At 38.2% G+C, this 122,056-nt stretch overlaps 18 protein-coding genes, 2 long non-coding RNA genes and 1 pseudogene across 25 annotated transcripts in view; 11 read left to right on the top strand and 10 right to left on the bottom strand.

The window, feature by feature from the left end:
* Positions 1-13,267: 13,267 nt before the first annotated feature.
* On the bottom strand, positions 13,268-15,516 carry LOC114524079 (mitochondrial import inner membrane translocase subunit Tim22-like). The gene is made up of 4 exons (XM_028545195.1): positions 15,294-15,516; positions 14,461-14,654; positions 13,842-13,914; positions 13,268-13,515 (listed from the first exon to the last, which is right to left on the bottom strand). The coding sequence occupies exons 1-4, from the start codon at positions 15,514-15,516 to the stop codon at positions 13,439-13,441; spliced, it is 567 nt and encodes a 188-aa protein (XP_028400996.1). The 3' UTR covers positions 13,268-13,438.
* Positions 15,517-15,845: 329 nt separating this feature from the next.
* On the top strand, positions 15,846-16,556 carry LOC114523917 (demethylmenaquinone methyltransferase-like). Its single transcript, XM_028544979.1, has one exon. It carries the CDS (start codon positions 15,846-15,848, stop codon positions 16,554-16,556), a length of 711 nt encoding a protein of 236 aa, XP_028400780.1.
* Positions 16,557-16,565: 9 nt separating this feature from the next.
* LOC114524037 (phosphorylase b kinase gamma catalytic chain, skeletal muscle/heart isoform-like) lies at positions 16,566-21,762 on the bottom strand. Its single transcript, XM_028545148.1, has 12 exons — positions 21,451-21,762; positions 20,795-20,958; positions 20,207-20,261; positions 20,053-20,118; positions 19,548-19,620; positions 19,375-19,465; positions 19,177-19,267; positions 18,956-18,985; positions 18,279-18,402; positions 18,084-18,167; positions 17,901-17,942; positions 16,566-17,632 (listed from the first exon to the last, which is right to left on the bottom strand). The coding sequence occupies exons 1-12, from the start codon at positions 21,537-21,539 to the stop codon at positions 17,333-17,335; spliced, it is 1,209 nt and encodes a 402-aa protein (XP_028400949.1). The 5' UTR covers positions 21,540-21,762; the 3' UTR covers positions 16,566-17,332.
* Positions 21,763-22,347: 585 nt separating this feature from the next.
* Positions 22,348-24,105, bottom strand: LOC114524038. Its single transcript, XR_003687066.1, has 3 exons — positions 24,028-24,105; positions 23,343-23,470; positions 22,348-22,390 (listed from the first exon to the last, which is right to left on the bottom strand). It is a non-coding gene; the product is annotated as an uncharacterized LOC114524038 (long non-coding RNA).
* On the top strand, positions 23,003-28,838 carry LOC114524036 (annotated as a pseudogene).
* Positions 28,839-31,033: 2,195 nt separating this feature from the next.
* Positions 31,034-34,279, top strand: LOC114524044 (carbohydrate sulfotransferase 14-like). Its single transcript, XM_028545155.1, has 3 exons — positions 31,034-31,868; positions 32,649-32,851; positions 33,232-34,279. Exons 1-3 carry the CDS (start codon positions 31,706-31,708, stop codon positions 34,102-34,104), a joined length of 1,239 nt encoding a protein of 412 aa, XP_028400956.1. The 5' UTR covers positions 31,034-31,705; the 3' UTR covers positions 34,105-34,279.
* A 2,177-nt stretch (positions 34,280-36,456) lies between these two features.
* LOC114524062 lies at positions 36,457-39,602 on the top strand. Its single transcript, XM_028545176.1, has 5 exons — positions 36,457-36,670; positions 37,479-37,653; positions 37,834-38,278; positions 38,398-39,364; positions 39,511-39,602. The coding sequence occupies exons 1-4, from the start codon at positions 36,467-36,469 to the stop codon at positions 39,359-39,361; spliced, it is 1,788 nt and encodes a 595-aa protein (XP_028400977.1). The 5' UTR covers positions 36,457-36,466; the 3' UTR covers positions 39,362-39,364; positions 39,511-39,602.
* Positions 39,603-40,182: 580 nt separating this feature from the next.
* Positions 40,183-41,418, bottom strand: LOC114524058 (alpha-(1,3)-fucosyltransferase 11-like). Its single transcript, XM_028545172.1, has one exon. It carries the CDS (start codon positions 41,355-41,357, stop codon positions 40,194-40,196), a length of 1,164 nt encoding a protein of 387 aa, XP_028400973.1. The 5' UTR covers positions 41,358-41,418; the 3' UTR covers positions 40,183-40,193.
* On the top strand, positions 41,298-70,097 carry LOC114524056 (solute carrier family 43 member 3-like). Of its 3 annotated transcripts, XM_028545168.1 has the most exons (13): positions 41,298-41,653; positions 57,613-57,752; positions 61,612-62,068; positions 64,986-65,032; positions 65,106-65,182; positions 65,378-65,470; positions 65,818-66,003; positions 66,255-66,465; positions 66,637-66,786; positions 67,368-67,570; positions 67,664-67,737; positions 67,993-68,116; positions 68,496-70,097. In XM_028545168.1, the coding sequence occupies exons 3-13, from the start codon at positions 61,752-61,754 to the stop codon at positions 68,619-68,621; spliced, it is 1,608 nt and encodes a 535-aa protein (XP_028400969.1). In that variant the 5' UTR covers positions 41,298-41,653; positions 57,613-57,752; positions 61,612-61,751; the 3' UTR covers positions 68,622-70,097. The 3 variants fall into 3 exon arrangements, with proteins under 3 accessions (XP_028400969.1, XP_028400968.1, XP_028400967.1); XM_028545167.1 differs by lacking the exons at positions 41,298-41,653; positions 57,613-57,752 and adding an exon at positions 61,403-61,471; XM_028545166.1 differs by lacking the exons at positions 41,298-41,653; positions 57,613-57,752; positions 61,612-62,068 and adding an exon at positions 63,477-63,931.
* Positions 42,271-44,563, bottom strand: LOC114524059. Its single transcript, XM_028545173.1, has 2 exons — positions 44,050-44,563; positions 42,271-43,215 (listed from the first exon to the last, which is right to left on the bottom strand). The coding sequence occupies exons 1-2, from the start codon at positions 44,320-44,322 to the stop codon at positions 42,427-42,429; spliced, it is 1,062 nt and encodes a 353-aa protein (XP_028400974.1). The 5' UTR covers positions 44,323-44,563; the 3' UTR covers positions 42,271-42,426.
* LOC114523916 lies at positions 46,915-48,604 on the bottom strand. The gene is made up of 3 exons (XM_028544978.1): positions 48,190-48,604; positions 47,921-48,111; positions 46,915-47,641 (listed from the first exon to the last, which is right to left on the bottom strand). Exons 1-3 carry the CDS (start codon positions 48,602-48,604, stop codon positions 46,916-46,918), a joined length of 1,332 nt encoding a protein of 443 aa, XP_028400779.1. The 3' UTR covers position 46,915.
* Positions 49,017-50,115, bottom strand: LOC114523915 (the record flags this gene model as incomplete). Its single annotated transcript, XM_028544976.1, has 2 exons — positions 49,017-49,743; positions 50,023-50,115. Coding segments are annotated over 2 exons (819 nt in total), but the record flags the coding sequence as incomplete, so codon positions are not given.
* Positions 51,831-60,710, bottom strand: LOC114524057. Of its 2 annotated transcripts, XM_028545171.1 has the most exons (5): positions 60,177-60,710; positions 58,510-59,002; positions 58,003-58,196; positions 52,442-52,828; positions 51,831-52,307 (listed from the first exon to the last, which is right to left on the bottom strand). In XM_028545171.1, exons 1-5 carry the CDS (start codon positions 60,267-60,269, stop codon positions 52,302-52,304), a joined length of 1,173 nt encoding a protein of 390 aa, XP_028400972.1. In that variant the 5' UTR covers positions 60,270-60,710; the 3' UTR covers positions 51,831-52,301. The 2 variants fall into 2 exon arrangements, with proteins under 2 accessions (XP_028400972.1, XP_028400971.1); XM_028545170.1 differs by having other exon boundaries at positions 51,831-52,828.
* Positions 69,215-72,224, bottom strand: LOC114524061 (E3 ubiquitin-protein ligase RNF185-like). Its single transcript, XM_028545175.1, has 6 exons — positions 71,951-72,224; positions 71,454-71,472; positions 71,179-71,346; positions 70,202-70,291; positions 70,035-70,056; positions 69,215-69,588 (listed from the first exon to the last, which is right to left on the bottom strand). The coding sequence occupies exons 1-6, from the start codon at positions 72,121-72,123 to the stop codon at positions 69,488-69,490; spliced, it is 573 nt and encodes a 190-aa protein (XP_028400976.1). The 5' UTR covers positions 72,124-72,224; the 3' UTR covers positions 69,215-69,487.
* On the top strand, positions 72,181-76,844 carry LOC114524054 (leucine-rich repeat-containing protein 43-like). The gene is made up of 12 exons (XM_028545165.1): positions 72,181-72,757; positions 72,986-73,019; positions 73,099-73,292; positions 73,726-73,836; positions 73,971-74,107; positions 74,287-74,407; positions 74,503-74,620; positions 74,726-74,802; positions 74,979-75,126; positions 75,242-75,540; positions 75,733-75,997; positions 76,186-76,844. Exons 1-12 carry the CDS (start codon positions 72,671-72,673, stop codon positions 76,422-76,424), a joined length of 1,830 nt encoding a protein of 609 aa, XP_028400966.1. The 5' UTR covers positions 72,181-72,670; the 3' UTR covers positions 76,425-76,844.
* On the top strand, positions 76,611-80,741 carry LOC114524060 (spindle and kinetochore-associated protein 2-like). Its single transcript, XM_028545174.1, has 8 exons — positions 76,611-76,690; positions 76,886-76,975; positions 77,495-77,590; positions 77,678-77,819; positions 77,910-78,031; positions 78,299-78,345; positions 78,477-78,549; positions 79,442-80,741. Exons 1-8 carry the CDS (start codon positions 76,652-76,654, stop codon positions 79,499-79,501), a joined length of 669 nt encoding a protein of 222 aa, XP_028400975.1. The 5' UTR covers positions 76,611-76,651; the 3' UTR covers positions 79,502-80,741.
* A 9,138-nt stretch (positions 80,742-89,879) lies between these two features.
* On the bottom strand, positions 89,880-100,734 carry LOC114524017 (sacsin-like). Its single transcript, XM_028545119.1, has 4 exons — positions 100,600-100,734; positions 99,183-99,262; positions 90,633-98,697; positions 89,880-90,394 (listed from the first exon to the last, which is right to left on the bottom strand). The coding sequence occupies exons 2-4, from the start codon at positions 99,202-99,204 to the stop codon at positions 89,905-89,907; spliced, it is 8,577 nt and encodes a 2,858-aa protein (XP_028400920.1). The 5' UTR covers positions 99,205-99,262; positions 100,600-100,734; the 3' UTR covers positions 89,880-89,904.
* Positions 100,260-105,395, top strand: LOC114524018 (kelch-like protein diablo). Of its 3 annotated transcripts, XM_028545121.1 has the most exons (3): positions 100,260-100,336; positions 100,950-101,046; positions 103,416-105,395. In XM_028545121.1, the coding sequence occupies exon 3, from the start codon at positions 103,507-103,509 to the stop codon at positions 105,175-105,177; it is 1,671 nt and encodes a 556-aa protein (XP_028400922.1). In that variant the 5' UTR covers positions 100,260-100,336; positions 100,950-101,046; positions 103,416-103,506; the 3' UTR covers positions 105,178-105,395. The 3 variants fall into 3 exon arrangements, with proteins under 3 accessions (XP_028400922.1, XP_028400921.1, XP_028400923.1); XM_028545120.1 differs by lacking the exon at positions 100,260-100,336 and having other exon boundaries at positions 100,842-101,046; XM_028545122.1 differs by lacking the exons at positions 100,260-100,336; positions 100,950-101,046 and adding an exon at positions 102,116-102,182.
* A 403-nt stretch (positions 105,396-105,798) lies between these two features.
* Positions 105,799-108,232, top strand: LOC114523892. The gene is made up of 3 exons (XR_003687064.1): positions 105,799-105,897; positions 107,405-107,474; positions 108,168-108,232. It is a non-coding gene; the product is annotated as an uncharacterized LOC114523892 (long non-coding RNA).
* A 4,425-nt stretch (positions 108,233-112,657) lies between these two features.
* Positions 112,658-115,534, top strand: LOC114523914. Its single transcript, XM_028544975.1, has one exon. It carries the CDS (start codon positions 113,459-113,461, stop codon positions 115,532-115,534), a length of 2,076 nt encoding a protein of 691 aa, XP_028400776.1. The 5' UTR covers positions 112,658-113,458.
* A 2,893-nt stretch (positions 115,535-118,427) lies between these two features.
* The window catches only part of LOC114523913 (sacsin-like), a 5,761-nt gene continuing 2,132 nt past the window's right edge, over positions 118,428-122,056 (top strand). The window contains exons 1-3 of the mRNA XM_028544974.1: positions 118,428-118,532; positions 119,616-119,745; positions 120,539-122,056. The exon at positions 120,539-122,056 is cut by the window's right edge and continues 2,132 nt beyond it. Coding sequence (XP_028400775.1) covers positions 119,724-119,745; positions 120,539-122,056 — 1,540 coding nt within the window. The 5' untranslated portion in view covers positions 118,428-118,532; positions 119,616-119,723. The remainder of the gene's footprint in view (positions 118,533-119,615; positions 119,746-120,538) is intronic.

The following is a 122,056-nucleotide window of genomic DNA, read 5'->3' as shown; positions in this document are numbered from 1 at the left end:
GTGCACCAAAAAGAGAAGCGAGAAGAAGGACCTAAGTATCAAAAAGTCGAAATCATGTGGCCGCATCAATTACTTGAGGCGAGTTTAAATTACCGTAACTATTACTGAATATTACGGATAAAGTCTATATAGTGGTTACTAATGTCAATTGTACAATCTAGCTGTGGTACAATTTTATATCACCCTCTTAATGGTCGAACCGGTCATATTTTGAAATTGAAACCGTGTTAAGAATATTTCCGTGAAACTGCATTTTCCGTTCTTCACAGATGAAAATAATGAAATACATGAATATAGAGTTGAAACACTGTGAAATACCAGTAATATTGTTCTGTAGTGACCAGTACAACAGGAATACAACAGGACCGGTCTGGTCGTTTTTACCGTACGAAGGAAAGCGCCCTAAGAAAACTGCACAGCAACGCTGTAATGAAAACAAAGTTGGTGTTCCCACAAATTGATTACTCTAACCTGTTATTTTGCCATGCAAAATTTCAAAAATGTTAAAAAAATTAGCTGATATGCAGTGTAAACAATTTAAGTGTTAGCTGTGCCGAAGAGTATATTTTATTTTTTAAACACTCTATAAATGTATATCAAATAACTTGTGGAAATTAACTAAGAATTATATCGCTCATATTTTAGCGGGGATCTATGTTCCGTTGAATGAGTGCGCTAAATTATAGAAATTTATTGAACTCATCATTCTATAGGTAGGCATTGTTCTCATTGATACTCCTGGGCTTGGTGAATGCGAGAATATGGATAAAGTGTTAATGCAATATCTCCCAAATGCTTTTGCATTCATATATGTCATTGACGTATTACGCGCTGGTGGGATACAAGATATTATGAAACAAAAGGTAAAGATTAAATTGGATATAATTGAAATCTGAGCTCCATACAAATATCTAAATTATATAATTATGATGATTGAAAAAGGCAATTAGAATCCTCGCCCTATCTGCTTACATCATGCAACTTTGCAAAACTAATGAGAGCGCTTCTTAAGTCAGTCATCTATCTCCCACTTTAAGAGAGTGTAATTAGATTAACTTGTGCAATTATTCTCTATGGTCTATAGCTTATGGAGATCTTGGACAGGATTCAAACATCTAAAGGTGGTGCTGAAATGTTCAACTACATAACTGAATGTTCACTTTTTGTTTGCAATAAATGGGATCAAGTACAAAAAGAAAACGAAAGAGAGGACGTGAAAAAATATCTGCCCGTGAGGCTGAGCAACTGCTGGCAAAATGCAAACTTGCATAATCAAATTGTGTATTTTTCCGCAACTCAATCCATTAAAGTACAACAATATGGTGGAGTCACAAAAGAGTTTACTGGTTTGCTGGAAAGCATTAGAAGGATGGTCTTGAAGACAATAAATAGCCGATTGTACAACTACTGGAAGTACACAGCAAAAAATCATTTTCTTATTTCAAGAAAAAAAAAACTCATTTTAAGAAAATTTTCTTAAAATGAGTTCAAATTTTCTTGGGAGAATAATAAGAAAATTTTCTTACTTTTTTTCTTAAGAAATTTTTTCTTAAGAAAATTTTCTTAGAATAAGAAAAGTTGCACACAAATAATTTCTCAGTTTAAGAAAATTTTCTTGAAATTAGTCCAAAATTTCTTATAGAATGTTCATAATGAGAAAAATTTTCTTAAGAAATTTGTCTTAATATAAGAAATATTTCCAAGAAAATATTTTCTTATAATAAGAAAAGTTAATTCTCAAGAAACCCTAGAAACTCTGACATGATATTTTGTTATAAGTAAATAAGTAAGAATGTAATGTAAATTTACTAAAATATTCATGAGTCATAATATAGAATACACAGCAGACATTAATACATGAGAATTATAGGCCCTACATGATTATATAGAAATACAGAGAAATGCATGATTATATATAATATTGCACCCCGGCTTTGAAGGTTTTGTATTTGTCCAGTGTTTATTTGACATGTTTTAAATATCAATTATTGCAGTACAGATCAATTATTGCAAAAGGATTTTTGTGGTTTTTAAATCAGACGAGACATCATCAGATAAATTTGAGAGTAAATAATTTAAAAATTGGTGTGAAGTAAATCCTAAGTTCACATTTAACTTAAAATAAAACTTTGCAATCATGTTAGGAATGAAGTACATCAAACAAAAAATACTGGTAAATAATAATTTAGCTACTCTGGGGAATTTTAAGCTTTTCTTTAGCTATTCCCTGCTATACCGGCATCTTTAAGAAAACTACTTTAAGACCTTTATCAAATACACCCATCCTTCAACCCATTCTACACTGCTTTTCTACTCCCTATGATAGTTTAAATTCCAATCAATTCACCATGAAAATACATGTAATTAATTAAAACAATATATAGATAGAGCCCTTATCCAATGAAATCAAATGGTGTTAAATCCAAAAATTGTCCCTAACAAAATATGGATGAATAAATGTATCTGAAGGCAAAATAGAGAGCTTTGTGATCATTTTAATGATATAGGCAGACTCTGATGCACAATTTATACCCTTTGGAACAGTCTCAACCCTACTGTGGAGAAGCACTGTTACATTAACCCCTCTGGATTTAGTAATTAGTATCAATCTGAAAATAGAACTCAACTCCTATCCTTCATTTCAAACAAAGACATTAGAAACACTGCGATATGCTGCTCCTTAAATATATATATCACAACATTGGACTATTCTGTTTTGCTCCTCTTAGGTATTCTAGGCCATAATTGCTGAGAAATTCTAAGATATTGTTTAGCTATCCCTGCTATTAGTGCTATAGCCAATTATTTAACTATATAAACAGATAATAACATGGAAAATCATAGCGCAAATCATTGAACGATGAAAATACAAATCCTGATCTATAATAGGGTGGAATAAAGGCTAACGAAGGCTAACAAATAAAGGCTTATACGTTGTATATAATAACACACTCGATCAGCATGTTGGCATATGACATCATGAAACATCAACTCACCTTATGAAATACCACAAATTTGCGCCGATATAGAGTATATTTTCTCACATCCTAAACGTCCATATCTTTATCAGTAATATATAAAGTTAATAACAAGATACAAATGCAATATTCGCCGTAAAAAAACAATATTTCTTTACTATCCGTTAATAGCGTTATAGGTTGTTTCGCTAAGTATTCAAATTTCCCTCGTGGTCTACGCTCGAAAGGCATAATGGGATAAATGGAATAATCAGGCTCTGCGTCAGGCTGGACCATATAATTATAAGTATTAACTTGGAATGCTTTGGAATACATATATAACTTTTTGAAATCAACAAACTTCAACAATAAGGAACATTTGAAACACAAGTAATTTTGAAGTTTACTCTTAGCTGAAATTCTTCACATTTAATACGAAGAGCATTTTCTTAGTTTAAGAATATATATTTCTTATAACAAGAAATTGATATCTCAATATTTTCTTAAGAAAACAATTTGTCATTTTAAGAAAAGCATTTTCTTATGATAAGAAAGTGATATCTCTGATATTTTCTCGAGAAATAATTTTCTTATTTCAAGAAAATGTTTTCTCAAATTAAGAAGAAAAAAATCTTAAGAAAATATTTTCTCAAAATAAGAAAATTGTTTCTTGAAACAAGTAAATGTTTTCTTAAATTAAGAAAATTCAATTTCTTAAGAAATTCATTTTTTGCTGTGTAAGATATATTATAATTTATCATTATCGTTTATATTTATCCCTTCGATATATTGCCACATATAGATTGAGCATTCATTGTAAGTCTATAACACTTACTTAAAAACTAAGACTACAGTGGATAATTAGAATCGATAATTTAGACATTTACATTTCGAACTGCTTTTTAATCTATTCACTTATTCATTCAATTATCTGCATATCTAACACGATATTGGTCTCACTGTTCTGCTTTGAAACTATGACATCTTGAAAAGTAATTAGACTAAACCATGACTTCAGTTTTTTTGGTAATATATATTACAAAGTGGCACCCATTTCACTTGTTACCAAGCAAAAATAAAACCATATATTTTCTGTGTTCTTACTCTCGCTTTCAATAATACCAGGTTTCTGGATATGGTACTTCGTCATATCAACAGAGTAGCCAGTACTTTAAACCAAAATGTTACGTCAAGTAAAAAGTTCAATTGGCAAAGAATGGATTCAATCGAAAAACGTATAGAAAATATTGAAGTTAGGGGGCAAAGTATCAGTTCAGAAACAGATAAGGAGTGGATTCGTCAAACTGAAATCCTTGCCTCAAGAATGATTGAATTCGTCTGGTCTCAAGAGTTCAGGGAGACATTCTGTAATTGGAATTGGACAGTCCCCCCAACTGGAGATACATGGGAGGCAACGAAAACTAACATCAGCAAAGCAGTTGAATACAGATTTGCGTTGCTACTATCTGACTGGGAAAGTAAAAACCAAGTCTATTCAGCAATTCATAGAAAACTCGTGGACGATTTACTCGCAAGGTTAGCAGACTTAATTTTTCGAAATATATATACTATAAGACTGCTTTGCGTGTATCATTTATGGTTTAGGAAATATATATGTGGATTTGAAGTTCTCTATATCATTCATGTTAATGTAGGCTAAATATTATTACCGAGCAGCTCGAAATGGTCGAGAAAGCGTTGTATCCTAAGGCAAAACCTGATCATGACATTCATGACAGTAAATTGTCAACAGCAACCAAAGTTCTCCTTGGAGCGACAAGACCTCTTTGGGTTCCAGTAGGTGTAACGGGCTTCATCCTTGGCCTAGCTGTTTGGGCAAACATCAGTTTAAAGAACAACGTTCATCAAAAACAGACGCGCGCCGAATATCGAAATAACCCACGCAATTATTTGGAAAAGAGATGCAAAATATTCCTCAGCAACTTAACAGAAGATGATGTGATGAAATATGCAGAATGGCAGATGGAAAACACAGGAAAGTTATTGTCACAATTTGTAGACGCAATTCCGATTCTAATTGAGGCAGAAAAAAAAATGGTTTTGCATTTACGAAACGAAACTCGGAGCAAGGATGACCTTTCAAGAATGTATGCTCAAATTATTCAGGAGAGTGCCCACTTAAGAGCGGACATCATTCCAACTTTAGGCATCGAACTTTGTTCCCCAACAATAGATGAATGTGATCTTGAATGGAAGGACAGGAACATCTGTCTTGGAGAAGGAGAATTTTCTTTGGTATACCGTGGCGAGCTAAAGAAGTACAAGAAAGGTGAAATAGATGTTGGTCCTGTGGCAGTGAAAGAGTTCAAGCGGCCATTTGATGATCTAAATACAAGATTTTATCTTTATGATGAAAAAACAATAAGGTATGTTTTTGGCGACTTACTCACAAACAAATATTTGTGCTTTTTGCCAAACCATAAAACGTTTTGACTATTCTGAAGTGCTTATATGGTTCAGAGGTGGTCATTGGTAAGTAAAAAAATGCCAGGCACAATAACAAGGAAATGGCTATGCAATAGTCATTTCCTTTACATGACTGTGACTTGTTACAGGGACATAATCTGTACTTTTTTAAGTATACTGGTTTGGCGTAAAATAATTTGTCCCCCTCCTCCTTGTCAGCAAAAATCGTTAAATCCTTCTAAATTTGTACGTCAGTCGAGACATAATAATATCAATATCAACTTCAAAAAGTTTCAAGAAATTTTCAAGTAGATTTTAACTGTTTAGCCATCGACAACGTAAAACCCCAACTTTGTCCAAATACAACGCCATTGTTTTAACAATTCCGCATTGTTATTCTCAAATTTAAGGCCTTCAAAGGACTTGAAATTAAAAATATGAATAAAATATGAGAAATACAGCGTTTTATCTCTTTAAAAATTTGCACAGGACTGCATTATGTACCGGGGGTGAAAAAGGGTAAGTATCTTCGCCAATGTTCAAAACCGCATTTGAATGACACAAGATGTGAATCTATTAATTGAGTGAATACAGTACCCTTTTTCACGTATTTAAAAAAATAAATTCAATGATAGTTTTTTTCAATCTTCAACTGTTTTATTCATTATGTAACTCATAATAAAGGTCATATTACGACAAAAGATGAATTAATCGCGCTGTATTTTGACAGTCGGGATTATATTTCAACTAATTGCGGAAAATGGAAGTGCTGCCCCACTTATGCTTGTTTGAAGTAGTATCTCACCAGACCAACGTTATATCTATTACGTACCCCATTAGGCATTACGAGTTACCCCTGAAGAAGGTGATATCGTGTTGCATTACGAACTGAACTCAGGAACGTCAGGAATTTAATTGTTCCTGCAACTTCTTGAAACATAAAATTTTAATTAAATTACAAAATAATTTTAAATTCTGCAAAGAAATTTTTCGTTGTCTAAAAATGGTGGAAAATCCAGGTTTTTAAGATCTCGCGTTGGCCAATGCGTACAACAAACCGCTTCACACTTGATAGCAATATCCAAATCTGCCTGGTTAAGCGTATATAAAATAGACCAGAGATTAAAATAGAAAACATGCAATTATATTGTTTTTTTGGTAAATTTTATTGTTACGTCAACGTTTCACACTTTCACTCGTCGATAGATAAGAACACATTTTGCATAAATCCGTGAATGGAGTTTATTATATGTGTATAGAGATTTATGCACAGCAGAATGATGAAATAAAAATCGTATTTCACTGTGTAAATTAATTTCATGCAATTTGATTGGACGTACGATGTGTTTCACGTGTGAAAAAATGCCATACACGGCTTTTGATTGGACGTACGATATTCTTCACACGTGAAAAATTGTCGTATGTCATTTTGGCGGCAATTTGTTTACATTTTCTTTCAAGATGGCGTCGAAATATAGGAGTGAGATTCAAAACATAATTCTCATATTCAAGATATTTTTACATTCAGCACATCTCAAATCTTTCGGAAAGAATGTCTAACTTCTATTAAACAAAATTACAAAGAAACTGAACGGTAATAAATATGTTTTCATGCATAAAGTTTCGATTTTGTTGCTCGCTGTGTTTTTGTATATTGAAAGCGTGCCGTTGTCAAATTGATCTCTAGTATACACATTTAATAAACAAATTACTTCATAGTTGGCTCGTTTGTACGATTTTTATTATGCACTCGTTGCGAAGGATCGCAAACTCACTCGTTCGCTGCGCTCACTCGTTCGTATTGCGATCCGTCACAACTCGTACATAAAAATCGTACGCACTCGCCAACCATGAAGTAATCTCTATATACCGTAAACCTCCGACTATAAGCCCTGGGCTTATATAAGTTCGTAAGCGTTTTTTGATGGGCTTATACACGGGAGGGCTTATATACGGGGGAGCTTATACATGAACAACATTTCGGGTTTATATAAACCAAGTGCCGTATTTATTGTTAAGGTATAAACACGAAAATAAACAAGAATTACAGATAAACAAATATTAACATGTTAAGCTGCACAAAAGATTCGTCGGTGCCGCTTTGAAACATCACCAGGACGAACATGTTTTGTAAAATTAAAACATTAAAACACACACTGCTTGAATGTTTTTGCTTAGTTACTGCTATAGAGAATTGTTTTAGTGCAAGAGTATCTCGACCTGTATAATGGGCTTATACTCGGGGGGGCTTATATTTGGAATGACGTGATTGTTAATAATGTGATGGGCTTATAGATGGGAGGGCTTATATTTGGGGGGGCTTATAGTCGGAGGTTTACGGTATTTGGCATATAAAGATTATTGAAGATTTTTTCAGGTATTTAAATCACGAAAACGTTGTGACCTTTTTTGGAGCAGCGAGAGTGAACGACAAATTTATATTTGCGATGGAATTATGCCAAGAAAACTTGAGAAGTTATATGGCTAAAGATGTCAATAAGACGCCTGCAAAATCCTCGAATACCACTCAAGCAATTGACAAGTTTAATAATTGGGCACAGCAGATTGCACACGGATTAAATTACATCCACGAGAAGAGCCTCGTTCATAGACATCTTAAACTGGAAAATATTTTGGTCAGTATAATATTAAATTATTCGCCGAAAGTGCGGTGAAAACACTAAATAAACACAAAGTCGAGATTTTTATCCATGCAGTAGACTGGAAATACCGCCATGGAAACGTTGTGAAAAGATTAAGATCTCACACTCAATCAGTTTGAGTGTATAAGAGAGCTTTTAGAATACAGGCGTTTCAGCGCTAAAATAATTGCATACGCATGAACAGAAGTCGCACTAATTTCGCTACTGCCTTGTTCAAAAAGTTGCTGACTGTTTGGCGAACAGTTCTATAAGGCTTAGAAGAAAATTTAATGCTAATTTTGAAATCTTTTTCCTATAGTAAATCGCCGCGTAATAGGCCTACACTACATCTAATACTTTCTAGTATAAGGGTATTGGCAAGCTTCAAGGTCGCGCAAAAAAACAAGCAAAAGTTCACGGTGGTATAAAATCAGGCGATCAGTATTTTATTATATATTGACCTGACAACTACGAAACTACGTACTAATATATATATGTATATATATTGGCCGATAGGTCGATGAAAAAGGGACTGCAAAGATATCAGATATCGGGATTCTGGGTCTAATAGCAGAAACAGAAAAGAGCGTAATTTATCTTGCACCAGAAGTACTGGCGAACCTGAGGAATCGCACAAAAGCAGCAGATGTTTACAGTTATGGTATTGTGTTGTGGGAGATGTGGAATGGCACTCAGGCGTTCACAGAACTCATGCCAATCAGGAAAGTGCAATTTCAAGAGAAAATAACTAGAGGGTATCGTCCAAAGATAGATAAGAAGAAGATCAACATTCCTCAAGTGCTTGATATCATGGAGAACTGCTGGGCGACGGAGGCAGAGGAAAGGTGTTCCATGAAAAGGTGCTACGAGGTATTTTCGGAACTGATAGAGGGAGAAGTATAGTTGTACCTACCTAAACAAGCTGGGAAAACTTTAAGAGCACATGCACTTAGGAACAAGACATACTAAATATATATATATATATACATACTACATAGACATATACTACCACTTAGGAACAAGACATACCAAATATATATATACATACTATATAGGTTAATAATATAGCTATCAACATAGTCACGTCAGTAGACAGTAAGGACAACATTTTGATGTTTGATTAATAAAAATTACACGTTCGATTTAAAGTATGCATGATTGTTTGAAATATTAACTTTCAAAACTTTCAATAAGTATAACTATAGTTATTAATTGATGTAGTTATGAATGCCTTTGTAGTTATTTGCGCACTGTACTACAATTGATCTAGAATACTGATTTGCTTTCTTTATAATAATAATACATGTTCCTTTATTATAATAGCACAAGAGTTTAAGAATATTCTTTGACTTAAATAGTGTTTATCCGGTGTTTCCATACTGCTATGTCGTATGAAGAGGTTTTGTAAATTTTTATTAAATAATCGCTATGAAACACCAATGTACATCATCGCTAATAGAACCCGACCCTTCTTTACTAAGTTCCTAAGTAACTACTTGCCTTTTCTAAGTTACCATACCTTTATTTCAAACTGCTTTATTGAGCTAAACGCCTTCGTCAATATTGCTAAGGCTCCATCTACCATATAACGTTATTCAGCTTTAAATATGCACGCTGAAAGGGTTGTCCGTTGTCGTGAAAAAGAAAATGTCTTACTATTTCTACTCTATACAAAAGTCATCATCGGAAAAATTGTCGACAAATTTCAAATTGGACGACGAAACTATGTGAGATATCACTTATCCCGTGTAAACAGGCCATAAACTTCGTCTTTATAACTCTTGTGGGTTTTCGACAAAATTTTCATGCAAATTTTCAATATTTTATGGCATATTTAGGGTCTACCAATATTTAGTTGAGACCATAGGTGGCGGTTCAAATGTGCGTGATAATTTGAACGCGAGAAATTTTTCGGCAATTTGTCAATATGGTGTAATAGTGTATAATTACATAATGGAGAGCTCTTTTTTTACGTTGCCAACTTTACCACTTAGTCTATGACAAAATACCTCAATTATATTGACTAAAACCAATAAAAAAGTATTGTAAACTAAGCTCCGATAATTTTCCTAACTTTTTACAAACGAATCACGATTTAAAACTGCTTTTAACATGACAAAATACAGCGATATTTTTATGGATTTGATCAAAAAAATTTTCGCCTCACCACAATTGTTTCGTGCCTCATCAAAATTTCGTCTCACCACACATTCCACAATGGAAGAGAATGCTTGGTTTAATGCATGGAATTTTCAAAGCGGTGTCCAGCCAGCCGGGCAAATTAATATAGCTACAATCGTAAACTGTTGTTCGAAATCTTATTTCAATTTATAAAGTATCCATGCAGTTGCACTATCTAATCTGTATGCAATCGAATCTGTATATTCGCTGCTCCAATAGTAATGGAAATGAACTAGCAGCTAGAGGATATCCTTAAACGTGCTCAAGTTCTAGTTTGTAAGTACATCTACAAATTATTTTTTTATATAAACTGAATTCAGCATCATGCAAAATGTTTTATTAATTAATGTGAGTGTTTGCATCATTTATACAAGGAAACGATCATCCCTCTATCTGGACGAACTTGAGATTTTGTTTGCCTAATTAGACTGGATGGTTGGACCTTATCGTCATAAATCGAGGTAACAACTGCATAAAAAAGTATCTGTATTGACAATGATGAATGTACATTCCGACTTGACTGATCTAAATGTAGATTTTGCAAATGGTGTTCAGTTTTATAAGTTAGAGGTCAGTCTTATAGTCTTCATGCCAGTGAATACGGTTATTCAAGACCGGTAAATCGGTACAAATCTCCTACATTAGTTTTAGACTGGAAAGGTCTATTGACATGCTTCACTGTAGCCGTATACGTAAAAAGACATACATACAAACATACAAGAGGTTCATAGAGATTAAGATTTCAAATATTAAGCGTTTCGTGGATTTGTAGACGTGTTTTCATTATTAATGGGGTGTGGGGGGGAGGGAGAGTTCAATATTAGGCACGTGCAATGGACTTTAATGGCTTCGTTACCCCAAGTTTCTCTTAAACTTAAAGCATTTGTTTCCGCAACCGACCGTTAGCTGTAGTATTTATTTAATCTGCACATGATCAACAGAAAAAATTGCTGATACAACTCAATTTTGGCACGGTGCCCAAGCGTTAAGGGGCAGAGACCATCTTCTAAAGCGGTCTCGGCACAGATAAAATCACAGGTCTGCGGATACTATGCCTGTTCACACGACAAAATTAAAAAGTGCAATTTTTTCGGCCGGTGTACTAAAAATCTAACGTGCCGTGTCGAAAATCTTCCTCATGCAGACGGAGCTATTTACTAGTTCGAATAAATGGCTTAAAATGCCTTGCCTAAAATCCCTGTAAATTTAGTTTCAAGCAGGATTTGCAAAGAGACTTTTACTTTTCTCACATTTTATTTTATTTTTATTTTTTATTTACTTTTTTCACAGTTTAACTCCAAAAAACATCCTAATTCATAAAATAACTATTTAGCGGGATGACATTTTTAATGCTTACATTTACAGATCTTTTGTCTGGTTACATTACAGGGTTTTTTTGCATATGCCTATCTGTGACCTAAATATTGCTGTAACTTACATTATTGTCATATTACATTTAGGACACAAATCAAGACATACTCTAAAACATCTATCTTCAGACATTTTAAAACACTAATATTTTGCCCAACAGGAAGACGAGGATGGGACCGCGTTGATATCTGACGTTGGGATTATGGGACGATTTCTGGTAAGACCGAAAGGCATGACCCATCTTGCACCTGAAATACTGGATAACCTAACAAGTCGATATCTTTAGTTATGGTATTGTGCTGTGGCAGATGTGGTATGCCACCCAGGCGTTCAGAGAAATTATGCCTTTCGAAAACGTCACACATTTCCGAGAAATGCTGGCTGAAGGGTATCGTCCAGAAATAGACAAGAACAAAATCCACATACCAAAAATACATGATGCCATAGCGGCAAGCTGGGCTACTGAGGTTGAAAAAAGATGGTCCATGAAAAGGTGCTACGATGCATTTTCGGAAATGACAGAATGGAGAATGGAATGTCCAAACGAACAAGACGCATTAGTTTAGCCGAACAGAAGGCCGATATATAATAAGAACATATAGCCTGGTATCAACATAGATACACGTAGATAAGCATAGACGACATGTACACAGTTTAGGTATTTTTATTGATATAAATTGCACCTTTTAATTGAAATATAAAATGCAAACTTCATAAGGCATGAATTTATAGCATTCATAAGGCATGAATTTATAGCAATGGAATTAATAGTAGATATTCAGAAGATACTCATGATACAGCAAATAAGTATCGATTACAGTGCAGTAGTGTGTGCATTTTTAAATATTTATTAAATTTTTGATATGTTATCTCTTCAGCAAACTGCCTTTTTCTCTTATAATCTCCCTTTAATAAGCTAGAAATTTAACTTCTTACCTTCATCTCACTGTGATATTGAGCTGTTCTCCTTCATGGTATCTAGGCTCCAACTGCAAAGCTCCTCATATGATACTATTCAACTCTGAATAGTATGCATACTCAAAATAAACTGCCCTACTATAGCTTAACTCCTTTTTGCAGTATGTTTATTCTACTCCTGCAAAAATGCTTTTTAAGCTATTTGTTTAACGACAAGGCAGGTATCAAAAAGAAGTTATTTTTTAACAAAATAAATAGTAAAAGTTTAACGAAACTTTTAGAAATTTTTCGACCTGTTTAATATGTCTCAACAAGTGTTTGAAGAACAATTGATTGCTTGGCATATGTGATATGCAGCAAGAAAAATATTCTGAATAACTACCGGGTGTCCCAGAAAAAAGTACTCCGGTTTGATTATTAATAGCTTCTAAACTAGCTAAGCTATTAAACTGACATAACTTTCACTAGATAGATGGAAGACTAACTTAGATTTTGATATATTACAGTTGTATTTTACTTTAAAATTTACGGAGATATCAATGTTCAAAATTGGTAGCATATTTCTGGATGTGTCTAAATTATATTGATTAACATTTGATACGGCGTTTTTTGCATAATTTAGACACCTCCAGAAATATGCTACCAATTTTGAACATTGATATCTCCGTAAATTTTAAAGTAAAATACAACTGTAATGTATCAAAATCTAAGTTGGTCTTTCCTCTATCTAGTGAAAGTTATTTCAGTTTAATAGCTTAGCTAGTTTAGAAGCTATTATGAATCAAACCGGAGTACTTTTTTCTGGGACACCCAGTAGTATTAGTTTAATATCTGGTATAGCTTTATTCAGTACTGATCTTCAACATCGACCAGGCGCAGCCATTTTCATGTGATGCGTACCTGAATTGACCACAACTCTTCGAGACGTTTTGGAAACATATGTCACCTGAGATAATAATCAATAGCAGTCGAGAATGCTGCAAATCCAGCACAACCAAACAATGCAGCCTTTCCACCAGCTGCAAGAAAATAAGTAGTCTTGTATGTTTTCCCTCATACTCTACAAGCTATATTGAGGTAATATAGGGATATATAGGGATACAGGGAGGTAAACCGGAAAAATCAAGCAGGTGGTAACACTTAAGCATGACTATTTAACGTATCGCAGGTCAAACACATCTGAACTCAAAAGCAGTTTGGAAACATGGACCTAGTAAAAATTCGTATTGCTTTTTGTTGTAGAAATTTGTATTTGTTTAAGGCAGCAAATAACCATATTCGGTATGGGCGGTGTGAGTTGTGTTTAGCTTTTTGATCCGTTAATGATATCGGTTTAGATACGAACCTCTGAGACCTATAGCTCCACCTGTTATACACCCTGATAATGTTCCATTTTTCCAATCACTCTTACCACGATACTAAATCAGAACAAAATCCACCTGTTAGAAAAATATATATCCTCATATTTTTCATATAACACGTCTATCTTCCCGCTTTTTCATTAAATTTTGAACAATGATATTATGATTTTGAGTTGAAGTATTGTTTTATAGAGATGAGCAGCTGAAAACAACAAATTATCTCGAAAATTATAGACCATCTTGACCTCACTGCCATTTGTAGCATTTATTTCATTTTTATCATTCTTACAATTCCACTATATCACATCCCCTTCCCTTTCTTATTACAAATCCAAATGTTTCTGCCTTTACCACCCACCACTGTTGTCAGAATTAGCCTTCAGGATGCATTAGATTCTTTCAAAATGAAGTACTTCAAAAGTACATTTTATCTCAGACATGTACTTCATGTATGGACAATTTAATCCTACAGGTATAAAAAGTTACCAAGTACATTTTTCATATTAACTACAAGTGTTTGATTAAATGAATGTATTTTGTAAGACAGCCTTATTACATTATTAATTGAGTAATTAAATCCTTTAATGTCACCATCCATCTTACCGATTCAACCACACATTCTGTTCCAGAAAACATTGCACCCACAACACCAAAATTCTTGCCATAAGATGAGGCCCTTTGCCCCATTTCACGTAAGGTTGCTCTGGCAGAAGTATCGACTTGTCCTGAAATACTAGTGGGCATTGATGTGTCCAAACCAGCTGTGAATATACCAAAACCTCCCCCGAGCAAATAACCTGAAATAGTACATAATGTACCTACAGCAAACTATTCTGTGTGAATATAGGTTTCTAATTACTCAATCAATGGCATTTTTTTAAATGATCACATTACTGAAGTTTAATGTTTGTTGCACCAGAATTTTGCATCACTTCAATCTTAATTATTCTCAATGACAACCCCCCCCCAAAAAAAAATGGGATGCTGCTACCCCCCCTCCTTAAAAACCTCACTGGATTATGTTGTCTAGATATTATGGTAATGTTGCGTATTTTTCAACTCAGCAGTCAGCAGTTGGAAATGTCCAAGAATATATTTGTAAATCACTAAAGATGGTCACTTCCTTATTAAAATATGGTGATTTTTTAATTAAAATATTATTTTTGCAAACCTAAAGATGAGAGGAGCCTGGACAGGCATGCCCCCCCCCCCGTAAAATGTTAAAAAATATGTCCCCCTCAAACACATTATCTTCCTCTTCAAATTTTCATCTTTCAATAATCCTATTTTATATTCTTAAAACATTGCTCCCCCGCCGGCAGAAATATTTATTAGTATTTTATAAACAATATTATAATATGAATATCCACATTGCATTACATGTCTCACTACAGTATCAGAAAACAAATAAGTGAACTAAATATGCATGCACGTACCCAGGACACCGGCCAAAGTAGATTTAAAAACACAACTTTCCATAATACGTTCAATTTTTATTTGCTGTGGAGGTCTTGGAGACTGAGGAAGCCCTGGGAAAATATCTACCGGGCCTTTCTGTCGCCTCAGTTGCTCCATCATTGGAATAACCGATGCAAACGATGTGCTTTGAGGGAGTATGTTTTCTTGAGCTATATTTTCTTGCTCCCTCACGTCCGCCATCTTGAAAAATTATCGAGTGGAGACTGGTTTTGAGGTTTTGAAACTTTCAGGAAATCTGAGGAATGTAAGGGCAACGGTAGGGAATATCAAAACTTGATTCGGTTGACACTGACTGGGCAAACCAACCCATGGGCATGGGTGTCATGTTCTCTGCTCGTTTTACGTTAGCAAATACACACTCCGGTAAAAGCGGCAAGTCTAGCTACGGTTAAAAAATAGCAAATACGAAACCTGATACCTTATATCAGACACACAAGCACAGTTCATCGACTCAAGGATTATTGCTATATAAAAGAGGATTCAGTGTTTTGCAACGCTATCAATACAAGATGGACTTCAATGCTCAAGCGTATGATGAATTGAGTAAAATGCAATTTAATGCCGGATGTCAATTTGTCAACAGAATAGGCATATCCCTAGGAGACAAAGTGCTCGACATTGGTTGTGGTACTGGGAAAGTCACAAAATATATCGCTGATATTGTGGGCCCCGACGGTTCAGTTACAGGCATCGATCCGGATGCCTCGAGAATCCAAATCGCTGCAGAAAACTTCAAAGACGTCCGTAATCTTCAGTTCCATGTTGGGAGCGCAGCCACAGGATTTCCGCACGAAAGTGAAGCGTTTTACGATGTTCATATGGGCACGAATTCATTTCACTGGGTTTCCGATGACGAGAAGAAAGTTTACTTAGAAAAAGCACATCGCTCTCTAAAACCGGGGCGAAAGCTTGCCATATTGTGTGGAGAGAAACCTGTGGGTGTTGAAAAGAGTATTTTCGGGCCTCATATGTTAACGTATGACGGATATCTGAAGTTATTTCAAGATAGTGGGCTCTTCACCGATGTCGTGATCAAGAAGGATTTGCACGTAAAACGGTTTGAAACGTTAGAAGAATTTAAACCCTGGTACGAAGCTTCAAGAGGTCATAGTTTTGAAATCTTGAATAAAAAAGAGGTGCAAGATTATGTTATCACAGAAGATGATGGCAGTGTCACTTGTAAAGTACCGAGTCTTTACATCACAGCCAGTAAAAAATGAGGGCAAGTCTGGGCGACGAAAATACTTCAATATAAATATATCCTTGCAATCGTAGCAAATATTAACATATGGAAAGGCACTACATGACAAAGCCTGATTTATAATTTAGTACTCAAGGGACCTTGATCAGTTGTCATTTGCGCATGCACATCTATCTTATTTTTGCCTACTAGGATCGAACAGGCGGTTGACCAAGAAATTTACGTATAAGTTGAATTACCACAGATTTTGTATCTCGTTCACTATATATAAACCCTGCAGAAATGAAGTATTGCATTCAGAACATACCACTGGTCATATATTTCACAGGCTCTCAGTGTTCTTAAATTAGTTTTATGGCGGTAATAATAAAGAATACGTACAATAAGGCTGCGTTCAGGCTGAGTGCCCGGCAACGGTGCCCAAAGTCAAACTGGTTCAAAACATGTTAAGCACAGTGCCTTTGAAATAGTGCCCGTTCTTGGGTACCATGCCCAATTTTATTTGGAAGCGTCGCGTAAATACATAATGTACCTACAGCGTCATGTTCAACAAAGCGATGGGCACCAGTGCCGGGTCTGAGCGCAGCCTATATAAGTGTGACTGGAATGAAATTTCCTGCAAACTCTTATAGTGCATGTCACGGTTGGGTAACAGGTTACTGTGAGACTGATACCAGATTTAAGAAAGGCAGTTGACGCCACTGGAAATGGCAAATTTGTAGTACCGAGATGATTTGCAGTAAAAAAAACTATTCCGTGCAGGACTTGTCTTCAATATATACACCACAACATTGGTCACCTGTGAGTAAAGCTGTAAACAAAATTGCTATCTACTCGGCTACTAGTCCTGGTAATATTAGCGCCATTGCGAACTTGCATTTTAGGATGGTTCTCAAACAACGCGCCTCTGTTTTGAATATCGTCACGTTTCCGCTGAACCCAATGACCGTATATTCTGAAAGCGCATCCATCAATGAGCTTTCTGAAAGTTTTCACTTTGTACGGAGCAGTCTTTGCCATTTCGACCGTGATTAGTTGTTTGTCAAGGACCATTTGACGCAAGGCAAGGCACGTCCGAACGGCGATCAAAACTCCCTGAAATGACAATCGCATCATATTTGATTGTATCGTTTTGGGCGAATAGGTGGTTTCACTATGCATAATAGCCCTAGTCATAGAAAGAGTATAACCCTTGGGGCCTGTTCCGAGTTGCACGAGGATATAAAAACTAGTTATTTTTCCCGCGAAAATTTCAAAATCACGTGTTTACTTCAAATTGCAGTTGTAAGCTAATTAAAGTGAGACATAATGAAAAATATTTATATAAGGTTTTTACTCATAATTTGCACATAATTTTACATACCCGAAGTTTAGTTCTCCCGACAAAAGCCACAGGTCTTGAAATCTATACAAAAACAAGTAATGCTCAGGAGTACACGAATATTTTGGCGGGAAAATGCTGAAAATTTCACCCCGCTCTGAAAAGGAGTAATGCTTATAGCAAAAACGTAATGATTATAATAATTTAAAAAAAATATAGTTTTACTTGAACACCCTCCAGCCAAGGATGTTTAAGACAGTCGTCAGCGGAATATCTTTCTTCTGGTTCAGAAACAAGAAGTTTTGAAATCTGCCGAAAACAACAGACATATTACAAACATGTCCAACCTTCCGAGAAACATCCACAGCCTGCGGATGTTTCATGAGGATAAAATAAATAAGGAATATCTTAGTTATTTACCAAGTCTTTTGCAGAATCGGAAATGTCGGCCCATTCTGCACCGCTGAACTGATAGCGACATTCTATTATCGAACGAATCAACACGGCTTGCCTTCGATGCCAAAATGGCGGACATCCAGACAATCTGAAATATTATGCAGCGACAAAAACAATCAACCTGACTGGCAAGCAACAACTCTAGCCTAATATAAAATCATAGAAGCATGAACATTTCATTGACATGCTAAATAGACGCTTTAAACCAAATAGCTCATAGAAATACATGAATTTAAGTAAACTTGCATATAATTTCCGACTTTCGACAAAATACGGACATTTTGCAAATAAAAAGGTTTTGAAAACATTTTGTCTGGGTTCAATTGTATAAGTAGTTGTTTTTCGTTTTCCTGTGCAGTATTTTTACTTTTAAGGGATCGATTCGGATCAAACTTATTATTATTGACTATATTGTATATTAACGAAAACTATAAATAATTATTATTAATAATTATATATTTTATGCTAATGAGTATCATTTATAAATTATGACTTGGTTACGTAAACAAAAGACTAAAAGCTATGGTGAAGAATTTATCAGCTGAAACAGTGGAACAGAAACACAAAAAAAAAGGTGAGAAATAATGTAAACAGAGAATAACATCCCTTTGAAAAATGCATATTATTTGCTTAATACTCACAAAGTATACAAAATAACACCACATGCCCAACTAAAAATGTAGTGAAAAAAGTGTAATAAGTTTATAATGCATGAAAATGTATGTATAAAGTGAAATTATTAAAACAAGACAAATGAATTTTTGAAATATTACAAATACCTATACAGCAAAGAGATTGCATAAAAACACATATTTGTTTGCAATGCATCCGGTTTGTGCAAGGAGAGGGAGTTTTTACTTACAGATCAACTTTAAACCCATATCCAGGATGATCATCATATAAATTAGTGCGAAGCACTTCAGGAGAGAGGTAACCCAGAGTACCACATAGATCTGGATGTAATGTAAAAGGAAAATCCTTTTCATCCTAATTCATATAATTTTTCAACCAAATATTTCTTGATGTAAAAATTGGAAAGTGCAATATTGGCAGAACAAACCTGTGAGTGTTTCACCAGCTTCCAACTTTTTAGCAAACCCAAAGTCTGATAATTTTATCATCATTTTGTCATTGAGAAGAATATTTTCAGGCTATTAAAAATAGGTTTGAAATTATGACTATTTTTCTGATAATATATACATTTCTGCAAAATTGTACTGGCTAAATATATACCTTTAAATCTCTATGAACAATGCTTTTTGAATGCATGTACTGGACAGCAGTTAAAATTTCATACATAACTTTCCTATAAATAACCAAATAAACATGAATGGAATATAAAGCCAAATAGATTATTTAGCTGAAATGTATATATGTGTTAGTTGATTATATGCTGGAGATTATTGTGCTATAATTTAACCGTCCATAACACAAATGCAAGGTGTTATGGCTTGCCTGTCAAAATATGTATATAGACATGACTATGTACTACAATTTTGCACTGATGAAGGCCCAGTTTAACAGAACACAATTTAAAGCTCTGCATGTAACAAATAGATGTGGTGTTTCTACAAATTGATGTTTTAAGTTATTAGTTCACCATGCAAAAGTACACAAATGTTACTGCTAGAATATGCTGTTTAATATGACAAGGTGACAGGCATGGTCTACTACATCTGCGCCTATATGAAGTACCAGCTAGTATTAATTTTCCTTGAAATAAAGGGGGGAAAATAACCTTGCTCTTTTCTCCGAGAATGTTACATCCTTGGTCAGTTGATCAAAGAGTTCTCCTCCAACAGCACTTCATAAAATTGGTGATAAAAATTAGTTTGCATCTCTATATTCAAAATTAACATTTGACTCTACTACAAGTATGCACTAATACTTACAGCTCAAAAATAAGGAAAAAGTATGTCGGCGACTCAAAAAAATCAACAAGCGATACTGCAAAAAATATTGGAAAATGGGGTCAATCCATGAAGTTGTGTACATTTTTGAACTCATTTGGTCCTGCTCAATTCAGGGCATTTTCTAATTATTATAACTACTGGGTATTTACCCCCAGTAGAGTAGGTCCTCCTCTACTGCCCCAGTACCCTGCACGTGCTTGCCCCAGTAGTCAACCTAGTTTTCTTATAAAATGGGCCCTTCTGTCACAGTGAAAGGCTTAAAAAATCCTTTTCATTAAAAGTGTAACTGCATTTGCTGTCATATAACAATCTTGTTTCTCGCAATATAGCCCTGTTATATATATGTTATGCAGGCTAATTTGTATGCCATAGTCATAGTTATTACATTCAAACCTTCTTTATACACTGTGAGTGTGGTAATAGGTTATGTTTCTGTTGTGTTGTGTCAGTAGTGCCTTGCATGCACAAGAGCCTGATCAATATTGACACTTTACTCTAGTTGATAAGCTTCCTGTAAAATGCCCTGACTGCTCATTGGAAGCATGCAGTATTTCAACTTCAGCTTACTAATATTTTTATGTCCAGAAAGTGCTGCCAAAATATCCGCCTCATTTTTGGTTACTTTTCCAATATCTGCATCACCATGATCACCCAACTTATCGACAATTTTCACAGCATACTCCTGACCAGTCGCTTTGTCTACACATTTCCTCACAACACTCGACAGGCCGCTATCAATGAATGAATCAACACATCACACACCTGCTGATAGCTATTGTGACAACATAATACCTCAAAATTATGAGAATGTGGGACATTCTAAATAACATATATATGACAACATAAGAATTGCAAACTTAGTCTTCTAAAAACTTTAGATGTAGTAACATAAGTTAAATAGATTAGATTTGAAGTCAAAGTGACAATCAGTTATGTGGTATTTATGTAAATATGTAGTAGACTGATCTGTATCTTCAAGTAGCACATTTGTGCTTTTATTATTACTGTTTTTATTGACCAATATTTGAAAAGACTACAAGTTTGAAACTTTATGTTTGCTATAGATGCAAAACACAGAATAAAACACGGCAATAATATAATAATCAAGTGATCTTCAGCAATTATAAATTTTTGTTTTTTTTTGCCACGATTAAATATTCAAGACCTGCAACAAATCTATCTCAGCTTAAGACAAACACAAGGACATTTTGAACAATACTCACGCTCCAAGTTTTTCCTTAAGCTTATATTTAGCGTAAAAGATCTGGGTTGCTTCATTCTCCTCCAAAACAGGCCCATCTAAATCATCCATGTATGATGTATCCGGCCTTTTGTGCAAAGATAATTTCACGACATATTAAAAACCATTGAAATCGACTTTCTAATTGAGATCTAACCACCCCAACACTTCCTTATTCTCAATATTTATTTCATATGAAAATGAAACGGTTTGTTCAGCTTCTTTCCGTGTATTTTTGCCGGCCTTGTTGATATTTGACTGTCTCTTGTTTACATTTGGCTAATCATTAACGACTATCCCCCCCTGTAGATGCATATTGGAATTCTTCCCCCCTGAACATATTCCTGTGTGTTTTTTTTCCACTTGATAAAAGAAAAATTCCCTCACAAAATAAGGCCGTGTTTGTTTCAGAGTGTTTGTGATCTTGTGTAGTATGACTGTATGATGAACACCTAAATATTCGTCGTAAATCTAGACATTTAAGTTATTCTCAAATAGAATGTTTTGTCAACAATGTAATGTTTTGTCAACAATGTCCCCAAGTTGTTTTAGGTGATCTAATGATAATACCTGATGATTCATTTAGTTAGGAATAGGACTGGAGTTGAACTAATTACCAACAACAAGTGTCAACAACCGACGACAACCGTAAACAAACGACAATTACCGACAATAAACAGATAAATGCCGACAAAAATTTGTCGAAATAAAAACCATTTTGCAGTATTTAATCGATTATATCTTCTTTTTTCTTTTATGAGACTAAATTTTGTGATTATGTTTAGATGTAAAGCTCTGACATAAATTTGAAACTAAAATATATTTCAAGAGATATGAAGTTTTTACAACCGACTGAAATGGAACTTTTTTTCATATCTAGTTCCAGTCCTTTCCCGCGATTTCATAGCACCTGGAATCACTGTCTGAAAAACGAGATTGCTGAATGTAGATAAATACAGACAACAGTTTAAAAAATAAAAAACAAGCTAAAAATGCTAACAACAACCCAATAGATGGCACTGAAATTTTTCCAGCATTAGTATAGCGTAACTCGTCAGAAAACGCGTACTCAAGACCTTCATGTATACATAACAGGCGGCCATATTGAATCACCTTTCCAAACTACAATAGAGTTCACTGAAATTACCGAACGACAACGAATGAACAAAAATAGATTTTTTTGAAAAGTCGACCGTGCCAAAGTTTGTTTATTTTCACTTTTTTGCTGTACCTGTTACAAGCGCCTAAACTCAGATTTAAATAAACAATGAAATAAACAAATGATTTTGAAATTTTGGCAGTGGCAAACCTGACTGGCCTCGTTCTCGCGTAAGTCGCAACTCGTAACAGGCACCTTTACCTTTTTGAGAAGGTCTTTGGCGTTAGATATTAGGCCAAATATATATCGTAGTAAAAGTAAATAAAGTGGAAGTAAAGTTCAATATGACCTAATCACGGCTTAACTCAATCCTAATCCTAACCTAACCTCAAGGGTTAAATTCATGAGTCTATATAGGATTTACTGAACATTGCATGACAGGAATTCCGGTCTGGTTGTTCACCAATACACTTAACCTTGCCATATGGGATTATATGCTCGTGGACAAATTTATAAATTTATAATTTGAGTTCGGTGCTCAGTATTATGGAATGTAAACAGAATTCCGCCCCACTAAACATGGAAATAATTTCCAAAGCCGTAAGAATATTTTCATTCATGAACGAACTTTGAAACGCTTAGAGATTCTTAACAAACGGCGCTTAATCGCTTTATATATCATATATACGCGGTCGTCTCGTCCATTTTTTACTGTCAGGGATTACTTATATTCCAGGTACTATATTATTTCAGCTTCAGTTAAAGTAAATGCATACCTGCTAACTTCTGTAGTATTAAAATCAAGTGCATGTTTGAATTATTGATGTTTTCAGACGTGGCCTTGTCATATCGTATCAGCGTTTAATTCACGATACGATGTCCTGCGATGGCTTGTTTCAATGACCTAAGGTAAGTTGGACACTCTCTTTAATACTTTAATAGACTTTATCGTTGTAATGTTAAGGAGAAGCATTGTATATATTTCGTCAAACTTTACTAGCACAAACAATAATACAATATTGTCTAACACGCCATTGCTGTGTTTAAATTACATACTTGACTTGGCTCTCTGGCTAAATTGTTGCATTTAATTTTGCTTAAGACTGTACTCGTTCCGAATTTTAAGTACGTTGTTTTGCATTGCACAAGTAAACGTAATTTGTTATTGTTTTTAAAGTACAAATGACAGCAAGTATCTGATGTGATTTTTTATAGACTGTTATCATTGTTTACCGCCTGAAGTTATCAATAATGTTACTTTGCCAATTCGCAGGGTCGGGGTATTTTACGGGTTAGGCTGGATTATCAAACCGAAACTGGCTTGTTCGAAAGCCCTTTAAAATTGTGGGCATATAAAGATAAAATTCTAAAACGAAACGGCTAAACATACACTATGTAGTTGGCTGGTTGAGGATTTTATTACGTAAATAATATATGCATCGTAAGTGGCGGCATACTCACACTCACGAGTCCGACTAAAACGATCAGGAGCCGGTTGTATAAAACTCCTTAACTACATTTTGCGTAGTTAAATCCCAGTTAACTCAGAAATACACGACTTTGATTGGCCAATTCTGTCCTTAAATACAGTTACAAGTTACAATACAAGTTCCTATAGCCTTTTATACAACTGGCCCCAGCCCAGGTTGATGCAACATTGATATGGACAGGATGGAATAACGTTGTGCTGCCCACATATATTGTTCAAATTTGTTATAAACATTGATCAATATTGTCGGATCTGAGTTATTTTCAACAATATTGTTCAATGTTGTTGACAAATTTGAAAAATATGGGCCGTACTACATTGCTCAGTGCTTTTGAACCGTGTTCTAAGAGTTTTTAGCCGTGTCCATTAGGCATTAGGGGGATTGAATATTCTTTCTGTAGTTCGGAATTCTTCGTTATTATTTCTATAAATAATGCCTAAATGTCTAGTGTTATGTTTACAGGACACTCTTTGTGAAGCAGAAAGGCTTTTTTCTTATCCTGACACTCATCGGAGCATTAACTACTGCGATTTTGTGGCAAACACGAGCTTTCTTTGAAGAACAGGTTCGAAAATAGATACACGATGGCCGTTTACGGTCATATTAGATGGCTTCCACTCGCATGTTGAGCCTTAAGCCGATTTCAAACGTCGAATTTGTCTTATACCAAAGCTAATGTTATATTGAGAAAAACTGAAAAGTCATTGTATCAGCTCATTTGCACTTGATACGGCACTTGAAAAGTTTGACGTCTGAAACGGTTCTTACGCCTGTATTTATAGAAATTTTGTTATAACTTATCAGCTAAGAAAGTTATTTCTTACTCAATGCCGGGAATGATCTAAGATGAGACACTGGAAAATATAGCTCTTATTCGACTGAAATCACCATCATGGAATGTTATGAGAAGATTGGAACTCATTAAAATGAGTTTCCGTATAATTACGCCAAGGTCAAACATCGTTCTTTTCATACACCGAACCTAATAAATTAAAGTCTTTGTTTGAGCTCATTTGTATTAGAAGTGCGATGTTTGACCTAGACCTAAGTGAGCTTTTAGAATACAGTCGCAATACCTCAAAGAAATTTCGCTTTCGCATTTCGCTTGATCTCAGCTAAACGGAATCATGTTAACCGAGCCCCTTCAGACTACTCGAAGCCACTTAACACTTCGCTTAATATTGGCTAAGCGAGGTTAGATAAAAACTCCAAGGCAGGAACATGGGTTGGTGGGAACAACTCGGGGTATGAATGCGCCCGTAAGTGCAAGAAGTGGGGAGGGGGACTGCTGATTAGGAAGAATTTGTGTCCGGGAATTTTTACTCGGCAAGTGGGTATATGTGTGCAGGCGCGTAATTATATGTTACAAATGAAATGTGTGTAAATTTGCGTTTTATGAACTTTCAGCTTCCCATATCGTCGCAACAGATTCATGAAGAATCCAACGAATGGATAAGCAAGAATATTTCTGATTCTGAGGTATTTTTATTTTATGTGATCGTGTCAAGAACTTACATCTAACATCTAATCCTGAACGACGAGCTGTGTATTGAAAGTTCTGCTTCAGAGTAGGAATAAAAAAGCTTTACATCTAAGTTTACAAAGTCGCCTACATCATACGTCATCACAATACAAAACATTTCGTCAACACAATACAAAACAACAAAAAATAAACATCGGCTTGCTAAACTGAATGTAAAAATTACCTCATTTCATAGATGAAATGTGCGCCCAAAATCGAAAATTCATTTTCCAAGATATCACAATCAAATATGAGCTGTCGATTACCAGTTCTCGATCCATTTGATCCATCTATGATGAAGTATATCTCGAAAACGACTTACCCAGAATGCCCCGGAAAAGAACATGGACAGTTGGTCAATGGGATATTTAAATTTACAGGTGATTTACATCATCATTTTAATTCCTTCCAAATGTACAATGATAAGAAAGACACGGCATAGAGATATCGCTACATATGATAATCTTTTATAGATGACGTTTTAAATGCAACGTATCGCTCAATCACGAGAAACGGTGATTTTGCGGTAAAGTTGAGTAAAGTCAAACCGCTACGCCACGACCAACCAATCACAGACGAATTCCTGGAGGTCGATTTCAAACTGAAAGATGGCACCACGTCCAAAGAATTTTTTCCCCAAGTTGTTCCGCGCGAAAGTTTGCTGAACCGACGCCCGCAAAAACCGCCCGGGATTCCGTCGAACATTCTCATAATCGGCGTCGATTCTCTTTCTCACGCGGGAGCGAAACGCAAGCTGCCGAAAATTTACGAGTTTTTGCAGAAAGAGCTCGACGCGGATATTTTCCAGGGTCACACGGTGACGGGTGATGGAACGACACGACAATTAACTCCCATGTTGACTGGAAAGAAGTTTACAGAGCAGTACGAGGGAAGAGCGGGTTTTAAAGGGGCTCGCACTCTTGATGACTGGACCTGGATTTATAGACAGTTGACAGGTGAAGGATGTGAATTTTCTTGTGAATTTTCTTCTGAATTCATTAATTCTATAATATTTTAAAGGCCCTGTTACACGGTGCAGTTTTTCTTGCAACTTGCAATGCAATTGTACTGCTAAGAGATGTAAATTAGTGAAGAGTCTTGCAGAAGAAAAGTGCATGAAGTGTAATAAACACAAAAGTTTCGTTATTCCCAAATATTGATCTCTCAAAAGTAGAATTGCACTGCAAGTTGCAAGAAAAATTGCACAGTGTAACAGGGCCTTAATGATGTTACGCAACCGTTATGCCCAAACACTGGTCCCAACTTACCAGTTCTACTGGATAACTCTACGGCCGCCATTGTCTTCAGTATACTCAGTGGCGTAGCCAGCTTGGCGATTTTGTCCCGCTATGTAAATTTCGAGTTACTATAATTATTCATTTCTTTAGAAATTTTATTGTTTTCACAGTCAATCAACACTAAATATTAGCATAGCGTCAGGCTGGCTGCAACATATCGTCAGGCTGGCTGCGCTACTGAGCATATATAAGAGTTGCAGTAACCTTGATTCTTAGAATCAGTGTTATAATCGAATTATCTAACAATTTCAGAGCATGGCTACATAACAGGCCACTCTGAGGACAGTATCGAGTCCGGACCATTCCACTATCGTCTCAAGGGATACACAAATCAACCGACTGATTTATACTCAAGACCTTTCTTTGAACGGGCGAAGAGATTCAACAAAGGACGGCCAAACTTATGTCTTAACAGCAAAAATATTGCGCGGTACCAATTTGATTATATCAAAAGTGTGTTCGAAAGACTGCCGGACCAACTGAAATTCTTTTTTTCCTTTAATGGTGAGTGATTACGATCAGATTAAGTCTTGAGTGGAATACATAATTGATCAGTGAAAAACGGTTTACAAGTATACAAATATATTTCACAACATAGAACCTAGAGCGCTGCGAGTTTGCAGATGAAGTATGTTTCCGATTAGACAACTGAGCGCATTGATCAATCGGAAGCATGCTTTCTTCGCAAACTACGTCATGACGTCGACTAAAAGTCCAATATATTTTTTGTATCAAATATTTCATATCTAGCTTTGCTGTATTTTCAGCCGGTCACGGACATCACGGAGTGAACCTAGTCCAAAAAATCGAGCGAGATTTTCTCAACCTGTTGCGAGAAGTAAAGTCTAAAGGCTACCTTAACAATACTTTACTGATTGTGATGGGCGATCATGGATTACGCTATGGGCAGTTGAGACAAACGGTTCAAGGAAAGCTAGAGGAACGCCTCCCTCTGTTCTCGATGACCTTCCCCCCTGGTTCAAGTCTCGCTACCCAAAACTTGCCGCAACTTTAAAGACGAATACGAAACGTTTGACATCATGGTTTGATGTGTACGCGACGTTTCGTCACATGTTGTCGTACCCAGACCTCCCATCGGATTTGAAGCACGGTCAAAGTCTTTTCACCGAAGTGCCGAAATCTCGCACATGCGCAGAGGCAAGCATCCCCGAACACTGGTGTCCGTGTTTGGAGTGGTCAGGGGTAAACGCGCAGCACAGCCACATCAAGAACTCGGCGTTAGCTACTCTAGAATTTATTAATAGTCTCAACGAGGAGAAAAATAAGAGCAGAACGTTGTGCGAAAAATTGAGATTGAAAAAAGTCAGCTATGCAATGCTTGAGATGCCCAACAATCGTGTTCTACGATTTCGTGAAGTGGGCATGGATTGGAAGACCAGGTTCAATGATGACTACGGTGGTCCACTTGCGTACACCTGTAATTATCAAGTGCAATTCGTAGCAGCGCCTAGCAACGGTATTTACGAGGCGACGGTTAGATTTGTACGAGGCAAATTTATAGTAAACGTCGGAATTAGTCGTATTAATGTCTACGGCAGCCAACCGAACTGCATAGCAGACGAGTTTCCGCATCTTAGGAAGTTTTGCTTTTGTGCGAATGGTACAAAAAGCTGACACAGGGCGTATTGATGAACGTTCGACGAAGACAAACCATGTCCGTTTGCCAGAACTTCTACGATCATTCAAAAATCGACGACAGTTGGGAGTAGCCTTGCATTGATGCTACAGGAAGGTTCAACAATAAGAATCAAGAACGGTTGACCCTGCTGTGAAAACGAGGGCATTTTCATTTTATTCAGTAGCATTAACCTTTCTTGAAGTTGAGTTAGTAAGTTAATAAAGAAGTGTGTAGCGTGTTTTGTACGTCGAATCTGAGTCGTCCCAAACGCATTTGACTCGAAAAAACTCGAGGTTATTGACCGCATTAAATCTCACTGTTTACCGTTTGAATTGCGTTCGTATCAAACACACGTATACTTAAATAACACAGACCATGTTTTGTAGAAAAAGAAAGGGTTGGTTGTACGAAGCCCGAATAGCGCCACCTACCACCATATAGTGTGTTTTCAATCTTTCTAGAATTGCCCGTTTTTTGGTACAATACGAATTGAACCTTCATACACTTGAAGTAATTTCTCTGATTCATTTTTGGCTCAATATCGAAAAAGCATTTTTGCACTGCTTGAAAAATTCACGGACCGGTGGAGAGCGCTATCCAGCCTTCGTTCACCCCCCCCTTGACATGGATGCATACAAATGACACAAATCTATTCCTATAAACAAGCAAAGACAGAGTTCACATCAGATGTGATACCTTGGCGAACATTGATGATACGCCAACGACAAACAACAACAACAAATCGCACACAGTTCATCATATTTTCGCGTGACTAGCTTCGGTTTCGGTCGTGCACGTAAAGTCCCGTGTACGGACCCGAGGCGTATCCTCCCTTGTTATCCATTCTACCTCTACCGCAGGTACAGGGATCTCTTACCTCCAAGATGCCCCACTTTTTCGAAAGCAAAGAGTGAACAGTTTGATCGTGTCTGTTGCCAACGAAATCTTTAAAATTTGGCTTCCCAAGAACGTTCTTTCGGTCGCTGAAAATCCGAAAGTCCATTGTGTATGCCAGGTACTCCATGAAATATTGGATCGTCTCGCAATTCTTCATCGCTACAATGAGATTAGCCAAGCGTTGTGTCTGACCTTTGGCGGAAACGATCGGGTGGTCCATGTCCATTAGTATGAAGGCGTCTCTCTTGGAGTACAAACGCTCGTCGTATGGCATAGCAAACGTCAAAATGCTCGGCTTAATCTCTTGGCAAACCTTAAGCAGGGGTCCGATGTCGTTAACGAAATACATGCCGGAGTCGTGATACACCAACATATCTCCGTCGTTCAACTTATAAAGTAAAGCTTGAAGTATGATGTACGCTTTCCACAGCCAGTACCCGGCCCCTTTGCGCAGGCGCAACTGCTCGCTGTGTGATATCTGGAATGACACTGACAAGGCGGAAAGGTCTAATGACTCCGCATAGTCCATCTTCGCGTGTCTGATTGCAGCATTGACCGCCTCACTTTGGAACCATTGCAGCAATTATGGCCGTAACTTAGCAAGATCTTTCGCCGTTTTATCGTTCTCGCGGAGACGTTGTACCGTCGTAAGAGATTCTCTGTTTTCTTCGGGTTAGTTTGCTTCCAAGGATAATTCCATCGCAAATGCGTTTGCTTCAGCTTGTTCAAATCGACCCGGGCACGAAATTTCCATCGCGTCCGGTTTGTCTCGTGCGGAAGTTTGATCTTGAGACCGTTAAGTATCTCTCGTGCAACGCCGTATAAATGCGGACATTTCTTCTCGTCTGCTGACGTATCGACCTCAATAGGGCTATCAAAACCGGCCGCTCGCTTGCTGTAATATCGTTTCTTCCAAGCGATTTCCTCGCGTTGTTCTCGAATGATTTTACATTTCAACTTGTCGGGATCAAGGCAAGCATCTTTTCTGAGATTTTCGACCGTTCTTAGCGTCCAACGAGTGTTGGTAAACATATCCAACTTTCCTGGTCGTTTCGACTTTCGAAATGTCAAAAATATCACGAATCCTGTGAGCACTAACCATAGTAAGAAGCATGTTGAAATAAAGCGTCTAAACTCCCTGTTTGACCTACGCAGAAACATCAATAAGTTTCTTAAACCCGGCATCGAGAGCGACGAAACCTAACTTTAAGTAGTTTTATCAAAGGGACATCTTTGTTTTCAAACCGACCTTTCACTTGTAAAGGAATTTCGGCCTGAGTATTTGCATAAAAATTTTTGTTGGGGTAATTATACAGATAAAAGAAAACAAATAAAACGCAGGTATATTCATTCTTCAGAATCACACGTTGCAGCATCATGCTGTGTTAATATATAATGATGTCGCGGCAAGTCTTACTTCAGCGTGTATACAGAAAAAAACACGTAAACAAACTTCGGTGTAGGCCCTTGAACCAAATATGAAATACTTTATGAATGTCATAATATAGAAATTCAATATTTTGAGAGTTTAGGAGCTGTTTTTCAAAGCGAAAGAATCGTCTATTACCGTCATAATGGTCATATTGTGATCGTTGGTGTATAAAGAATCCGTCAGCTAGTCAGAAGAAGTCTATACAAAGGACCTCGAATAAATTAAAGAACTGTAAGAACATATTCACACGCACATATTTGAGTTTCGATCTGTCGATATTCTTGGCCATTCCAGAACAACTGAGATTTAGAACAAAGGAAATATGGGTTTAGAATGTATATTTTCTTCTATGATAGTTTGGGTTCCCTGACTGAAACTATAAGATAGTTTCTTCTTTGAAGTTTTGAAAGAAGTCCTTATATAAGACAAAACTAGATGACAAGGATCGTGTCATTTATTCATTTCAATACCTCAACAAGGAAAAGTTGTGAATTTTTTTGCGTACACACGAGCAAATAAAACTTGTCAAGGAAAACGTGCCCGTCTGTACAGGGCTTTCTTTGAGCTGCAGAGGAGAAGATATTTGGTAATAAACATATGCCTAAACGTTGCAGTTGGCAACAATACGTTTAAACTGTCCAGTCACTGAAACATTGTACCTCCTACCGGGTATACTTTGGTCTGTGTAGTTATATTCAGACTTCATTAGTGCACGAAAATTCGACACGCTTCGTAGGTTCTGTCGCTAGACACATTTGGATTGCCGGCGACTAAGTTTCATGAGTAAATTTTCGATAGCGTGCGAAATACGCTCGTGACCAACACGTTAATTTTTGTCGATGCAGTTTGCATCATTCTGTCATGTTTCTACATTGGTTTTCATTTGGGCACGTGAGAATGCGAATGTACAGACGAATACTGTTTGCAGTTTTCTGGGTGATGTTGGCCATTGTCGCTTTTGAGTTTTATTATTATAACTCGTTTCATCTTGCTCGGCATGGGAACAGTCGTGTGGTGGTTGTTGGTAAGTGAACTCACGAGGTTAATTATTAACCTTGGAAACTTATACTTGTAGTGCTAGTAATATTCTGTCAAACATGATGGCTTTTGATCTGTGATATAGCGTGTCATGTTAAGTGATTTCAACCTTGAAAACAATTCAGTAGCGTTTATCGTATATTGAATTATCTATATCGTATATTATCGTATATTAGTTTTCGGTATAGTGAAGCGGCCTTGCCTTGTCCAATTTCTTTCGATTACTTTGATTATTTATGTTCTAATGGGTTTCACAGACGAAAGAATGTGAGACAAGTGAATATATGTGGGCGATATTCCATCCCAGCTAATGTCCCAGCTAATTTTAAAACTTCAATATAAAAGGTGATTTCTAAATCTGTATATATAGCTACTTTGGGTTTGTTATAATGAAGTGTGAAACGGACCTAATAAGAATTGATACGTTCCTTATCACTACCAGGTTATAAAAAGTTACACTGTTATCTTTCCTTCAGTATTAACTTATTTTGGTCTGCTTCACCAATAAAAAGCTTTAGCACAGAAATAGAATTAATGAGCACTTTAGAATAAATTTATATATTAATAACGACCTCGCGAGGAAGTTAGCTCAGCGCCTCAGCCCGAAAATCATCCGCACACGTGAGAAACTTGCCTTTCGAATTCCTCACGAAAACTAACCCCACACGAGATAAACCTGCTGAGCTAACAGCCTCGCGAGGTCAGACTCTAGCCCAGCTAATATAGCTCTCGTGTGCGGCGTGCTTAATATTTCCTTTTTGTGTAGTGGAAACAGTGAGAGGGGATGACCACGTATATAAGATCCAGGAGAAGTCAAAAGCAATCAATTCACAGATAGGAAAAACATCTAGTGAGCTTGGATTTCATATTACTGGTCCAGCTGTTACCAAGAGTGTTGAAAGGCCGAAACCAGAGGTTTTAAAAGAAGCAATGCCTCGTACAACGATAAAAAGCTCCGAGGACGAACAGGTATGAATCTCGCGACGTGCACTAAAAAAATTACGCCACGTAGTTATGCGCCATCCAGTTCTAGGCTTGTATCTATTATAGAGAGCTTTAGAATTGACTACGGTTCCCGTGTGGTGTAACTGGTGTTTGCTTACGCCATCAGCAAAACTCGTAGTCGTCGAGCTTTTAAGCAGGAGTTTGTTGATAAATTTCGTATTCAAAAGATCGACGACCACGAGTTTCGTCAGATGGCGTAGGCAAAAGCACCGAGTTAGGCCCGAAGATGACGAATCTTGTACTCGTAGACAGTAGTCGTACTCGTAGTGACTCCGGTACTAAATCTCCCTTCCCGATGCAAATCTTCAACATTTCGCCATGCCCACCATGGTCATTTTTTTAAGGCGGAGATCGACAGCAGAAAACGAAAAAAAACGGTGGAAAAGGTCTGTCGAAACCTGAACGTCACGAACGTTTTGAAAGCGCCAGCAAACCGCAGGGATAGAAAGAAGCTTCTTCAGAGATTCAACGTCCTGCATCATATTATTGTAAACGAAAAACACAAGGTCCTGTATTGTTTTATACCAAAGGTTGGATGCTCAAATATGAAGAGGATATTTTTGGTTATGCAAGGCTTATACCCAAGTGTTGAAAAAGTGAAAATCGCCGAAATGAATGTGGAGATCGTGCGTCTTGATAACAAGAAATTTACGGAGGAACAGAGGGAGCACATGTTAAAAAACTTTTACAAATTTCTGCTCGTACGCGATCCCATGGAAAGGCTTGCTTCGGCGTACAGAAATAAATGGCAAAACGACCGTAACGTCGAACTTCACGCGAATCTGGGAAAACGGATTATAGAGAAGTATCGCTATAATAACACTAGGAAGGCAGAACATGGCCATGATGTTAGTTTTACGGAGTTTTCGCGGTATTTATTTGACACCCCACCTTGGGAACTAAACGAACATTGGATAACCTACGAGGATATCTGCCGTCCGTGCAACGTGAAGTACGATTTCATTGGTTCTATGGACACGATCGCACGCGATGTGCCACATCTGATGAGGAAAATACATGCGGACGAGACGAAGTATCATCTCATAAACATGCGAGGCGGTGCGCCGCCGCTGACCAAAACCAAAGCGGCGGTACAAAATTTACTACGCGAACTTCCGAAGAAGTATTTTGATCAACTAATTTCCCGGTATAGAATAGATCACGAGTTATTCGGTTATCCTATTCCTAATTTTGAGAGTTTGCATAAGAAGCTATGATCTTCATTTAGCCCGTGACGTTCGGTCTTAATGCATTACTAATTTTGGTTAAACCACAATTTCAAGGCATTCTTTTTTAAATTATGAATGAATATGTGTGTAATTCGATATAATTATTTCTGTGTTCCAGTTGCTGTTTTTAGAGATATGGGCGTTTAATATCAGATAATATTGATTGGGTAGGCACAGCAAATGAAAACAGGGGCGTCGTATACAAATGTGCATGTAATTTAAACTCTGGTGATAATTTCATGTTAATTCTTACCCCATTACTTATACTAAAGGCCCTCCGGTCACCACGCCCCTGGATGGGATGCATTAATAGTATATTTGCATAAAAATACAAGTTCTTTGTTCTTCTCTGCTCGGCAGAGAATTCCCTTGACGTGACCACCTCGAGCTAATATCAAGTTGCTTACCATAAAGTCTCTTATTTTGAAGCCCAATAAAGATTTATAAAGTTTGACAAGATTTGCGATGTGTAGATTGGGAAAGTTATGGAGTTGTATAGCTATATTTTACATTCGACCGAGAAGGTCAACGTGGGAACTTTCGCTGTCCTAGTTCTTCTGTTGTTACTCAGTTCTGGAGTTTATTACTACAATTATCTGGGCAGATATTTCGTCAAGGTAAGATAAACGTTCTTTCCGAATTAAAATAGTTGTTTTACAACTGCAGCCGATGTGTAACTACGGCGTATTTCATAATGAACACATATCTGAATTCGTATTGCACTCAAGTTATTATTCATATATGCCATAATGAGAGAAATGAACTATGAACTACGTAAGAAAACAAACAGGTAATCGATGATTAGCACACGGCTTGGACGAGTCATCAGTTTCACCGTGGCTCATTCAAACAAAGCCTATATATGACCCCCCCTTCCAAAAATTTGCTTCAAACTGCACGTGTTTCAGAAACTCCATGTGAATGAAGCACAGTAAACGCTAAACATAAGATCGATTAAAATGTTTCTGTTAGTGCCTAACAGGATTGTTGAAACTGGAAAGAACAATATATTTAATACCGGCCTCTTGATTTCGACGCTGCATGTTTGTGAAGGGAGGTGTGAGGAAACTCCACAGTACATGCTAAACATACGATCAATTAAAACTGATGTTTCTGTTTGTGCCTAACAGAATTGTTGAAACTGAAAGAACAATATATTTAATGCCGGCGTCTTGATTTCGACGCTGGTTGTGAAGGGACGTCTCTTATATTATTACTAAAACATACTAAAACGTTAAAACTTAATTGGCTTTAATGTTTGGCCTTAAATGAACATAAAATATCGATTAGTTTTGCGAATGCTATGCGAATATTATACTTATGGCGAATTTGGGCATGACTAAAGCAAATTAATTGTTTGATGGTCCAGTGCTCTCTAAACAGAAACGTTATGCTAGCAAATCAAAGGTCGGTTGTTTGAGTTTATATTAGAGACGGATTTGGCCTGGTTTATACTAGAGGCGGATCATCCGTCTAGACGAACTTGGGCAAGCGAAAGATAGTTCGTCTTCTAGTCCGTCTGTGTGTAAACACGACCAAGCAGACGGTTCATTAGTCAACACAAATTATCTGCATACTCCCTCGATTTAGACAAATTTGAATGGTAGTTCGTCTTGACGTATCATTCGTCTGCTAGTATAAATACGAGATGGGGACGAAGCACGAAAAATCCATCATAAAACGGCTCTTGTATATGCACCCTTTTTACCACATAAATAATTTCACAATTCCCATGCACTTTAAAAACGCGCGATTCTGTTTCGTTTGACATATTCGTCTACACAGTTCGTCTGGATAGTGTGTCGTTTGTCACCATAGATGTCAGTCACGAAACAACTCATTGTCTTGTTCTCCTCAGACACATTACAGGATATTCTCTACGGAATGATAATTGTCTTTCAATTCCAAAACACAGGGTGTCCCAAAAAAACCCAAAACCATTAAAATCACCCATAACAAAGTAATAGCTGGAGTTTTAATGCCAAAGCACCCCTGTTGGGACCCACATGTGGATAAATAAATGTTTGACATTCTTCGGCATGATGCCTGGTTTTCATTTGGTCGTGCATGAGGATTGAGGAGTGTTGTGAACATGTCAAGGTGGCTGATGTGATTGAATATATTTCTAAGTGTGTACAGTCAACAATGACCGATGTGAATACAGAAATAAAGACAAATCTACGTCAGGACTATTTCTCATCTGTTGAAATGACTTGCTCACGACAATTACGACTCGAAGGAAACCTAGATTAATCATTAATCCATCCTTTTGCAGGTTGCTATGGTGTCGGGGGGTCGGGGGGATTTCAATTGTAAAAGTTCCATCTCAAACGCGACGTGTACGTTCTCGATGAGCGAAAACAATGGGATGAAAATTTGTCTTCATCTCGGTGAAAGGTGCAAAGGGTTCACGTACAATCTTGGCCCAAATACCGTCACTTTGAAGACAGGGGTGTTGAGTAAACCGAAATTTTCCCTCGGTGTTATCACTGTACTGAAGAGTGAGCATCGAGATATCCTGGAATTTGAGGAAGAAAGCTGTGCTCCTAGTTTGGTGAGTACTTCTTTTTTATTGAATGGCAAATAAGAAAAAATTATAAGAAACTTTAGGTAGGATAGACTAAAGGGTAATTGGTCTCAGATTTAATATGATATAACACTATGTCAATACGTTATTGCAAAGATTTCTGTCTGTAGCCAAGATCAGATCTTCAGTTCTTTGACAAACCAAAGGAGTTACAGTTTGATGCGTTTACAGGTTATCAAATTTTGGGATTTGGGGGTTTGAGTGGGGTTTTGGGGTTTGGAAGAAAAACCTGACTTCTTATCAAAATGGGATTTTGAGGATAACTCCCGGTATGCAAGGAACTTAAACAAGAATGACGGATAAGTCGTACAGTAAAAAAACAAACGAAGTGTTTAGTGTTGCTCAAAAGACGGTTGTTGGCAAACATACTTTGAAATTAAGAATACACTATGTATAATAGCTCAACATTTACATAGCGGGAAAAAATCGTCGGGCTGCCTATGCCACTGTTTTGGGTACCATCATAACAAAAATTGGATATCACTATAACAACAACAGTCTTATCAATTCTAAGACCGTTTCAGACGTCGAATGTTTCATGTGCCGATCCTATTGTGTCAATGAACTGAAGTCTTTGTTTAAGTTCATTCGATTCGGCGCATAAAATGTTCGACGTCTGAAACAGGCCTAAGTCTGTAACTTTTGATAACCCAATGCTTTTGTAAATAAGAACAATAGTACGTGGTGAAGACAAGAACTGTGTAGTTTTGCATTGATTTTACTCGGTATATGAACATGTGTAGATTCATTTAACCCCATGTGTGAAACTTTTTAGAAAAGCCAAACAAAGTCTGGCAAAATTAATAAAAAGAACGAAATATGTAATCTTCCCAACATTGACCCATTTGATCCAACTGTGATGAAAATGATTGAAAATGTTCCACCTTTGGTTTGTAAAGGAAAGAAAAACCTAACTTCTTATCAAAATGGCATTTTGAGGATAACTCCCGGTATGTAAGGAACTTAAAAAAAACGGATAAGTCGTACAGTAAAAAAACACATGAATTGTTTAGTGTTGCTCAAAAGACGGTTGTTGGTAAACATACTTTGAAATTAGGAATACACTAACTATAGCTTGTAAAGATGTATGTTTGTAATGGTTTGTAATGCAATTCTTCTTTCATACACAGGTAAGAATGTGAAGAAAGTTAACTATCAAATTCTGAAAAGAAAAAGCAATACAGGGCAAGGTTACGACGTTTCCCGAACGGGCACGTTGACGCCGTCGGATCCCGAAGCCCAGCTGAACGAAGACATGGTGTACCTTGAGGTACAAACCGTCGATGGTGATGAGCAAAGAGAGTTTCACCTTGATGTGCAATCACGTAAGGAGTACGTAGAGCGTGTTGCAAAAACTAAACCAGGAATACCGCTGAACGTAATGATGGTAGGCCTAGATTCCACGTCCCACGCGCATTTTCAAAGGAAACTGGGACCAGTGTACAAGTATTTAAAGGATGACCTAAAATCCGTTGTATTCAACGGACATTCAATTGTTGGTGATGGTACAACTGAGAATGTTGTAGGAATGATCACTGGTCGCCTGCTAGATGAACTACAAGAAGCTAGGGTCGGGTAAGACAGTCTAGTTTGTCATTTGTCCACAATCCTAGCTCACTGGGGTTGAGAATACCCATTTATGGAATTTGTATATATACACAATTCATTACAACGTTTTCACGCCTCCCCTTTAGGAGGCTAGATGGGTCATGTATTGACAGCTGGCCATTGATTTTCAAAGACATGCGGGCTCATGGTTACGTCACATATTACAGCGAGGACGAAGTTTACAATGGCGCAATCACACATCGCCTACAAGGCTTCTGTAAACCACCAATTGACCATTATCTGCTTCCATTGTGGTATGCTGCTCTTAACAAAATGACAACATTATACAGGAAGGTTGCTGAATTAGGCACGTACATTAAGGGTCACTGCCTGGGCTCTCAAGCGATATACAACGTTAGCTTCAACGCTGTTCAAAGCTTTTTTGACGCATACCCCAACACGCCGAAGTTCGGGTTTCAATTCAATGCCGATTTTTGCCATCATGAATCGTTCAATTTTATTTCGCTGGTCGAAGATAAGCTCTTAAATTTTCTAAAAGTCATGAAAGATAAGAATTATCTTAATAATACTCTTTTAATATTATTTGGAGATCACGGACTTCGGTACGGTTTTGTTCGTTCCAGTATTCTTGGTCGGATGGAAGAGAGATTACCTTTTCTGTCTATGACTTTCCCGCCTTGGTTCCAGGCCTCTTATCCAGAACTCTATGCGAACTTACGAAGAAACGCTGAAGTGCTTACGTCACATTTTGACCTTCATGCGACCCTAATGCATTTTTTGACGTATCCGAACGAGCCACAAGGTTTACCTCACGGAAGGAGTCTTCTGACAAACATCGGGTGGAGAACCTGCGAAAAGGCTGGGATACCTTTTCATTATTGCCCGTGTCTGGACTGGGACCCGGTTAGCACAGACCACAAACATGTTGTAAAAAGCGGGCTCGCTGTCGTCGCCGCAATAAATGATATGCTGAGGCAGAATGGACTCGCAGAGAAATGTGCAAAGTTGAAATTGCAGAGGATCAAATCTTCTATAATTGTGACTTCGACAAGGGGGGATACGAGGAAAAAGTCAATTTCAGGGTTCTAAAAGGTGTGTGGCATTTTTTCTGTGTATAGAGTTAAGTAATTTCAGGATAATATATTCGAATAAAGCTTTTTTATCCCCTAATTATGGTAGGTTTTATCTTTTGTCCACCAGAGAGCCTGTATTCCGAAGTTAATTTTCACAATTTTTAGGTGGGTGTATGTACCAACTTCAGATTGAGACTTCGCCAAACGATGGCATATACGAAGCAACAGTACAAATGATCAGCGGTGAGCCTCGTGTGAATCCTGAAATAAGCCGAATAAACGAGTACGGAAATGCAGCTCGCTGTATAAGAACTACACAGCCAATGCTTAGGAGATTTTGCTATTGTTTATGATGATTTATTAAAGGTTGTAAGGCAGCTCGTTCTCATATGCTACCGACGGTCGGCAATGGCTATTGTCGGAGATCATTCGTGAATAAAGTGTTTTGTTATTTTGAAAAAATGTTCTTCGTGACCGGCCACAAACAATACATCGCCGACTGTCGGTGACTCGGTTACATAATTATGACATATTGCTTTAGCAATACAGTTGTACATTTCAAATGTTCTACTCATATTAATGACGACGTTCTTTCGTTTGCAAAAACATAAAATATTTTATACGTTCTATCAGAAAGATTTTGTCATGAAAATAAAAAAAATTTGAGTATCGCATTGCCATCTTTGACTTTCAATTCCTGTAGGCTCGTTTCAGTTCCTGTAGGTTCGCTCCTGAACGGGACGAAATCACAAGTCAAATTGACCTTTGAAATCAACGACCGTCACGCATTGCGCGCTTGAAAGATAAAAGGGGAATGGTCTATATATGGCTTTGAAGATGGTGCTGTACTATTCTCGTATCCACTTCTCCAGAGTCCGCCTTTGCCTCCCGTCGCAGTTGTCAACATCTAACCTTCTCCAAACCGAACGATTGGTCTGCGCTAGTCTCATGCACACTTGACAAAACAGCGGGCTACCTTCCCACCACTCCGCGATCCGCGACTCGTAATACTCCCTCGGGAAATTGAAGCCTTCGTACTTCCATTTCAGGAATTTGTTGTACTCGGCTTCGTTCCGCGAAAGCCACAAAAGGTGTTTCGCCAGTTGTCGAGGCGACTTGAAGTCCCTAACCTTGATCACAGATGTTTTCAGGTTCCCCCATTTCAAGACCTCGTCGATTGTATCCGTTCCCATCCAGACGGGAACGGCACCTGAGGACAAGGCGATGTATATTTTCTCGGTCATGTAATAGTCGCAATCGGCGTTTGGAAAAACGAAGGCAAACTTATATTTGGACATGATTCCTACTAGAAAACCGTGATTATCTTTGGTTCTAGGAAGCACGGGCATCGTTCGCATACATTTTCCGTAGAAGTCAATTGGCATGTGCTTCATCAAACGGTGTAGATACAAAGTTCTGGTTTTCTCACAATGACTGTAAACGGCGACACTCAAGCCAGTTTTCTTTGCAAATGCAACGGGTCTGGTCAATTTCGGTTTATAGAATTGCGGGCAAGGGAAATCGGAATCCAGCCGATACGAGGCAGAGTACGAGAACTTCTGCATAATGTCGCCATTGCGAAGTGCTTTCGTAAAAACGGGGTTCTCGTTCGCGTGAAATATCCAAGGAACAGTGTTGTGTCTGCTTGACGCAGGAGGCATTTCTTCCGCGTCACGTCCGTGTATCACAATAGCCGAAGCCTCTGCTATACGACTTTTGTTGCTAGTTAGCTCGCATTTAACCGGGCATTTGTCGCTCACGGCGAAAAAAGGGAATTTGTATTTCCCATCGATGCCGGTTACATTCACCTTACGTCCGAAAACCGAACTCCAATATAATATTAAAATCGTAGAGTTTTCCGTGTGATATGAAGTACCCGCAATAGTGTCATTGAGGATGCTTTCCGTTGGCAAAAAACCTGACCAATAACTCTTTAAGTTGCTGATTTGAAAAATGATAAAAAGAATGCCAACCACAGATAACGACACTATTATTGAGTATCGCTTGTTCATGTTAGAAGAAGAAGTACAAGCTCTATGCCAAAGGCTATATGAAATTCTAATGTTTGCGCTTTTGAAGTGTTGTGCATGTATTAAGCATGCAAGCTTGTATTACGGAAGTAAATATGCGGAAGTTATTAAACCAAACTATTTTTAGTTCAATTTATAATGACGCAGTAGAGTATCAATTTCAAATCGAAAATGACAATTATCACGCACGATATTGAACGAAGAGTATTAAAGAGAGGTCAAGGGCATTTGACAATTCAAATTGAAAAGGACACAGAAAATCAAATGAAACCTAGCAGGTATTGCAACCATTCGTTGATTTGTTTTGGCGTTTATTTGTTTACACCATCCGAATGTTTTCAAAACAATTTAATGAATTATAAATAAGCATTTTGCCCTTTGTATACATTAAAAATGTAAACAATCAATTTGAGTGTTTATTGTAGTGTTAAGGGGCCGGTATGGTTGTGTAAACCTCTGAACTACATTTTGCGTAGTTAAACCGTAGTTTACTCAGAAATAAATGACTCTGATTGGTCATTTCTGTCGTTCTAAAGCTCAATTCTATGGTCGAAAGTTAACTACGTTTTTATACAACCGACCCTAGTTATGTTTGATTATATCGGCTATGTTGATTTTTGTGTAACGATAGCGGTATATATTTTAGTAGCATATTTTGTTAAACAAGGCATGTTATTGAAACAGCAATTAACTCATGTTTTATGCATGAATTTAATTAAATATAAGGAAAGGAACACATACAGTCAGGGACAAGGGGCAGGGAGAAACAGTTTTGTGTCACTTTTCTCTATGTGAAACAGAACAATATTATTATAGAAATTCAAGCAATCTTTTATGATTATGACTATACTTTTGTATAAAATATGCAAACAAAAAAAAAGGTGATTCTAATTTTATTTGTGTTTTGAACAAAGCAAGCATTTTCTACATTTAGTTATCACTACTCTAGTGTTATCTATTGCCTGAGTACTTTTTCAGCATAAGTATAAATTTCAATTTGATTCATTTAATCTCAGACATTTTGCCCTGCAGCCTTGGCAAATTCTGAAGACTAGGGCACAACCTTTTCTCTGTATGCAAGAAACAATGATAGCATTGCTCCTGGCGAGATAATAAATGTTAAAATTAAAATAACTGGACATGTGAAAAATAATAGCAAAAGCTTGAAGACATATCGGCCTGAATTCTTAAATTTCAACTGCAGAGTTTTCAATGCAAAGAGCTCTAGTATTACAAATGTTGATACAATTATTGTGCAACAGATAAGATCAACAGAAATGGCCAACTGATATGGGGCACCAAATGCTACCAGGCTGAACATCTTGAAGTTTAACCATTCATGTGCCACCATAAATGTTGCAATGATATGATGGAGGGTGATGAAAGCACCAAGAAAAATAAGGAAGAAAAAAATTGAAGTACTTGTAGTGTAAATGGGTTTGATCCCTTGAATTGAAAAGTTTGCAAAAGGTAGAAGAAATGTTGTAGCCAAAAATAGCACCATGATTGTGTTCACTTGAACTAATGATGCATTGTAAAGGTATACAACAATGGCACAACCAAGAACGGTTGAAAGTACTTGTAAATAAAATCGACCCGTAGTAACTTTAGCTACAAATGGGGTCGCTGAAGTTGCCTGGCAGAAATGTACTAGGACCAATGCCAAAACACCACCAAAAGAACTGGTAAGTCCAAGCGCTATGTAACCAAAGATGTGGTGTAATTTCAGATCCATATCTTTGCTGTACATGTTGATAAACACGACGAACGAGAGGGTAAACAGCAGCAATTGTGAAGTTATCCAATAATTTTCAGTCGTATCGAGTGTCAGCTTGTGTGCCTATAAAGAAACGGAATATTTCAATCTTCAAAGTGGAAGACTTAAGCAAATTTTAACTAAAGGATTTGCATCAGTAAAAAGAGGCTAAGGAGGCTAAATATATTCCAGTGGCGTAGCCAGCCTGACGATTTATTAAGGCTATGCAAATTTTATGTTATTATCATTATTCATTTCTTTAGAAATTCATTGTTTTCACAGTCGATGAACGCCAAAATATTAGCATAGCATGACTAAGTTGTCGGGCTGGCTACGCCACTGATATTTTCGCCCGTGCACGTCAATAAATGGTCAGCTAGCCAGTAGGTTTGTGAAAAGGCTTTCTTATCCGGCATCAATTGGTAAACTGAATAACTGCTGCAAAAGCTCGGTATATACACTTAGTACTCAACGCTCAACCCTCACACTTGAACAGCTGAAAAATACTTTTATCAACTCAAAACTCGGTGTGCGAAAGATTCATGCTATAGCACGAACTCTTATAGCAAGATGGAAAAAAACACAACACAAAAAACGCATAATTGCAAAGTATAATAATATACTGCATATATAGATTAGCTGCGACATTTATTCTAAGCTGTCAAGGCTCAAGGTATTCCTCCGCCTATTTTATATTTCCATGTGAAACAATGATATTATAATCTAAACTAACAGTTCGTTTACTGATAGCCGACCAAATGCAATTTGCAGTTCGGTAAAAAAACAACAACATAATAATGGCTGGCGCCAACTTGGCTACACTTTTTATAATATGGCGTTTTGATGTAGTTAGCGTTCCAATGTTTATTGAGTTTTATGGACTATGGGTTTAGTTATAATGTGTAAGCTACTTCTTACTAATATAAAGTCGGCCAACCGTCTTTGCCAAAGCACAGGTTCTGTCACCAATTCAAACTGATGTAGGAAATCCCTCATCCAAGTTTTTCTTAACTGTCCAAGAAAGGACACTGACGATAGAAGATATAAACACCATATACTCCATTTTGCGGCGGTAGTTTTCGATGGTTTTAAGTAGTAATTCGCCGCAAACACGCTGGTCAGACCCGAGATAAACACAAGAAATAAAACAGGCAAGAAAAGGTCATCGATTGTGACATAGTGTTCTGCCATTAGTACTACTAAATTCGACTCGACTCACGTGATATTTCGCTTTTTATCCTCGTTATTTTCTGACTCGTACAACGTCAAAAAACATCGGAAAGTCGAGGAAATAAATACTAAAGGATCTGTGGCACCCGCACAGCAGTGAGATTTAAAAAACAACGTCTGTTTAGCCTCAAAACCAGTGAAGCGAATCTGTTTACATTGTTGGTCTGGGCCGAAATTTGATACGTTCAATTAGCCTTTCTGCGCAGTGCGACCAAGCCTTCTGTGCGATTTTTGAGTCCGCGCGGGGCCAAAGGACGACAACAAACAAAATTGATATTTCGCAACCTCGAAGCCAGCGTATTTCTCTGAAAACTTTGCTGGGTTTTTTCCTGTGTAAATTTCCTATATTTTTTTATTTGTATGGCAGGTGTAAGGCAGACATTAACGTTCGAATTTTCAAGATATAATATTATAGGTAGAATTCCTCTAAATTACTTATATCTTTGTTATATCTATGCTAAGCTTACGGGAGCATTGTGTCACGTTTGAGCGTCTGTTTCAAAGGCATACAATCGACATAATCGTCTTCTCAATGCTGCTACAATCTTGTCTTTAAAAACTAACGCGCGCTCATCTTGGACACGCTGATGTCGTTTCACATCTTGGATGACGGATTTCGAGACCGGATGAAGCCCCCCTCGAAACTTGCGGTAATGGTGAAGCAAAGCACAATCTGTTGGCACAACATGGCTCGTTATATGTTCTTCAACATGCTTGAACATCTCGTGAACGCCGATGACAGACGAATATAGAGGTTTGGTAATAAACTTAGACTTTTGCTTAGAAGGATAGACCTTTTGTGAACGTACAACGTGCGTCAGGAATTGTGGTAATTCCGCGAACCGCGATCCATCGCAAAGGACGTGAGCATCAATGGCGTTTGCGTCGAATGCTGTTTCATTATAGTTCGCGAAGAAGAAGGCATGCCTAAAGACGAAAGTGCCAAATTGCGGATTCTCCAAATCTTTCATCAAAGTACCCCATCCTAGCGATTTCCTTGGGACAATGAATTCGTCTAAATCTGCATACACCAAGTACTTCACCCTGTACAGATTTCGATACGCGCATTCGTTAATGCTCAATGTCTGGCCGAAGTAATGAGTGGAAGCTCCGGGCAAACCTTTCCCCCAGTTCAACACGACCTCGACAGTTCCCTCTCTGACGTATTCGTGGAGCATCTACAGTAAAGTGGAAGCACGGAATTAGAGTGCACGCAAGTCGCAGGGATGTTAGGCACTTTGGAAAGGGGGGAGAGAGGAAGCGGGGGCCGGGTGGAGGGTAAACGGAGGGACACCTTGATCTGATACGTCTTTAGCTGTCATGAATCACCATGCATCATGAATGTGCGTTAACCTTATACAGGATGCAGCTAAAGCAAGCCACGGGCGACTTAAAAGCATTGGGTACCTTAGAATCTCTTCGGGTTTAGAGAATACGCAAAGTTCAGATGGAAATACCTGTAGCACGTTTTTGTCAGCGGAGTAGATGTAAAAGGTAAACCATTCTGCGCCAAAAACTTTGTTGATTTCAATGTTTTCAATGATGGTCCGTGGCTCTATCTGTCCAAATAAGGGCGAGTTGATGCAAACCCCAAAGGTTTTCGTCGAGTAGACTGGCTTTGTTATGGAAACCGCAGCTTTTGTTTTTCCTATTGCAAGACATTAGAAAAAACGGCGTCATCTTCGCGTTTGTTTGTCCATAATTTCACAATCAAGAACTCAATTACCTGTGATAAGATGAGTTTGCTCAACCGTGATGGCACTCACGTGATTTGCAGTAGTAACGTGGTCTGGTAACGGCCACAAATAGGCGTAGGGTCCAAGTTTCCCTATGGTATAATCCCCGGTGGGGTTCAACTTCCTTTTCTCCTTACACTCCCCGAGTTCTACCCTTGCGCCGCTGTGAAGCAGTAATGTTCCATGGAGTGCTGGCTCGGACTTCTCACCAAAGCCAATAACCGTAATTACTGGCGCGCACGGCTCGCGATCGTCCAGATAGGCCGTGAAGACGTGTGTAGCCAAACCAAGTTGTCTCCATCGACTGCTTGTGTCTATTAAACCAGACTCGTTGAACCTTGTATACTGGAAGCTATCAAAACACGAGTCGACCGTACCAATAGTCTTGTGTAAGAAAGCACCCATTAAGTTTGAAATAGCGAAACTACCGAGGATAACAGCCAAGAGTACTAAAAAAGCTTTACAGCGATGCCCGGCAATCATGTTTGGCCTCAAAACATGTGAAGCGCACCTGTTTACATTGTTTGTCTGGGAAGAAATTTGATGCGTCTAATTAACCTTTCTCGCGCAATGCGACCAAGCCTTCTATGCGATTTTTGAGTCCGCGCGGGGCCAAAGGACGACAACAAACAAAATTGATATTTCGCAACCTCGAAGCCAGCGTATTTCTCTGAAAACTTTGCTGGGTTTTTTCCTCTGTAAAATTTGCTATATTTTTTTATTTGTATGGCAGGTGTAAGGCAGACATTAACGTTCGAATTTTCAAGATATAATATTATAGGTAAAATTCATTTTAATTATTTATATCTTTGTTATATCTATGTTAAGCTTACGGGAGCGTTGTGCCACGTTTGAGCGTCTGTTTCAAAGGCATACAATCGACATAATCGTCTTCTCAATGCTGCTACAATCTTGTCTTTGTAAACTAACGCGCGCTCATCTTGGACACGCTGATGTCGTTTCACATCTTGGATGACGGATTTCGAGACCGGATGAAGTCCCCCTCGAAACTTGCGGTAATGGTGAAGCAAAGCACAATCTGTTGGCACTACATGGCTCGTTATATGTTCTTCGACATGCTTGAAAATCTCGTGAACGCCGACGACAGACGAATATAGAGGCTTGGTAATGAACTTAGACTTTTGCCTAGAAGGATAGACCTTTTGTGAACGTACAACGTGCGTCAGGAATTGCGGTAATTCGACGAACCGCGATCCATCGCAAAGGACGTGAACATCAATGGCGTTTGCGTCGAATGCTGTTTCATTATAGCTCGCGAAGAAGAAGGCATGTCTAAAGACGAAAGTGCCAAATTGCGGATTCTCCAACTCCTTCATCAAAGTTCCCCATCCTAGCGATTTCCTTGGGACAATGAATTCGTCTAAATCTGCGTACACCAAGTACTTCACCCTGTACAGATTTCGATACATGCATTCGTTAATGCTCAATGTCTGGCCGAAGTAATGAGTGGAAGCTCCGGGCAAACCTTTCCCCCAGTTCAACACGACCTCGACAGTTCCCTCTCTGACATATTCGTGGAGCGTCTACAGTAAAGTGGAAGCACGGAATTAAAGTGCACGCAAGTCGCAGGGATGTTAGGCACTTTGGAAAGGGGGGAGAGAGGAAGCGGGGGCCGGGTGGAGGGTAAACGGAGGGACACCTTGATCTGATACGTCTTTAGCTGTCATGAATCACCATGCATCATGAATGTGCGTTAACCTTATACAGGATGCAGCTAAAGCAAGCCACGGGCGACTTAAAAGCATTGGGTACCTTAGAATCTCTTCGGGTTTAGAGAATACGCAAAGTTCAGATGGAAATACCTGTAGCACGTTTTTGTCAGCGGAGTAGATGTAAAAGGTAAACCATTCTGCGCCAAGAACTTTGTTGATTTCAATGTTTTCAATGATGGTCCGTGGCTCTATCTGTCCAAATAAGGGCGAGTTGATGCAAACCCCAAAGGTTTTCGTTGAGTAGACTGGCTTTGTTATGGAAACCGCAGCTTTTGTTTTTCCTATTGCAAGACATTAGAAAAAACGGCGTCATCTTCGCGTTTGTTTGTCCATAATTTCACAATCAAGAACTCAATTACCTGTGATAAGATGAGTTTGCTCAACCGTGATGGCACTCACGTGATTTGCAGTAGTAACGTGGTCTGGTAACGGCCACAAATAGGCGTAGGGTCCAAGTTTCCCTATGGTATAATCCCCGGTGGGGTTCAACTTCCTTTTCTCCTTACACTCCCCGAGTTCTACCCTTGCGCCGCTGTGAAGCAGTAATGTTCCATGGAGTGCTGGCTCGGACTTCTCACCAAAGCCAATAACCGTAATTACTGGCGCGCACGGCTCGCGATCGTCCAGATAGGCCGTGAAGACGTGTGTAGCCAAACCAAGTTGTCTCCATCGACTGCTTGTGTCTATTAAACCAGACTCGTTGAACCTTGTATACTGGAAGCTATCAAAACACGAGTCGACCGTACCAATAGTCTTGTGTAAGAAAGCACCCATTAAGTTTGAAATAGCGAAACTACCGAGGATAACAGCCAAGAGTACTAAAAAAGCTTTACAGCGATGCCCGGCAATCATGTTTGGCCTCAAAACATGTGAAGCGCACCTGTTTACATTGTTTGTCTGGGAAGAAATTTGATGCGTCTAATTAACCTTTCTCGCGCAATGCGACCAAGCCTTCTATGCGATTTTTGAGTCCGCGCGGGGCCAAAGGACGACAACAAACAAAATTGATATTTCGCAACCTCGAAGCCAGCGTATTTCTCTGAAAACTTTGCTGGGTTTTTTCCTCTGTAAAATTTGCTATATTTTTTTATTTGTATGGCAGGTGTAAGGCAGACATTAACGTTCGAATTTTCAAGATATAATATTATAGGTAAAATTCATTTTAATTATTTATATCTTTGTTATATCTATGTTAAGCTTACGGGAGCGTTGTGCCACGTTTGAGCGTCTGTTTCAAAGGCATACAATCGACATAATCGTCTTCTCAATGCTGCTACAATCTTGTCTTTGTAAACTAACGCGCGCTCATCTTGGACACGCTGATGTCGTTTCACATCTTGGATGACGGATTTCGAGACCGGATGAAGTCCCCCTCGAAACTTGCGGTAATGGTGAAGCAAAGCACAATCTGTTGGCACTACATGGCTCGTTATATGTTCTTCGACATGCTTGAAAATCTCGTGAACGCCGACGACAGACGAATATAGAGGCTTGGTAATGAACTTAGACTTTTGCCTAGAAGGATAGACCTTTTGTGAACGTACAACGTGCGTCAGGAATTGCGGTAATTCGACGAACCGCGATCCATCGCAAAGGACGTGAACATCAATGGCGTTTGCGTCGAATGCTGTTTCATTATAGCTCGCGAAGAAGAAGGCATGTCTAAAGACGAAAGTGCCAAATTGCGGATTCTCCAACTCCTTCATCAAAGTTCCCCATCCTAGCGATTTCCTTGGGACAATGAATTCGTCTAAATCTGCGTACACCAAGTACTTCACCCTGTACAGATTTCGATACATGCATTCGTTAATGCTCAATGTCTGGCCGAAGTAATGAGTGGAAGCTCCGGGCAAACCTTTCCCCCAGTTCAACACGACCTCGACAGTTCCCTCTCTGACATATTCGTGGAGCGTCTACAGTAAAGTGGAAGCACGGAATTAAAGTGCACGCAAGTCGCAGGGATGTTAGGCACTTTGGAAAGGGGGGAGAGAGGAAGCGGGGGCCGGGTGGAGGGTAAACGGAGGGACACCTTGATCTGATACGTCTTTAGCTGTCATGAATCACCATGCATCATGAATGTGCGTTAACCTTATACAGGATGCAGCTAAAGCAAGCCACGGGCGACTTAAAAGCATTGGGTACCTTAGAATCTCTTCGGGTTTAGAGAATACGCAAAGTTCAGATGGAAATACCTGTAGCACGTTTTTGTCAGCGGAGTAGATGTAAAAGGTAAACCATTCTGCGCCAAGAACTTTGTTTTTCAATGTTTTCAATGATGGTCCGTGGCTCTATCTGTCCAAATAAGGGCGAGTTGATGCAAACCCCAAAGGTTTTCGTTGAGTAGACTGGCTTTGTTATGGAAACCGCAGCTTTTGTTTTTCCTATTGCAAGACATTAGAAAAAACGGCGTCATCTTCGTGTTTGTTTGTCCATAATTTCACAATCAAGAACTCAATTACCTGTGATAAGATGAGTTTGCTCAACCGTGATGGCACTCACGTGATTTGCAGTAGTAACGTGGTCTGGTAACGGCCACAAATAGGCGTAGGGTCCAAGCTTCCCTATGGTATAATCCCCGGTGGGGTTCAACTTCCTTTTCTCCTTACACTCCCCGAGTTCTACCCTTGCGCCGCTGTGAAGCAGTAATGTTCCATGGAGTGCTGGCTCGGACTTCTCACCAAAGCCCATAACTGTAATTACTGGCGCGCACGGCTCGCGATCGTCCAGATAGGCCGTGAAGACGTGTGTAGCCAAACCAAGCCGTCTCCATCGACTGCTTGTGTCTATTAAACCAGACTCGTTGAACCTTGTATACTGGAAGCTATCAAGACACGAGTTGACCGTACCAAGTGTCTTGTGTAAGAAAGCATCCATTAAGTTTGAAATGGCGAAACTACCGAGGATAACAGCCAAGAGTACTAAAAAAGCTTTACAGCGATGTGTTGCAATCATGATAAGTATGTCTTAACGCAGGTAAATTGCAGGATCATCATAATTTTAAAATCAGCGAGCGGTGATCAGATTCAACCGACTGTATATTACCTTAAAAACGAAGGGTAGTGAAGGTCCTGTGTGGGCTGGAGAATAAAGTTTCCTATGCGAAGCAGCTGATGAAATGCCCATCCTATTCTGCCAATGTTTTGCAACAGGTGCATTTTGAACATCTTCAGAAGGCTTTGTTTACATTTGGAGCCAAAGCCATGCAACATGTTTACTGGTGTTCCCAGCAAACCGTGTTTACAATCATGTCATGCATGCATCACTGAGCCGACCCAACCTAGCCGTACGAATACATTTTTTTTATACAAAGATTCCCAGATAGCACTTTGCAGTCTATTAAGACTGAATTGCGTGCTGTTTTACAGGAATTCAATAGAGATATGATTTACAGAGTAAAACATTCAAAGTTGAAATTTATAAAATTTAAGGTTGGCAAAGAATATACGCTAAATATTTACAGTGGCGTAGCCAGCCTGACGATTTGTCTCGCTATGCTAATATTTTGGTGTTTATTGACTGTGAAAACAATGAATAATTATAATAACACGAAATTAGCATAGCGGACAAAATCGTCAGGCTGGCTACGCCACTGAATATTTAGAAACGTATTGTACAGTATTATATGGTTATAAAGTAATAAAATTGAGGATCTAAGAAAATTCATCAGTGCTCGCCGGTATAAAATTATTTAAAAATCTATCTGTTTTTATCTTTGGAAGATGAAACTGGGGGTTTTCCTCAGGTCGTAATTCGCAGAGTGACGGTCTGGCAGGAGGGATGATAGTTTATGATGTAGATCATTGATGAGTTGATTGTGATAAAAAGTGATAAAAAGTCACCCTCTTTTACTTTTATCAGTGTAACATAATAATAATAATAATAATAATTGGTTTAATAATCCGTTTGGCAGTAAAAACTGAATTACACGGTATAAATAACTACAATTAATACAATATATAACAACTAACTAATAATATTTAAAGGTAATAAAACTTCTACAACGATCAGTGTTTGCAAAAATCTTAGGAAAATTTTCAAATCTTAAGTTATAACATCGTACAGTATCGCAGAATTCAATTCATATCGTCCATCCAAACTTTAAAGTTTTTTCCTCAAGTCATCGCCTAAAGTGACCATTAGTGGCCAAGACGACCAGAGCCAACACTTGCCTCGTATCTAGCCGTTATAACGATTGAACCAAGTTGCAAGTTTCTAGCTAGAACCAAGTCCTTCCACGCAATGTAAACACGCGATCGAGCACTTCATACACTGCGCATGTCAAGAGACTAGAGGTCAAATTTACCCTAAAGCATTTCCATATCTATCTCAATGCGGTCAATTTTCATCAATTTTACTTCAAGTAAAGCACAAGCGTTTTCTTAATCCGGCCACAATCCTCGTTTTGAAGACCAGTGCGCGTGCATCTGGGACAAGCTGATGATTCACATCGGTCATAGGAGAAATCCCTTCCTCAAACCTACGACAGTGATGAAGTAAAGCAAATTCAGGTGGTACAACGTAGGTCCTGACATAATATGTGACGTGCTTGAAAACCTCGTGGACCCCAACCGCTGTCGCGTACGACGGCTTGATCATGTATTTTGACCTTACCTCTGGCGGGTGGATCTCTCGCGATCTTGTCACGCGTGATAAGAAGCTGGGTAGTTTCACGTTCCGTGACCCAGAACAAGGGAAGGAAGTTTTAACTGTACTTGTTGCGTTTAAGTTTTCAAAGAAGTATGCATGTCTGAACAAGTATGTTCCATCTCTAACACTCTCAATAGTTTTCATCATGTCCTTCCATCCTAACGATATCTTTGGAACGATGAATTCGTCCAAGTCTGTGTAGACCAAGTACTTCACCCTGTACAAATTTCGATACGCGCATTCGTTAATGCTCAATGTCTGCCCGAAGTAATGTGTGATGTCTTTGGGTAAACCTTCCCCCCAGTTTTGTACGACCTCCACCATCCCTTCGCTGGCATATCTCTGCAATACCTGTTGTATACAAAAAAAAATTTGAATATGGCTCTAATGGTGCCCTCTAACAGCCGGATTAGCAAACGTTCCATACAAATATTCCGAATTTTTTTCGGAAATTCTCTAGTCTATTACGAAGTTTAAAAGTCGATAATTAAATCACAATCTGTTTCGTAAAACTGTTTTTTTTTTGTGTGAAAAGATTTGCTGAAACCAAATTTAATTTAGCAAATCTATTTCACATCAAAAACTTATAATGAAAAAGTTTAAGACATTGAAACGGTGCTTTTAAGAGGAATAGCTTTTGCTACCTGTTACGAGCCGGTCCTTTTAACTATTATAATGGCTGCGCTTTTGGCTCAATTCGCTCGCAACAAAGATCGTGAAACCGATTACTTTCCAATGATTTATTCTTTGATGCTATATTTATAGTTAAACAATTAATAACGTCTTTTGATATATATAATATTACTTTATAACAGTTCGACTTATCTGACTGAGCACAACTCTCGATATCTTGACAACTCCGTTTCTTTCTTTTGTAAAGGTTCTCTTTAGTTCTTGTGATTTGTGGTTCTTTCCACGTTACTTCTTTAAATAATTTTCAAAGCAATGATGCTATTCAGGCTAGCGCCTTATGAATAATGCATGCTTTCGAGAGTTGTGCTCCGATTTTTATATGGTTTGGTAGGGGAAGAAACTATAGAACTGCGACACATTTCCCCTACGCAATACAGCGTGAATAAGCAAATAAACATGGTTAGCCCCAAACCAAGCTATGTCGTTTACGTTTGTTGGTTTGCGGGATGAGGTTCTCCGCAAATATTCCCTTACTCATGCATGTAAGGTTAACTAAGGTTATACTAAAGTTTATTGAATATATATTATAACTACATGATAGGTATCATGTAACACCCTCCCCCTTAAAGAAAAGAAAGTTAGAGAAACTTTCTTTGCAAGCGTTCCTGTGTCCGTGCAGTTCATGGGCGGGAAAGACAATCCGCGATGACATTGTCGCTCCCTTTGATGTGGTTAATATTCAGATTGTACTCCGACAAGATAAGACTCCATCGGAGCAAACGTTGATTCTTGTTCTTCAGTCGATGTAGAAACACTAGCGGGTTGTGGTCGGTGAAGACTGCAAGGGGAACACTTGTTTCAGAAGTTTAAGTGGTCCTCGTACTGTATGACCGAAAACAAGTTCAAATGGAGTGAAACCTAAGGATTCTTGTACCGAGTCGCGTGCGGCAAACAAGAGTAGGTGAATTCCCTCATCCCAATTTTTCTCGGTATCTTGGCAATACATTCTAATCATGTTCTTCAGGGTTTGGTGAAATCGTTCAAAGGCCCCTTGACTTTCCGGATGGTATGCGCTCGATTTAAATTGGCGAATGCCTAGTTCGGCCATCACTTGTTGAAACAAGCCAGACATAAAATTCGATCCTTGGTCAGACTGGATGGATTTTGGAAGGCCAAATAGTGTGAAGAATTTTGTAAGCGCTTGGACAATTGTTTTTGCTGTGATATTTCTTAATGGTATGGCTTCCGGAAAGCGAGTTGAAACACACATAATGGTTAATAGGTATTGATTGCCTTTCTTAGTTTTTGGAAGCGGGCCGACACAATCAATCATGACTCTACTAAATGGTTCATCGAAAGCAGGTATTGGTTTTAATGGTGCTTTCGGAATTACTTGGTTCGGTTTACCGACAATTTGACATGTGTCGCATGTTTTGCAAAATTCGACGACATCTTTCCGAATACCCGGCCAATAAAAGTGAGTGGTTATTTTTTGCAACGTTTTATTTATTCCTAAATGACCTGACAGTGGAGTATCGTGTGCCAAACTGAGAATTTCGGGTCTGTAAGATTTTGGAACAATAATTTGATAACGAAACGCCCATTCATCATCAGCTGAAACGTCCGAAGGACGCCATTTCCTCATTAACACTTTGTTTTTAAGAAAGTAAGATATAGGATCCATTGTTGCTTCTTGCTCGGTTGAAGCCTTTTGGTAAAGCACCGAAATCTCTGGATCATTTTGTTGTTCGGTTATTAAGTTGGACCGTGAAAATTTGTCGTCTATATTAGTTGGCTTAGTATTTTCAAATATATCAGAAAGAAAAGTATCAGAAAGGTCAAAGTCATTGACCTGCACTTGTTGTACCTCATTCGATTCTTCGCGTTTTTTCATAGCTCTAGTAACGGCGCATGATGGATACAGATGCGGAATAACCTGTTCGGCGAGGTCGTGTTGTTGATGTGGTCTGTCTGTTACTATCGGGTTAATTTTAACTTTGTCGCCGGCTAAATCGTTTCCTAGCAACAGATCTATTCCGTCAAAAGGTAAAGATTCGATGACTCCTATGTTAACGTCGCCTGACACTAAATCCGATTGCAAATTTGATTTATGTAATGGGATTGAACGATAATTTGAATCAACTCCACGTATTAAGACACTATTGCCTGAGTAAGACCTTTCAGAAAATGGCAACGTATTAGTAAGTATCAGTGATTGCGAAGCACCGGTATCGCGTAAAATTTTGATTGGTTTATGCACAATCGGCTGGTCATTTGAGAGTGATATAGAACCGTCAAAAATGAATGGCTTAAATGAGTCCATGACAGGGTCAACTGGAAGCTTAACCTTACATTCCTTGTCCGCCTTGGGAAAGGCTTGGTACAGTGCATTCACATTCTGTAAGTTCGAATTTGTTTTAGAGATAACACCTGTTGGTTTTGGCGGTGGCCTATTCATTTTCAAAGAATAACACTCTGATCGAGTGTGACCTTTTCGTTTGCAATAATCACAGCTAATTGATTTAAACGGCAGTTTATTATGGTAATGACCGAAAGTATTGTCGGGGTTTCGTCCCTGGAATGGCTTAGGTGATGGGAAACGTTTATTGTCGCTGAAATGGTTTTGGTAGTTACCACGAGGAGAGAAGGATGTATTATTTTTTGAGGTCGTGTTCGAAAGCTTATGCGTCAGCGAGAAGTTATCCGCCAAGCGTGCCGCGTCATTCAGCGTAGTAGCCTTGTGATCGTTTACGAATGTTCGAGTATCACTATTAAGGCAGTTTTTAAATTCTTCAATCAAAATAAGTTCACGTAGACGATCGTAATTGTGGTTGGTGTTTTCTGACGTGCACCATCGGTCGAAAAGCTGAGCTTTCTCGCGGGCAAATTCAATGAAAGTTTTGTTGCCAGTTTTGTTTAGATTACGGAAATTTTGTCGATAAGCTTCGGGGACCAACTCATAACCCTTTAAAATCAGTTCCTTGACGGTGTCGTATTTCGCGCAATCTTCGACAGAAAGTTGGGAAAAAATTTCACGGGCTTTTCCTATAAGGACGCTTTGTAAAAGCATTGTCCAACTATCTTTAGGCCAGTGACAGTTTTCAGCGACCTTTTCGAAATGCAAAAAGTACTTATCAACTTCCCGCTCCTGAAACGGTGGAACCATTCTTATATGTTTTGTTACATCGAAATGACTTGAACTTTGCGTGTGACTATCTGAGGACTTAGATTGGAGCCTTAATTTCTCTATCTCATTTTGCTGTTCTTTTAGCCTGAACTCTCTTTCCTCTCGCACTTTCTGTGCCTCCCACTCTCGTGTCTCTCTCTCTCTTCGCCATGCAATTTCCTCCTGTTCTCTCTGCCATTGTTTTTCCCTTTCGCTATTTTCCTCACTGTTACTGATTTGTCTAGTCCTATTTTCTACGCTATCATTACTACCCGCTGCTTCGGTCGCAGGCTGACTTGGTTGTTGTATATGAATAAAAGATTCTAAGACAGACGGTTCAAATGTCTCTGTCACTTTTACTAAGTGTTCTATTATGAGTTTCTGAATTTCTCTTTTACGCATTGAACTTCTTACTTCGATTTTTAAATGTTTTCCTAACGCTATTAAATCATCTTTCCTCAATTGTTTTAATGTACTCTCGCTTGGTTCCACCATATATTCCTGAGGGTCGAATGCAGACATTGTAAAATAACTGGTTTCACTTGTACGTTTTATACTTTTAAAATGTTTGTTTTATTTTTTTGAAAAATTTTGGTCCTAAAGTACGCCGTTCGGTTTTATTCATGCAATGTATAGTCGGAAATCAAAATTAATTCCCGGGCGAGCCCCCAATTTGTTACGAGCCGGTCCTTTTAACTATTATAATGGCTGCGCTTTTGGCTCAATTCGCTCGCAACAAAGATCGTGAAACCGATTACTTTCCAATGATTTATTCTTTGATGCTATATTTATAGTTAAACAATTAATAACGTCTTTTGATATATATAATATTACTTTATAACAGTTCGACTTATCTGACTGAGCACAACTCTCGATATCTTGACAACTCCGTTTCTTTCTTTTGTAAAGGTTCTCTTTAGTTCTTGTGATTTGTGGTTCTTTCCACGTTACTTCTTTAAATAATTTTCAAAGCAATGATGCTATTCAGGCTAGCGCCTTATGAATAATGCATGCTTTCGAGAGTTGTGCTCCGATTTTTATATGGTTTGGTAGGGGAAGAAACTATAGAACTGCGACACATTTCCCCTACGCAATACAGCGTGAATAAGCAAATAAACATGGTTAGCCCCAAACCAAGCTATGTCGTTTACGTTTGTTGGTTTGCGGGATGAGGTTCTCCGCAAATATTCCCTTACTCATGCATGTAAGGTTAACTAAGGTTATACTAAAGTTTATTGAATATATATTATAACTACATGATAGGTATCATGTAACACTACCCCGGGAGGATGCTTGTGAACTGAATGTCATAGGGAAATTTTCTGCCCATTTTCAGAACATGTCAAAGCGAATGTGAGAAATTAATCCTTTGGTAGAAATCAAGCCAGGCCAGCCCTGAGACTCATGTACGTGCAAAGCTCGTAGCAAATAGGATCACTAAAAACATCATCTACGAATTCGTATCAATGATCAGAGGTATGTTATCATGGGTTAGTTCTCCAACTTTAAAACGACTAAACTTAATCTAAGACATAATCCTAACCTAAACCTAATCTAAGACCTAATCCTAACCCTAATCTAAGACCTAATCCAAACACCTAATCTAAGACGTAATCCTAACCTAAACCTAATTTAAGACCTAATCCTAACCTACCCTAATCTTAAGGATTAAATTCGCGTATTTAGGATTTACTGAACACTGAATGATATAAATTATTACCAATACCTGAAGCGCTGCTTGATCGGAGTTGTAAATATAAAATGTAAACCATTCTGCTCCGAGCACTTTGTTGATTTCGATGTTCTCGATAATGGCACGTGCGTCTACATTTCCAAATAATGGCGAATCTATGCAAACTCCGAACGTTTTGGTCGAGTAGACTGGCCGTGTTATAGGAATTACAGTCGTTTCTGTTTTACCTAAAACCAAGAGAAAACATTGGTTTAAACGACCCATCAATACGATAATGAGAGAATCGAAGGGATTCTTTATGCATGCGTGATAAGGTGCAGAAAAAAAGCGGACGATTTTCATGTTGGGCTGATTTCTTATCTGGAGAAAATAATGGAAATTGCAAAGTCTCACTGCATGCGATGTTGTAAAATGTGGAAAATATGGCCTTGCAAAGTTCAATCTCTCGCTCTTTATATGGCAATTTGATTGCTTCTATCAGTATAAAACGACACATTTGCACTTGGTTGCTCGTGCAGAAAAGGAAGTTTCTTTCGTTACCTGCGTACGATCTAATCTGTTGAACCTCAATCGACTTCAGATAGCCTACCGAAGGAACTGTAGCGGGCAACGGCCAAGAATACGTATACGGTCCCAGTCTTTCGAGGGAGTAGTCTCCGTACGGGTTCAGTATCATCTTTTTTTTGTACTTTCCGAGCTCTATTCGTTCACCGCTGTGCAGCAACAACGTACCACGAAGTGGCGCCTCTGACATTACGCCAAATCCCAAAACAGTAATAAGTGCCATGCAAGGATCACGATCATCTAAATACGCTGTGAACACGTACGTAGTTTTAGCCAGTTGTCTCCAGCAGCTGCTCGTGTCTATCACTCCGGATTCGTTGAAAATGATGCGAGAATTACAAAGGCATGGACCAAACGTGCTGAATGTCTTGTTTAAGAAAGTTCCAACGAAGTTTAAGAGCGAAACACTGCCGATGACAGCGAGGAATGTAAGAATAGCCTGGCGACGTTGTGATCTTATCATCGTTTGCTGAAAATATTATGGAGAAAAATTTACAAGACAACTGAAGTAGATGTTTCATGTTTCGTGATGTTTTGAAAACAACACAAGTGCACTGAAACAATGTTATGTTTCGACTTTTAGAAGCAACTGTTCTTCATTGTAATCTCCGTTTTGATTGGTTAGCCACATACAAAATTCTTGATATTTGTAATTATGATAGATTAATTTAAATTTTCTCCCGCATGGGTTTTTCAGAAGCTATTTGCAAAATATTAAGCTGTAATATTAAGCTGTAAATATTTATACTATAATTTAACTGAACTTATCTATATTTACAAATATCAAATTTAATTATATTGAAAAACCTATGACTAACCAAGTGATATATAAGTAAAAATGAACAGGGAACCAGGGGCCGGTTGTTCGAAAGGCGTTCAGCTTAAACCCAAAGTTTAAAAATACTCTCATACAACTTGTGAATGACTAAACCTACATCTTTTGCATTAAATATGTCCTCCCATTGAAAGTTAAACTATTTAAAATTACATCGAAATATTTCAGCTCATTTGTTCAATAAATAGATCATTTTAATTTGTTTTCCATTTTGAACGTATCCACCGTTTAAGCTAAACGCCTTTCGAACAACCGCCCCCAGTTTTTTAATCGCTCGTTTATGAAATTGATAAATATTTTGTTTCTTAAATATTTTGAGGACAAAGAAGTCTTATTTTGTGAAGTATTGAAAATGTGCAGAAGCATATAAACCAAAACAGCGGAGTAAAATTTAAGTGATTTTCTATCGGTGATTTTTTGACACACAATTATTTGATTATATTTCTAGCCATTATGACATGAAATTTATGAAAAAGGTGCTGTTAACCCTGGTTTTCATGTGACCAAATGCTTACATATGGATGCTCTACGATCAATTATCGGTTTATCATAGAGAAGATATTTTTTTAGTTTGGCAAAACATTTTTTGTGTCAATTATAGGTCCGTTACAGATGTCCAACTTTTCATGTGCCTAACCTAATGTAGATATATCGACGAATTACAAAATCGACATATAAAAAAGTATTTATATCTAGCTAAACGACTCAAGCTGAGCGATGCAGAGATTAAACTGTTCGCACTTAATGCGTTCTGTACTTGCACATTGCACTTTGTAGCGAACAGAGAAAGACAGTAATGTTTACAAACCTTAATTAGGACTGTGCTCCTGGGGCCAGTTGTTCGAAAGGCGTTTAGCCTAAACGGTGGATTAGCCAAAGATTGAAAAATACTCTCATACATCTTGTGAATCACTGAGCCTCTCGTGCATCTTTAAATAATTATGTACTTGAAATATGCACTTAAATATGTACATTGAAAATTAAACTATTTACATCGAATATAGCCAGGATTAGGAAGCAGCGTCTTCAAACAACGCTTTAAATATGGTATAACAACTACGGATGCGTAACTCGGATACTTTTCATAACAACACACTTGTATTAAGTCTCTCTAATTCTTCGCTTAACTGCATGCAATAAAAGACAATTTGACATTCTATTTGTCAAATGGATTGGTGCCTGAGGCAAGCCAGATAAATTTACAGCGATAAAGTTATGCGAATCTATGGTTGGATCTTCTGGCTGTATAATGATAAGTCATGTGTTGTTGTCAATCTCGAGGTAGCGAAGATCCACACACATGTACAGTATATATATGTAGTTCTTCTCAAAATCTTGGCAAATCGCGATCATCTGTACATATTTGAAGATAATTGCATTTTGCATTGCAAATTTCTTTATACGACATCGACCATGCATGGATAATTGGAAATATTGCATGTTAAAACTGCGTCATATCGATGATAAGTTATTGTCGTATTGTCATTAAAAGCTATACTGCATTAACTTTTAATTATACAGTTAGTTACAGAGCTGGCCAATCAGAATGGTGTTGAGTTTAGTGCGATTTAACGACGCAAATGTTTGCTAAGTGCGTATATACAACTGGCTCGAAATATTTACTTTATTAAATCGTCGCGGATCTGGTCTGACTGTCTTGCTGTGGTGATATACCAATTTATAAAGTTATTTTAATTCAAAATAAAGTTATTCCACTTTTAAAATATTAATATAAGACCCCAAACTCTGTTAGATGTAAGAGTGGTGTGATGCAGATAATTATTTTCCTCCGTAAATCTTGGAGATGTAATGTGGTCGTCCAACTGCATTATGCTTTTTATTTCAATATCTTTCATGTGGTTTAGAGAACCGAAAATATTATTAACTTTTGGACTTTTGCATTCAATTTCTCTACGTATTGTGGAGCAATATCTATCAATTGTAGTCAAATTGTTGTCAGTTTTTCAAATCTTCTTTACAGTCAAAGACAAGAAATTTTGCCGACCATTTTGAGAAAAAGAGGGGGTGTCAACCCCCCCCCGCTCCTCACGCCCCACCTGCTTGGTACCCCCCTGTTTATCATAGAAAAACGATATTCAAAACGTACGTTTTACAATATTTTTTTAATTTTTATGTTTTACAATGATTTTACAATATTCTTTTTTAAATAACACAGTATAACCTTTACTGCAGTTGATTCTGAGGCTTTGGCAAAAACAATAAAGCTGGATTTTTTTTAACAGGCTAAGCGTATTTGGTGAACGTAAATCCTCACCCGTTGACGCCATCTCAATCTGAAACTCCACAGGCTTTATCTTTTTGGAGAACGATTTATAACGAAGTCCCCGATTTAAAACGTTCCTGATGTCTGGTTTGGCAATTGATGGCTTCCTTGCAAAGTGTTTACAAGCAACGTGTCATTATACTAGTCTGGAGCCTAGTAGAGGTTATGCTTTTATCGGCTGTCATTTTTGGTTGGGCCTCTCTTGTAGTGGTCTTAAAGAAAGAGGGCTTTTTTCGCGACTTGTGCCCGCCCAAGCACGAAGGAAACGTGACTTCCCATAATGACTATTGCATCAAGCAGGACAAACGGTTGAATTTGGTCTTTCTGATCGGTGTTATCTCGTTAGCTTGGGGTGCGTTTGTTTCCGGGGCCTTTCTGGATCGTTTCGGACCAAGAAAAACAAGACTTCTTTCAAGGTAAGAGCTAGCTGCTGTCACACGTCATATAGCTTATATCACAAAGCTCAAACAAAAGGTATTATTGGCATAAAACTATTCATGTACTTGCCAAAAATCGTACACTTATCATGGTTCATTAATACAAGACATTGGCAAACTATTTAGCCATTTTAATCTGTTATCGAGTCTCCTAACTACAGCAATATTACTATCTCACTCTGACATATTTGGGATGAATTGCAAGTAGTTTTTATACAATTTTTCGAATATTTCTTCACCATGCACCTGAAATGACCTTTATAAGTGCTGTTAAACATCACCCCGCTTAGGTGCTGTTTACACGCATATAAGCCCAATTTATATCCAGGTTTCAACGAAGGGTGGTATTAAAATAAGTGTTTATTGAAACAAGACGAGAAAATGCTGTTGTTGGGATGAATACGAATGAAAGGATGATGTTATCTACTGATTTCAATACCCCAAAGTCATTCGACGTCAGGTTTAATCTTGGCTAAGCGGGATCATGTAAATAGCCCCTTAGTCGTGATGAGAGAAGGCTTGACATGACTTTGAAATGATTAAATATAACATGATCCCGATGTAGTTACCTCAACAAAAGCATGTTTGTTTCCTAAAGATTTATTTCAAAGCCTGGTTCATATGTTGTAACTCGTCGACGATGTCTGTTTTCCGTGGCCTGATTGATGAAAAAAATCTGGTGGGGCTGTTTATGAACATTTGACCAAATATGGTAATCAAAATTACCAGATCTGGTCACACTGAATTGTGTGGCCTAAGCCGCAGTTCGTCCCAAAACAGCCTCCTGCCGGTTGTATCAAGCCCGTTTAGCTTAAACGGTGGTTAAGTTCAAAATAGAAAGCACGTCTTTGGTTATATTCAACAAGCAAAGTAAACGTTTTTAACCTTAATACAAAAATACTGTTTACAACTACATATTCAGTGCATAATATTCAAGTTGATTCATTCAAGAGAGATCTAAGTGTGTTATTTAATTTTGACTTATCAACCGTTTAAGCTAAACGGGCTTGATACAACCGACCCCAGTACCTGTCCTCACTGCTATTTTGAAATGATTATAACTTGAGAGTTTGATCCCACCTACGGCTACATGACGAGTTATATTATTGAAAAAGAATGTCTACAATTTGCAAATAAACCACGAATTTTGAACTTTGGCCCAACAGAAAGACAATTAAAAAATTTTGTGTCGAAGACTGTCTTCGACTTTGACATTGTTGTAATTCATTTCATACACGCGACTGCATAACAACAGCAGAAAAAATTCACAAATTGAGATTTGAGTGCTACTCGCACTGGCTTCTTAAGCTAAGGGATTCGTTTCTCAAAAGTCACAGCGTTTCTGGAGCTTCCAGTTGGACATTCTTGTGAAAAGAACAACGTGTTTCTTGTCTGCTGATTAATTATTATTCGTTGAGATCAAACATCAACGCCAACGCCAAGGCCACCGGGCCACCGGCGCCTTTCGTATTTATTATTATGCAAAGTAATATCTAGCGTGACTTGTATTAAAATGGCTGCCCTTCAACGTGTTTATAAGCAACGTTATTTAATACTATTATGGAGTGTGTTAGAAGTATTTTTCATGTCAGCCATAGTCTACGGCTGGGCATCATTAGTTGTGGTCTTAAAGCAGGAAAATTTTTTCCATGGCTTGTGCGAGGGTCATACAAAGTTTGAAAATAAAAGAAATTCGAGTTCCGTAACCGGCGATTGCTTGGAGCAAGACGAGCGGTTGAATTTAGTATTTTTGACCGGCGTTATTTCGTTTTCTGCGAGTGGTTTTTTCTCGGGAGCCTTTCTTGATCGCTTTGGACCGAGGAAGACACGACTACTCTCAAGGTAGGCTTAATTTCGACGAAGGCAAGCCGACATATTAGCACGAGTATTAGTAAACATACTTTTAAAGTCGTTTGATGGCAGCTCAACTCGTAAAGCAAATGAGCAATTTGAAGCAAAGTATAAATATTTGTGGAACCGTAGTATCGATGTAAATTTCAGCTTCAAGAAGCAATTTAAAAACTTTGTAGAATATAGTGTCAATTGAGGTCAAGGTTGTCATTAAGTGTACAAATTTGAAATGATAAATTTGACTAAAATAATTGCAATAATATTATAATGTCAACGAAGCATTGAATATATTCAGTCATTTAATGATGACACGTTGATCTTGTTTCCGATTACTAATCAATACAATCATTACAATGCATGTGTATTAACAGCTACAAAGCCAGTAATTTAAAAGCTTTACGATTACTGAATTTTTATGAAAACATGTTGAAACAGGGACCGGAATATCGAATGAGCTGCAGATATGTAGATCATGTTTACACTATACCGGATTGCATCGTTGCGTCGCAATTTTCATACTGGATTCAGTTTCTGTCCGCATTCATTGGAGGTGATATTAAAATTAATCCGGTACATGCCGGTGCACGTAGTGTGAACAGTATAAAAGTAGTGGAAACGCGCTTCAAATTTCGCGCCGCATAGCCGCATTAATAAACAATCCGATACGAAAATTCAGCCGTAAGTTTAACAGATCTTAAAAGGAAATTAAACCTGAAATGAACACAATGACATGGCCAAAGGGATGAGTATATCACTTGGAAACGTGAGCCCGTGGTCAGCATTGCAGCGGAGCGTGTTACTGAGCCCGCAGTCAACATTAATTTGCTGCACTTATTGCTAACAGGATATTTAATCGAGTGTAACGATAATGAGGAATATGCCAACGATTGTGATCGGTAGTCCGTGCACAGCTTTGCAGTTTGCAGCCAAATTTATTCCAACAACTTATTATTTTTACGCGTGCAAAGGGTATAAAATACTGGTCACGTGCTGCAGCCTAGTACACAACACATGCGCTAAACGTGGACTTATTTTTTTATTTTAGTTTCCTTTTCGGGTTGACTTTCCTGTTCTTTGTGCTGGCAGACAAAGGTATTTCGTTAAATATCAGGAGTAATCTGTTGCAAAGGTTATATCATATGACAATTTCACAACATTTTTACAGACAGGCCAAATTTGATTTTTCCTGGGATTCTGACCCTGTCAGCGGCTGGACTCACCCTATTACTGACCATTTTTCAGGTAGAGTGTACTTCTTTATATTGCGACGTTACACGTGATGACTCGATTTCGCTCTCGAAGCATCATGGTCCAAAAACTGCAGAAACTCTGTGAGAAGGCAAAGGGGGCAATGCCCCGGCACCAGGCTTAATCAGGGGTTCCCAAAATGATCAGACACAAGAGAGCGGAATAGAAAATTCCATTTCTGCCATTTAGGTTGCAAATATGTTTGAAAAATGGAAGTCTTCAGTCATAAGTGTGTTTAATGGAGCAGTAGATTCATCAGCAATCGTACTACTGTTTTTCAAGGTAAGGCTGTGTGTATTCTATGCTATGCTATGCTAGGCTATGCTATGCTATGCTACGCTACGCTATGCTATGCAATGCCGTGCTGTGCCGTGCCGTGCCATGCTATGCTATGCTATGCCATGCCATGCCATGCCATGCCATGCCATGCCATGCCATGCTATGCTATGCTATGCTATGCTATGCTATGCTATGCTATGCTATGCTATGCTATGCCATGCTGTGCTATGCCATGCTGTGCTATGATATGCTATGCCATGCTGTGCTATGCTATCCTGTGATAGAAGTTTAGTTCTAGGAAAAATTGATATAACATTAATCAAATTTTTCTTTCTGTTTCTACCTACTAGTTGGTGTACGATGCTGGTGTTCCATTACGGTCGATCAATATATTTTTTTACATTTTCGCCATTGTTGCCATCCTTATCTTCACATTTATTCTACCTTCTTTTACAATCACCTCTGAGAGAATTCGTGAAATCAATGGTTCGGAGAATCCAGAGTCCTCTCATGACAATATTCATTCCACACACGAAGTAAGTCAATGCGATAACTGTATGCTGGAATTGATATGACTATTTTTTGGTCCGAAGATATTTCTTCCCTTTACGTTATTAATAGCTTTTACGACAAAGCCTCAGTTTGGTGTAAAGAGAACTTAAGCATTGAAGTTAGGCTTGGTCCTAGCGAAATTTTGTGCTGATTCAATTTCAGGCAAAAGAGAGGAGGCGGAAGAAACATTTAGTAAAGCTAAGAGAAATGAAAAATGTTCATTTTTTCTTTGAAGACCGTAGACAAGCCACTTGTACAAGGTGATCAAGCAAACGGAACAAATAGAATAATTAGGGAATCGGAGTCGAATTCGATAGGAAAGACTCCTGAAAAGAATGGAAAGGTGGAGCAGGAAGCTGATTCACAGTTGTCTCCACTTTTTCAATCAGAAGAATACGAAGACGATGAAATCAAAGATAAAAAGGACGGTGGTGGAACTAGCCCAGGTACAGAAAAGCTCACATACTGACGATGTTCTTGTAATAAAGACAAGATATCACTGATATAATGTGTATACTTGTTTTATTTTTGCTTTTTTTTGTAATTGTCTGCTTTCAGTGGTAAAGTGTCACATGCAGCATATTATAACTAACATCATTTCTGTCTTTCTATCACAGATTCTACGCCCCGATTGATAAGCTTGATGTTAACCTCCGAGTATATCCACACGACGTTTTTTCTTAGTTTGTGTAACCTTCGTTTGTGGTTTTACGTCGGTTACTTAAACTCGTATTTGGAATTCATGTCTGACAATGACCATGATACAGGTAAATAAGAAATGAAATGTAGGAAATGTAGTGAAATGTAGAAAGTATACTTGGAAACGTAACATCTTAAAGACTTTCGAGATGATATTTCATGATCAATTTATCGAATTAAATAGAGTAAAATAAAATATGAAAAGTCGAAATTTGCATGCAGTATTTTCGAAGAACTTGTCTTCTCCAGTGTGATAGTTCTCCAGTGTGATACTCAAATTTTATGAGATCGAATTTCGGCATGAAGTTCTGGTGGACCTAGACGTGAAACCTTAAGGCCCTGTTACACGGTGCAATTTCTCTTGCAAGTTGCAATGAAATTCTGCTTTTAGGAGATGCAAATTAGTGAAGATCCCCCAAATATAAGTGCGAGAAACTTCCATGGAGTATAATAATAAAAACAAAAGTTTCGTAGTTGCTAAATCTACATCTCTCAAAAGTATAATCGTATTGCAAGTTGCATGAAAAATTGAACCGTGTAACTAGGGTGGCAGCAAAACAGAGCGCATTTTTTTATTTGAAAGTCATTAGGTCTAGCCGACGCTCGAGGATCAATAATATTTAGTATCTTCTGTTTCCACGTTTTTTAGTAAGTCACTACACGAACTGGTTTGGGATCGCGCAGTTTTCCGGTTTTGTTTTCGCGCCTATCGTTGGTATTGTCATGGATTGGAAACCGAAAGGAAAGCGAAATCAGAAAACTGATTTGGGTTTTGTTGTTGGGTTTTTTCTCACCTCATTCACCGCTTTCGTTTTAAATATTTTGGTTCTTGTCCCTGACCTTTCTGTGCAGGTATGAACACGCCGCATGCGTCGATGGAATTATCTTTTTTTAGCTAATTCCACTAATAACGAAGTGTTAATATATACCATTTTGACGTTCTAGTATGCGTCTTTCGTCGTTCAAGTTGTTCTAAGAGCCTTCGTCTACACTGTCTATTCAGCGTTTCTCTTACACAAGTAAGTTTCCTGCACATATACTTGTGTGACAAATATATTGACATTTATTGTATTGCCAACGCTTAAAACCCTGGCGTTTTTACTCTTTTCCTTAAAACTTTGTCAAAAATATTGGCAAAAATGAATTCCAATTGCATCAGGTTGCAAAAACGTCGTGTACCTATTGATCGCTGCATTCGTAACGTGGTGTTTTTTTTCGCTCTGGGCTTTGTGCGTTTTTGATAGGTATTTTGTACTTATTCCCTTTTTACTTAGATTTCCATTGTCGCAATTTGGAAAATTATACGGCGCAGGCCATCTGATATCAGCAGTAATAGGTTCTATACAGTATGGTCTGTTTACGATTTCCGAAGATACCCTTGAGAAAGATCCATTTTGGGTACGTACTGCACGTAAAATATTTAGCTATTTATCTATGAATATGTAGACCAATGCTTATACGTTGAAGAACTACCCGTTATCAAAAGTAAAATCATTTTTAATCGCTATATGTATAGTTTGGCTTACTTCATACATCTTCACATTATTTGAGCCAAACAAATTGAACTTGTCGCAGCCCATCTCAATCTTATCTTACATCACCTGCGGTTGTGATAATTAACGTCACACTCCAGAGACATGCAACTTAGCATGCATGTCAGTGGTGGTCACACTATAAGCCACTTTTTATGGGTGATTTTCGTCAAAGCAATTTCACGTATAGCATGAATATTTTCAAGAGACCATTTTGAATATAGCGTGTTTCTTTTTCGATATAGGTGAATGTTGGTTTTCTAGTGTCTTGTTTGTATCTGAATGTTCTTCCAATCCTCTTGTGGTTTAAGGAAAGGAAAGCGGAACAACTGCAAAAACGTAATGGCGAAAAACGTATAGTAATTACGTAACAATACTATCTATGCAAGCCGGTGGTGAAGGGAGGGAGTTAGAAGAGTTGGAATGGTGAATGCTACATGGTCGCATTTACACCCTGTAGCTTCGGAACGAGGAATTTTCGTGTCCGAGATTGATTAGAAAGTGTTGATTGAAAGGAATGTCTTATGGTCTGGGTTATTACGGTTCTAAAATTAGTGTCGGTTTTTTAAACGTTCCCGTATGCACGATTTTGAGTGCATTGTTAAAATACGTAAATTTTTACCTTCATAAAAGCATGCATATTGTTAATAGTATGCATTCTGCCTCTGTCCATGGGCTATTATCACACGATGCGCGTTTTTACTCTTTGCATCGTTTGGTTGTGCCATATACAAGATGCAATTTAGAGAATGTGCACGTGTTAGAATACGAATCATGCATGCGTATAACGAAACACGTTGCGCTGTGTAAAAAACAATACGTTTAGACACGGTTCTAAAGTTCGGACTAACAGAAAACACTTAGGAAATTAGTTAATCACATTTTCCCTAAAATTTATTTACGAATCTCTTAGATTGTCATATTTACAATTTCTTTTCATGTTGAAACATGCCATATGGCATAGTACAGTTCCATTTTTCTGTTCCTCCATATTTTACAACCGCAATCTATAACAATACCATCATCAGCGCGAATAAAACTCTCAACTTAAACTTACGAAACAATACATATAGTGAACATATGTTGACGATTGGTCTGGTTCATATTCAGACGATATTAAACTATATGGCTCATAGGCATGTGTAGAAGAACGTAAGCGCGAGACTTTTACGCATGCGTACGTGGCTGCATATAATTTCGTATGACATTCCTATGGTTTTTTACATTCTTGGATCATTCAGGCAATGAAAAGCCAAAAGAGAAAAGCGAGTGCCACCCAAAGGAATATTTTTGAAAGAAATTGTTCCTGCGCTTCCTGAGGTGATCCGGGAGCCGGAGCTGAAAAAATATCGAGAATTACTATAGACAATATATATAATAATATATAGGGGGCGGTTGTGTCAAGCCCGTTTATGGTTTAGCTTACACGGTGGATAAGTCAAGATTAAAATAACACTCTTAGATCTCTCTTGAATGAGTCAACTTGAATTTTATGCACTGAATATGATGTAGTTGTAAACAGTATCTTTGTATTATGGTTGAAAACATTTACTTTGCTTGTTCAATAAAACGATAGACTTGCTTTCTATTTTGAACTTAACCACCGTTTAAGCTAAATGGGCTTGACACATCCGGCCGCAGAAGTTCAAGTTTACGAATGAGCTTATGTTCAACTTTCCTGAGTGCTTGACGTGCTGATTAAACAGCAGATGGACATGCGATGATAATATGTGACAAATATCTAATCCGTAGTCTTGACTCTTGATAAGAAGACTTAAACTTACCCTGTCCAAAACCACCGACATTCTAAGATAAAGCAAAGAAAAATAACATATTTTATTATTGTTTGTTATTATGTATGTATGATTAATTTCCATCCGACTAGGGCCTCCTTAAGATTCAATATCTTTGGAGTTTGGTATACACTCAACGCCCCCCATCTCATACTTACACCAGCTCCTGCCGTTAAGAATGTGAAGGGAAAAGCTCCTATACCAAATGATACATGCCAACCACCACCCATATCCAACCCAGGAAATATCTGAAGCGAAGTAATATTAAATAATCGGGTGAGAATTTTAGTATAAGTTGATTGCATTACTTTGAACACACGATCACAAGTGTAATGTTTTTGCTAAAGTATACGACGTTTAACGATAGACTTTAGTTATTACAGCGATATTCAAGCAATTTTTCGTGTCAAAATGCGTAGAGGACTTGAACCTTGACGCTATAAGAAAAACGGCTGTAAACTGGGGAAATCACGTCAACTATTGTGAACGGAAATCTTGTGGAAATTACAAATTTCGAAAGAATAACAATCTTTGATAGTGGAAGCACCTTTGGCGGCGCCATTTTGATTTTTTACCGTTTCAATCAGTGGTTTCGATAATTTAATGGAAGACAGTTCCATATTTCGTTTTTGAAAGACTGAGTAATAAAAAATCTCAACAATCCTACGGCGAAACATAAGTATTTTATCTTTTTCTTGCTAAAAATGCATCAAGGAAGTTTTTTATCGCTATTTTGTGCTATTGAGTAAATTTTCCAGGTGAGATGGAAGCAAGAGAAACAAGAACATGAAGAATTTTAAAAATACGACTGACCCACATTCTCTTCGACAACGGTAAGAAAACGAAAAAAGGTAAGGCATTTTTATGTAAAACATGGAAGTGTAAAACATGGTAGTTTTGCTGCAACAGAATGCCATTGATTGATGTAATTCACACACCATGTCACAGGAGGGGTCTGTAACCCCTTGAGGTGAATGTTGTTGGGGGGGTTCCCCCCCCCCCCTCCCAAACAAAATACATAGAGATTTTTCATACAAAAAGTTACAGCAAAGTTGCCAAGAAGAGGCAAGTAGGTTGGCAAAAAGGGGAACAAAATGTCACAGTTGGGACCTCAAGAAGTTTTTGTGTATCTTACTCCATTATTTTCTGGTTCAGTTCTTTGTCCTTGAGGTCTTGGCGGTGTTTTATCTCTCGGGTCTGTTTGATCACCGCTCCCCCGGCCATACAGAGGGATCACTTTGTCCCGACTGATACCCGCTTTGCACACAGGGCATGCAGATCTGTTTGGTCTTGTCTCTAACCACTGTAACATGAACAGACACTTAAATCACCAGAAAAAAACATGATTCTTATTTAAAGTTGGTTTAATGGTTGATTTCTTTAAAAATATTTTAACCAATTGTTACTTACCCTTGAGAGACATGGCCAACTAAAATGAAAATGACAGGGTAGTTAATTAAGGTGGACACTCTCCTTTGTGGAATTTGTATCTAGAGGATGTAATGTGGGTCTGTATTGAGGAGCTAAAGTGATCAAAAAAATGGGTACTAACCCATTCTAAAAATGCGATAGTCTCTTCCAAAGCCATGAAAAATTACTTTCATGAATGGCATCGACTGCAGATTTGAGATTAGGAAACCCTTATTAATGCCACTATAATACCTTATCGATAAGGATGCATTTTTGATATGGGATTATTAGGGCCGCCTGGAAACACTATGAAAGTTAAAAAAAAAGTATGCGTACGTCCTGACCATGTTTTTGTACGTTTAGGACCATGTTAAATCACGCATAAAGTGCCAAACGGAACGGAAATACGGACGTAACCCGTTTACACAGGGCAGTTGAATTGATAAATATTGTATATGAACACTATTATATTGCCCACAAATGTGTTTTTTTCTTACCAAAACAAATGGCCGCACATACTAATTACAGCTTCTTTCGCCGTATCAAGACATATGTTACATTCAAAGTTTGTATTGTTGGGTTCTTTGCTTTTGTCTTGATCTGAGGGCGCTGTTGGATCTTTTTTATTCTCGTTTTCGCCAACATTTTCCTCTGTTGTATTGCTCGCCATTTTTGTTTACATCATTCTTGGGCTTCCACTTTGGTTTGAGAATATTCATTTCTTTGGAAACTTATGTTTTCCGAAAGAAGTAAAAAAAGTAACTGTTTCATGTTGTGTTCGTGGAATTCTCAAAGCGCGAGGATATTTTTATATCCATTCATAAAAATCATAGCTCTTCACTGACCATTGTAGTACCCCCAATTGTTCTTCATTTCTTTAAAATTACACTACAACCGTTTATTTGAGGTAGCAAGGAGCATGCTCGCTTTATATATTCTGTGATTTAACATTTGCTGGCTATATTTCATAGACGGTGAGTTTAAAGTATAACTGTAAAAGAAAGAATAAAAAAATACTCCAGTTTGCTACCAATTGTAGCCCCAGAACGAGCTCCCCGCTTTGTGCGTTCCGAAAACTGGTATCTACTCGCAGTTGCCATAGTAACGAAATACAATATGGCGGCTCAATAACAATGACAGTCCGATAAAATGTAATTTCGTTTGCGAAATTTAGCGTTCTAAATCGTTTTGCATGCTTCAATGTTCTCCCAATAGTGATGTCTGAATTGTGTGCAACGGACGCTTTTTATGAACAGCTCAAAAGTCTTCGAATTGAAGACTTTCCTTGCGGCCTTGGATCTTGGGTATGTTGTTGCTCTTATCTTAACGGATCGTTTTAATTGTACCAAATATCGATTATGGAGTCACTAAAGTATATATTTACCAACTTTTTAAGTTTGTTTAAACAGAGGCTTCAAAATATACGTCCTAGTTTATCTAAAAAAGCTACTTATGTATTCCAGTACAGAACTATTCCTAATCACATTACCTAATTTTCTTGGGTCAAATTTCAACAATGTTTGATGTTTTAGAGGCAAGCATTGGGCCGAAGTGTATCAAAATATGGTAAGACTGAAAGATTATCGAAGACGTAGTGGTTAAACAAACAACATTTTGACTCGTGACAATACACCTTCTTGCCTAGATTCTGGTGGAGTGCAGTATGAAAGTGTCGAAGCTTTGCTAGACCTTGAGAAAAGTTCTCCATATGCTGTTGATGGTGGTTGGAGTAAAGAGGCAGCAGACTTACGAAAGATTGCCATAGAGACGCCACATTTCTTGCAAGATCCTAGTTTCGTATTGAGGCACTTCACAACGCTCAGAATTATAGACAAAAATGTAATTTACGAAAATTTCATTCGGTAAAAGGTTGCTGGGGCTTGCACAAAAATCGAAAGTCTATATTCTCGGTTATTGGAACCATCTTAAATCGTGAATAGTCTAAATTCATCTCCATTTCGCATTATTACACTTTCAAAGTGTGACATTTTATTGATCTAAACCACTCTTCCTCCAAACTTCTTATCGTCGCAATAAATACGGTCCATATATTCTCTAGTATAGGGTAACTCCAAAACGTTCATCATTTTTTACCTTTACTCGTCTAAACTCGCTTCTGTGTTGAGTAATCGAACAATACGTTCATATGATGTAGGCTTATATTTACCGAAGGGTGCAAAACCCGTGTGTTGTGAATTATATTCATGCATGGCCAAAAGTATATTTGGTGAGTCCAGATAGTGATACTGATGTTGACTATTGTACAATTCAGGTTAACATCATAGACGAAGGTATTTTAAAGTTTGTTAACTTAAAGGAGTTAATTCTGTCTGCAAATCATATCAGCAAGATAGATGGGAAAAATTTACCAAAAGGATTAGAGGTAATTTTTGCGGAGACAATTGTTGTAATCAGTAGGAACGTTCATGAAGAAAATCCATAAATTGTAGAGGTGGGACAAGGTCCGAGTGTTTTGGGCGTGGAGTGGGAGCTTAAATCGTCTTCTGTCTATATTAGGTCCTAGAGTTAGCTGCAAACAATGTCTCTGACCTAAGTGCACTGAAATCTGCCAATCTTTGCTCATTGCTGCATCTTGGCTTGGCTCAAAATCAGGTCACTAACATTTTACCACGATCTTATACTCCTTCAAAATGGTGAGTTAGAGCTACATACCAATTACTTAGGTATTGTTGCAAGTCCACTGTTTTCTATATCAGTTCTTGTAAATGATATTTTAAAGTTGGGTGTGGTTTCCAATTTGAATCAATAGCTACAAAAACAAAACACTCAAAACTCCTCAGTCCACTCAACCATATTTTAACATCCACGGTAGGCCATCATTGCTATCACTTGATCTCAGCTACAACAACCTCAGCAATCTTCAAAGTACTGTAGAAATTCTGAAACACCTTCCAGCTCTCAGAAATCTTCTACTTGTCGGTAATCCACTTCATGTAAGTATGTGTAATACAGCTGTGACCAACCATGAACATATTCATTGGTGGATACAAGAAAACTTTTTGAGTGCTTGTTGTTGTTCTTTCTCCAGTTGGCGAAATGCTACCATGGTTTCTTGATTGACAGCATTCCAGGTCTTTCGTATCTTGATAATCAAGAGGTCTCCGCTGATGATAAACATCGTTTCAAATCATTTTCTAAAATCAAGGGTAACCATGTATTTTGAAATTACATACTTATGCAGTATTTATATTGAGTATTTATATTTGTTTTCTTCATTTTCTGGAATTTCAAATATTTACTTTGTACACCAGATTTAGACGTGAATAACAGTTATGTGACTGTTCGAATCATTGGCATAAATGATGTTAAGAATCCTGTCCAAATCGAGGTTTGTTTACTCGTAATAATCGATGTGGAGAGGCCTTGTTTTGCACCCTAATCACACAACTTAGCAACGACCAAAAGAATATCAGCCAGCTAACTATTCAGAAAAAAAAACAACGTAGGTACATTTTTTTATTTTCACACTTTCACATTACGTCCAGCCATATTTGTTTGTCAAAGGACCCCGAAGCTGGCGATTTTCCAAAAGTTGAGCATAAATATCACGTCGAATTTATGTTCATGAAGGACAAGATTGAAAAACAAAGCGATATTACTGAAAATATCGATGGTAAAGAATTCGAAGATACCGCCGCAAACGATAGCGAAGGTGAATTATAGTTTACCAAACGTATACCAAGAGGATTCTGTATACTTGCAAAACTCATCATTACAAAACTACCTTGTTTAATGCCGATTATTAAGGAATTTTCATGCATTCACAGGCAACCTTGATTGTATTTCCACTGACAACCTACTTTGGGCAGAGATGCTTGAGTTTGACTTCTGTAAAACGATCAAGATTTCTGAGCTGAGTCGGCTTAGGAGTTTTCTCAAAGACGGCATCACTTTCGGGGTGGTTGCCGTAAAACACTCGTACGTGCCGGACGACCCAAGCCTTAGCGAGGATCAAAACATTGCTGCTGTGGTAGCTGGGGAGAAAACACAGGAAAAGCATGCCGTGAAAACTAGTGCGTCTAAAGATCGTATTAAATTGGACGGGAAAAAGTCGGCGAAAACTAAGGTAACCTAATGCAAGTTGTGTAACGTAAAAAAAGTGAAAATATTGCATAAAAAGGCTTGTTGTGCAGTTAAAAGCAAAAGTATAGCTTCCGAATATACCTAAGTACTATTGAAATGAAATCTTTTCCAGCACATTCTCCTCTTGGTCGAGTGTAAAACTATGTATTATTTTTAATCAGCTTGTCTTTTCCAGAGTGCTGTTAAGGTGACGGTTGGGAAGGAAAAAGGCGGGAAAAAGGACAAACGTGACGTTAGCGAGTTATTCGAACTACCCCAGGAGCGCAAAACCGTGGGCACATGTCACGTGTTTCTTGCGTCATTTCTGGATGGCGATACTGTGGTCAACGTCAGCTCTCCGTGTGTGGAGGAGAATACGGGGGGTGAAAATGATCGGACAACTGAGGGTGATGCAGAACTGCAGAGTGCTAAACGATCTGATGACAAGAGGAAAGGGAAAGGTGGGTCGTGACCTGGTGGTTGGCGTTAGTTTGCAATGCACATAAAAGTTTCTAATTGGTTCAAAAATCTTGATTTCAATTTTCCCCCTAAATCAGTTTATAATTTTAGCGGGCAATGAGATTTTAAAGCAAGATGCGTTTGTTTAAAATGTTGTATTCATATTGTAAGGTATTTTTATCTCTGACAGGGGATGGAGACAAACATCCTAAAATTATGCCTCCAGCAAAAGGTAAGACGAAATCCGCAAATCCTCTTGCTGGAAAAGGAAACAAAGGTGGAAAGGGAAAAGATAAAGTGGAAGAATTGAGTGAGGCACACGGTGACGAGGAAGCACCACCCCCGCCGCCACCATTGTCTATAAAACTGGAGGTGAAGCTGGAGCGTTTGACTTGTACAAAAGATGCTTTGGTAGAAGACAAAAGCTAGAGTATTCCAAATGTTGTACATTCTATAGAGTTTTGTACAGTAACATTTTGTGATCATAAATTCACAAAAATGGATTGAAAATTGACTTGCAGCGTCTTTATTCACGGCGAATTAATAATAAATATTCTTGGAATTTTATACTTCGGAATTCCTGGCCAGATTTTTCCCGCCTCTCCGTGGTTCCTCATCCGAAACCCTTTTGCAAGGCTATAGGAATCGGGTGCAAAATGGCGGTAGAGGCGGCAGTGAATCGCTTGGAAGCTTTGGTACGATTTGTAAATATACCTTTAGTGCTAAACACTTTATAATAGCTTTTGCTTCTTTCTTAAAATTAAATAGCTTTTGCTTCTGTTTCCGAATACATTCCTTCAAATCCTTAATTTTTTTGGGTAATTTGCCCGTCTTGTTTTGAATATATTTTAGGCGGGAAATTTGATTTATATTTCGTCGGGTAAATTTAGGTTGAAAAAATCGACGCAGATTTGAACTATGCCGTGCTGAAATTGTCAAACGAGTTCGACAAAAGTTCTGAGGATGGTTTACGAAGCGAAGTGAGCATATATTTTAAAATAGATTAATTTGTTCAGTGTTTACATTGTTTAGTTCGTTATAATGACCTTTATATACTGTATTAAACTATTCAAAAGCATTCTTACTCAAGCCTTAGATAGTTGATAGCTATCGCATGCACCTGAGGATGGAAGGTCTAATTTTATGATGCATTTTGTTGATAATAAATTTTAACAATCTGTTATACAATCAGTATTAAAAATCAGTATTAAACTATTCTGTACTTGCCCAGATTGGAAAACTTATATCAAAATGTTCTATGCGTAGTTGTGAGTGATCTGAAACGATTAGTTGCAAGCCTGGAGTGGTCAGTATCAATCTGATGCAAACTATGAACTAAATTTGAAGAATTCTAGTCATAAACAAGAGAGTTTTCCAAGCTGGACACTTTGATCTAAAAGTCTAATATTCCACACTGGTTTCCTTAAGTTGTGTGTCTGCCCATAAAGAGTGTATGTACTGTAGTTGGCAAGATTGTGAGATCTTGAATACTGTTTTAGATTAATCCAGTTAGTCTTATTGAAAGACTTCAGAAAGCAAAGCAAGATTTCAGAACTTTAATGAAAGAAAGTGATGAAATAGAAACAAATCAAAAGGTATTTAATTCAACTCTTATTGCTGTGTAGATGCTATGTATTGGATTGTTTAGTTACAATTTTAATATTTGAACCTCTGTTTGATAGACAATGTCACAGGAATTGTCAAGATTAACATCAGACCAAATAAGGATGGTTAACAAACTTCAGCGACACACTGGAATGCAACAATCCAGTACACATGTGGACAATGAAGAGTTTAGGATTCTTCATCAGGAGTGTGTACCGGGTAATGCTCTTGAATGTGGAAATATTGTCGGTAATATATGTATTTAGCATACTTGAGATTGTTCTAATGTTTGAGGTGTTCTCTGTTCAGATTTAATGCAAAATACAACATGCAGATCCATTGACAGTGCTTTCCAACCTGTGACAGAAGATGAATTCATGAGCATCTCAGATTTGGTGCGTGGAAGGTCAAAGTTAGAAGATGTCAACCAGGTGCATATAAAGCTTATTTTGTTGAATAATAAAGTGTCTTTGACTTTTATATAAAATGTACTTTAGAACCAGTTTAAAATTTGTATCTTATTTCAATGCCTATTTAATTATATGTACATGGAAAATAAATTAAATTTTACCAAAAGTAGATTTACCACAAGATAGATTTCTGATCAGTTTTATTACTGAGCAAAGATCAGTATTGCATAAGTAGAAATACCTCCAGCCTTCATGCAATAATTATTGTTTATATTGTTTTTGATATAGGTTTATGATGTCTTGTTTACATATTTTCAAAAGAATCGTAAGGCCAGGTTAGCTTAAAAAATATTGGATTTGATATATATAACAATGATATTTATAATCTTTGGAAGGCTAGTTTGTCAATGACGTTATTTTAAATTGTGTTTTCATGTGACTCATTACTATTGCCATTTGTTCTTAGTTGTCTAACATTGAAAGAAATGACAAAACTTGGTTTGAAAGTTACCGGAGCGACCGGAAACGCGAAATTGAAGGTATTTCATGTTTTCATATTATATAAACCTTGTATTTATGTGGCAAACTACTGGCTGCAGTCAGAAAAAAATAGTGGTGATAATATAGTGACGCCACTCAGTCGTCAAACATGACAGACTAGAACCAGTCATTTTAAACTGGAGTAATTGGTAGACTTGCGCAAGCCTGTCGTCGAACGTTTTTACATGACAGACTGGCACCAGCCTGTCGTCGAACTTTTTTACATGACAGACGGGCGCCAGTTTGTCGTCGAACTTTTCTACATGACAGACGGGCGCCAGTTTGTCGTCGAACATTTCTACATGACAGACGGGGCAAGCCAGTCGTCGAACATTTCTACATGGCGAACTGGCGCCAGCTTTTCGTCGAACTTTTCTACATGACAGACTGGCGCCAGACTGTCTTCGAGCTTTTTTACACGACAGACGTGCGCCAGTTTGTCGTCGGACTTTTTTAAAAGACAGACGTGCGCCAGGTTGTCGTCGAACTTTTCTACATGACAGACTGGCGCCAGACTGTCTTCGAACTTTTCTATATGACAGACGTGCGGCAGTTTGTCGTCGAATTTCTCTACATGACTGACGGGCGCCAGCCAGTCGTCGAACATTTCTACATGGCGAACTAGCGCCAGCCTGTCGTCGAACTTTTCTGCATGGCAGACTGGCGCCAGCCTGTCGTTGCGGCTTGTGTAAGAAAAACCTTTAGAACATGATTCGTACGGTTCAAACGCAGTGTAGAACTACACGTTAATTTTTAGACATCACCCCGGCTATTTTAACGCTGTCCTTGATATTCGCATTTGATTTAATTCGCATGAGCGAAGCGATGTATAACTAGTGGCAGTGCATGACCTCATTGAATTGAAAAATACTATAAGCAAAGTGCTTTTAGGTTTTGAAAACTTTAAAAATTATCGACATCGGAAAAGATGGAAGTGTGAAGATGCTGTAGACTCGCTCGATCCTTGGGGGAACCAATAGAACAAGGGAAACATTGATCTGGCGACAATATTATCTATACATGAATTTTAAATGGAGACTAGCTGTTCAGGACTCCTGAAGCTTTTGTACACGAAGTTAAAGCGGTTGCAACTTGCAAATAAGTTGTAACCGCTGCTTTGGTCACAAAGCGATATATGGTATGGTAAATTTCCATGGTAAAGGGCATGTCTGAGTCTTGTTTTTCCATAACTGCTTGACGTCTATAGTTTCGACAAAATGTCTATATAAAGAAACTTTCTCGCTGAAGAAACGCATACAGCTATTATAATTTTTGTACACGCTTAAATATTCGGAGCGTTTTCAGAACTTTGCCTATTTTTAAAGCTGGTTACTTTGTTCGTATATATTTCTCAAAAAGTAGATAAAGTGAATAGCAATGCAAATGCATTGTTTATGCATTTATGTTCACATAACTTAGCTCTTCCCAGAAATTAAGTTGAAAACTTTTAACATTTTATCATAAAATAATTCACATTGCAGTATTTTATACACAACTATCTATAATGTTCACTATCGTAAACGTGACTATAATATATTATAAGTCCCAGGCAATAGGAACAATCATTGAAAAAAGAAGTGTTTTATTTTATATATTTTCATATAGTTTTTTAACATTTAGGCATGAATATTATACAGTATACGCTGATTGTACATATATATAGCTAAACATAATTGAAAAGTTAGGCAAAGTTAAAAATATATAGCTAAACATAATTGAAAATAGGCGTACACCTATAGGTATGATTTTTGCAGATGGAAACATATTGACGATGACAATAATATATACATTTATTTTAACTCGATTAAATTGCAGTTTAGAGTTCAATTAAAGATTATTTACTCACACCAGAAACCAAAATTTATATTTGCAAAAGAATAGTATATAAATCTGGATTCATTGCAGTGCTGAAGAAATGGCAAAAGGAAATGAATGAGAAATGGATTGATTTATACTTATCCTGACGCAAATTGCAGACGTTATTTAAGTTGCGCAATTTGCATTTTGTGTTTGTAAGCTACCACCTTCCTTAATTGTTGTGGTTTACATTGATTTATCCCAGAGCACTGATTCATTCATTCCCAAGTGGCTCATGCAAATTATTTTTGAAATCTAAAAATCGTAGATTTTAGAACGAAATAACAAATCCTCGAAATGAATTAAGCTCTATTGTTCGTTATAAAACTAAAAGTTTTGCTGGGTTTTTTCCTCCCTACATACGGTAAAGTATTTTCTTCAGTCATCGTTATCAGAGACATAAAGCAAACAAAATACTTCTGCTGACGCAATTAACTAAACACTTTATTTAAGATGCGCAACCACAATTTCTAGTATTGTGTTTGTAAGCTACCACCTCCCTTCATTGTTGTGGTTTACATTCATTTATTCCAGATCACTGATTTTGAAATCTAAAATTCGTAGATTTTTCCACGAAATAACAATTCCTAGAATGATTTGTATCTCACTTGGTTAACCATTGTTTGTTATAATTGCAAAATTTGCCACATCAGTGATCATTGAAATTCTACGCATTATGGAATGCGTAGAATCTTCTTCCACGAAATATCAAATCCTCGAAATAAGTTTAGCTCGGTCGAGCATTAATAATTGTTAGATTATACAATATTGTTCAGGTGTCATAATATATATTTTCACAACGCCATATTGCCCACAATGGCTTGAATAATTTATAAAAGTAAAAATCAATACCAGCCAACAATTACCTATATTTTGGTTTTCAAGATGTTAATCTTCGGATTTTGTTTTGTTTTTATTTAGAAGTAAATACAGTATATTTTATACATATCGTGATTGTGCTAATAGATTACATTACGTTACTTTTGTACGCTGAAAACGATCCATGTTTTCCCGCATGGTTTTTCTATCCGTACTTATATCAATCACATTTTAAATTCAGCGATTCCTTCATTTTTATGCGGTTAAGAATTAATCCTTTGATGTATATACTCATTATCTTGACAGTAAAGTATTTACTATACTTATTCCAGATCACTGGTCATTCATGCATGCTTAAGTAGCTAGAATTTGTTAAAATACCTGCGGTTTGGCGCTCTATTAGGTATGTCGATTTCCGTTTCTTACTTACAAATTGAAAAGGTTAGCGCATAAATATAGGTTGTGCAGTCAGGCGAGTTTGCAGTTTATGCTTTGGATACTGTAAGAGCAAGACACAAAGTTAAAGGTAAGTTTCTCGTTTTTTATTCACTCGCTTCCACTGCCAAATCCATGCGTGCACAGATTTTATGTGAAAGTTATTTTGCATACATACAAAGTCAACCTTTCTTGCAATTCTGTTTTGATCGCTTAACAACTTCACGTGCACATTTCAACTAAATGTAATATCGAATTATATTTAAATTAACGTTGTTGTGATGGGCGCTTTATTGGTAAACTGCTTTATTGGTGTCGTGAACTGCTGTAAAGTTTTAAATTAACGTTGTTGTGATGGGCGCTTTATTGGTAAACTGCTTTATTGGTGTCGTGAACTGCTGTAAAGTATGAATGCCCATACAGATTATCTACAGACATCCCTAAGGTTCAAGGCAAAATTGTGGAACTTTCATGTCATTTTCGACATCATTTTTACCTAGATTATTGCTCTTCGCAACTGTGGTTAATGCAATGTAATGCGTTGTGTGTGAAGTCAAATCGTAGCTGCTACTAAACAATCATGTATTAATTTTCTGGCTGTATTTTGTAAATTTTAAGGTTGAGGAACATTTTACAAAATGAAGATCATTGCAATTGCTGGTTTTTTCATTGCCTTTATGACTACCTCTGGGAGCTGTGAAGAGGTCAATGCGCTTGATGGGGTGCAAAACGGTATGGAATTACTTGCATTATTTTCTAAAAGTTTTCAGATAAGTACAGATCAAGTTTAATGTCACAAGATAAAAAGGCAACTTCCCTCGGACATTTACATTAATTATTACTCATTTACTTTCTTCGCATTAATAACTAACGTCATCATCCAAATTACTGAAATTACTTATACCCCAATTGGAGAGTGTGTTGATGGTCTTTGCTTAGAGTAAACGTCAGCAAATTACTTAATAACCTTTTTGAGGTGGTTGACGTTATCTTGCTTCTGTTTTACATGCAGCAAACTTTATAAATCACTTAGAGCCTTATTCAAGTGATTGTTGACGTGATCATTCTGTTCTGAGTTCTGTTTTGTCCTATTTTGAGAAATTCAGTGTTCATTTTACCACTTTCTTTTTCTTTGCCCTGATATAGATTTATTGAAGTATTTCTGTGGTGAGTACCCAGAATGTACTTGCTCACCCAAAACTGGTTCATGTCCTTACGGCTACGACGTTTGCGACAGCGCGAAATTTTGCAGACTTGACACGAACAAGCCGTGTTGCAAGCAGAGCTTCTGTGGCGACTACCCAGCCTGTACCTGCCAGGCGAAAACCGAAGCATGTCCATACCGTTACGATGACTGCAGCTACAAAAGATCTTGTAACCTTTCCGGCAACAGAGCTTGTTGTAAAAAGACCTTCTGTGGTAACTACCCGGCCTGTACCTGCGTCGCCACGGGTACTTCGTGTCCCTACAACTATTACGAATGTCACGACTTGAAGTATTGTAACCTAAGCAACAACAGAGCGTGCTGTCAACACCAGTAATGTCTCGGTAGACAAGCAACACCCAAAGGCTTAGATGATGTATTTTCGTAGAATATAATTATAAAAGTAGATACGCTTGCGCAAACATGTATTTTTGTTCGCTTTTAAAAGCCTAAACTATTGTATGGGTGAATAAATCTGTAACAACAATAATCCTTGTTCGTTCAATTTTTACACGTATATCAAAACTACCTTGTTTTACCTTCGATACACGAAACTATGCATAATAGAGTCTATTTTTTTCTTCTTAGAGGCTGTCTTTTGCTTCCACATGCATTGTTGATTATATAGGCATTTGACTGAGTGCGCGCGATACACAAAAGCTATTACTTTTTACTGGCTAACATTGCGATTTCCACGTTAAAAGAAACAGACCTGTTTAAACATAAACCGCTAGCTAAATGAGTAGGAAGACCTTAAGTGCTGCTTTGTCTTCGATTTGATCCGTGCTTTAGTAAAAAGTCAAAAGTAAATGCCCTGTTACACGGTGCAATTTTCCATGCAACTTGCAATGCAATTCTACTTTTAAGCCATGTAAATTAGTGAAGAGTTCTCAAAATATAAGTGTAACAAACGCCATGGAGTGTAATAACGACAAAATTTCGGTAGTTCTTTGGACATAACACAAGAAATTGTCGTAAACTAGTCGTTTTCAATAATGGGAAAATAGTCCGAATCTAAATTTGTCTTTATTTCTATATCTGACCCAATTTTTTGGAAGTACTTAATGTACTTATTATCATAACGACTTCTCAATAGTCATCCCAACCAATAATTTTCATGTCTGTTCTTCTTTAATTTTTAAGTGACACTTTACATGTTCGGTAATTGAAGTCAAACTCGAATGAATGTAATTACCATTCAAGAAGTGACATCTTCAAAATCATGCTGCAACTCATTTACTCCTCAAGGACGTAAGAATGCCCGCGGTAAAATACATCAGTATTTCCATAGCTATGAACGCAAACCTACAAAGCAAAGCTACTAAAGACTAAGTACTGTACTCGATGTTTAATGCATTGTGGTATGTTAAAGTGGCAGTTTAATGCATTGTGGCTTTTAAAGTGGCAGTTTAATGCGTTGTGGCATGTTAAACTTCTCTCTTTTAAACCCTGTATAAATATTTGAACATGGTCATTTTGATAAATGGTCAACCATATTAATACTTATCATGGACTATGCAGTCTTAACCCTAAACCAGGGTTTCTACGATCCAAGGAAATTTCCTTGCAATTGACAACCACAGGGGAAAGAGGGATCTGTTTTAATACAGGGTGTCCGCAAAAAAACGAAAACTATTGAAATCACCCATAACAATGCAATTGTTAGTGTTTGAATGCCTAAGCACTCTGTTACTGATTTTTATGCATGCATATGATGCAGTAAAATTTGCTTGTTCGCAAAAATGATATTTATTAACAATATTTACAATTCACAAATATGGATAACAATGTTTAAATGTGCATCTCAAGGACCATGACCTTCGACATGTCCCCTTTCTGTAGCAACACAAAGCATTTAGCATTTTATAAGTTGCATTAAATCCCCACGGGCTGAAATTCGTGAACACAGCATTCAAATTTTAACAATGAGTGATTTCAATAGTTTTCGTTTTTTTGGGGACACCCTGTGGAGTATTCATTATTTTCAAAAGTTCTTTGTTTTTCTCTTTTGTCATTGCCCCCCTGTGAGGACAGTCATATGCAAATAAGTTGTAGAATTAACCCTGTCCTAATCCTATGAGTTGGCTAATATCCAGTGATTTTCAAAAGTATTGGATACACACACGTCAGGATCCAAGCGATATAAAAGATTGACATGCAAATGACTCCAATCCAAGAACATGCGATTGTTCATGTATACAATTTTACAGTCATTTATAAGAAACCATTCAACGGCAGAGAAACTATTCAATTCCTGAAAATTGGTGTAAAGGTCTGTTCACACGATCCAATTTTGTTGCATTCAATTCACTTCTGATGGATGTTTTATCGTCTGTTGACTTGCAATGTATGTGGGCAACAAATCAACGTAAACCAACACAGTACTGCTTTATCAATAACTGACTTCATTCCATTCGTCAAAGTGAATTGGGTCCAACAAAGTTGGATTGTTTGAACAGACCTTAACGAATCCACATATGGTAGTGTTGTTCCAATCTAATTGACAACGTTCTTTATGCAAATACCTAACACTCTCAAATGTTTGATCTTGACATCATTCATAGAATCAATATCCGGAATCTATGACGTCTTATAGAACCAAATTGAATTGTTGTGGTTTTCACCACTTATTCCAACTCATTGATTCAGTCATTATTAAGTGAATAAACTTTATTAAAGTTTATTAACCGTTTTTAGACACAAACTGAGAAACTAAAGCTTAGAAGGCTCGTTGCTAGTGAAGCATTTTCTGCTTTGCCTGGTTAGTTTAACAGAACAAGGGAAGGAAATAAATAAACAACAACGATATTAAACGTTAGAAGCAGGGGTGGATTTGTAGCACTAGTGCACAAATTTGCATTACAAAAGAAAGTGGTTATTATTAGCAGTTCCTGGATACACCCCTGGTTAGAAGCTTGTAGATTATTGCAAAGCATCATTTTAGAGGCACCAGATTTTGCGGAAATCTGGTTAATAAACTTTGCATGAGCCTTTATTCAATTTTTAAAGCCTTAGTAAGTACCGAAAAGCATTCGTCGCCACAGTTTACCAGTAGGATGAAATGTGTGTTAGAGTAGGTTCCGAACACTATTTTGTTCTTAATAATTGTACTAAATTTGTGCTTTTTTGGAAATGCAATTTGTCCAGACACACAAACGCTGCAGGTGTCAAGCTTTTCATAATTGCCATTAACACCAGAGCTGTGCAAGAAACCAAAACGAAGGATAAATTTACATTGTCACTGTCAAACGTTTTGGGGATAAAAATATACGTTCCCTATAATTTAATCCCATCCAGCTACCTTACTTTGGTATTGTCCTTCACACTTCAATGAAAATTAATTTTTCTGCCTGATAACATAAAAAACAAATTCCGAATAAACAGGACATCTTGAGAGTCAAAATATATGAATCAAACAAGACACATCTTCAGACTGTTGAATTTTCGACTTTCTGTCTGAAGATTTTATCGATTAGGGTCCAACTGTCAAATCGCTTGCCCATAGTCAAAAAGTCATCATAAAGATATTTAGGTCCGAGAAGAATTGTTTCCATTAAAAACATTACAGGGTCCAAGTCTGGAAGAGGAGTCGTTTATATAATATTATAAATATTTTTAGGTACAAAATAAGTAGGTATTACAGCTTACAATATTGATCACATTTTCACAATCACCCATTTTATCTTGAACGATATCTTAGAATAGTGTGTTACACTGTTCATATGTATTTTGTACATCTGGCGAACATAGTGCACACTTACCTAGAGATTTACAATAATTATAGCAAATCGTGTTAGTTCTACAATTACAGTGAAATACATCCATGCTACAATCACTGACAAAACCTTTCCGGACACTTACTATTTTCGTTCATTTTTTGGACAGCTCATTAAAAACAGTGGCTTCTCCCCCGTCCCCCTCTTCAATGTTGGCTAAAGGCAAATTTGTTTCTGTAGAAAGCCTTTGGAGCGACAGTAAGTAATATATTAAGCCATATTTTTTATATTCAACATTGAAAGGGGGCGGGGGGGGGTACAAGGGGGGTTCATATTGAAAATTTCAGTGAAATGTCCGGAGAGTTTTGTCACTGATTGTAGCTTGCATGGTTTCTACGTAGAAAGAGCCATCAATCATTTCTAGTTCAGTGATCCATCCATTCTAAAGTGGCTTAGAATCCTTCAAAGGGTACCCATTAACCATGCTCGAATAGATTTGTCAATAAGCTTATTTTAGATCAATGATCATTCTCAAGAGGCTTGAACATTCGCCAAGATGCCTGTTCATTGCTTCGCGCTCCGTCAGCTTTTCCCATTTCCGTTTCATACTGGTTCTGATTTGAGAAGCTCAGGGTATAAATATAGGCTAGCCAAGGATGTTTGCAGCAGTTTACACACTCAAAACTTTAAGGGTAAGTTCTTATTTGTTATTCACGCGTTTCTATATTATATCTTTTTTCGTGTGATTGCAATCTCAGAAACACATGCAGTGAATCATAGACATCTCGTGTGATTGCAATCTCAGGTTTACATGCAGTGAATCATAGACAATTTTGTGTATATATTTTGGTTTATAATTTCTCCTTGAAGGGATACCGTCATAGGAATAAGGTCTTGAACAATTAATCGACTGTCATTAACCATCTTTAAACGAATCTTACTTACCAAACGGTGGTTAACCTTTTGATTGTTTTCATTTTAGCGAATCGTACCAAGTTGAAGAGATATTTTTGAAAATGAAGGTGATTGCACTTGCCGTTGCTATCGTGACTTTCTTCCCTGCCTTTGGTACCTGTCAGTACCCTGCGCTTAATCTCGTTCAAAATGGTAAGAATTACTGAACAAAGAAATTGATTTTGTCGGGCGAATTCAATAGTTCGTTCATTGTTACAACATAACAGGGGCAGGTTGTACGAAGGATTTTGGAAAAGCATCTTTCCCCTTAAAAACATTTCACAGTGTAGAATTGTCCTTCATTTTAGCTAATTGCGCAACCCTAGTGCTAACTTTTGAGTACTGAAAAGCATTAGACACCACAGTTTACCAGTGGAAAGGAATCTGTGTTCTAGTAGGCTTCAGAAATCTACATGCATTAAATTTGCATATTTTACGAATGTATCGGCGTAATTTATCCGGAAGCAAACGCTAGTGTCAAGACGCAAGTGTAAAACTTTTCCATAATCGCAATTAACACCAGTGCAGTGCAAGAAACTAGAATGAACAAATCCAAACTTCCTATAATCTGTTCGTATCAAGCAACCTTAATGCAATTTCTTCCATATACGCAAACTTTCTGCCTCTTTATTTTTAACAGATGTGGATAAGTTTTTCTGTGGTGACTACCCAGACTGCACTTGCTCACCCAAAACTGGTTCGTGTCCTTACGGCTATAACGAATGTGACGACGTGAAATATTGCAGACTTGGCGAAAATAAACCCTGCTGCAAGCAGACCTTCTGCGGAGATTACCCATCCTGCACATGCGAAGACAAATCACGATCATGTCCTTGGCGATACCATGATTGTGCTTACAAAAAGTCCTGTAGACTTCCCGGCAACAGAGCGTGTTGTAAACAAACCTTCTGCAGTGACTACCCAGCCTGTTACTGCTACGATAAAAATCTTGAATGTCCCTACAACTACTTTGAATGTGGTGACTTGAAGTATTGCAAGCTTGACGGAAACAGAGCCTGCTGCCAGCTTAAATAGAAACTCGTTTTTGGGACTGTAACGTGAAATAGGTGCAGTATTTTCATGTAATGTTTTGCTTTTAGATACCTCTTTTTTGTATGAAGAATAAATATATTTCGACATAATAATGCTGTATATCCACTTTTTTCCACTTACAATAAAGCACCTTGTGCCAGAAATAATATAATAGGCAGGGGTGAGGTATGCTATGTTCATACTATAACCCCTCGCAGTAATTGAAAATATTTCTCTCAATATTGTCCAATGATGGATATAAATGATTTTTGTTGAAATAATAAATACCTTTCTTTCTCTTTGAGCTAGTGCTTCGCTCTTGCCCATAAGTATATTTGGTCAGGGTGATGTCTTAGTGGCTATACAGCTACCTCTTTCATATATATTATGTAGCGTGTGCGCATACATGACATAATGCGCGCGTGCGCAGTTGCAGAGTCCCAATGGACAGAATAAACGCCAGGACAAAGATTTTAAGGCCATTTAAGAACGAGTCTTTTGGATGAAAGATTGATCATAATACAATTACATCCTATAGGAATGCTCGAATGTTTCTATATTATTGATGATTTTAAATGTTTCTATATTATCTATAATTTTAAATGCTTCCATAATATCTATGATTTTAAATGTTTCTCTATTATTATGATTTTAAATGTTTGTATAATATCTATGATTACACTGATGCACTGACTATAATCACCGTTGCAAGGCATAAATATAATAGATGTTTTAATTAAAACTAAATACAATTTTTATGAAGTCGTAAAAAGAGAAATAATCTCCGTGACAATAGCTCATATCTGTCTAGTATAGAGAAAGTAAACAAAATGGCCGAAAGATTTGGGGAGTTGAGTGAATGGAAATCCAAGCTTTAGTTGATAATAGCACACCAAAATCAGCCCATATTCGACTCGAGTTCGCAGAATAACTGTTAATTATTACCAATCAATGAAAAGTCCATTCTTTATTGATGGAAAGAATAAGTGTTTAAAAAAATTTGCAAATCAAGCTCTTATCGAGTGAAAATACCTGCATATAATTTTTATGCGGTGACTGAGATCCCACTCAATAAGTTTGGATGTGAATGAGCTAAATTGAGCTTTTAGAATACAGGCAAAGTCCATGCATATGTTATTTGAAAAAAAACGTAATTAACAGGGAAGAAATTAGTTTTCCGTACATCTTAGTGGCCATTTATTGACCAAGCTGTTAAATAATAAAAATTTAGAAGCATTTGAAATTAGCCCGCTGCTCAAGAGAGTGAGGTTCCCAGGCTAAACAAGGATAGCAGTAAAACTGTAACTTAATATAAGATTTTACATAAAACATGTATTTCATGAATCACAGTGTAACACAGACCCTTCCAATGTTTCTCCCAAACGTTTTTCAACATAATGAAGCATTTTTGAGGCCGCTTCAACAGCTTCTTCTGCCTCCCTTTTGTCAAAAGCTTTAGCAGGAACAACATACGGCGGTTGACAGTTTGGATAGCGGGTTTTCAAGTAATATCCCGTAACTATTCTCACCCACTTCATGACCATCTCGTCCGGCAGCCCTATTTCTTTCTTGAGCTCTTCTCCTAGTTCAAGCACTTTGTGATTTTCAAGACTGCGACCGGAAATGCCACAGAAGTTGAAGAACATGGCCTTTAAGCATTTCTCCACCACTTGCTGACTCTGGAAACACGCATGCGCATTGAAGGGTGCACCGGATTGAAGTAACCATTTAGCACCATCCAGGTCATTAATAGATTGTTGTAACCAACGTCTCGCCTCGTTACGATCTTTTGAAAAAAATCTTTCATCTTCTGCTTTATCTGTAGTCCTGGCAAACATTTTTATAAGCACTTTTAACAGCCAATTTTGCTTACAATGACTATTACTCTTAATTTTAAAACTTAAAAATCCTTATTAGTAATCCTATCTTAACTTCTCAGACCTTCATGCTAAAAATGGAACTATTACTCTTTGTTACCAGAGTGCAAACTGCTTCTTCCTTATGCTAACCAACTACTGGTGAAGCTATGATATAATTTAATAATATAATATGATGTAATTCTCACCTTGAATTACCCCCAATTACACCATAACTCGAGTGATATCGATCACCACGATAACCAACTGCGTATCCGTCATGATCATGATAATTACCTGAACCCACACCCAGATTCATCCCGTAATCCCCACCATGATACACCCTCGTCTCTTCATGTCGAGCGGGAACACCACACTCTCTATTGTACAGACTTTCGCGAAAAGATAGGTCGTCATCCAAAGAATCGAACTCGTCAGCTGTGTCGGAATGGATTTGGGGTATACCGAGAGCATTCAACTTAACAGAAATATCATTTGGTGATGAACATCCCAGCATTTTAATCAGTCCAAATTTTTCGTTTATGCATTCTCCAAGGATCGCATCAATACATGAAGCAATAGAAACCAAGTCGTCTTCAAATTCGTGCTGAATGAACAATATCCACGATTCTTCGCGATGTACTGCATAACAACTGTCTTCCAATTCATCAATAACTTCATTGGTATCTCGACGTATGACATTGATCTTTATCATACCAAATCCTGTGCATTTCACTTGGACACAAGTGATAAGCCTTCTTATTATATGCTCGAAGCTTTGTGGATTACGTCTACCCTTAATCAGTAACCGTTGAAGGCCTTCGTTGAACTCTTTAGATTGCAACAAATTTTCATATCGTTGTTGAAAGTGACACACAGAGTCATCTTTCGCCTTAGGACATATGCCATTTTGAGATTCCTGATCCACTTCTTCTCGAACTAGCTCTTTGAACTTTTTCGGACGTAATTGATCAGGAAGTTGATTGATATAATCACAAGCGGCCTTCTTCAATCCACACGCCTCGAATCGCATCAACAAAGGACGTCGGAGTCTTTCAGCAGAATCTGTATACCTTGACGAAACCATACAAACCATTTGAGACGATTTGACAAGACATTTACGCTGACTGGGCAAATACAGCTCATCGATGCCGTGAAGGTTCTCGCCTTCGTAAAGACGTTCAAAGAGTAAATGCATTGCATACTTGACTTGCATTTCTTGATCGGACGATAGCACGCCGTCCCCAACTTGTTCGTGAATTGATCTCAGAACGTAAGCAATCTGAAACGTGGTTGGTCTGTCGGTTGCGCCCAGTCGTTTAAATAGATCTTCGAAAACGCCGAATTCTAGAGGTATGACATAGAGGAACGGTTTAAAGTCGCATTTGTCGTGTAGTTTAAACACCAGCTGTTCCGCTTTAACAAAAATCTTGTGGTCTTTTAGAAAAACACAGGGAACATCCTTCAGACGAATTTCAATTTCCTTGTAAACTTCACCGCGGGTGTCGCATTCTATGGACGCCGATAAAAATTCGTAAATAGGTTTGGTAATCTTTTTATCCAAGTGATCAGCATCGACCAATTCAGCACTGTACGCTGCCGCTACATTTTTTAGATGCTCCAGAACGTCGATATATGAAGGTTTGGAACAAGTATTATGAAGGTTTGCAATTTTGTCTGGTTGTGCCCAAATTGGAAGGATTGGAGCTGTTGTCCAGATTAAAAATCTAGACGACCAACAGACGGCATTGCTGAATTGTGTAAAAGGCGGATAGCCGTTCTTTGTGGACTTGTACTGCTCGTGTATTAAAGACAGTTTTTCCTCCACTTTTTCGGAGGCAATGAACTTTATCTGCGATACTTTGGTTAGAAAATTTTTGGATAGAAACCTTTTATCAGGTAATAATGTCTTTGAAAATAGACATTTTACTAGACTTTTAGATTGCACACGATTTTGTCCATTACTTGGAAAATATTCACCGTTTTCTGCAACCTTTGTGCAGAATTCCAGGAATAATGCAGGCGTGATATCGACTTGCAATCCAATTGCTTCAAGAAGGAGAAGCCAACCTTCATTTCCGAATGGCGAGGGAGGAAATTTGTCCCGCTCGTCATCAAACATCGCTTGAAATACTTTGTTCTTTGGATTGAAAAATTCGCGTGCAAAATGAAGTTGGCCGTGCTCATCGGGTATGCAGGGAGTTCCTTTCATACATTCCAAAAATTCTCTTGATTTAGTTGAACCGCCTTGGGGAAAATTCGGGTAGATCTCATCGTGAATAAATCTTAAATGCTGCATTTGGTTTTCACGAGTAAACATGGTAAAATTCTTAAAGACATGCTTAACGTAGAATTGCGTGACGTCCTCATCCACGATAACGCCAAGGTCTTTGTAAAGGTCTTCAAGTGCAGGCAAGGCATCGGAGTTTAGGAAAAGGCAACCAGTTCTCATTTGTAGTTCATCTAGTTGTTGTGTAGGAACGTCGAAAGAAATGAAATCACGCGAAGAATACTGACCAACCAAACTCACAAACTGTCCCTCAAATGTCTTGTGAATAGGAAGATCTTTTATTATTTGCCTGTGCTTTTCTAATAGTCCCGTTTCTCTGAAATTATTTTGAAGGAACAGAAGAAATTCGCGAATGCTTTCCGCATCTACTTTCGAAAGATCCAGGTTGTTTTTTCTTAACATATAATGCAAGACCATCAAAATCTCTGCAGCATCATGTGGGTGGCCTACAAAATGATCAGTGACGGCTCTTTTTCTTTCAAGATGTCCTCTTTCAGTGCTTGATACGCTATTTTTGCCTCCAGGAATAGTAGCGTCCGCACTAGGTTGGCTGTCTTTGAAAGTGATTTTCTTGTTTAATACTGGACAGTTTAATTTCAGCAAGAATTCACGGGCTTTCCGCTGATCTGGAGACTCGTTTCCGGCAATGGTCATATCCAAAACAGATTTTCCATCTTTAATTGCCACAAGTCTACCACAAGTTGTTGGGATAACTGGCCATTTGAGAAGACAATTTAACATCCACCGATTTTTAACAAATTCGTGTTTTACATAATCCTCCAAGAAACCCCAAAAACGTTCTAACCACTGCTCAGATAGAATCCCCTCGGTTGGAAGTTTCCATGTCTCTTCATCGTTGATAGCTTTCAACACGGATTTCGTGAACACATGCGGCAGTAATTCAGCGAGATCGTAAACTGTAAAATTGCGGACAACACGTTTTTTTGATTGTGTAGCGCTCCGAGGGATATGATGGACAATTTCTGAATGAAGGAACAACTGCATCTGCGTTGGAAAAAGATCTCCGAATGTAGAACGAAATACGGGCTGACTCGGTTGATAAACTCGTAGGCAGCCATCTTGCGTAAGAAGCAAGGGCAAGCCAGATAATTTTTTACCAAAATCGTCTTCATCAGAGCAGTATCCTATCAGCGCAGACAATTCTGGAATACTCTTGACCACGGTGGCTTCTAGCCTTTTTGGAAGGTTGCCAATCGCGCAATTGGAAACTTTCGATTTGAACTCTTTCAAGAAAAGAATGACGCTGCAAGGACTAACGTAATTCGAAGTAATACGAGCTGATCTAAAACCATGGTATATTCGGTATGGAGCGTGCAACAAAACAGGCAGCCCGATTCGTATTAACAGGTGCGAAAAGTTCTCCTCTAATTCAGACGTTGCGAAGTATCCTTCGTAAGCTGAGAGCCATCCTGCTCGCGAAAAATTTTTGGAGGTGCATGATTCGGAAGAGTCAGCTTTCTCCGACATCTCTTCACCAAGAAAAAAGGCCGCATCGTTTTTTTCAGACTCAGTTGGGACAAGCAACGGCAAAACCTTGGCTCTTGTGCGTCCAAGATAACGATACAATTCAGTGCTGAGGGTTTTCCAGGAGGAAGTACTCGAGACATTCGGAAACAAACCGTGGTAAAGCGAAAGTTTATCGTCATCCTCGTCATTGCAGAAGTGGCTGCGAGCTTCCATGATCAATGCCGCGTAGGTAGGTGGTAATACACAGCTAAGCATGAATCGGTTCCACTTTGACTTTTCTTCCTCGCCATCTGTGTCGGTCCACAGTCGTCGACGGGCTCCATCTACGGTAAAATGACCATTGATGTGAACTGGTAGGCCAGTGCACTTCTCCGGAAGAGGCAGGAAACAAAACACCAAGCCACGAAACGCAGAGTGCTTCTTGGAGGACGATGAACGCGTCCACAGTCGAGCTGCCACGCCACCTCGTGGAAGAAGACCAAGTTTGCGACCATCCGGAATTGGACTCATTCTATTTGCAGTCGAGGTTGAAGTAATTGATCCAATACCCTTCTGTATCAACCATTCCTCGACTTCTTCGTTGCCCTCCTTGATGGACATTTTGTAGCTGACTCCATCCCATCCAATTTCCGCTGTAGGTGTATCGCTGTTGTCCAAAATTTTCCGTGCCAACTCACGACAGCTCTCCTCCGCTTCTGGAGATAGTGCGGACTCGACGCGATATATCTCTTCAATTTCGTTTTTGGAATTAATTTTCGAGAGAGATATCTTCCTAACATGATTTAGAAATAACAGTGATATTCGGGCTTCTCTTTTGAAAGAATATATAAGTTTCTTCAGATCAGGGCAAAATTTGGATATTTTAGATTCATTCTGTTTTCGTCTAAGCGGAAAACGGAACATTGTCGAGCCCTTAAGGTCGAAATGGTCACCAAGATATCCCTTAATTGTGTCTGAGAAATCCTTGCGTTGGTCGGTGTTAAGCGTAAACAGTTTGCCAGGATCTTCATCAAGAACGTAACGGCGACATGGATCAAGAATAACTAGGGTGTCATCATTTGACAAAAAACTTGGACAATCCGTGAGGTTATAAACGGAGTTGAATCCAATCCCATATCTGCCTGTCATTTCCGGGCTACCTCGTTTACTTCCAATACCAAGATTCTTAATTCCTTCGAGGTCTGTCTTCGAGAATGGTCTATCGTTGTACACGCAAAGTGCTGGTCCCTGTATTTCTGGGGTTGTTCCGTCTTCTGTCGCAACTTTTTTACATCGCAGAAATCGGGTATCGTGTATGAAGTGTATTTCCGAGGCTTGAGCATCGTCGGCATTTTGTACTAGTTCCTTGAGTATTCCGTCAACAGGATATCCTTCCAGAATTCCTTTTAGTCGGTCAGTTAATTCCTCGTGTTGTCCAAACGCTTCTCCATAGCCAATACGACGCGAAAATTTCTCCAATATGAGATTCTTTAACGGCTTCGCTCCGAGTGCTTGTGCTATTTGCGGTGGTATTTTCTCGTGGACTTTCAGATTATCATCTGGATCTTTGAGCCATAAACTTAAATTTACTACGACATTTTGACTTGGACGTAAAATACTGTCGGTGTCAGGTATTGGGATCTTGCCAATGTGATTCTTTGCGGCGGGATTTTCAACATTTATTTGATTGATGAAAAATATTGCCGTATTTAATTCATCTTCTGTGAGGGAATCTTCTTTCTTCGCGCTTTTTTGATCATAAAGAGCATTGATGTAGTCTTCAACTTCAAAGCTGTTTTTGATTTGCATCGCGTGAAAAAGATTTCGGTAGTCTCTTATGTAGAGGGATGGGAGGGTAAAGAGAAATGGAGCACCGTTTCCGCTGCACGTATAAGCCACCTTTCTGCTTCGCACAAATGTTCCTTGAAGAAATAACCATTCTCTCTCGTCGAGGTCGTTCAAAAAACTTTGATCTCCTGTGGTCTCATGCGCTCTTTTATCAAAAAATTTGTAAATATCCTGACAGATCGACTCCATCGCGAACCTTTCTCCCATGTTTCCTTTTTTTTCTGCAGACAGCTTGCCCCAATATTCGATGGCTTCGTCTAACTGTTTAATAACTAACCTGTCTTCAGGCAAACGACTTGCGAATCCTAAAATTATTTCTACTTTCTCATGGAGCTGTCCGCAACCGGTTTTGTCGGACGTGTCTACGATTAAGCATCCTGAACCGCAAATACTTGCTTCTCTTGGCAGAAAACCGTTTTTTGGTGCGCAAAAACGGCCAACATGAATCTTTGTTCCTTCCCATGATAAACGGTACTCACTTAAGGGGTTTTTTAACACTGGCAAGAACTTTACCCCCTGAAGACGAATGGAATGGTGTTCGGAGTTTGGTAGTTGATCTGCTCGCTTGTTAAGATATTCGATCAATTTTCGTGAACGCTCGGATTTTGCTCGGCTACAATTTGCGATCGACTGAGCTCTATCACAGATTTCATTCCAGTCAAGGTCATTGACCATACCAAGCTTTTCTAGGACATGCAATCTGTTTGCATCACACAGAATATTACCAACAGGAAAGCGGTGATCTTGGTCAGAAAACAACTCAGCTGCTGGACCGAACGGGTTTACAAGTTCACAAGGTTTTGCTAAGATCTTCTCATCGTGCGAGACGGCGATACAAGGATTTTCTTTGAAGAGATCACTTTCTTCAGTTGCTGAAAGAGAAGATTCTTTGAAAATACGATCTAAACCGAAGCAAACAATAGCATCTCGCTGAAACGGGGAGAGGATTTTGATGTTCGGGAAAAAATACCGTTCCATAAATTTTGGAAATGTCAAAGTGCGTCTATGAAGGATCTGCCGCCATCCATCAAACTTCGTCAAGGTTTGTAAAATGTTATTGGGAAGATTAAAAACATGTATTCCCACCGTTCGCAATACTTTCACTGCTGTCTCGTTAATATAGGCAAAATCATCGTTTAGTAAGAAACCGTCGTTTATACTCATCCATTTTTCATCGCTGTAAAATAACTTGGTTTTTCGATCGAACAAGACACTGCAGATTTTCTGAACTAGCTTCTCCCAAGATTTCATATCAACGGTGTCACTGCTTGGCCACAGACTGTAAAATTTGTAATCCTTTATCTTACCGATCAAATCTTTCAAGTTTTCAAGAAGCATGACATAAGCTCTGGCTAATGCGTCCTCCATCAGCGCTTCGTTCCAATTCACCTCGACTGGTTGGTTTCCTGTAGTCGATCGTTTCCAAATTTCAACGCGATTAGACATGATTGCAAAATACCCGTTGACATGGACAGGAAGCCCAGTGGAAATAGACAAAGGAAGAAAACAGAAAAGTTCCCCAGAAAGATCAGAGTTGGAATTCTGTTTGGAGGCTTTTTTCTGAACGACAAACGCTGCCCCACCACAGGGCAAGAAGCCACGAGCACGACCTTCTGGTGAGCGAGCAATTTTGAGAGAAGCGTCAGTCCCACTTGCTGAAACTACCAACCAAGTTTCGTCACTTCTGTATCGACCGTCACATCCACTCAATTCTGACTCTTCCTTTCTGGTCTCAATGTTAACAAGCTCACACCTGGATGGGAATTCCTTGCAAATGTTTTCAGAATCACGGTTTTGTTTCCACCATTTGGAACACTGCTTTATAAACGGTTCTGTGCTGTTCGTCACCTCTTGCCGGAAGACTTGAACGCTTGGTTTCTTCACAGACAGCACCAAACGCATTTCGTCTGGTTGACTTGATTTATCCAATTCAAAGACGTCTACTTCTTTCACATGTTGGGAGAAGATTAAAAGATTCGAAGCGCATTCACAAATACTGCGAACAATGGCTTGAATCTTGTCTCGACCATATGGGGATTTGATAATATCGCTGGTTCTTGCTTGGGCGGCCGTGCGGAAAGGAAATCGGAATAATGTTCCATTATAGTGGAATGCTTCACGTGTTTCCGTTGTGTTGCAACCAAAGACGCCATTGTATGGTTGAAACTGATCCTGGTAACGTGTTAGCGACTGTGGTTGCTTGGCAAGATTGATGCGAATTCCAGGACGGGATCTGTCCTTAATGTGACGTTCTTGTAAATGGTGAGTGTTCGGATCAAAGACCACCAAGAGCTCTTGGCTGATGAAACTTGGGACGTCTGTGAGGTGATAGACGGCGTTGAAACCAAGACCAAACCGACCAATCTTTGAAATATCTTCAACTTTCGTTTCTCCTGCAAGCTTGTTGATGTTTTCAAAATCATCGTCAGTGAACACAGCATCGTTGTAAGCCCACAATGCTGGTCCTTGGCATTCGGCCATGCCAGGGGAAAAAAGACTCTCCGTTCTTCCGTGTCTCCAGTCCACCAAAAACTTGACTTTAGTAGCTCCAGCATCGTCTGCATTTTGAATCAATTCTTTGAAAATACCGACGCCATCTTTGTATTCACGGAGTATATTACGCAGACGAGTCGTAAGAGGTTCGTACTGCCCTGTTTGTTCGAAAAGATCTGTGGGAGAAAAATACTTGTGTGCAACCACAGTTTATAACATAAACATACGCATATTCAGGTAATGTATTATGAAAACTTTATTTACCTTGCTCACCAATCTAAACTATACCCATTACCAAACACAAAGCGCTAAAGCACAGATTGCACAAAATGTTGTTTGCTAATATGCTGATGAAAACGGCTTTTCTAACAGACGCTCTGTTCCCAGTGGCATACGAGACACGATAATTCGGGGGGGGGCACATATTCATATATTTATGTTAACAAACCTGTAAAGACAATGAATTTGAAAAGAAATTAATCCTGCACTGCGCCATGTCCCTGGGAATTTGGTGATTTTAGGTCGCCATTACAAACGTAGCTATGATACATAATGTACCCTTTTCGGGCGTCAAGAATATTTGATCATAGTCAGATACGCATATCCAAGATTTGCGCTTTAATTTTGCAGTAAAATTGTATTATTATATCAATCACCCTACCTTCCTCGAACTGCTCAGACATGATCCACCACTAGTAATGATATGACCGCATTGTTCACGGAAAGAGACGAGTGCTGAAACTTGAAAAAAGCATACACCTAAAATTAACATCAACAGCAATATTTTTAATTGAATATTCAGATATAGACAGTAGAACTTCGCCAATATCAAGGACCGACACAACTATACGTTGCACATACATAAAATTATTAACCACAGGTATATTTAAGGGTTAGAGACTGTTGTGAGTGTTTTATTCACAAATAAACGCACGCGCTGACCATACAATGAACGAGAAATTTCATTGTATGGTTTGCAAGTCAACACAAAGTCTCGAACACTTTTAATATACAATCTGAGTTCATTGATTGCTGCATTGAAGATCCAAGCTTCGTTGCAAGCTGTCATTTTTGAATAAACGATGATTTTCATGGGTTATTGCGAATAAATTATAATTCTCATGATCTGTCGCCAGGCAACAAGAAACCACGTGATTGATTTTGACCAATCGCGTGAGTAGATTTAGGCCAATGCACGAAGATTGTATATTAAAAGGTGACAAGCAACGTAGCTGAGCTGGTTAATCATCCAGCCGTGTATGCGGCGAATAGGATAATTGTTTGATAATATAGGTAGAACTTTATAGGAATGAAAATATGCAAACTTTTATTACATCTTCGACGAAAATTCCGACTGTATTATAGGCTATTTTCGATACTTAACGTATATGAGCTGGTATACACTACCTCAGCTAAACAGATTGCGCGCTTATACGGTGGGCTATATTATTACCATATCATGATAGGTAATAGATACTGATTATATTAGAACTAAATATTGCAACTTCCAAACCATATTTTCATACTCAGGAGCTTAATTTTGGCGCACAGAAACATACACAGTTCTGTTTCGTACAGAAAAACCTAAACGTCTTCTTCTAGAGAACAGCTACTATTTTCCATTTAATTAATGTGCTCGAGCCAAGTTGAAATAGTTATTTTCTATATCGATTGATATGTTGGAACAAATACCGTCCATACGCAATGGCCTTCGAACTACCCGACTCTGAACCATTATTGCTGGCGATTATGTAACTATAGGCTGGCTTGTTTTACTGTAAATACGGTCGACGCATCAATAACTTTGACAGACATGTGAGTATGAATCGCGTCTGCGTTGCGCGTTATAGCCAAGATTCTCGACGCATATTGTAGTATAAATTGCACAAACGATTTCTTTTCAGATATATATTCGTGACTATTGTATGTTGCATTAGTATGTTATGGGATTAGTTATATTCATACATTAGTATATTGTACAAATGATTAGTTCATAATATATAATTTGAACCGATCGAGGAAATTTGATTCCCATTTCATTCTTTGATAAAGGCAGCAGTATGTTGCGTTGAATTTACCTTTGTGTAGGTCTTCGGTATATAACACGTTTTGTTCGCTTCGGCTAACCAGATAATCTCGATTGTTCAATCGTTAGTCAAATACAGCTCAATTACAACGACTTTGGCCGTCAAGTCATCATTTAGTCATGTAATTTGTAGTACATTGACTCATTTACATCGCCTAAAACTGGGTGCGGTTTTGAGCTTCCGGTATTTTTAAATAAATGTATTAAAATACATTCACCTGCGTTACCCAAGGTCACAGAGCTAAGCTGTCTGGGTTTTCTGAGACTAAGGAATTGTGTGATATAAGTGTTAACTCCGAGCATAAAAGATATATTGCTGCTTTTAATGTAAGTTCTTTTAAGGGATGTAAGATGAAGAAGGAAATTCACGTGCAGTTCAGATGACTGAAGTTTTGTAAAGGCTAAATTTCCTGAAGTGGTGTGTTGATATTAGTATATGGTAAGTTCCAATATAACCAAGGAGCAGCGTGGCAGCGTAGCATCAACTTAGCATCAAATGTGGTATAACAACTGCCTAGATAGACAAAACACTTCTCGGCGTTTCGACCTGAGGGCCTTCGTCAGGAGAGTAAAATCAATACTAGCGAATAAAGCTTTAGACTTGTGGTATTACCAATATGAAAATGCATATTTGCTCTTAAGTGCAAATTTGATATACGATATACTTAATAATTTAGGCTCGATTTACGCTGTCAACTTAATCGCTGTGGATTTTAACATTTACTGTCATTTTCCTTATGAAAGCAAAGTATGTAAGCGTTATCTCTTTGCGAATTTGTTGAAAATGTCTAAGGGAGCTGAAACATTGATTAGTGCTGAGCTTTTTATTACCCTGATATTTGTTACTTGATCTTAAAAAGTACAAGGGATTGACTATGTAAATTTCAGACGGTCTATAAATATACAAATAGTTGCCTTTTCTTTTAGATCTACCTGCGTAATAATGTAGCTTCAACTACAGCTTTACCCAGCTATAAATCGGGGGAATCCGGGGGAATGCGAGTTCAGCGTTTGATATTTGATCACCTCAGACACGACAAGCCGGAAACATGGCCATAGAACGAACACTGTTTTTGTCGAGCATGTATCACGAAGCATCTTGAAAATTATCAAAATTTGCTTTCTTGTAACCAAGAGCTAACCGTTGAGTCACTCGCAGACGCACCGCGTATTGTAAAAAATCTGCTGTCGGAAAAGCGAATTAAATGTGATTATTAGGGCTCCATGATGCAGGAAATTGGAACTAGTTTGGGTGAAATACTGAATTACTTGTTCGAAAATATGAATAACTTTAAAGGAGTCGTGGATAAGTATATGCAAATATTATAACACTCATTATGCAAAGGTCGGGACCCGAGACAAATATATTTTATATGTTCTGTGTATGCTATATGATGTTGCGTATATATCAGATCACATAATTCGACAAAGATAGTGTTATGTAAGCATTATAGTAAAGCATAAAGGACATAATTACTACTTTGCTGTTTTTAATTGTTGAGATTTGTGAAGGTTTTAAAATTACTCGATGTGTTTGTTGCTATTGATGAAGATATTGAGTATCAATCAGGAGAGGTAAGTCCATTCATTTTAACACTTATTCGTAATGACACATGCCAGGGCGACAAAACTGCGAGACGCGAGGAGATTTCCTTTAAATTTAATTCTAAAATGACAAATTTACAAAGATATAGCATGCACATTCCAATCATATTTTACAATAACAAAGATAATGTAATAATTAAATGTTCGTTAAAATCTACTTTAAAGCTAACTAAATTCACCACATAACACTAAAACTGTTCACGGAACTATAAGACTATAAAATAGTACCTGAAGGGTGGATCTCCTAACGCTCGAACTTTCTAAAACGATCGCTTCATTTGCTTGCTTTAAGGTTCGACTTTACTTCGCCTGTTTGCTCAACTAATAATCTAATCAATTACATATCATGCAGCGATGATGTAGTCTGTAATTGCTAATTAACGCAACTTATATAATAGATAGAATGCCAACTGTCCAAAACACTTATATTATTGTTGCTGCCCGATTTTGAATGCCAATACAGCCTATGTTATTGAACAAGACACCCTAATTAATTCTATCAAGATTGCATGGCTGTGATCACAGCTGGAATTTTTCATGTATATATGTGTAAATGGTATTTGAAGTATTTGCTAGAAATCGGTTGGAAGAAACTATACAGTATTCACTACACTGTAATATACTGTATATACTTAGCATGCAGTTAGTAGGAACTAACTCTCCTGACGAAGGCCCCCAGGTCGAAGCGTCTGGAAGTGTTTTGTCTATTTTAGGCAGTTGCTATACCACATTTGATGCTAAGTTGTTTGAAAACGCTGCTTCCTGGTTATATTGGAACGTATATACTGTATATACGTTTCAAAATAACCAAGGAGCAGCGTGACAGGCTGCTCCTCAATCAAATATGTAAACCTTCGTAGGAGTTAACCATTGTCATTGAACTGAAAGCAAGTGGAACGTTTTGAAACCAAATTTTACCTCTAGACACGCGTGTTTTACCTCCAGAAACGCGTGTACATGTTGCGTGGCATTCTCGCAAAGCCCTTGAAGGAGGAATCATGCAGGGTTTGACGGCGAAGTTATGATTCGTATGGGCAAATAGTTCGACTTTTTATCGACTTCAGGCTTTTTTGTACCATATTTGATGCAACTGTCTTATACATAAATCCTCCTCCCTAAACAATACCTAATACACGTATATGTTGGATACATGCACATGATACACAACTGTTTGTCGTTACAAACCTTTACTTTCCCTTTTAGAGCTGAATGCCACGAAGTGCAGGTCTTCAGGTGCTCACTCTTATAAGGAGTGCAGTTTAATATTCCACTTAGACACAACAGACAAAGCAATATGGCCGAAAAGCAAAGCCCAGTCCTCGAGTTTGGCTACCCCGACGAACGATTCGAATCCGTTGTAAGCGAGAATCTATACTGTGCTATTTGTTCGTGCGTGTTGAAGAATCCATTGATGTGTAAAAACGAACACTGTTTTTGTCGAGCATGTATCACGATGCATCTTGAAAATTATCAAAATTGTCCTACATGCAAACACGATCTGAGTGTGGATTCCCTGATGAAAGCACCGCGTATTTTGAGAAATCTGCTGTCGGAAAAGCGAATTAAGTGTGATTATTACGAGCGCGGTTGTGAAGAAATCATTGAGCTTGGAAACCTGGCAAGTCATGTCGCTGTGTGTGGCAAAGCTCCAGTTGTGTGCTCGAATGAAGAATGTTCAAGAGAGATCAACAGAGAGGATCAAACACGACACGAGAGCGAGGAATGCAGATTTTGGAAAATTGGATGTCGAAATTTTGAAGAGATGGGCTCTATGATCCAGGAAATTGGGACTGGCTTGGGTGGCCTGTGCGAGCAAGTCACAAACTTGAGCAGCAGCGTCAATGAACAGATCAGTGAAGTAAAAACTGGTTTGACAGCTGTAGAAAACAGATTTGATGTGATGGAAAGCAGATTCGAAGTGTGGGGGAAAAAGTTTGAAAAAATCGAAAAACAGCTCTTTTTCCAAGAAAATCAAACATCTAGAGATCAGCGGCATGAAGTCGTGGACGATTTGCGTGTAAAAAGTGATCAGGCGACTGCAGTAGATCCATCAAACGATATCATTGACGAAGGGAATCCTGTAGAACATGCATACGTTGTGGCAGGTGGATACGGAAAGGACACGCAGGTTTTAAATTCTTCCGAGGTTTTTGATAAAAGCTCAAATTCATGGAGGCCGTTGCCACCAATGGAAAGGTGTCGTGCTAATGCAAGTTCGGTTTGTTACAATGGCCATGTCAACGTTGCTGGCGGTGTCTCGGAGGACAAGCGCGTTCTGAGCAGCGTTGAGCAGTTTAGTCGTTTTTGGTCCAACTTTCCAGTTAATTTGCCCAAATTATTGAAAGGACACCGTACTGTTGGAAGTGGCGATAAAATGTTTGTTGTTGGCGGTTACGACCAAGAGAAAAAGGGTTACTCTAATATGATATACGAAATCCAACTACGCCTCCCTTTTAATACAAAGGTTTTGGCCAGACTTCCTTTTTCAACACCTGTCCGTGGCTGTGGTGTAGTAAAAACGAATGACAAAATTCTGATATTTGGAGGTAGTGCGAGAGATACAAATCCTGCTACGGCGATTGTCACAATGTACGATTTAACTAAGAACGAGTTCAAGGAACTTGCACCATTGCCATACAGTGTGTGCAACATGGCAACAGCCAAATATGAAGAAAACGTGGTTCTTGCTGGTGGTTCTGACAATTATTTACTTGGAGACGTAAAGAATACAGTCATCAGTTATAATATTGAGACACAAAAGAGTGTCATGCTCCCACCAATGAAATGCAGTCGCTCTGAATGTTGTGCAGTCGTTGATGGAGACTCTTTGGTGGTGATGGGAGGAGAAAATCGGCGTTTCAAATGCCTGAACTCAGTAGAAGAATTCAACTTTAGGACATCGAAATGGACAGGTCTTCCTTCAATGAAAACAGAAAGGAAGGCTTTCGTTGCGGAGGTTATTTAGAATCAGTTAATCACGACAATCTTTGAAGTCCTATCTGCATGTAATCTTAAATATTGGGGGTTCTCAATGAATTCTGACCACGCCGTTAGACTGAACTTGTTCTCCTTATTTTCGTAACAGAATAATTTATCAAAAGCGACGGGACCTTTTGTCTGCTTTGGCAAGATGACACCTAAATTTACTAAGATATTGTTAAATTTGCACCTGGCTTCTTTTGGAATAAAACAAGATTATAAAAATATTAAAAATCGTTGTTTCAAACACGTTTAGGCGACTCTATTGATCATTAAAATACTGTTCAGTATTTTGTTTAATATAGTCATAGATGTTAATTTTTCGTGCTGTGTTAACGATTAATATTTAAAATATAATAATCATGGAACCTTATGAAATTATATACTATATCATATGCATGACATGCAACAAAAAGCGGCAAAGATAAATGGAAACTGCTGAGAGCTATCAATCGTTTTTAATTTTCATCACACGTGACAGTTTAGAGTCTTCGAATTCCTGGAATTAATTCAGCCCTGTACTTCCAAGTAAACCGGAAGTGGTTAATCCAATTTGCTTTTAATTCGAAAGCGATCCAGAACTGTATGTCGACAAGATATAAGTAGGCATCGATAAGCGTCGTGTAAAACGAACACGTTAATACTCAATTTTCAGCTTGCGCTTAATTGGCTAAAGTCTAGACGAGAATATTTTGCATTACATAAGGTAAGTGAAAGAATATGGATTTTTAATATTAGAACTGATGCGTGCTCGCCTGCTTAGACACGTACCTGCATAATATAACTTCAACACGAAAACTAAGTGAAGTAATTGTCAGTATTAAGGTTAGCTGGATCTTTTTGTACGTGTGTGAATATAGCTATAAGGACTTCGGTGATCATGTGTTTTAGTAAAGTTAGGTTTTAAATGTATCTGTTTCTGTGGGATATAGAGCTGTGGGAAACATTATAAACAACAATAAAACATAAATAAATTATAAACAGCAGCTGATGTGAAAACGTTGGCCATGGCAACTGACTGGCGTATGACAGTTTGACATTCGTAACAATTTCACATTTCGAGACACAAAACGATATTAGTTCTTTGTCTGCAAAACGCTCAAAAGCCGCGGAGGTTCAGTAATTTTTCTCAACAATTCGACACATTGCTATTCACTTCCTGGTGAGGTGTATAATTTGTTAAGTCTAGTTAATTTGTCTAGGCATATTTTAACACCAGGAAGTAAAGGTAAGTATTCAAATTTATACTCAATTCATACAGATAGCTGTTTTGCCTGCATGCTTTGCTACATATACAGGCTGTTCACACAAAACCATTTGAGAGCGCGTAACCAACGGTGCAAATCTGCCACGAAGTCACAAACAGTTATAAACATGTTTCACATCGTTTCTTTTATAATTTGTTAATACACGTCTGTGCACTGGCACTGTTTTGGAAACAAAGGACTTGTTTTGTTAGCAGGAAACTTGAAGCAAGCGTGTGGTTTTTTTAAGCGTTTTCTGACGGCAAAATATTAGCGTTTATACTGGTTATACAAGTCGATTTTACTGACAAAGCAACGAAAGGCATATAGTCCTTACTCTGCCTATTCTCAGTTTAAAAACAATGTTATAATTTATATTGTCATATTGTGTATGCTCAAGGATTAAATTAAATATATGGTAATAAAGATAGGGGGACCCAAGTAGCACTTGGCTTTAACTTCAAGGGTCATGAATTACCTGAGTTTTTTTCATGTGTTGATATATTTTGTAAATCAGTAGTCTCTGCCTTAGTTGTATCGTGCTGTGAGTACATGGTCGGCATTTTATATTTTTGCGTTTACTGCAAATTATAATTTTGTGCACCACTTGTGGCCCAAAACCTAATTAGATTTACCTTCACGCAGTTACCTTAATAAAATATAAGTAATAAGCGAAAATAATACAATAGTGACGATTGTATATAATCGCTTATAAACAAATCTTAATCTTAACTATAAGTAGCAATGAGCCTATATACCGGTCATTATGCTAAGGCGTTTGATTCACTTCCACACATGCATCGGTTTGTCAATTTTTTTACAAGATTTCTGATAGTCATGCCTTGTCAAATAACCCTTATTGGAGGTTACTCTTGAATATCCGTCTCGCCGCTAGTTTCGCCATTCTACTGAGTACTGAGGTTGCGTTGCAACTTCAGCCAAACAATTAATATATACAAATAATTATAGATGATGGACTGAAAGCTGCTAGTTTCTTTGTGGTTGTTCGTATACCAGCTTCGAGAGATGTCTGACGACGGTATGTAATAGAAAAAGTATGAATAAGTTAAAATTCCAATGCCAACATAGTCTCACGGGTGTGTTCATTACTGCTCTGACTCTCAGAAATAAAAAGTAAGAGCAATCGTGTAGAATCGTGTTACATTGTTTTGTCATAGCTTTAACAATGTTTTGAACATCAGAGATACCTCATACAGTAAATAGGGTAGACTATGTTGTTCTCTTTTAATGAACTTAAATTGAGTTGACAATTTTTCACAACTCGCATAGGAGATATACAGGGTGTCTCAAAAAAAACGCCACTTAAATATGCAAGACATTAATACAGCTCTAAAGCACAATAGATAAGCACCTCTGGGAATTGAAAATGGCTCTTAACCCTTCATTTAAAATGCTAAAAGTCATTTTAGCTGAACTGTGGTGCAAACCCGAACAATATTAATATTCTTAAGTGTTGCGTTTTTTGAGACACACTGTATATAGAGATTGGGTGTAAATATATAGTGGAGGGGTTATATAATTAAAGTTGTTATTTATTATATCTACTTTGCTTTAAGTGATGACATGTCTGTTACATACTATTACTGAAAAGTACAGACTTAAACTACTTAAAGTCATATTTTTCCATATGAAATTTATGGTCTCATTTTGTTAACTCGGTATTATGAATTTATCTTGTTTATGATGGATAGAATTACTTTTCTCGCGACAGATCTTTTTGAACAGACAGGGCAGTACGAACCCGTCACAACTCGCATTCGTAATATACTCCGTGAGTACAGGATGGGCGTCGGTATTTTCAAAGAATTGATTCAAAATGCAGACGACGCTGGAGCTACAAAAGTCAAATTTTTGGTGGACTGGAGACGAGGAAGAACGAGGAGTCTTTTCTCCCCTGGCATGGCCGAATGTCAAGGACCAGCATTGTGGGCCTACAACGAGCTGTGTTCACTGACGATGATTTTGAAACATCACAAGCTTGCAGGAGAAACGAAAGTTGAAGATATTTCAAAGATTGGTAGGTTTGGTCTTGGTTTCAACGCCGTCTATCACCTCACAGACGTCCCAAGTTTCATCAGCCGAGAAACTTGGTGGTATTTGATCCGAACACTCACCATTTACAACATCACATTAGGGACAGATCCCGTCCTGGAATTCGTATCAATCTTGCCAAGCAACCGCAGTCGCTAACACGTTTCCAGGATCAGTTTCAACCAACAATGGCGTCTTTGGTTGCAACACGCAACACGTGAAGCATTCCACTACGACGGAACATTATTCCGATCCCTTCCGCACGGCCGCCCAGGCAAGAACTAGTGATATAATCAAAACCTCATATGGTCGAGACAAGATTCAAGCCATTGTTTGTAGCATCTGCGAATGCGCTTCGAATCTGTTGATCTTTTCCCAACATGTAAAAGAGGTAGAAATCTTTGAATTAGATGGATTGGACGAACCAGACGAAATGCGATTGGTGTTGTCTGTAAATAAACCAACTTCGCGACCATTCAAACGACAAGGGGTAAACAACACGGAACCTTTTATAAAGCAGTGCTCGAGATGGTGGAAACAATACCGTGAACCTCAAATGCGTCGCACTGAATTTCCATCCGGTTGTGAGCTTGTTAACATAGAAACGACAAAAGAGCAATCTGAATTAAGTGGATGTGACCGTCGATCCAGCAGTAATCAAATGTGGCTTGTAGTATCAGCCAGTGGGACCAACACTTCGCTTGAAATCGCTCGTTCACCGGAAGGTCGAGCTCGTGGCTTCTTGCCCTGTGGTGGGGCAGCGTTTGTCATTCAGAAAGCATCCGAGGAAGGCTGGAAATCTGGCGTTGATCTAGATAATTTGGGGGAATTGTTTTGTTTCCTCCCGTTGTCTATTCCTACTGGGCTTCCTGTGCATGTTAACGGGTACTTCGCAATCATGGCTAATCGCGTTGAGATTTGGAAGCGAACGAGTTTGCGAGAACAACCTATCAAAGTGTTATGGAACGAAGCACTGATGGAAGACGCGTTAGCCAGAGCTTATATCATGCTTCTTGAAAACATGAAAGATTTAATCCGTCATTTTCAGGAATACAAATTTCACAGTCTGTGGCCAAGAGGTGACACCGTGGATATGAAGTCTTGGGAAAAATTGGTTCAGAAAATTTGCAGTGTCTTGTTGGATCCCACAACCAAGTTATTTTACAGCGATGGAAATTGGATGAGCATCAACGGCGCTGTCCTACTGAGCGATGATTTTTCCGAGATCTACGACACAACAGTAGAAATATTGAGGTCCCTGGGGATTCACGTTGTAAGTCTTCCTCGCGAAATATATAATACCCTGGCAAAGTTTGATCAACGTGGCATTCTTCAACGACGCACTTTGTCCTTTACAGAGTTTATGAAGCAGCACTTTTTTCCAAAGATCAAAACTCTTCCTCCAGTTCAGCGAGATAAAATCGTGTGCTTTGGTTTGGATCGAATCTTGAGACCTAGTAGATCACTTCACTCCAATCTTGGCCAAGAGGTCAGTGCTTTCAAACAAAATGCCTGTATTTCAGTTTCAGGATGTGGGAAAATTCTCGCGAAGCCTTCTGCACTTATCCACCCGTTCAGTTCTGTGGCAAAGTTGTTTTCCGAACAAGATCATCGTTTTCCAGTTGGAGAACGCCTGCGTGATGAAAACATATTGTATGTCTTGAAAAAGCTTGGTATGGTGGAAGATCTGGATTGGACCGGAATCTTTGAAAGAGCTCAGTCGGTCGCCAAAACTAAAGATCTCGAACGCTGTCGAAAGTTAATCGCGTACATGAACAAGCGAATAGATCAACTGCAGCCACCTGGTCAATATCGCACAGCTTTTCATCCTGTTAGGTTTCTGCCAGTGCTAAAAATCTGTCATGTTTTCCTTTACCTTGGAAAGGATCGTCAGGTCCGGCATTTTGCTCACCAAACGATGCTTTCTTACGAAAAGATGCAAAGCTCGTCGGATCTTCCTGTCTAATCGTTGATACATCGGACGAAACTGGCTGTGGAAAGATGAATGCAGAAGTGAAAACTCTTTTGGGTTTTTCTAGTCGTCGGCCTGAAAATAAGTTGGTCGTTCACCAGCTGGGCGCAGCGTATATGTTTTGGAGCCAGTTATCTGATGAAAGAAACCAAAAAACTGAAGTGAAGTCTGCCATTGAATCCATCTGCCAAGAAATTTACCAATTTTTTAATGATAGAATCGTAGAGAAGGCAAAAGTTGAAATATCCCTGAACAAGCTAAAAAAACAACCTTGGCTGTTTCTTGAAGGCAAATTTGTGCATAGCGAAAAAGTAGCCTATGTGTCCATGGGAAACGGAGCTCCATTTCTTCTGACCCTACCAGACAGTTACAAAAGGAATTATCCGAAACTGTTTTCGTTGATGGGAATCAAACGTCTCTTTAGTGTTAAAGATTACATCGACGCTCTTTACGAACTAGAAAAAACAAAGCGTGGAAGTGCTCTGAGTGACGATGAATTACAAACTGCAATATTTTTCATCAGTCAAATAGATGTACAAAATCCCGCCGTGAAGGATTACATTGGTGAGATTCCACTTCCGGACACTGATAGCATTCTCCGACGAAGCAAAAATGTCGTGGTCAATCTGAGCTTATGGCTTGAACATCCTGAGAAAATTTTGAAAGTTCACGAGAGGGTGCCACCACACAAGGCACATGATCTTGGTGCCAAATCCTTGAAGAAGGAAATATTGAAGAAGTATTCACGTCACATTGGCTACGGAGAGTCATTCGGCAGACGAAGTTAATTGAACGACTAAAAGGAATTCTGGATGGATATCCGGCTGATGGAATACTAAAGGAACTTGTACAAAACGCTGACGATGCCCAAGCCTCGGAAATACACTTCATACACGATACTCGGAACCTTGGTTATCAAAAAGTGGTGACAGAAGAAGGAATATCTGCGGAGATACAAGGACCAGCACTTTGCGTGTACAATGACAGACCATTCACAGACAAAGACCTGGAGGGAATTAAGAATCTTGGTGTTGGAAGCAAGCGAAATACTCCAGGAATGACAGGAAAATATGGAATTGGTTTCAATTCGGTTTACCATCTTACCGACTGTCCCAGCTTTTTATCCAACGACGACACCCTTGTGTTTCTCGATCCTCATTCCCGATATTTTGGTGATGATGATCGTGGCCAAATATTCGGATCGATGGATGCAGAATTTCGAGATCTCAACTCGGATACACTCGATGGATATCTTCCTGGCAAATTTAACCTTAAAGGCTCTACTATGTTCCGCTTCCCCTTAAGACAAGAAAGGAATGAATCCAAAATATCTAATGTTTTCCCAGATATAGAGAAACTTCTGCAGACCTTTCATACGGAAGCACAAAAGTCGTTATTATTTCTTAATAATATTAAGAAGATAACTCTTTCAAAGATTGATTCAAATGCCAGACTGGAAAAGATATTTTGTGTCGAGTCCGTCATATCTCCGGACGGTGAGGGAAAGCGTCAGCAACTGGCACGAAAAGTTTTCCATCTCAAGAATATTCCTACGGCAGAAATTGAATGGCAAGGAATCAATTACACATTGGAAATAAAAGCAAATAACCAGAAAGTTGAAAAGTGGTTGATACAAAGGTGCGTTGGGTCGACATTTGCTGCGAAAAAGAGAAATGAAATCCCGGATGGTCGTAGATGTCCCGCATGGTGGCGTTGCAGCTCGACTATGGACGCGTTCATCTTTCGTAAATGGAACTGCGTTGCGTGGGATAGCGTACTGTTTCCTACCTCTGCCGCAGAATTACACTGATCTTCCCGTTCACGTCAATAGTAATTTTGAGTTAGATAGCACAAGACGAGGGCTTTGGACCGACACTGATGGAAAAGGAGTGAAGTGTGAATGGAACCACTTCATGAAAAGCTCTGTATTACCACGTGCCTACGCTGATTTGATCATCGAGGCTCGTAATCTGCTCTGTAAAGATGAAAATCAGTTTTCACTCTACCATAGTCTGTTTCCGAGTTTGGGAAAGAATCCTTGGGAAATTCTTACCACTGAATTGTATCGTTATCTTGGACAGACAAGAGCTAAAGTGCTGCCATTGCTGGTTCCAGCTGAGGTTCCAGGAACGAGGCACTGCTAGTCTGGAAGATCCATCTCTTCCTACAAGTCAAATACGGCAACTCCTAAGCAATCCCAACGCGTACGCTTTACTCTCGACGATTGGCTCTCTGCTGAACAAGCCTACTTTAGGAATTCTGATCAAAATACTGATTTTTTGTATCTGTTGATACGAATTGGCCTTCCTGTGTTGTTATACACTCCATCTCGGATATACGATGGTTTTTGCTCAGTTGGTGTGACTTCGCATGAAGTAAGTCCAAACAGCGTAATTGGTTTTTTAAGAGAATTCGATTCGAGCACATCTCCTTGCAAAATTGGCAATCTCCCAAAATTGTTGCAATTCACTGTGGTCGAGAATATTCCGGAATTGAAGGCCCTAGTAGAATATTGTCACGAGGATGAAAATTTCGGCAAACACTTGGAAGGCTTGCCTTTGTTGTTAACACAAGATGGCTACCTGAGAATCTTTGAGTCACGTCATCCGGTGTTCCGTTCTACATTTGGGGACCTCGTTCCAACGCAGTCGCACTTGTTTATTCACTCTGAAATTGTCCATCAAATCCCATCGGACGCTATTAAATCGGAGGAAGATATTGTTCGCAGTTTTACTGAAAAAGATCTCGCACGATTACTGCCGCACGTGTTTTCAGCTAAAGCGTTGAGCGCCATCAATAATCATGCAACATGGAAATTTCCAAAGGCAGGAATTTTTTCAGAAAGGTGGTTTAAGCGACTTTGGGATTTCCTTCAAAATTATACAAAGCCTGAGGCCGATGAAGAATCTGTTTCCTTAGAATGCTTATCAGAATGGCCAATTATTCCGACAACGTGTGGAAAACTTGTGACGATCAAGGAGGCGAAATCTGTTTTGGACATGACAGTTGTTGGAAATGAGTCGGTGCAACAAGAAAACGTTCGCGCATTCTTGGTAAAACTGAAGTGTCCAGTACTAAACAAGAAAATGACATTTCAAATGAACTCTCTGGGACTATTTCGCGCCGTAACTGATCCTTATGTTGCTCACCCTCACAAAGTCGAAGATGTTTTATTCGTTCTTTGTCACATGTTGAAGACAAACGAGCTCGACATCTCAAAGGTTTACGAAGAAGATATTCGTGTCTTTCTTCGGTTTGTACAAGATGACTACGAAAGGTCCGAAAATTTGGTAAGATGCAAGAAAATGGTAAAGGAGTTGCCTTTTCATAAAGCATTGGATGGAAAGTTTGTGACTTTGCTCGGTCGCTATTCTTCTTATGCTCTTGTTCCGCCTGGCGTTCCAACACAACAGCTGAATGAGCTTCAAAACCAAACAGAGTGTCTTTTCCTGAGCTCAGACGCATTACGTACACTCGAGAAACTCTACACTGATCTTGGCGTGAAAGGTGGTCAAAATGTCACACAATTTTACGTGGAGTATGTGTTCAAACATTTCAAGATTTTCACCAAAGAAAGTCAAATGGAACATTTAAAGTACGTAAAGGACAATGTTTTCCCGTCTTTTCCGCAAGGTGGGTCACCTGACAAGATCAAATTCCTAAAGAGCATGAAAGAAACGCCTTGTATTCCCGACAAAAATGACCGCCTGCATTTCGCAACCGAGTTCTTCGACCCGAAGAACAACCTTTTCATGGTTATGTTTGCAGGCGATGGTGAGAAATTTCCTCCCCCGCCATTCAACGATTTAGATTGGTTGAATCTACTTGAAAGTATTGGACTGCAGGTTGAAGTTACACCTCAATTATTCATTGAATTTTGTGGAAGTGTTGCCAGGAATGGTGCAGGTTCTCCTGAAGACCAACTAACCCGTCTGCAGTCTCAATGGTTAGTAAAGTGTCTTTTTTCGGAGATGGTTTTGAGAGATGGGGAATTCTTATCACAAGTGTCGCAGATTAAGTTTGTTGCCTCTGGTGAGGTTGAGGATGAACTATCCTCAATACACGAGCAGTACCAGCGTCAACATAACAAGTGTCCACCTTTCATTGAATTGCGCAATGCAGTGCCATGGGATTTTAGATATATATCCTGGACTACTGTTCCTGTTCTCCCAGACTGGGCAGAACGAAACCATATGGCCGAATTGAAAAACCTTGGTATTGCCTGCTCCGGACCTGCTTACACCATAGTCGTCGATCACCTGCAAAACCTAGTCAAATCGTCTTGCCTGGAGTCAGTTGATAAAGATCTTTTGAAAAAAATAACCGAATCAATTTATCGTTTTCTTTTTGGTGCTTTGCAATGCCCCAGCCGCAACCCTGATGACGGATGCAGTGACATTTGTGTGAATATTGGTACTAAACTGAAAGATAGCTCTTGTATATTTCTACCGGAGGATAACACATTCGTGACAGCAGGACAATTGGTAATGAAACCACCAGAAAAATTTCCATTCAAACCATTTCTCTTCCCTGCACCTACAGAATTTAAAGAGCTGCAGCATTTTTTTATACGACTTGGCGCAACCGAAAAATTAACACCGTTTCAAATTGCTTTCTTTTTGCAATCCATACACGAACAGGTCGGAGAAAAACTTCTATCCACTGACCAAGTGAAGAAAATCAGCCATGCGATGCGCATGATCTTTCATTTACTTCACAAACGTATGAGTGCTGATGGAATTGTTGAATTGTATTTACCAAGTCAAAGTCATCATCTTATGAAATCCTGTGACATGGTTTGCAAAGTTTCACCACGTTTTACGGAAGTGATTAAGAACCTTCGATTGCCTATTCTTTTGCGATTTGAAGATTGTGGCCTTACAAAGCCCGCTGATAGTTATATTGATGCATTACCGAAGCATTTAACTCCGATTAAATTTGATGATGTAGTAAGGGAGGAAGTCGCTTCTGAGTGCAAAAGTTCCACATGTTCCAAAGCTCGAAGTGGTGCCATATGCCAATTCCAAGAACAATTTCAAAATCTTTTACGATCCGATGAATTCCAGAAGGACTGAGACGGTTACTAGTCCAAAATCAACAGAATCCCAAGGAATTTGAAGAAATCTTGAAGAGACTGCAAACGAATGTAACGATGAAGTGTATTGGATTAAAAAAAATCAGAGTCAATGTGATCGAACGTAGTACGAGTAGAGTATTGGATAATTTAGAGAAGAGTTGCTATGCAGTACAAGAAGACGGCGATTGGTCATTGTACATGCAACACGACTTAAAGGACGATGGAGGAAAGGTTTCAACTACTACCTGTGTTAATAAGATTCTAGAATATTGCATTCGAGAGCAAAATGGGCTGACTGCGATGCTCAACTGCTCATCGCCAAGCGAAATATCAACTGCGTTGAATAACCTTGATATTACACAAAGTACTTCTAAAAATGCCGGGGAGTCGGACGATGAAATGTCTTCTGAAACTGAGAGTGAAGATGAAGAACTTGATGGAAAGGGTAGTGGTGTTGGTTTTGGTGGTGGTGGTGGTGGTGGTGGTGGTTTTGGTGGTGAAGGTGGTGGTTTTGGTGGTGGTGGTGGTGGTTTGGTGTGGTGGTGGTGGTGGTTTTGGTGGTGGTTTTGGTGGTGGTTTTGGTGGTGGTGGTGGCAGTGGTGGTGGCGGTGGATATCCAAGGTAAATTAAATATTTTTCTACAAGAACACCGTAAGGCTGAGCAGTGATTACGGGTACAGCTACGCGTCTGGCCAAACTCGTTGTCGTTAGGGTTTTTCTTTAAAATAATCAAGTTGTACTCAAAAGCCTAACGATAATCAGTTTTGAACGATGTTGTAAGAAAACATCATTGCGGAATCACTGCCAAGTCTTGCTGATGTCATTTCAGGATCTCAATAAGTAATCCATAATTATATAGTCGCCAGGGTGACGCGCATCAAATGCAAATATCTTTAACTCAAAATTACAAAAAAACTTACAGGAATGGTGAAAATGAGAAAATGTTTCCTAAAAGCAACGAGGAAGCGGAGCGGTGGTTAAAACAATCCAAAAACGATTTGGACGGTGCGCAATGGCTGCTCCAAGCCGGCCAACGTTTCAGTGCCCAAGTTTGTTTCCAGAGTCACCAGGTGGTGGAGAAATGCCTAAAAGCAATGTTATTTAACCGCTGTGGAGTGTCAGGAGAATTACTTGCCTCTCACGATGTCGGAGTGCTAGCGAGAAAGCTTAGAGAAGAGACAGGGCTAATAAATGATACAGTCGTGCAGTCGGTCGGACGATTAGCCGACTATTACTTAAATACTCGTTATCCAAACCGTCAACCGTCTGGGGTCATTCCTTTCCAAGCTTTCAGTGAAAACCAAGCAAAGACAGCCGTTGACACAGCCTCGAGAGTCTATGAATTGGTTGGAAAACATTGGTTAAATAAGTAGTTGATCACGAAAGAGAATCTCGAGGCTCGGGCCCTTTTTTTTATAATTCATCTTGTATTTCTATAGAAACACGTGACACAAAATGGCGTTGTGCGTGCAATAATTAACTTTTCTCACGATGCCGCAGTCGTTCGCCTCTGGGGATCTCGGCGACTGTTTTTTATTTAAGGCAAAATTTATTTTGTAAATGATCTGCTCATTCTTAAAAATGACCTTTCATGATGATATATAAAATATAATCACGTTTTAAGAAAGTTGAATGCACCCCCCAAATGCTAGATATTCGTCATCACGAGAAAACCGAATTATGACCTAGATTATGAACATATAAAAACCTGATAATTTGTAACAAATTCTGATTTTACCGCTATTGTGACTGACTTGCCGGGAGGCATTTGTCAAAATGCTGCAGCAAGCCGATTTATTGCTTGTTGCAAGATTGTATAGCTACAACTCTTAGCGAAATGCCTTTGAAGAAACTTTATGCGCTAACATGAGACGAATATACTCCAAAACTTATATATATATTATCCGAAACCTCGAACATGATCAACTATCGTATAACTTTCATGCCTAAATATAGCGGCAAATCCATACGTATATTATCAATAAAATACGGTGTACTTCAGAACTCGTGTGCCGTGTGGGTACTTAAAACCCTCGAAAAGCTCTTGAAAATGCTAATTTTAAGGGCACTCAAAGTTTCTTGAAAGACTCTATATCATAAAAAAGGTTTAAAAATGCTTTGGAAATTAGCAAGTATGTACAAACAAAATTAATTTCGTTAATTCTAATGACACAACAAGATCTTTCGACTTTTTCGTTCCATCATGATATTTTACAAGAATAATCATACTTTTCATGACCTAAAGCATCAAGATTTAGGCGTCTTTAGAAATTTTCTATTCAATCCTTAAAAAGCCCCTTTAAGCGGCGCCCACTGCACGAATTCTGAACTTATTTTTGTCTTTGTAATATGTCTTCAGTTTCTTACCTACTGTTGTTTACAATTATGTTTGTCATTATTGACATGAAGAATGTATCTATACAATTTATATTAAACATTTTAACTAGCATTAAGTATGGCTATGTATAAACTAACGTAGACGGCACGGTAACACAATAAGTGCATGAAAATTTAGAAATTAGTAATTAAGTCTAGAAATGCCACAAAGCTAAATAACATGCATTCCTATATGTGCTACTCGCTAACTCTGAAATAAGCAAGGAAACTGAAAGGTCCAGAAATTGATACCAATATAATTACGAAAAGCTATATACTAGAAGACTAGAATAAGAAATTATATTTATGCATAAATTATAAGAGAGCTACGAGGTTTAGCCTTAACTAGAAATCCCCTAATTCAGTTACGCAGTCATCTCAGGGACTTCACGCATGCGCGTAGTGTTTGGCAGTGATGTTACTAATCCAGCATTGTTATTCCAATAAAACCGGAAGTGGTTAAACCGTCGTTGAACACCAAGCAATATATCAACAAAATGTATTTAGATGCATTAACCTGCTCGGAACACTGAATGCATGGAACTGCCACAGAACGCTGTATTCCTATTTGATTTTTAAAACTTGGCCTAAACTAAAGCTTAGACCAGCAAGAATATTAGGTAAGTGAAGAATGTAGTATGAATGTTAAATAAAACTATTAATGATCAGTCATGCATTATTGTAAGCTTCACATATACAAGCTTTATAAAACCGTACCTGTATGCAGCTGCAAGCTTATCAACAGTGTTATAAAGTAAGTACAATACGTTTAGAGTGGATGTTAGCGCTAGTTAGATTTAGTTCGACCTCACGAGTCCTGTGTGTGATGTTGTATTTCTACAAATTCCATGCAAAGAATAAAGCTATTTTGAAATTCGAGACATGAATTAAAACAAGAAGGGCGAATATATGTGTATGTGTAAATTTTCGAGTTCATTGCAAAGTCCTATTTATAAGTCGAACATTTTCACATAATATTGCGTAGTATTGCGCGCTATTCTGCCCTATACGCAGTCTGCCCTATCTCATGAGACTATATATTAGAAACCTTAAGGTCTCAACGGCAGCAACAGCGAAGACGCTATCTAATAATGAGTAAATCAAATATTTGAAATTTTGGAAAGCGTCCCACTGTTTGTCTCTGTGCTGTGCGTCTTGGGTGGAACGCCAACATGGATAGCTTTGACAGGTGCCACATCAAATTCGGTTTAGTAAATGTTCATGAATAATTTTTGTTATCGTGTTTGTCCGTCTGACATCACCCGATGTGATTGCATGGTTGGCGAGGACTTGTAAGTATCAAATTTAACACAGGCTATTTTAGCGTAAATTATTGCAATACTGAATGTGAATGTGTGTGAATGTGAATGTGTATCGTATCCGATGTGATTATTTAAGAATGGAAATAAATAACTACCCAGAAAAGCCAAATAATATATAGATATTATATAACACAGGATGAGAAACACGGGTTACTTCATCGAATTTTATTCACTACAGAACTGTTTCGCGTAAGGGACATTGTGCGACATTGGACTTGCATGGGCCTCAAAAATATTTGGTTTTGCAAGAAAAAAACCTGCAAAAGGAGTCGAAATACGTGTTCATTATTATCTTAAAACATTCTATAGCTAACAGCCATATTAACAACCCTTTACGATGCCGTTTAAGGGGCAATACTTTGTATGTTTTGTAATTTATAGGTTATTGGGAGAATGTGTCATCAGTTTGTGCCAATATTCTGATCGCGGTTGCCTATAAAAAACTTTTATTTTGACTGCTCGCATACTAGATGCAAGAGATTGGTACTAATGGATGTACAATTTGAAGAAGGTATATAGAATTAATATGCTAATTTTAATTTAGCTAGTTTTTTTCCCTGTTAGCTTGCTCTTTTGCTGTTTCAAGTATTGCTTTTTATGGTTGCTATGAACGGTTCAGAGTCACACCACTATCTTTAACTGTTCTGTCGGTGACAACTCAAAAGTAGGAGCAGACATTATAGTCATGCCTATATGATATATAGATGAGTTGTTCTACGTTGTTCTTGTTTTCCGAGTTTGGGTCTGTTTATATTACCCTTCTTGCCAGGACAGACAAGTACCGCAGACAACAAGCACCAAGTAGCGTGAACAAAGCTTTCCAATTTGTTACAATTTTGTCTTGATCTAGTATTTTTTTCTTACAAAGTAATCCATATTTTCTAAACTTAGTTTACACATGTTGTCCGGGTAAACAATTCATAAGTAGAAAACCGGCCTTAAGAAAGATTCCTCATATTTGCATGTTCTAAAAGCGATTGTTTAATCATATACTTGCTATTATTTCATCCCGACAGATGGTGCCTGTCCGCTAGTAGAGCTAATATTTTGCTTGTTTTCTCTCATTTTGTTTTAATTCATTGATAATCGTTTCAGGTCACATCTTACCTTTTTTAGCAAGAATGAATTTTGTATGTCGTCGTGTATTCGTACTTTGACCACTAGCAATTAAATATCCAAATCCTATTGTCATCAATTTTTCTGCTTCAAGGTCTAAGTATTGTGAACTATTCAACTAGCGAGGATAGCAGATTACAAGAAAATTTGTAATTTATGAATGGTACGACTTATGTTTTTTCCAACAGATCTTTTCGAACAAACAGGGCAGTATGAACCAATCACAACTCGAATTCGAACTATACTCCGTGAATACAAAGACGGCGTCGGTATTTTCAAAGAATTGATTCAAAATGCAGATGATGCTGGAGCTACTAAAGTCAAGTTTTTGGTGGACTGGAGACAAGGAGGAACGAGAAGTCTTTTCTCCCCTGGCATGGCTGAATGTCAAGGACCAGCATTGTGGGCCTACAACGATGCTTTGTTCACTGACGATGATTTTGAAAATATCAACAAGCTTGCAGGAGAAACGAAAGTCGAGGATATTTCAAAGATTGGTAGGTTTGGTCTTGGTTTCAACGCCGTCTACCACCTCACAGACGTTCCTAGTTTCATCAGCCGAGAACATTTGATCGTCTTTGATCCAAATACTCACCATTTACAACGACACATTCAGAACAGATCTCGTCCAGGAATTCGTATCAACCTTGTTGAGAAATCAGACTCCTTAACACGTTACCACGATCAGTTTCAGCTGTATAATGGTGTCTTTGGTTGCAACACAACGCAAACAGAAGACTTTTACTATAACGGAACATTATTCCGTTTCCCTTTCCGCACGGCCGCCCAAGCAAGAACCAGTGAAATCATCAAAACCCCATATGATCGAGACAAGATTCAAGCTATTGTTCGTAACCTCTGTGAATGCGCCTCAAATCTCTTGATCTTTTGCCAACATATAAAGGAGGTACAAATCTACGAACTAGATGAATCGAGTCAACCTGGCAAAATACAGTTGGTGCTATCCATAAACAAAGATAACAAACAATCTGCTTGGGAGATGGGGCAACTAGCAGTAAACAAAGTGCCGTTCATTGTGGAGTGTTCAAAGTGGTGGGAACAACGCCGTGAGTCTCCAAGTCCCCCCGTTGAATTTCCATCTGATTGCGAGCTTGTGAACATTGAGATTACACAGGAGCAATCAGAATTGAGTGGTTGTGGTCGTCGACACAGCAGTGATCATACGTGGCTTGTAGTGTCAGCCAGTGGGAAAAACGCTTCTCTTAAAATCGCAAGTTCACCAGAAGGTCGGGCACGTGGTTTCTTGCCCTGTGGTGGAGCAGCATTTGTTGTTCAGAGATCTTGCGAGCATGACTCCAACTCCGATCTTTCTGGGGAACTGTTCTGTTTTCTTCCATTGTCTATTCCTACTGGGCTTCCTGTGCATATCAACGGCTATTTTGCCATCATGTCTAATCGCGTTGAAATTTGGAAACGGTCGATTTTGCCAACCCAACCAATCGAGGTGGAATGGAATGAAGCACTTATGAGAGATGCGTTAGCCAGAGCTTACATCATGCTTCTTGAAAACATGAAAGATTGGATCGGTAAGATTAAGGATTACAAATTTCACAGTCTGTGGCCAAGCAGTGAGACCGTTGATATGAAATCTTGGGAGAAGTTGGTTCAGAAAATTTACCATATATTGTTGGACGCGCAATCCAAGCTTTTTTTCTGCGACGGAATGTGGATGAGTATCAACGATG

Source organism: Dendronephthya gigantea, unplaced genomic scaffold (genome assembly GCF_004324835.1).
Source record: "Dendronephthya gigantea isolate DGI-Jeju-01 unplaced genomic scaffold, DenGig_1.0 000029F, whole genome shotgun sequence".
In the NCBI taxonomy this organism is placed as follows: Eukaryota; Metazoa; Cnidaria; class Anthozoa; order Malacalcyonacea; family Nephtheidae; genus Dendronephthya; species Dendronephthya gigantea.
This window is presented reverse-complemented; position numbering and strand designations above follow the sequence as displayed.

What these genes read in the sequence shown, in the direction of transcription:
- LOC114524061 (XM_028545175.1), bottom strand. Translation starts at nt 72,123, where the DNA reads ATGGCGAGCAATACAACAGAGGAAAATGTTGGCGAAAACGAGAATAAA. An exon ending in TCTTAACGGCAGGAGCTGGT is followed by an intron (nt 70,057 to 70,201) that starts GTAAGTATGAGA and finishes GCTTTATCTTAG; the next exon opens with AATGTCGGTGGTTTTGGACA. An exon ending in TGTCGGTGGTTTTGGACAGG is followed by an intron (nt 69,589 to 70,034) that starts GTAAGTTTAAGT and finishes ATATTTTTTCAG; the next exon opens with CTCCGGCTCCCGGATCACCT.
- LOC114523917 (XM_028544979.1), top strand. Translation starts at nt 15,846, where the DNA reads ATGGACTTCAATGCTCAAGCGTATGATGAATTGAGTAAAATGCAATTT.
- LOC114524059 (XM_028545173.1), bottom strand. Translation starts at nt 44,322, where the DNA reads ATGGCAGAACACTATGTCACAATCGATGACCTTTTCTTGCCTGTTTTA. An exon ending in GGTTGGCCGACTTTATATTA is followed by an intron (nt 43,216 to 44,049) that starts GTAAGAAGTAGC and finishes GTTTCTTTATAG; the next exon opens with GCACACAAGCTGACACTCGA.
- LOC114523916 (XM_028544978.1), bottom strand. Translation starts at nt 48,604, where the DNA reads ATGGGTGCTTTCTTACACAAGACTATTGGTACGGTCGACTCGTGTTTT. An exon ending in GCAAACTCATCTTATCACAG is followed by an intron (nt 48,112 to 48,189) that starts GTAATTGAGTTC and finishes GTCTTGCAATAG; the next exon opens with GAAAAACAAAAGCTGCGGTT. An exon ending in CTGACAAAAACGTGCTACAG is followed by an intron (nt 47,642 to 47,920) that starts GTATTTCCATCT and finishes ACTTTACTGTAG; the next exon opens with ACGCTCCACGAATATGTCAG.
- LOC114524054 (XM_028545165.1), top strand. Translation starts at nt 72,671, where the DNA reads ATGTCTGAATTGTGTGCAACGGACGCTTTTTATGAACAGCTCAAAAGT. An exon ending in ATTTACCAAAAGGATTAGAG is followed by an intron (nt 73,837 to 73,970) that starts GTAATTTTTGCG and finishes TGTCTATATTAG; the next exon opens with GTCCTAGAGTTAGCTGCAAA. An exon ending in CGCCGCAAACGATAGCGAAG is followed by an intron (nt 75,127 to 75,241) that starts GTGAATTATAGT and finishes ATGCATTCACAG; the next exon opens with GCAACCTTGATTGTATTTCC.
- LOC114524058 (XM_028545172.1), bottom strand. Translation starts at nt 41,357, where the DNA reads ATGAACAAGCGATACTCAATAATAGTGTCGTTATCTGTGGTTGGCATT.
- LOC114524057 (XM_028545170.1), bottom strand. Translation starts at nt 60,269, where the DNA reads ATGTATGAGAGTATTTTTCAATCTTTGGCTAATCCACCGTTTAGGCTA. An exon ending in GGAGCACAGTCCTAATTAAG is followed by an intron (nt 59,003 to 60,176) that starts GTTTGTAAACAT and finishes TAATATTTTCAG; the next exon opens with CAAACGATGATAAGATCACA. An exon ending in CCGATCAAGCAGCGCTTCAG is followed by an intron (nt 52,829 to 58,002) that starts GTATTGGTAATA and finishes TGTATACAACAG; the next exon opens with GTATTGCAGAGATATGCCAG.
- LOC114524062 (XM_028545176.1), top strand. Translation starts at nt 36,467, where the DNA reads ATGAGCGAAAACAATGGGATGAAAATTTGTCTTCATCTCGGTGAAAGG. An exon ending in CATTTTGAGGATAACTCCCG is followed by an intron (nt 37,654 to 37,833) that starts GTATGTAAGGAA and finishes TTTCATACACAG; the next exon opens with GTAAGAATGTGAAGAAAGTT. An exon ending in CTACAAGAAGCTAGGGTCGG is followed by an intron (nt 38,279 to 38,397) that starts GTAAGACAGTCT and finishes CCTCCCCTTTAG; the next exon opens with GAGGCTAGATGGGTCATGTA.
- LOC114524018 (XM_028545121.1), top strand. Translation starts at nt 103,507, where the DNA reads ATGGCCGAAAAGCAAAGCCCAGTCCTCGAGTTTGGCTACCCCGACGAA.
- LOC114523914 (XM_028544975.1), top strand. Translation starts at nt 113,459, where the DNA reads ATGACAGTTGTTGGAAATGAGTCGGTGCAACAAGAAAACGTTCGCGCA.
- LOC114524079 (XM_028545195.1), bottom strand. Translation starts at nt 15,516, where the DNA reads ATGGCGGACGTGAGGGAGCAAGAAAATATAGCTCAAGAAAACATACTC. An exon ending in CAGAATGTGTGGTTGAATCG is followed by an intron (nt 13,915 to 14,460) that starts GTAAGATGGATG and finishes GTTCTGATTTAG; the next exon opens with TATCGTGGTAAGAGTGATTG. An exon ending in TGGAGCTATAGGTCTCAGAG is followed by an intron (nt 13,516 to 13,841) that starts GTTCGTATCTAA and finishes ATTTTCTTGCAG; the next exon opens with CTGGTGGAAAGGCTGCATTG.
- LOC114524060 (XM_028545174.1), top strand. Translation starts at nt 76,652, where the DNA reads ATGGCGGTAGAGGCGGCAGTGAATCGCTTGGAAGCTTTG. An exon ending in TGAATCGCTTGGAAGCTTTG is followed by an intron (nt 76,691 to 76,885) that starts GTACGATTTGTA and finishes GGGTAAATTTAG; the next exon opens with GTTGAAAAAATCGACGCAGA. An exon ending in AAATAGAAACAAATCAAAAG is followed by an intron (nt 77,591 to 77,677) that starts GTATTTAATTCA and finishes TCTGTTTGATAG; the next exon opens with ACAATGTCACAGGAATTGTC.
- LOC114524017 (XM_028545119.1), bottom strand. Translation starts at nt 99,204, where the DNA reads ATGTCTGAGCAGTTCGAGGAAG. An exon ending in GTCTGAGCAGTTCGAGGAAG is followed by an intron (nt 98,698 to 99,182) that starts GTAGGGTGATTG and finishes TTTCTCCCACAG; the next exon opens with ATCTTTTCGAACAAACAGGG. An exon ending in GTAATTGGGGGTAATTCAAG is followed by an intron (nt 90,395 to 90,632) that starts GTGAGAATTACA and finishes AATGTTTGCCAG; the next exon opens with GACTACAGATAAAGCAGAAG.
- LOC114524044 (XM_028545155.1), top strand. Translation starts at nt 31,706, where the DNA reads ATGTTTCTACATTGGTTTTCATTTGGGCACGTGAGAATGCGAATGTAC. An exon ending in CAGTCGTGTGGTGGTTGTTG is followed by an intron (nt 31,869 to 32,648) that starts GTAAGTGAACTC and finishes CTTTTTGTGTAG; the next exon opens with TGGAAACAGTGAGAGGGGAT. An exon ending in AAAGCTCCGAGGACGAACAG is followed by an intron (nt 32,852 to 33,231) that starts GTATGAATCTCG and finishes CATTTTTTTAAG; the next exon opens with GCGGAGATCGACAGCAGAAA.
- LOC114524037 (XM_028545148.1), bottom strand. Translation starts at nt 21,539, where the DNA reads ATGGATGATTTAGATGGGCCTGTTTTGGAGGAGAATGAAGCAACCCAG. An exon ending in CCGATTCTGCAAAAGACTTG is followed by an intron (nt 18,168 to 18,278) that starts GTAAATAACTAA and finishes TGTTTTCGGCAG; the next exon opens with ATTTCAAAACTTCTTGTTTC. An exon ending in TCGGGAGAACTAAACTTCGG is followed by an intron (nt 17,633 to 17,900) that starts GTATGTAAAATT and finishes TTGTCATTTCAG; the next exon opens with GGAGTTTTGATCGCCGTTCG.
- LOC114524056 (XM_028545166.1), top strand. Translation starts at nt 63,603, where the DNA reads ATGGCTGCCCTTCAACGTGTTTATAAGCAACGTTATTTAATACTATTA. An exon ending in CTTTGTGCTGGCAGACAAAG is followed by an intron (nt 65,033 to 65,105) that starts GTATTTCGTTAA and finishes ACATTTTTACAG; the next exon opens with ACAGGCCAAATTTGATTTTT. An exon ending in TATTACTGACCATTTTTCAG is followed by an intron (nt 65,183 to 65,377) that starts GTAGAGTGTACT and finishes TCTGCCATTTAG; the next exon opens with GTTGCAAATATGTTTGAAAA.